At 32.4% G+C, this 110,834-nt stretch overlaps 2 protein-coding genes and 2 long non-coding RNA genes across 6 annotated transcripts; 3 read left to right on the top strand and 1 right to left on the bottom strand.

Annotated features, from left to right (window-relative positions):
* Window positions 1-1,503: 1,503 nt before the first annotated feature.
* Window positions 1,504-70,159, top strand: LOC105322036 (uncharacterized). Its single transcript, XM_066072637.1, has 32 exons — window positions 1,504-1,652; window positions 2,639-2,872; window positions 52,028-52,282; window positions 52,531-52,665; window positions 53,042-53,182; window positions 53,771-53,905; window positions 55,374-55,508; window positions 57,617-57,751; window positions 57,999-58,133; window positions 58,335-58,469; window positions 58,580-58,714; window positions 59,300-59,434; window positions 60,893-61,027; window positions 61,366-61,500; window positions 61,804-61,921; window positions 62,796-62,896; window positions 63,106-63,278; window positions 63,719-63,806; window positions 63,917-63,993; window positions 64,753-64,789; window positions 64,969-65,066; window positions 65,214-65,342; window positions 65,561-65,703; window positions 66,091-66,226; window positions 66,599-66,748; window positions 67,055-67,154; window positions 67,455-67,528; window positions 67,750-67,875; window positions 68,044-68,166; window positions 68,341-68,465; window positions 68,848-68,983; window positions 69,352-70,159. The coding sequence occupies exons 1-32, from the start codon at window positions 1,547-1,549 to the stop codon at window positions 69,421-69,423; spliced, it is 4,092 nt and encodes a 1,363-aa protein (XP_065928709.1). The 5' UTR covers window positions 1,504-1,546; the 3' UTR covers window positions 69,424-70,159.
* On the top strand, window positions 15,925-26,177 carry LOC136271963 (uncharacterized). Its single transcript, XR_010709888.1, has 2 exons — window positions 15,925-17,133; window positions 25,881-26,177. It is a non-coding gene; the product is annotated as an uncharacterized lncRNA (long non-coding RNA).
* Window positions 70,160-74,406: 4,247 nt separating the features above from the next.
* LOC136274111 (uncharacterized) lies at window positions 74,407-75,182 on the top strand. Its single transcript, XR_010712408.1, has 3 exons — window positions 74,407-74,568; window positions 74,765-74,849; window positions 75,109-75,182. It is a non-coding gene; the product is annotated as an uncharacterized lncRNA (long non-coding RNA).
* A 17,464-nt stretch (window positions 75,183-92,646) lies between these two features.
* Window positions 92,647-104,168, bottom strand: LOC117687678 (uncharacterized). 3 transcript variants are annotated; one of them, XR_010709923.1, is made up of 7 exons: window positions 103,946-104,168; window positions 102,426-102,748; window positions 96,681-96,817; window positions 96,254-96,354; window positions 95,935-95,970; window positions 94,122-94,151; window positions 92,647-93,816 (listed from the first exon to the last, which is right to left on the bottom strand). XR_010709923.1 is itself a non-coding variant. In XM_034464612.2 (6 exons), exons 1-6 carry the CDS (start codon window positions 103,960-103,962, stop codon window positions 93,736-93,738), a joined length of 588 nt encoding a protein of 195 aa, XP_034320503.1. In that variant the 5' UTR covers window positions 103,963-104,167; the 3' UTR covers window positions 92,647-93,735. The 3 variants fall into 3 exon arrangements, 2 of the variants coding, with proteins under 2 accessions (XP_034320503.1, XP_034320501.1); XM_034464612.2 differs by lacking the exon at window positions 96,681-96,817 and having other exon boundaries at window positions 103,946-104,167; XM_034464610.2 differs by having other exon boundaries at window positions 96,254-96,817; window positions 103,946-104,166.
* Between the last annotated feature and the right edge of the window lie 6,666 nt (window positions 104,169-110,834).

The raw sequence follows: 110,834 nt of genomic DNA on the forward strand, positions 1-110,834 counted from the left end.
CTTTATATAAGTGTGATACCGATCTGTATCGTACGTTATACATTTAAAATTGACACATGTATGTGCATGTAAATACTTGCGTGTTGTTAAAACAAAAACACACACACACAAAATTAATGAAAAGAAAAAAAAGGAAAAAAAGTCAGCTTGGTGTTTTTTCTTTCATAATTATATGAAAACTGGTTCTCATCAGAGTACGCTTTATTTGTTTTTGTCAGATACGTACTAAATAAGGCTGGACTTTTTATATCCATAGTTCTTGCACAATGACTTGTTTTAGTATATATTCTATGTGCACCTACAGAACTGTTTGGCAAGTTATCTTTTTTCTTGTTTACTGTTTTGTTGTTGTTGTTGTTGTTTTGTTTTGTTTTTTATTGTAAAAGGGTAATTTAAAACCGACTAGCTATGTAAAACGACATTAAAAAAACAACCCTGGATTTATGATATATATAATGACTCGATATGACAATTTTCTCAAAGTTGTTTGCAATAACAAAAATCAGCACAAAAACCCAATATATCTAACATCATGTTGTAAAAACAGCATATACATGTACATGTATTATAAAGTTTTAAAAAAAAAATCTGCAAGTTGTTAACCCAGATTTGCAAATGCTCGGGATATTTTATTGATATTTACAATCTGGCAAGGACTGTAAACAAAACGGGAAGTCACATATCAACATGAAGTCCTCATAATCAGAGACGGATCGTCATCGGTGGAAGACTCTTATCTCAAGTCTTTAGCGAGCAATGTTCCATCAACAATTAAATCTTCCTGGTTTGAACAACCAAACATTCATTATTTTTAATTTTTAAGAATGAAGTCTACATTTTTGTTTTGTTAAAAAAAACATAACAGCGTATGTGATGAAGATACTTTATTAGGATTTAGAATGTATGTGCTCAGCATTCAATTTAATATGATGTTTACCTGAAAATCATATAAAAATACATAATATCGAAGAACCTATACGTTGAACTTCTCCATCAAACAAGTTTAAAACTGTATAATGCAGAAGTATATCTGTTTGTGCACATCTAGTTATAATAAGTATTTGACTATATTGTCATAAGCTATAGCATTCAATGATCGATATCCAAAATTTAAAAGAAAAAAAACATACTTATCCTAAGTTCACGTTGAGTTTCAAGTATTCAAGCCAAAGTTCACAAATATCTGATAAGAACTAACTGATTAGAAAGTGAGAGATGAAATGCATGTACATTTTCGAGTCAATATAGAACTTGACCTCCTAAATTAAAACCCTTATCTTGAGAGTGAATGGCCATACCTTTTGAAATAATTTTGCTGTCTTGATTTGATTTTTACATATTTGATATGATTAAAACATACAAAACAGCCTAGTACAAGCATGTGATGCATGATTACATTTGCTATTAGATACATTTACTTCTTTATGAGTCTACAACAACACAAGATGACCTATATGCCACATACATACGTCTGTTATCGGTGTCGTTGATATGATCACATCGATGTAAACATGTGCGATCGCGACTTTACCCGGAAGTTAAACGTATGAATACCTCACTCATATCGCATACGTTCAGACAAAGGATGTGGTGGCATCTAAGTTCAGAGGTTATTTTTCTTTATCTTATGTTCACAGGGACATCTTGCTTTGGTAAGCTTTATTTTTTTTTTGTAATCTAATTGTCTGTAATTAAAATCGGGAATTCAATTTTACACAAGTAATAAAACGTCAGAATTATTTCATTATCCAGCGTTATATAAAAGTTTTTCACTTCAACTAAACTAATAATTAAATCAGCATTGGAAATAAATCACGGATTGCATTAGGTACATGTAATACCACTATGTCTCTCAAATTCTAGTACTGAACGACTGACAATTGTTTAACGGTTTTTTAATAGGTCAAGTCATCATCATTTTAAATCAAGTTCATGTTTAAGCTTTGATAAACAATATTTAGATATATAAAAAGATATACATTAAAATGTCTATTTTAGTGCCATTTTACGTTAAAACAACAAAATGTGTCTTCTATAGGACAAAAATAGCAATTGTGCAAGGTCAAACTGACTTCATAACACAACGTTACATTTTTTATCCGGCTAAAAAAATCAATAAGTCATTAGATGGGTATTGAAAAAAAGAAAACAATAAACTGTTGGCCATCTCAAAAATCCATAAAACGACATTCAAATTGAAGGCAGAGCAACACGGACCTAAAAAATGTAGTGGTAGATTCAGCTACCTAGGAGGAGCACGTTTCTTCGTTGTACAATAATATAATATACTAATATAATATAATGATATTATAAATCAAATCGCATGAGATAAAAATAGCATTTATAATTGAGTGATTTCATACTTGCTTTATCCAACTCGTTGAATTGGTTATATACGCTCGGAAACCCACATGTTTACCGTTTCAGGTAGATGACTAAACAAATATTATATTAAACAAATAGATATCCTTCCTACTTCTCTTGTACTATCTCCCTCATTTTTCTCTCTCAATAAAATTATCAATCTCAACGATAATTCAATTTCAAAACAGTTTTTTAAAATCAGTATTTATGTAACATATGCATACATCAAACAATTAATGCAGTTCTATTTTGTAGTATTACTGTTTATGTTCAGTTAATCTAGTTCACGAGCAGGGATTAAGAGGGTCAGCAGCCATGGGGGCTTCGCCTCAAAGACCAGAATGGGCAGCTGGTGTAGCAATTGACGGTAATAGTAATCAGAGCTATCTTTCAAACTCATGTGCCATTACGAATGTGGATGGAAATCGTAATACGTCTATATGGTGGAAGGTTTGGCTGCAAAAAAAATTCAACATTGCCTACCTGGAGATTTACTTCAGGTCAGATAGTAAGTTATTTTTAACATTTTTCACCAACATTTAATGAAATTTATAGACATTTTCCAATGTCTTTGTCTGTGATAACACTATGTATCGATTTTATACTATATTACTCATAAAGCCAAATTGAGGCCCCAGCGGGGTTTGCTTATTTATATTTAAATATTTAATCGTACGATGGTTTCAAATTATATAAATATAAGTAATAAGGAATCATTCTTTGAATATTATGAGGTAGTTATTTCGGTCGGGGCGTGATCAAATCTATCATAAAGCCATTGCTTTATTGGATTTGATCACGCCCCGACCGAAATTATCACATCAAAATACTCAAAGAATGATTCCTTATTTCTTATGTAATTAATGTTTATGTAACACTGTTGTAGTAATTTAATTCATTTTATAAAGATTATATTCTTTATTTATGGAAGTACATACTTACGCGATATAGACGTGTTTAAGTTCCGCAAATATATATATTTATATTTATATATATTTATATTTTTCATTGTCTTTGCCGGTGATAACACTGCGTATCGATTTTGTACTATAAAGTCCAATAATTCGGATGACGTATAATTGGGGCGCAAAGGGGATTTGCTTTTTAATATTCAAATGCTTAATTGAACAATTACTGAAAATCATATAAATATAAGTAATAAGAAATCTTTCTTTAATTATAATGAGGTCATAATTTTGGTCGCAGCATGATCAAATCTATCATAAAGCCCTTTGGGTTTTATTGGATTAGATTACGCCCCGATAAAAACTATTACCATAACACTCGAGGAATGATTCCTTTTTCCTTAGATAAAATCCAGATTGGAAAGCTGACTCTACTGGTTATTTGTTGGAGTTTAGAGTTGTAACATTTAACTCATACAAGTAGCGTTTACTACATGTACTCGTGAGAAAAAAATGCTTTATCAAACGGGAGATGCTTTGAATATCAGAACTTTTAAGACACAGCCCCACGCTTAACTGCTTCATTGGCCTAGTGTTTGAAAGTTATCCTTTATAGTCCACAACACAATTTCTATTATAAAAAAATAATTAAAAATGGATTTAATTTTCTTTACAAATGAGGTAAAATCATGCTACTTGTCATGGAATAATACTGAAGTTACAATACAAATAGAGTGGTTTTGTTTTGTTTCTTTAAACAAGAACGTATCAAAATAATGCTTTAAGATACTTTTTTTCACCACCAGTAACCATTCTTAATCAACAATTAAATCAAGAATTATATTTGTTTATATATAGAATAACAACTTTTCTTGTTTCTCAATTTTAAACTAAAAAGCACCCGTACTGCATGTTAACGAACTTGACGATTTAAGTAACTCTACAGTATTTCAATTTAAATGTTTTTGACGCTCTAAAATATCTTAAGATGCCATGAAAATATAAATGTTAAGGTCTTTATCAGTGTTTGACATTTTAACAGCTATATTTCTCTGCAAAATGACGTATAGCATTGTATTACAGACGTATCGTGCATTTACACTGTTCTATCCTGCGCTAAAGCTATACTTTCGTGTGTGAATTTGTTCATGTCGTTTATATTGTAAAAAAAACTACGTTGCGGGTACTTTAAAAGTGTTTTATTTGATACCTGCTTTATCAAACCCGTTATAAAAGGTATAATTTCTCGTAACGCTTTGGACTTTATGCACGATTTAAACAACTTGGATAAAGCAAATATGAAATCAAAAACTTTACGCATGGAAAAACGTTCCTTGAAGATTACAAATATGTATACAAAATTTGATGAACATTCGTGCAAGGGTGTTCTTTGAAATTTGTCGAGAACCTGAGGTAAATACACCAGTGCACAAACTTTATTAAATTGTAAACACTTATTTGGCATGATCAAGGACCGAACCCTTTTAAATGTTAAATGACTTGTACTTTTACACAAGAAGCATAATACAAGATAAACAAGAGGCCCATGGGCCACATCGCTCACCTGAGCAACACTAGATATAATAAATCAGCTAAATATAAACCTACATCAAACTTTGAACCTTATATGTAAAACAATTATCCAGGACCACAGTCTAAACAACTGAGAATCAACAAATGTCAATATGATTGCATATTAGTAATACTATATACTAAATATTTTTGAGAATGATCAAATTTATTTCTAGTGTAAAAATTTGACCCCCCCCCCCCCCCTTTATAGTTTCATCCTTTTTTATTTGATTTTTAAAGATTTTTCTCTCTATATATATAACAATACCTGAGAACGCTTTCACTCAAGTAACAGCTTTTCTGCTCAATTGATTTTTCAAAACTAAGATATTTCTCTTTACATTCCTATGTAAAAACTTGACCCCCCAATTGTGGCCCCACCGTACCCCTGGGGATCATGATTTGAACAAACTTGAATCTACACTACCTGAGGATTCTTTCATGCAATTTACAGCTTTTCTGGCCAGATGGTTCTTGAGAAGAAAAATTTTAAAGATATTTAAGGTCTTCCGTTTCCAACGGAAGACCTTTCTATTATTGTGCTGGTTAATATTATTCTTATTTTTAGGGTTTTCCGTTTTCAACGGAAAACCCTTCTGTTATTCTACGGTTTTTTTTTCTTTATTATTAGGGTTTTCCGTTTTCAACGGAAAACCCTTCTGTTATTCTACGGTTTCTTTTTCTTTATTATTAAGGTCTTCCGTTTCCAACGGAAGACCTTATTGTTATTCTTCGGTTTCTTTTTAGGGTCTTCCGTTTTCAACGGAAGACCCTCTTGTTATTCTTCGGTTTCTTTTTATTAGGGTCTTCCGTTTTCAACGGAAGACCCTCTTGTTATTCTTCGGTTTCTTTCTATTATTATTATTATTCTTTTTATTTTTTTTTCTGACTCCTTTTCGGCTTTATAACTCAAAAAGTTTACAACCGATTTTAATGAAACTTTCAGAGATTATGTGCAATTATAAAATCTCAAAGTTTATGAAGTTTCATTGAAAATGTCACTTCTGTTTTAACGTTACGTCATTTTTAAAATTTTCAAAAAGTCATTTTGTCCGCGGCGTTTCTCAAAAACGCTTTAAGATAGAGGCTTGAAATTTTCAATGATTATGATTTAATCGATTTACCTCTGTAATAAGGCTCGAAATGAAAATCTGTTACTTCCGGTCGAAACCGGAAGTGAAACAAATTTTTCGAAAAAATGAATTTTCTGATCAATCAAAAATGAATATGTGTTTTGTAGAGCTTATTAAGCTGAATCTAACACTGAAAACCGTTTCAAAATCGGACGATGCATTACACAGATAAACGAGTTCAAAAAATGATTTTTCCGGAAATTTTGATTCCGCGTTTTTGGTTAAGAAATTAGTATCAAGATCTTGGTTAAATTAACTTGTACCTAAAAAATAATTGTAAAGTCGTACCGTTACACATTCGGTTTATTTTTTGTTAAGTCGTTCTTGAAATTGGAAAGGTTTTTGTTAAGTCGTACGTAAAATCATTCGGATTTTGTTAAGTCGTACGAGGAATAAATCGATTTTTTCATCTTTTTATTTAAGGTACTCTTGTTATTGGTTTAAGAGCTCTGCTTCTTACAGGAACTTCCAGTTTTACTTCCGACATTAACGGAAGACCCACTCGTTGCTTTGCAACGAGCTTTGCTCTAGTTAGGGTCTTCCGTTTCCAACGGAAGACCCTCTTGTTTTTCTTCGGTTTCTTTTTATTATTATTTTATTTTTTATTTTTTTTCTGACTCCTTCTCGGCTTTATATCTCAAAAAGTTTTTATCCGATTTCAATGAAATTTTCAGAGCTTTTGTGAAGTAACCGTGCCTCAAAGATGTTAAAGTTTCAGCATTTACGTCACTTCCGTACAAATTTGGCGGCCATTTTTAAATTTTAAAAAAGTGATTTTGTCCGGAAGAAATCTCCGTTAATTTTAAAGATATCGTTTTGAAATTTTTACTGATGATAGATGTATCAATTCTTTAATGTACTGGGGGGTTTAAAATTTTGTTCATTTATTTTGCTCAAAACTGGAAGCAGTTCCAATTTTTGGAAATTTTCATTTTTTTGAACAAAATAAGACAATACTACAGTCTTATAGAACTTGCCATGGTGAATTCAAATCTGAAATCCGTTTGAAAATCAAACAATGCATTACAGAGATATCGGGGTTTAAAAATTGATTTTTCCGGAAATTTTGATTCCGCGTCCTTTGTTTAAAAAATAGCGTAATGTTCAAAGTAAAATTAACTCGTACATAAAATAATTGTTAAGTCGTACTGTATCACATTCGGATTTTTTTTAAATAAGTCGTTCTTGAAAACAGAAAGGTTTTTGTTAAGTCGTACTTAAAATCATTCGGATATTGTTAAGTCGTACCAGGAATAATTCGATTTTTTAAAATCTTTTTAATTTAGTTACTCTTGTTATTAGTTTAAGAGCTCTGCTTCTTACAGGAACATCCAGCTTTGCTTCCGACATTAACGGAAGACCCACTCGTTGCTTTGCAACGAGCTTTGCTCTAGTTATTATTATTATTCTTTTTCTTTTCTTCTGACTCCTTTTTTGCCTCATAACTCAAAAGATTTTTAACCGATTTTGATGAAATTTTCAGAGATTTTTGCAAGTTGGCGTCCCTCAAAAATGTAAAAGTTTTAAAGAGAACGTCACCTCCGTTTTGACGTGACGTCATTTTTAAAAATTTCAAAAAGTCATTTTGTCCCGGACTTTTCTCAAAAACGCTTTAAGATAGAGGCTTGAAATTTTCAATGGTTACGATTTGATCGATTTACCTCTGTAATAAGGCTGGAAATGAAAATCTATCACTACCGGTCGAAACCGGAAGTAAAACAAATTTTTTGAAAAAATGAATTTTCTGATTTAATCAAAAATGTATATGTGTTTTGTAGAGCTTATTAAGCTGAATCTAACACTGAAAGCCGTTTTAAAATCGGACAATGCATTACAGAGATATCGGGGTTTAGAAATTGATTTTTCCGGAAATTTTGATTCCGCGTCCTTGGTTTAAAAAATAGCGTAATGTTCAAAGTAATATTAACTCGTTCCAAAAATAATTGTTAAGTCGTACTTGGACACATTCGGATTTTTTTTGTTAAGTCGTTCTTGAAATAAGAAAGGTTTTTGTTAAGACGTTCTTAAAATCATTCGGATTTTGTTAAGTCGTACCAGGAATATTCGATTTTTTTCATCTTTTTATTTTAGTTACTCTTGTTATTGGTTTAAGAGCTCTGCTTCTTACAAGTACTTCCAGCTTTACTTTCAACATTAACGGAAGACCCACTCGTTGCTTTGCAACGAGCTTTGCTCTAGTTATTTTTTTTTTCTTCTAGACGCCAACTTTGATCCTTAATATCTCGCTCGTTTGTTCACCGATTGTTTTGAAATTTTAGTTGAGGAAAATCCCCATTCGGTTTTGAGTTATTCCCCTTTTAGTAAAATTTAACGACTTCTTTTGTCCAGGGGGGTTTAGCTATAACGATGGCTGGCAGAGCCTCAAAGATGGGCTGGTTTGGAAGCTAATACATTGAATTTGTGCGAGATATATTTTATTTATTATTTAAATGCAAATAAAAGGGGTGGTATAGATGTTGAAACAAAGGCAAGAAAAAAATTCAAAAAAATTCGCGTATTTTCCGTGTTAGTTTCCTACCTGATAAAAATTTGTTATAACATGTATTTTAAAAGATCTTGGTCTTACCAAGACCTTTCATTCGGTGTAAAGAAAAAGGGGCTGGCCCCTATTATTAAGGAGTTAGATGCGTCAAAAGTTTCTTGTCAATAACTTGTAAAGGAATAAAAATTTCTAATGCATTATTGAAGCAAAGTTGTAAAGAAATTAATTTTGAATCCTTCCGTGGTATTCAATTTAATGTTTTCGTAATTTATAGCCAGTATTTGCAGAAACAATTGTTGTCAGTTCGGTCCATTTGTGTGGGGGTGCGCACGTTTAGGAGGTTATGAAATGGCTTTTTGTAATGCACTAACTGATACATGCAGTGCGCAAAAATAATTCTACATAAAATTCCCAAATGTTTTTATTCATATGTACATATTCATTTCATAAAGATGAACGTCTTTGACCTTATTTTTGTTGTTTGTTTCATAACTGTGCCCCTTTCTATATTTAGATGCATTACGAGACTCAGGTAACCGATCGATAGAAGAGTCGCTAGCTGTATTCAGGCCGTCGCCTTGACGACAGTGCATATGCTTGTAGAGCTGGACGTACACATGTTTAACGCCCCACTGTGTTACTGTAACAGAGACATTTTGAATTGTTTCAGTACTGGGAGATGTAATTAAACTCAACTTTTCTACAGTACGTATACACGGCCGTCATATAAAGCACAATGTGTATTACTGACATGACAAATGTACGCTGGCAATTTAAACGAACGCGGGATTGCTCCCGATAGCACATTTCTTTTAAAGCAAAACAAAATACTGATTTCCGATGGATATAATATTATCATCGTGGAGATGATTTTAAAAAGTGAACTTAATATTCGTATACGATAATATTTGAATCCAAAGCCGCTATTTTTAAGTAACGGTTATTAGGGATACATGTATTAATTATGACTTGCCCCGCGTTTCACGTTTTTTACTTGCAATGCATCTACAAACGAAAATACCAAACAACCTTCGGCAGCAATTTATAAATAATTTATTACATACTAGTACACAATATTAAAGAGATAATTAAATAAATTGTGCTTTATAATTGTACTCGCTATCTTCCGTGGAAATAATGGCATGGAAAAAATGTTGTTCAATGTTCATCAAAAACGATGTAGCCTTAGCAATCGAAAATAATTAACAAACTGTATATTGATAGATTGACACATTAACAAACATTCAGACCCGCAATGTATTTTTTGCAAATTCTATAAAATGTAGACTCAATAAGTTAATTTTTCCGTTTGGGGTATTTTGAATCACATGTGTACGCTATGTGTACATGTACATATAGATTAATAGCCATATAGATAAACACTTTCAGTGTTGAATTTTTAAAAGATATTTTGTACATGCAAAGCAATGCAATGCAAGGGCTATTAAATTCGAACAATGTACATACGATATGGATCGAACTGATACTGGTTCTGCTTGTTCTACAAACAGCGAATGAAATGCGAAGTATTAGGGTGTTATTTTTTAAACAAATAAGTATTGCTCTCTTAAAACCTTGCATTACTAAACAAAGTATTTCATCGGAATCATTATTAGTTACCTTAGCTGCATATATGTAGCTCTCCTTCTGGAAAAATTGAGTACCATCCGAAATTTTTCATAGCAAAAGCTTTCCAAAAAGCTTGCCTGACTACCCAAATTTATTCAATGAAGGCATGCATGTATCAATTAGACTATCTTATAAGAAATGAAATTTAATTTTCGCTGCGGATCATAAATTATTAAACTGAACGTGCAGAGTTTAGAAGCAATTTCAATCTTTTTCTTCGATCGAGTGCATGTACCTGTATATCACTGGAAATTAAATCATTTCATTATTTTAAATCATTTTAGGAATGTACATGTATCGAATAATCTCAAACAGCCAAATTGAAAATTGAATTTGTTATATATTAGATGCAAAATCAAAGACATTTTGTTATTTCTAACCATATAGGAAAGGATATTCAAACACGTACATGTAGCATCGTTATTTGAAAGTGTGTGTGTGTGGGGGGGGGGGGGGGGGGGGGGTTTAGGTGGGCAGCTTCTTTAAAAAAAAAATCTTGACAAGGAATTTAAAAAATGGGGAATTTTGAAAATCCTAATCCGTAGGTGGGAGGGGGTATTTACATTTTAACTTCAATTTAATTCAATTAGAATTACTTTATTTTTTGGTTCCATTTATTACATGCTCCGACAAAAGTGAAAGATCCATGATATCTCTATTTATTATATGACCAGTTAAGAAAATAGAGTGGGTAAGACCATCTACACATCATGTGCTCTGGCCTAACTTGGACTCGCCCGCTAATCGGCGAGCCAAAATTATGAATGAGACGTATTATGGCGCGAAGTCTTTCTTTACCATTCACGCAACAGCTGAGATCTCAGATAGATCCATCGGCATAGATCCACTGGGAGGGTGTCAACTAATAACTACATATATTATACTTTGGATTGAATGTTTTAGAAGAAATCTATCGAATTAACATACACACTTAATTGACTAGCAATTGTTAGATGTACATTTACATTTGTACACGCGAGTGAAACCCTTTTCCAGATGAATGAAATCGCCCAATTGATCGAAAATCGGGTCACACGTACCCCACTTCGGCGAATTACTTGTACGTACGTAGCCCCTCCAGTAAATATTCCAATTATATGAATTTATATTTGTTTTAATTAATCCAAACTGATGATTCTTTGTTAATGATGATAATATCACCGTGCAAAATTCACTGTTTAATTATAACTTTATTTTGGACTTTACTTTAAAATTCAACATCTGTTTCGTAATATTTTCTCACAGTTTATTTCTTACAAAGTTACTTATTTATTTAGTGATTGACACTTTTCGGACTCTATATGTGATTTCAAAGAGACAGAGTGCCATGTCTCAAGGACTGTTAATCTCTTAAAACAACATTGTGCAATTATCAGTTTTTCATGTCTTGGACATCAAAGACTCATTGAGTTTATTTAATTATTTTATATCTGTGAACCTTTCACTCAGCTTACTTATGGCATCACCTGTCAATTTATACTCATTGTTCAGTTTCTTATAAATAATTATGTACAATTGTCAATCGACAGTCTGGAATACGGCGGCCAGCCTCGGCCACGTCCGACTCACCCAGAGTCTTGAGTCCGGAGGCCACTACTGGCCATATCCGACTTGTTTGTAAAATGTCTGTCTGTTAAATTGTTATAATGTTGCCATCGTTGAATCTCGTCCAATAAATACGGAATATTTCATCACTTGGTTTATTTCTCTGGAACTGTATACTGGTGGACCTTCGGGAATACGGCAAACTTACTCTTCGTTTTTACTTTACGGCCCACAGCGCGCCACAACCTTATACCTTATACCCTCGACGCCAACATTCCCTCACCCCGTCCGTACTGCACACGACCGATGCAGATCCAGAAAAATTCCCTAGCACCGTGCAAATCTACGCGGTCACAATTGGTGGATGAATCCTAAGCGTAACAACAACGCCCGGGGCTGCTGCATATATTTTGCAGTAGTCAGATCCTGGACCTCTTCAGCCAGCGAGTTCCCCCATTGAACATCGACTCAACGTAACAACGATGGACAACAAAAGGTTCCAGCCACCATGAACTATGCAGAAAGTTTTCTCTGTTCATCACCAGGAAACAACGGTCAACTGTAGAAACTTCAGCTGTCCTCAGACGTCCGTCACCGGTGTATGAAAATCAAAGAACAGAGGAAGAAATGTGATATTCTATTCAAAACACGAGGACGTGTTTTCCCCGGAGCGGTGGGAAACTATCACCGTGCAAAATTCACTGTTTAATTATAACTTTATTTTGGACTTTACTTTAAAATTCAACATCTGTTTCGTAATATTTTCTCACAGTTTATTTCTTACAAAGTTACTTATTTATTTAGTGATTGACACTTTTCGGACTCTATATGTGATTTCAAAGAGACAGAGTGCCATGTCTCAAGGACTGTTAATCTCTTAAAACAACATTGTGCAATTATCAGTTTTTCATGTCTTGGACATCAAAGACTCATTGAGTTTATTTAATTATTTTATATCTGTGAACCTTTCACTCAGCTTACTTATGGCATCACCTGTCAATTTATACTCATTGTTCAGTTTCTTATAAATAATTATGTACAATTGTCAATCGACAGTCTGGAATACGGCGGCCAGCCTCGGCCACGTCCGACTCACCCAGAGTCTTGAGTCCGGAGGCCACTACTGGCCATATCCGACTTGTTTGTAAAATGTCTGTCTGTTAAATTGTTATAATGTTGCCATCGTTGAATCTCGTCCAATAAATACGGAATATTTCATCACTTGGTTTATTTCTCTGGAACTGTATACTGGTGGACCTTCGGGAATACGGCAAACTTACTCTTCGTTTTTACTTTACGGCCCACAGCGCGCCACAACCTTATACCTTATACCCTCGACGCCAACATTCCCTCACCCCGTCCGTACTGCACACGACCGATGCAGATCCAGAAAAATTCCCTAGCACCGTGCAAATCTACGCGGTCACAATAATCCAACACCAACTATTACTTACATTGTACTACTTAGACAATGTGTATCATCTTGCGATGACACCTTCCTCTTTTTTTTTGACCTTTCAAATATGGCAATCTATTTTTAAATCAGGATTACACACGTGCAATGTGAAATGCCCTTTTAATTGAACACTCTTGCTCATTGTGCTTATTACATCCCATATAACGTTTTCATCAATTATGAATATAAATGTTGACACATTAAAGATGCATCCTCAGGCAATTATTAATTCAAGCTTGTGGGTCCCCCCCCCCCACTTTTTCTCACAGCAACTAATTTTTTTAAAATTTGCTTATAAAAAATTGAATTATCAAGGATGTAAAAAATTTATATAACAATAAGGAAATTAGGATTGAAATTGGGAGTTTTTTTTTTTTTTTTGCTTGTCAAGATTTTTTGGATGAGTCTGCCCCCCCCCCCCCCACTTTCAAAAAGGATGCTACGTGCCTGCATAAAGATAACAACATTCAAGGGCCTTCCGTTATTTTCAAGCCATGATAAACATGATAAAAAGGACTCTCAAAATAAGAAAATAGACGCAAAGTAAACTGCATTCATGGCATATGTTCACATTGTATGATGTGTCTCAAAATTCCTATTTTGGACTCGTCCACTATAACTACGAAAAAATTAATGAATGAGACATCCTGATTCTGGCGCGGAGTCTTGTAAATGAAATTTCCATTGATCTGAATGGATTTTTCCGTGAGGGTCGGGGTACTAGGTATAAAAACAAATTTAATCGTTCAAAGTTTTGAATTGTTAACAACGATATATCAGATCGAATGTTTTAGAGCGATTTATAAATCCAAAATACAGTCATTTTTAATCTGTTGACGCGTGAGCATATGTATTAAGTAGGCGGGCATCCCTACACCCTATTAATTGAAGACAAATGAAATCGCGTCCAGCAGAACTCCCTGGCATTTTAGTGTTTGTTATTATAAATTTATGATTTTGTTTGTTAATAACAATTCAACATCAATTATTAATTAACAATGTACACTCTAGTACGCTTATACACAGTTTTGTTGCGATGACCCCCCCTCCCCGGACATTATACCTATTGTTAAATCAGGATTACACACGTGCTTGCATGTGCAGAAGACAATCTGGAACTTAACTGATAACTATATCATCTCTTTGGAGATTTATTTCTCCGTAAGCAAATACGTGTAGTAACTGATACATGCAATTGTGAAAACCATAGAGGAATGCATAATCTGCGCATAATAACTAACTGCTTGATGCAATATTTCTTTTTTCCAACATGTTTTAAGTCAATGATAATATGAAAATATATGCTTGACTTCATATCGGAAATTACTCATTTTCTTTATTCCCCTTTTCAATAAACAAAACAAACCAACAGACCAAATTGATCCAGATAAATAAATTATCAAAAATAAACCTAAAAAACAAAGTACACTTTCATCCCTCACCCACAATATTGCCTTTTCGATATTTGTCATCGTGGTAGATCCGTGTAACAATCTATTAAGTAGGTGCTTGCACGACATAGAACCGGCCCTTGCTGATCAACGTTTTCATTAACACATATAAAGGAAAAAAAAATATTTAGATTTTTTCTTGGATTTATTTTGATGTAAATAAAAAAGAGAAGAAATTAGTTCTATAATATATATGCGATGTAAATCTTTTTTCCACGCAATATTTCGTATAAAACAACGAAGAGTAGTATCTTGAAACTTCATTCAAAATTTGATTAGACCTTTAAATTGTAAAATGCTAACATTGAAAATTGTGCCCGATTTCTTTTTTTTTAAGATAAAACTTTTTTTAAAAAACTGATTCTTTGAGACAAAATAAATAAACATAATCAGTTTGATATTCTCTAAGTGCAGTTCTGTAGCTCTTAGTCTGAAAAAGAATCGGATGGACGACCTAGGACCCAGATCGTCCATCCAAATTTCTTGAATATTGCCATTTCTTTCGTACGCGGACGCATGTTGGCCGAATACTCACCAAGACTAAATGGTTCGTATTTTAAGTTTTAACTGCGTTTAAAGGTAATATTGGAATTCCGATAATTTTGAAAATGATTAATTAAATAAAAATGGTTAAAATTACCGTCAAATTACCGGCATCGGCCTTCCCCATGCGCGAATCAAGAAGAGTAGGGTGAGGGTTCCAGACCCCACCCCAACCCCCGCAAAATTTCTTTCCATTACATGTACAATATAAAATTACAAAAATATGCCTCGGACATCCCCAGGCAAACTCAAATAATTGTCAGACACTCAACCCCCACCCCAGGAAAATTTTTCTTATCTGCGCATGCCCCCTCCCCCCCCCCCCCCCCCCTCAAAAAACAAAATTATTCTTCAGAACCCCCTGTAAAATTTCCAGGATCTCCGCATACATTCTAAAAGATTCATTGGCCCTTGCTTTCGATAAAAAATGCGAGTAAAATGTTTGGTCTTTTTACGTCCATACCGGGCATACCCACTGTGTGTTTATAATCGTCGTCCATATTCTGTGTATATTGAGTCAATTATGATGATTCGATAAGTTTCTCAAAATAAAATGCACATGCAAAAAAACAACATGCGGCGAATCAAACTTCAGACAACTTTTAAAGATCTGTATTTGCTTATATACATGTACTTTGTTTCTTTTACACAGTGTTTATACATCTAATATTGCACCATGGTCAGGTATCAATTTTTATATTACGTCACAAGTATGACGCAGCTACGACGGAAGACCTAATCGTTGCTTGCAACGAGCTCGTCTCTAGTTAGGGTCTTCCGTTTTCAACGGAAGACCCTCTTGTTATTCTTCGGTTTCTTTTTATTAGGGTCTTCCGTTTTCAACGGAAGACCCTCTTGTTATTCTTCGGTTTCTTTTTATTATTAGGGTCTTCCGTTTTCAACGGAAGACCCTCTTGTTATTCTATTGTTAGGGTCTTCCGTTTTCAACGGAAGACCCTCTTGTTATTCTATTGTTTTTTTTTATTATTATTATTCTTCTTGTTTTTCCTTCTGACTTCTTTTTTGCTTTATATCTCAAAAACTATTCAACCGATTTGCAAGAAATTTTCAGAGATTATGTTAAATAGTTGTCCCTTGAAGATTTTAAACTTTCAGTCATTAAGTCACTTCCGTTTTTTAGTTACGTCATTTTTAAAAATTTCAAAAAGTGATTTTGTCCAGGACTTTTCTCGTAAACGGTTGTTTATAAAGACTTGAAATTCTCTGTGATTGTAAATCTGCGGATTTACTTATGGCAAATTTACAAAAAAAAATATTTTGTAACTTCCGGTCGAAACCGGAAGTGATTCTAATTTTTCGGAATTTTCATTTTTTTGAGCGAATAATAAAATTATATGCATGTTGTAGAGTTTGCAAAGCTAAATGCAAAACTAAAATTCGTTTTCAAATCGGATGATGCATTTCAGAGATATCGGGGTTTAAAAATTGATCTTTCCGGAAATTTTGATTCCGTGTTTTTGGTTTTAAAAATAGTGCATATTTCACACTGAAAGTAATTTCTACTGAAAACAATTCGTACTGATAATTAAACTATATATAAAACACAAAATTATATGCATATTGTAGAGTTTGCAAAGCTTAATACAAAACTGAAATTCTTTTTCAAATCGGATGATGCATTGCAGAGATATCGGGGTTTAAATATTGATTTTTCCGGAAATTTTGATTCCGTGTTCTTGGTTTAAAAAATAGTGTAAAATTCACACTGAAAGTAACTCCTGCTGAAAACAATTCGTGCAGGTCATAAAACCGGACTCTGTTTTTTAATAGTTAATTAAAGTGTTTATCGATACAATTTAGTTATTTCGATCGATAATTACGTTGTTAGTTTTTATTAGTCTTATTAGTTTTAATCGAAATAATCATCGTACGATTCCCCATTTCAACTCGCCATGTTTTGACTGCGAACAAACAGCTGATAGCGGTGTGTCTACATTTTAAAAAAAAGCAAGGCCTGCAAGACGTCGATAGTGGAAATTTCAGCTCAACTAACGTATGACAGATTATAAAGGTATGTTTCAATACAGGATATGTCGTATTTACTTTTTCTTTTCAGAGTATTTGCACTTAGTCTTTTCAATCTAATCCGAGATTCCTCTGACTCTAACCTCCGCTTTTGAAGTACGTCACAATATAAAAGCGGGCGTTAGAGTCAGCGGAATCTCGGAATATTATCTGTCCAGTGTATTTTCACGGTAGCTGCAGAACTGTAGCTCTCCGGGAAAAAATAATGACAGACCGGAGAGCTACAGGGCCACCCATTGAAAAAATTGTACATGTATATTTATTGCGCAGAAAAACGTGCGCTAGTTTTGGACTGATTTACCTTATTTATACGCAAATTCTGTGAAAACAATTAGTACCATTAAATTCTTCATGCAATTTACTACTGATATCGCCTCTTTATTTGCCTCAGACTTTCTCCGAAACACGCTACCGACCTCGGGAAATCAAGTATGTTGAATTTACATCGAGATCGAGAGTCGCCATTTTTACATGTAAACAAAGTGGACCACATGAATTTACGGGACTGGTGATGGTGTTTAAAAGACTATCCGAGGCAAGTGAAGAAAGGATATCAGTAGTAAATTGCATGAAGAATTTAAAATTAAAAGCGGTGGGAGTCCTAAGGTACACAAGAATAGAATGTTGTAATTAGAGTGCATGTATGCATGATGATAACTTTACCCAAATATTTAAATATAGCAGATCTTTACAATATCGCCTTCACTGAATTTATAAATTAAAAAACTCAGGCTTGTGTTTAATTAAATAAATATATTTGACAAAGTAAATATTCAATCTAATTAAAATTAGACCTTTTGTCTCGCTCTCTATATGGTTATTGCTTGTGTAACAGGCATGTAAAACAGAGTGCGAGATGAAAAGTCTCAAATTTCATATTATATCAAGCTCAGAATTTAGGTCAATGTTCCATGATATCTATTAAACAGTCTTCTCAAGATATAAGTATTTCACAGAATCATTGTAATTTGAGAGATTAGATTATCTTTTATACATATTGATTCATTTTAGGTAAGCTTTACATGCATATCACATCTACATAGTATGTAAATAATTTTTACTGCATGTGCCTCAGATCTCTCTCTGTCTTTCTCTCTCTCTCTCTCTCTCTTTTAATCTTGGCAAAGACTCATGAAACTGTCAGAGGGCATCTTAATTTTATGACAAAAATATCTCGATCTTGTAAAAGAAATCCAAAGTGCATTGAATTTTAAAATGAGCATGTATTATTAATCCCTCATTTTTATGCGCATTATACATAGTATTGTTTTTAAAACATGTAATTCATAAGAAAAAAAAACCCTCGCTAAATTTATTCGCAATAAACCCCAGTAGAATTGACAAAACATGGTATACACGTAGCAGAAGTTTATACTTTGACACTGTTTGGATTGGTAATATTCCTTTGTAGTTTATGAATTGAAATATTGCTGTCGCTTTTCAAGTAAAACAAACTCTCTCGCTCACTCCTGCTCTCGCTCTCTCTCAATCTGATATGTCTATACCCAAGAAATTATTTTAATGTTATGATATTATGACTTGATATGCACATTTTTGTTTTTGTACTGGCTAAATGTTAATGTCATATATTTGGATATGTCATATGTCACCGAGGGGAAAGGGCACTATAGAATAAGGGGAATTAACTTGTATAGGCCCAACCCAAGAGACAGGGGGTCAGCCTAGTCAATAGGCTTAAATTGACCTCTAAGTCGAATATGCATAGAGCTATAACTCGAAGGCAGGTTTCACAATTTATTGATCAAGTGATTTTAATTAACTTATAAAATATCAACAATAATCAAATAAAATAAAGTCAAAATAGAACAGGATAAAAATAATTATTTCTTAAAAAGCCAAATGAGTCAGGTTTGAATTTAGCTCAATGTTGCTTAGTCTACTGACGGACTGGTGGACAGTCAACTAGATAGTCAGTGTGAAGACATAAGCAACATGAGATAGTGGCCGAAAGTGTCTGACTGCATTGAATAAATTTCTAACTGTATTTATATTCTAAAAGATAATTAATAAAAGTGTGGTACATTACTCATGATAATTACTCAAAAAGCTTAAGAACAACTCGGAACAATTACATATAGACTACCGGTAATTGGGGATAATTAGCAGAGCAGACTGACTCTAGCTAATTACTTGTCATTTGGCATGAGTAAACTCTTAAACATATTTACACAAAATAACACACCATGACATATTCCCCCCTGCTCGAAAATGTTTGTCCTCAAACATAATATTTACAAGTGATAGTATATACAATAGTATAGTCTAGCTGAAAAAAATTTCAGTATGCAATACAAAAAAAAAAAAAATAGTACTACATGGCATACGAAATATTGGTTAATAGTACCTTTTGAAAGAAATTCATGGCATGAAAGAGATAAACAATTGTTACTTAAGTCTAAAATAATGTAGATATAAGAAATAGTATGCGTGCACTCATACCATTCCTTGGATCTACTTTGTACTATAAACAAAAGTTTGGTTCAAAAGAGTTAAATAAAATGAAAGCAGATGAATTTCTTTACAAATGGTCAGGAAGGATTAAAATTACATCACACAGATATCAAAACATGACATAATATTGGAAGTTCCACATTGACATGAATTTTGAGAACTACTGAGGGATGTCCAGTTCTTCACAATATTCACTCTTCAAATCCTCCAGGAGAAATGTAACAAGGCCAAATGGTACATCATTGAATGGAACCCACTTTGGTGGCACATAAGGATTTGCAAAACTCATTAAATACTGGGGTTCACTGTGTCGGCTGAATTGTACTTCGTGAATTTTGTGTCCTGTGACCATTTGCCAAAGCTCGCGGTTCCGTTCGGGTATCTTGAGGCGTTGATTACGAAGATGTTGGATGTCATTTTGTAGTATTTCTTCATCAAGTTGTTTGGACACGGATGAAATAAATTTACAAGCATGGGAACTGGCTGATGTAAGTGGTTTCCATTTGGGATCCGAGGAACCAGTCTGAACCAGAAAGTAGGCTCGTCCGTTCATCATGCGTATGGCCCGTAATTCTTCTTTACAGTTGAATGTCGTTCCACTTAAAACGTTAACAGAACTTGTCTGGGAATTATTGCTTTGGGATGACTTTTCTTCCTGGGGCTGTGGGTCTTGTTTGTTGAAGAACTTGTGTTTGGTCTGATGCAGAGGTCTCTTTCTCTTCTTTCCGCTCATGGTTCTGTCTGCATGAAATTGGCGTACTAAATGAGAAGGAATTTTGCATGGAAAATGCCATTCTGTATTTCCAGTCGAGAACTTAACTTTGTAGTAGAGTGTTCCATTTCCTCTGTTAGACGCTAAGAGCCGGTCAATCATGTCCTCCTTGAATGGTGTGCAGGAGCCTCGTTTGCAGTCTCTGCATGAAGGTCTGGTATCAGCAATAGGTGGATTTCTAGGTTGATTTAAGTGGTTGTTGCGTTGAATTTGTTGATCTGGTTGTGTCTTCTGACTTTGTTTCTGTGGTCTCCAATTGCTTTGCTGTTGGTTGGGTCTCTGTGGCTGCCTACTGTGTTGCTGTAAAGGCTGATTGTGCTGTAGGGGTTGATTTTGTTGCAGCTGATTCCTTTGCTGTGGCTGCTGATTCTGTTGTTGAGGAGGCTGATTATGTTGGTGTGGCTGCTGATTATGTTGCTGTGGCCGCTTATTCTGTCGTCTGTTCTGTCTTGGTGGTCTATTTTGCACTCTTGGTGGGTTGTTTGCTTGACTGGGTACTGCTGGTGCATTCTGTCTTGCTGGCTGAACAGTAGGTCTGCCTATGTTCTGGTCAAGTTGATCAGGATCCAGTTGAGCGTCGTCATTAGCATGTTCTGGAGGAGGGTTAGTCGGCCTGGTGAGAGGATCATGGTATGGTTTTAAACGATGGGCACTTACCAGTGACTTTACCTCTTTGTTGTTTGCACAATTCCTGATTTTGTATGTGTGATTTTGTCTGTTGACCATGGTGATGTAATATGGACCAACCCACTGGCGGTGTAGTTTTGGAGCGTTACCCACTGGAACTTTTGTGCAATATAACCAAACACGTTGAGTTGGGAAGAAGTCTGGTTCCTTAGCTGTCTGATCATATCGTTGTTTATTTCTTTCTTGGGCTAGTTTAATATTCTCGGAAGCAATCTTTCGTGTTCTTTCTAAATTTTGTAAAATTCGTCCAAGGAATATCTTTTGGTCCTGAGCCAAGTGTTCTTTTGGGACTAAGGAGGAATCAATAGGGAGGCACATCTCTCTTCCATAGAGCATGAAGTATGGTGAGAAATCAGTTGACTGAGTTGCAGGAGTTGCTCGGTATGCCATAAGGATCCCTGGGAGTAGAAGATCATCCCAGTCATCTTGCTGTCCTTTAGCATAGCAGCGTATAGCTTGGAGAATGACGGAGTTCATCCTTTCAACAGATCCATTGGTTTGCGGATGATAGGAGCTCGTTAAATGCCTTGTTATTTGGAACATCTCTGAGAGTGCCTTTACAAGATTGGAGACAAAATTCCTTCCGCGATCTGATATAAGTGTTCTTGGTGCTCCGTACCTAGTTATTATCTCCTTGTATAAAACTCTTGCAACTTCACTGGCTTCTTGAGTTCGCAATGGAAATGCTTCGCACCATTTGGAATAACTGTCCACAACCAGAAGAATATGCTTGTGTTTGTTAGGAGTTGTTGGAAGTCCACTTAAAATGTCCATATGCCACCTTCCAAATATATCATCACTTATTTGGGGCTTCAGAGGTGGACGCTTAGCACCATAATTGCGTTTACTTTGTTGACAAGTTTCGCAAGTCTGAACATAGCGTTTTATATCATCATACATTGAGGGCCAGAAGTATTTATTGCGTAGTGCAGCATATGTTCTTTCAAATCCTTGATGACCACCACCAAGAATACAGTCGTGGTATGATCGCAGTACGTCATCACGCAGAATTCTTGGAACTGCAACTTGTTTCACTAAACGTTCTTGTTTTGGGACCTTCTTGCATCGTTTTGAGTAGAAATGTTTCAAGATCCCATCTTCAAGTTCGAAGTTGTAGGATTCAGCCACGATAGTTCTGGCAATCGCTGGATCATTGGGAAGTTCTTGGTTTAGTTTGTACTCATAGATTCCTTGAAAGTCAGGGCACTGTTGTTGCAAATTTGTCATGTTCTGTAAAATAAGTTCTGGAGACGGCCTATCTTGTAAACTGGCAATTACATGTTCTTCTTCTTCCCCTGGATAGACTAGAACAGTTTCTGTGTGTTCCTTGTGATTGACATAGTAAAGATGTTCTCCGAGGTCAGGTGAATCTGTAGGTGTAGAATTGTCATGCTGTTGTCTGGATAAGCAGTCAGCTGGATTTTTGCTTCCATCACGGTGAATAATCTTGAAGTTGTAACCTTGAAGAAGAAGGCTCCATCTTCCAAGACGACCTTGACAATCTCTGATCTTCTGTAGATATTTCACAGACACATTGTCAGTAAACACAGTGAATTCCTGGTTTGCCAAATAATGTTTGAAGTGCTGGATTCCCTCAACAAGAGCCAAAGCTTCTTTGTCTGTTATATGCCATTTTAATTCAGCACCATGAAGGGATCTACCTCCATAAGCGATTGCATGTTCGCGTCCATTCTGAATTTGACTGAGCACATATCCCATGGAGTATTCAGAGGCATCTGTTGAGAGAATAAATGGCTTGTCGAAGTCTGGAAAAGCAAGGATTGGAGCAGTAACGAGTGCATTTTTCAAGGTGTCATATGCTTTCTGACAACTTAAAGTCCATTGAAACTTCACATTCTTCTTTAGTAGGGATGTTAATGGAGAAGCGATTTGGGCAAAGTCTTTGACGAATTTTCTGTAATAATTTGCCATGCCAAGGAAACTCTTCACTTGTTTGGTGTTTTGCGGAACTGGGAAAGTTTTCACTTTTTCTGTATTTTCTGGATTTACCCTTACTCCATGTTTTGAAATAATATGTCCTAAATATTTGACTTCTTTCTTTGCGAAGATGCACTTGGATGGATGTAATTTAAGATTTGCACTACGTAAGCTTGAAAACACTAGATGAAGATGTTGTAAGTGTTCCTGAAAGTTCTTTGAGAATATTAGCACATCATCAATGTACACAAGAGCAACTTTGAAATTCAGATTCCGGAGCACCTTTGTCATCAGGCATTGGAAGGTCATTGGTGAGTTCATCATTCCAAAGGCCAGTCTATTAAATTCATACACTCCTTTGTGGGTAATGAAAGCACTCTTGTGTTTTGTAGCAGGGTCCAAAGGCACTTGCCAGAATCCAGAACGTAGGTCAAGTGTTGAGTAAATTTCTGGCTTGGCATCAGCTAAAGTGTCAAGAATATCCGACATGTGAGGAATCGTGAAGGACATAGGCTCTGTGATTCTGTTCAATGCACGAAAGTCAACACAGAAACGATATTCGTTGTTTCGCTTCTTAACTAGCACTACAGGACTATGAAATGGTGAAGTGGATTCTTCAATGATGCCATGTGCTTCCATTTCATCAAGTTGTCGTTCTAACTCGGCTCGCATCTGTGGAGACTGGCGATAAGGCGCAGAACTGACCACTTTATCACCTTTTGTATGGATAGTGTGATAGTGCATGTTTGTTTTCCCGAGTTCTGACAGGTCCTTTGCAAAAATGTTTCTGTTTTGTGCTAGAAACTTACAAAGTTGTTGTCGCTGAACACTGTCCAAATCACAAGAGTCTAACTCAATTCCTATGTCAGACAAGATGCTCTCATAGTCTTCATCAAACTGTTTATTGTTTTCTGAGAGACTAAACAGAAAGGCTGGTTCCTGCTGTTGAAGACAATGAACATCCTCAAAATTTACAGGTTGTGCGGCAGCGATTTGAAGGTTACATTTTAAATAGACAGGAAGGTTGGTTGGATTTAAGACTCTGTAGATGCCGATTTGGTTATCATCTAGGTAGGTGACTGTTCTTCCTCCAGCTACAGAGAATTTTGATTGAAGAGTGTGACTAGGTTCTAAAATCACAGTTGCTCCAGGTGAGTAGTTTGGAATCTTGACAGGCAGAATTGTTTCTGAATGAGGTTCGAGAATGATGTGATTGACGGTCTCGGCCATTGTAGTAAATGTTCTTTGGTCACGAATGGTGGAGACAGTTACATGATCAGCACTTCCAGATTCACTAATGTAGTTGAGATTTTTCCCTGGAAGTGGAATTGTTAATGTCATATTTTCAAAATCAGTTCTAATTTTGTTTTCTTGCAGGAAATCAAGTCCAAATATCACTTTCGAATGTAGGGTTTCAAACACTCTGAATTTTTGCTTCACTGTAATGTGTCCAAAAGTTACTTCCAGCATAATTTCTCCAAGAACAGGATGGACTTCTCCACAGACACCAACAGCACTAGTTATGGAGGATTCTTGTATTTCTCCATTATATTGTAATTGCTGTAATTGGTGTTGACTTATACAGCTAATGGAAGCTCCACTGTCAACCAAGCACTTGATGGGTGTATTCTGTAGTTTGGCTTCGACAAAGTTCCTTTCCATGGCTGCAGTGAACTGTAATTCTGGTGTCCCTTGGGTCATGCAGGAAAGTTGAGAACATCTCCTCTTCTGACATAACCATCCCTGGGAAACCTTTCTTCGTCCCATGACTGACTTCAAGTTTAGAGCTAGTCTGAAACTATAAGAGAGTAGTCAGTATCATGGAAGCCGAGTGGGACTGAAATTTGCACTTCATTTACATTTCTCCATAAGCAATTATCATAGAAGTCAGAGACGAAATGAACTTGAATTATCTACACAGTGTACATTTTTTATTTCTCATACAATTGAAATTGGAAAAATATCAACAAAGTTGTACTTATCTTTCAGTAGTGTAGCTCCTGTTTGGATAGGTCTGGCTCTATTTCATCTCCATCATGGAAGTATCTTTATACACTAAAACTATCCTGTCTATTGACTATGCCTTCTAGCTATAGCATAAAGCAACTATGCATACCCGGATTCTCCACCACATCTGTCACCGAGGGGAAAGGGCACTATAGAATAAGGGGAATTAACTTGTATAGGCCCAACCCAAGAGACAGGGGGTCAGCCTAGTCAATAGGCTTAAATTGACCTCTAAGTCGAATATGCATAGAGCTATAACTCGAAGGCAGGTTTCACAATTTATTGATCAAGTGATTTTAATTAACTTATAAAATATCAACAATAATCAAATAAAATAAAGTCAAAATAGAACAGGATAAAAATAATTATTTCTTAAAAAGCCAAATGAGTCAGGTTTGAATTTAGCTCAATGTTGCTTAGTCTACTGACGGACTGGTGGACAGTCAACTAGATAGTCAGTGTGAAGACATAAGCAACATGAGATAGTGGCCGAAAGTGTCTGACTGCATTGAATAAATTTCTAACTGTATTTATATTCTAAAAGATAATTAATAAAAGTGTGGTACATTACTCATGATAATTACTCAAAAAGCTTAAGAACAACTCGGAACAATTACATATAGACTACCGGTAATTGGGGATAATTAGCAGAGCAGACTGACTCTAGCTAATTACTTGTCATTTGGCATGAGTAAACTCTTAAACATATTTACACAAAATAACACACCATGACACATACTTATAACACTGCATGGTCAGTGTATTTTTTCCAAAAATATTATGTATATGTTAATGTAAACACAGCTATTACAAGTACATGTATGTTAACACAGCTAATTTATTTTTTTTTATTTCAGCTTAAAGCAGACTCTTGTTACCACATGGCTTTTACCTGTTGATTCTTGTGGTTTCAGCTCTTGAGGTTAACCTGTCACCTCTACCCACATGCATATTCCTTGTGTTCTACAGACTATCTACCGGTAATTCAAATTAAATCGGATAATGCATGAACAATAATGGAACTTTAAGAAAGCATCATGTCCTATTGTGGTTTGTTCATGTTTGATAAGAAATTATGAAAAACAAAATTAAGGCTGTTTAAAGAAATATAATTGTTGTGAAAATTTGTTTTTCAATAAAAGTATGCAATTATGTTTCCTTCATTTTTTATTTTATAAAGATATTTAGATGTGTTTACATAGTTGAAAAATCACCCAAACTCTTTCCAATTTTCTCCATAAGATTACATGTAGGATATGTAAATGTACATTTGATTTTTGAATAACACCAGCAATGATAATTACTTTTGAAATGAGCAAGAAACAATCTATTTTCATCCTTTTAAGGTATATATGCATAAAAAAAGTAGAAAAAAACATGTCAAATTTGAACATTTTTAATGGAATTCTCCGCCGCCTCCAGCTACCCGGGTGTGTTTGAATTTAATTTTATATAAGGCAGATGTTGAACTTGTTGATCTTACTGTTTTATCATGGTTAAAAAGAGACTAGAAACCAGAATAGATTAGATATTTAATAAATATGATTGTTAACTTACTTTTTTTCATGGAAAAAAGAAATCACATGCAGGAATACTTGTCTATTTAATTATTAAAATGCTACAAATCATTCAAGAAACATAAAAAGATCAAATTTTAGTATCATTGATGATTGTTTTCAAATATGTGTGAGAAATGACTCATAGAAATTGCCACAAGTTTCAGAAAATTAGGTAAAAGATTTCAAACCATGACTTTTTATGAAAATCAAAAGATAGGGGGTGGGTATACATGTAAGGGCATTTCTAAGTTATGTGATGCTTTTATCAAGATTATATCATGTAGATGTATGTTGTATTGAATAAGGTTTCTTATTAAAGGTGGTTGAACAACAATTGACCTCTAAAAGGTCAGGTAAAGATGTTTTACTAAGGAGAACCCTGTAAATCTGTGTTGAGTAAAAGAAATTGGAAATGGTGGGTTCACTTAAATGGCCATATGTTTATTAAACCTCAATGGAATTGTCAATATGTGGTATACTTTTTTCTCAGAATTGCATTAGCTTTCTTATTCTAAGACAAAGACATCTGTTCATAAAATGTACTAAGTTAAAGGTAGCAAGGGACCATTCGGATAAAGTACCCGTTAATATTTTTGTAAAATTAAGGTACATCACTACACCTAGACTTATACTTTTTAAGACACTACTTCACAAGATGGCGATTTAAATGTTTTGTTGAACTCTTAATATCGTTTGATTGGGTTGTATACCGTCATAGCTTAATGGTTAAAGTATTGGGTTTCTAAAGTGTTTGAGTTTTAGTCCGCCTGGAGCTTTTGTTACTGTTTATTGAATTAAATTTTTGAAAATGTAATTGTTCATCCAAATTTGCATATTTTTTGCCTATTTGACTTAAACACTTCTTATCAATTATGATATCTATCATAATCAAGTAATTTTCTGCTGATTTGAGAAAATATTTCAAGGTGTTTTGAGCCACCTTAAGAGATGCTGCACAATTGAAGGCTTATGAGTGTTGCTAAGATTCATAAAATGAATTTTAATGATCATCATTAGAGGGATCTCCCTTGTTGGAATTGGTATGCAATATGAAAACCCCTAATGTTTAATACGTACATGCGAATTGAATGGTGAAACTTGCGGCTAAGACTGTTGTGTTGACTTTACACTGTGAAATTGCAGGTTACAAATGGGAGGTTATATAACTCGAAATTTATGTGGATGGGACATTATATACCTATTCACTGGGTATGAGGATGATAGCAAGTTTATTGTCCTCCAAGACAGCCACTATTTCATGGGGCGAAGCCAAGTGAAATAGTTGCTGTTGAGGGGGACAATAAACTGTCTGTCATCCTCACACAACACAACAGTCTTAGTCTGTCTTTCTGTCAGTAAATAGCTATAGATATCTTAATTATTATCCTGAAGAAAACTTTATTTGTTGGCGATGCAGAATTTCTTGATGATAAACAAATTAGAATTATCGGACTTTGAATTTAATGCTGTGATCGGATTATACCAGAGGTGTTCCGAGTTTAAAAAAGGGAAATTGTATGCTGCTGGTGAATACTTTCGTTGACTATTCACTATGGACAGATAGCATAGAAACTATTTCACAGTTAGATGGAATAGCATGTTTATTCATTGTAATTTTACATAGGAAATATTCACAGAAATATAATAAACTTTACATTGCTAAGTTTCTGACATTTGATGGTGCAACAAGCACAGTTTGGAAGGTCAAAGGTGACATCTTTTGTATCTGACTCCTTTTCGGCTTTATAACTCAAAAAGTTTATAACCGATTGAGATGAAACTTTGAGAGATTATGTGCAACTATTATGCCTCTAAGATCCTAAAGTTTCTTTGAAAACGACCTTTCCGTTTTTACGTTACGTCATTTAAACAAAAAATTTTAGAAAATCATTTTGTCCGCAGCGTTTCTAAAAACGCTTTAAGATAGAGGCTTGAAATTTTCAATGGTTATGATTTTGTCGTTTTACCTCTGTAATAAGGCTCAAAATGAAAATCTGTCACTTCCGGTCAAAACCGGAAGTGAATCAAATTTTTCGAAAAATTGAATTTTTTGATCAAGTCAAAAATGAATATCTGTTTTGTAGAGCTTATTCAGCTTAATCTAACACTGAAAGCCGTTTTAAAATCGGACGATGCATTAGAGATATTGGGGTTTAAAAATTGATATTTCCAGAAATTTTGATTCCGCGTCCTTGGTTTAAAAAATAGCGTAATGTTCAAAGTAAAATTAACTTGTACAAAAAAAACTTGTTAAGTCGTACTTGAAATTAGTAAGGTTTTTGTTAAGTCGCACTTAAAATCATTCGGATTATGTTAAGTCGTACCAGGAATAATTCGATTTTTTTCATCTTTTTATTTTAGTTACTCTTGTTATTGGTTTAAGAGCTCTGCTTCTTACATGAACTTCCAGCTTTACTTCCGACATTAACGGAAGACCCACTCGTTGCTTTGCAACGAGCTTTGCTCTAGTTTTTTTAATTATTATTATTCTTCTTGTTTTTTCTTCTGACTTCTTTTTTGCTTTATATCTCAAAAACTATTCAACCAATTTGCAAGAAATTTTCAGGGATTATATTAAATACTTGTCCCTTGAAGCTTTTAAACTTTCAGTCATTAAGTCACTTCCGTTTTCTAGTTACGTCATTTTAAAAATTTTCAAAAAGTGATTTTGTCCAGGACTTTTCTCCTAAACGGTTGTTTATAAAGACTTGAAATTTTCTGTGATTGTAAATCTGCGGATTTACTTATGGCATTTTTACAAAAAAAAAATTTGGTCACTTCCGGTAGAAACCGGAAGTGATTTTAATTTTTCGAAAAATTGATTTTTTTGATCGAATCAAAAACGAATATGTGTTTTGTAGAGCATTTTAAGTTGAACCTAACACTGAAAACCGTTTAAAAATCGGACGATGCATTACAGAGAAATTTGGCTTTAAAAATTGATTTTTCCGGAAATTTTGATTCCGCTTATTTGGTTAAGAAAGTAGTATCAAGTACTTGGTTAAATTAACTTGTACCTAAAAATTAATTGTTTAGTCGTACTCTAACACATTCGGATTTTTTTTTGTTAAGTCGTTCTTGAAATCGGAAAGGTTTTTGTTAAGTCGTACTTAAAATCATTCGGATTTGTTAAGTCGTACCAGGAATAATTCGATTTTTTAAATCTTTTTATTTTAGTTTCTCTTGTTATTGGTTTAAGAGCTCTGCTTCTTACAGGAACTTCCAGCTTTACTTCCGACATGAACGGAAGACCCACTCGTTGCTTTGCAACGAGCTTTGCTCTAGTTATTATACTTTTTCTTTTTTTTCTGACTCCTTATCGGCTTTATAACTCAAAAAGTTTCCAACCGATTTTAATGAAAACTTCAGAGATAATGTGAAACTATTATCCCTCAATGATGTTAAAGTTTTCTTGACAACGTCACTTTCGTTTTTACGTTACGTCATTTTTAAAATTTTCAAAAAGTCATTTTGTCCGCGGCGTTTCTCAAAAACACTTTAAGATAAAAGCTTGAAATTTTCAATGGTTATGATTTGGTCGATTTACCTCTTTAATAAGGCTCGAAATGAAAATCTGTCACTTCCGGTCGAAACTGGAAGTGAAACAAATTTTTCGAAAAAATGAATTTTCTGATCAAATCAAAAACGAATATGTGTTTTGTAGAGCTTTTTAAGCTGATTCTAACACTGAAAACCGTTTTAAAATCAGACGATGCATTGCAGAGATATCGGGGTTTAAAAATTGATTTTTCCGGAAATTTTGATTCCGCGTCCTTGGTTTTAAAAATAGCGTAATGTCCAAAGTAAAATTAACTCGTACCATAAATAATTGGTAAGTCGTACTTAAACAAATTCGGATTTTTTTTGTTAAGTCGTTCTTAAATTCAAAAAGGTTTTTGTTAATTCGGACTGAAAATCATTCGGATTTTGTTAAGTCGTACCAGGAATAATTCGATTTTTTTAATATTTTTGTTTTAGTTGCTCCTGTTATTGGTTAAAGAGCTCTGCTTCTTACAGGAACTTCCAGCTTTACTTCCGACATTAACGGAAGACCCACTCGTTGCTTTGCAACGAGCTTTGCTCTAGTTAAGGTCTTCCGTTTCCAACGGAAGACCTTCTTGTTATTCTTCGGTTTCTTTTTCCCTATTATTATTATTATTTTTTTTCTTCCTTTTTTTGTGCACGCGATTTCTAAGAAACGGCTCGGCCGATCTCAATCAAATTTTAGGATGTGATAGATAGTGGTCTGAACTTGATTGGAAATATTTTGTATTGATGACGTCACATCCGTTTTTGAGATATTGAGATTTTTCTAATTTTTATATGGGTATTTTGTCTTCTGTTGTTCTCCTAAACTATAAGAGATATTAAGCTCAAATTTTTACGGTTGGTAAAGGAAAGATTGAAGTTTTGCATGATTGTTGTTTTGCATGTTTAGCACTACTGGCGCCAAAGCTCGCTATGGCTCGAAAATTGACATTAAAAAAGCGTCGTGAATTTTTGTGCTTTTCTCTCTTTATCTCTTTTCTGGAAAATATGTTGTTAAAACATGTAATGTAAAAAAGGTTTATTTTTTCAAGACCTTTCTGCTGATATCAAGAAAAAGGGGCTGGCCCCTCAAATTAGGGACCTAGAAGGCTCTAAAGTCTTTTACCCATAACTCTTAACCGAGGGATATTTTGTAATAAATGATAGAATCAAATATGTTTATGTTACAGTTATGAAGCCAAGCAGTAAAACGATTTTCTCATATGTTACGTAATTAGGGGTTTTTAGGGGTCAAAAGTCCAAAACTTTGATGACCTATATCTCAAAAAGGAAAAATATTTTGAAATGCAGTATAAAAGAAAAGATGCTCAAAATGATGTACTTAACAACATGCAACCTAAAAAATTTGGTTCAGCGGCCCCAATAAGGAGATAAGGGACCGGCCCCTAAAACATTCTGTCTCAGATATCTCAAGAAAAGTAACGAATTTCTGAACACTTCTTGAACAAAATGTCTTTATAATCAAATGACCTTTCATTTGATACCAAGAAAAAGGGACTGGCCCCTAATATTAGGGACCTAAAGGGCTCTAAAGTCTTTTACCCATAACTCTTTACCGAGGGATATTTTGTAATAGATTATAGAAGCAAATATGTTAATCTTACAGTTATGTATTCAAGCAATGTAATGATTTTATCATGTGTTACGTAATTAAGGGTTTTTAGGGACCAAAACTCCAAAATTTCGATCACCCATATCTCAGAAAGGAAAAATATTGTGTAATGCAGTACAGAAGAAAGGTTGCTCAAAATGATGTTCTTAACAAAATGCAACCTTCAAAATTTCGTTAAACGCCCCCTAAAATGAGATAAGGGACCGGCCCCTAAAACTTTCTTTCTTATATATCTCTAGATCGGTAACGAATTTCTAAACACTTGTTGAACAAAATTTGTGTAGAATTAAATGACCTTTTATTTGATATCATGAAAAAGGGGCTGGTCCCTAAATTTAGGGGCTCAAAGGGCTCTAAAGTCTTTAATCTGTAGCCCTTTACTGAGAGAGATTTTGTGAAATGTTATAGAAGCAAATGTGTTTATCTTATAGTTATGTATTCAAGCAATGTAATGATTTTATCATGTGTTACGTAATTAAGGGTTTTTAGGGGCCAAAACTCCAAAATTTTGATCACCCATATCTTAGAAAGGAAATATATTTTGTAATGCAATACAGAAGAAAAGTTGTTCAAAATGATGTTCTCAACAAAATGCTACCTTCAAAATTTCGTTAAACGGCCCCTATAAGGAGTTATGGGATTGGCCCCTAAAACCTTCTTTCTCATATATCTCCAGAACGGTAACGAATTTCTAAACACTTGTTGAACAAAATTTGTTTAGAATTAAATAACCTTTCATTTAATATCAAGAAAAAGGGACTAGCCCCTAAAATTAGGGGACCGAAGGGCTCGAAAGTATTTTATCTATAACCCTTTATTGAGGGATATTTTGTGAAATGTTATAGAAGCAAATGTGTTTATCCTGCAGTTATGTATCAAAGCAATGTATTGGTTTTGTCATGTGTTTTGTAATTTGGGGTTTTTAGAGGCCAAAAGTCCCAAGTTTTGATCACCCATATCCCAGAAAGGTAAAATATTTTGAAATGCAGTACAGAAGAAAAGTTGTTCCAAATGATGCAAAAGGGGTCTAAGGTCTTTTATCTATTACCCTTTATTGCAGGATATTTTGTGAAATGTTATAGAAGCAAATGTGTTTATCTTATAGTTATGTATCAAAGAAATGTAATGATTTTATCATTTTTTACGTAATTAAGGGTTTTTAGGGGCCAAAAGTCCAAAATTTTGATCACCCATATCCCAGAAAGGAAATATTTTTTGTAATACAGTACGAAGAAAAGTTGTTCAAAATGATGTTCTCAGCAAAATGCAACCTTCAAAATTTCGTTAAACGGCCCCTAAAAGGAGATAAGGGATCGGCCCCTAAAACCTTTCTCATATATCTCCAAAACGGTAACGAATTTCTAAACACTTGTTGACAAAATGTGTTCAGAATTAAATGTCCTTTCATTTGAATCCAAGAAAAGGGGACTGCCTCTCAATTTTTGGGATCAAAGAGCTCTAAAATTTTTTATCTATAGCCCTTTATTGAGGGATATTTTGTGAAAGGTTATTAAAGCTAGATTAGGTATAATACGTTTATATATCCCAACAATATAATGATTTTCTCTTGCGTTACCCAATTAGGGTTTTTGAGGGACCAGAGGTAAACAAGTTTGATCTTTTCTATCTTAATTGAAAGAAATGCAAGTATTTAAAAAAGCAAGAGAACTTAAAAAAAGCGATACAATAAAGCATTAGTACTTCACTCCTTTTTCCATAACATGTTTTGTTGTCGAAAATCAAAGTCGATGATGTCATATTTCATTCTAAAAATCGAACGGAAGACCTCCTCGTTGCTCGCAACGAGATCGTGTCTAGTTCCCTATTATTTTTATTCTTTTTTTTTCTTCCCATTTTTGTGCACGCGATTTCTCAGAAACGGCTCAACCAATATCCATCAAATTTTCAGATGTGATAGATAGTGGTCTGAACCTGATAGCAAATTTTTTGCATTGATGACGTCACATCCGTTTTTGAGATATTGAGATTTTTCTAATTTTTATATGGGTATTTTGTCTGCGGCCGTTCTCCTAAACTATAAGAGATTTTGAGCTCAAATTTCTACGGTTGGTAAAGGAAATATTGAAGTTTTGCATGATTGTTGTTTTGTATGTTTAGCACGATTGGCGCCAAAGCTCGCTATGGCTCGAAAATTGACAATAGAAAAGCGTCGTTAACTTTTGTGCTTTTCTCTCTTCATCTCTTTCCTGGAAAATATTTTGTTTAAACATGTAATGTAAAAAAAGTTTATATTTACAAGATCTTTTTGCTGATATCAAGAAAAAGGGGCTGGCCCCTCATATTAGGGACCTAGAGGGCTCTAAAATCTTTTACCCCATAACTCTTTACCGAGGGATATTTTGTAATAGATTATAGAAGCAAATATGTTTATCTCAATGTTTGTATTCAAGCAATGTAATGATTTTATTATGTGTTACGTAATTAAGGGTGTTTAGGGGCCAAAACTCCAAAACTTCGATAACCCATATCTCAGAAAGGAAAAATATTTCGTAATGCAGTACAGAAGAAAATTTGTTCAAAATGATGTTCTTAACAAAATGCAATCGTCAAAATTTCGTTTAACGGCCCCTAAAAGGAGATAAGGGAACGGCCCCTAAAACCTTCTTTCTCATATATCTCCAGAACGGTAACAAATTTCTAAAAACTTGTTTAACAAATTTTGTGTAGAATTAAATGACCTTTTATTTGATATCAAGAAAAAGGGGCTGGCCCCTCAAATTAGGGGACCAAAGGGCTCTAAAATCTTTAATCTGTAGCCTTTTACTGAGAGATATTTTGTGAAATGTTATAGAAGCAAATGTGTTTATCTCAATGTTATGTATTCAAGCAATGTAATGATTTTATCATGTGTTACGTAATTAAGGGTTTTTAGGGGCCAAAACTCCAAAATTTTGATCACCCATATCTCAGAAACGAAAAATATTTTGTAATGCAGTACAGAAGAAAAGTTGTTCAAAATGATGTTCTCAACAAAAATTCGTTAAACGGCCCCTATAAGGAGTTATGGGATCGGCCCCTAAAACCTTCTTTCTCATATATCTCCAGAACGGTAACGAATTTCTAAACACTTGTTTAACAAATTTTGTGTAGAATTAAATGTCCTTTCATTTAATATCAAGAAAAAAGGACTGGCCCTTAAAATTAGGGGACCAAAGGGCTCTAAGGTCTTTTATCTATAACCCTTTATTGAGGGGTATTATGTGAAATGTTATAGAAGCAAATGTTTTTATCCTGCAGTTATGTATCAAAGCAATGTATTTGTTTTGTCATGTGTTTTGTAATAAGGGGTTTAAAGGGGTCAAAAGTCCCAAATTTTGATCACCCATATCCCAGAAAGGTAAAATATTTTGTAATGCAGTACAAAAGAAAAGTTGTTCAAAATGATGCAAAAGGGCTCTAAAGTATTTTATCTTACCCTTTATTGAGGGATATTTTGTGAACTGATATAGAAGCAATTGTGTTTATCTTATAGTTATGTATCGAAGCAATGTAATGATTTTATCATGTGTTACGTAATTAAGGGTTTTAGGGGCCAAAAGTCCAAAACTTTGATCACCCATATCTCAGAAAGGAAATATATTTTGTAATGCAGTACGAAGACAAAGTGTTCAAAATGATGTTCTCAACAAAATGCAACCTTCAAAATTTCGTTAAACGGCCCCTAAAAGGAGATAAGGGATCGGCCCCTAAAACCTTCTTTCTCATATATCTCCAAAACGGTAACGAATTTCTAAACACTTGTTGACAAAATGTGTTCAGAATTAAATGTCCTTTCATTTGAATCCAAGAAAAAGGGATTGCCCCTTAAATTAGGGGATCAAAGAGCTCTAAAATCTTTTATCTATAGCCCTTTAATGAGAGCCATTTTTGAAAGGTTATTAAAGCTAGATTAGGTATAATACGTTTATATATCCTAACAATATCATGATTTTCTCTTGCGTTACCCAATTAGGGTTTTGGAGGGACCAGAGGTAAAAAAGTTTGATCTTTTCTATCTTAATTGAAAGAAATGCAAGTATTTAAAAAAAGCAAGAGAACTTATAAAAAGCGATACAATAAAACATTAGTACTTCACTCCTTTTTCCATAACATGTTTTGTTGTCGAAAATCAAAGTCGATGATGTCATATTTCATTCTAAAAATTGAACGGAAGACCTCCTCGTTGCTCGCAACGAGATCGTGTCTAGTTATACTTTTTTTTCTTTTTCTGACTTTTTTGGAGCGTTATTTCTCAGAAACTATTCAACCGATTTACACTAAATTTTTAGCAGTTATAAAACATCAATGTCGCTACTGATTATTTAAATTTCAAATGATTACGTCACTTCCGGTTTCAGATATGGACGATTTTGTAAATTTTTAAGGGTCATTTTGTCCACGAATCTCCTCTGAAACTAATCATGATAAAAGCTTAAAATTTTCAGGGATTGTAGATGAACGTCTGTAGATTTCCCTCCATGCTTCCAATTGCAAAAAATAAGCAAGGCCTAGAAGCTCGCCTGAACCTGAAAATTAGCACCAAATTTTTTCACAAAATTTTCGCACTTTTTTCGTAATATCTTTTGACGTATAAATATTTTGTTTAAACATGTAAAGCAAAAGCTGTTTCAATTTGCACGGGCTTTTATTTGATGTCAAGAAAAAGGGGCTGGCCCCTCAAATTAGGGGCCAAGAGGGCTCTAAAGTCTATTTGCAATAACTTTTTAGTGAACAATAATTTGTTATCAATTATAGAAGCAAAAATGTTCATTGTACCGCTGTTTATCTATACAGTACCATACTTAAGTCATGTATTACGTAATTAGGGGTTTCAAGGGGCCAGAAGTTCAAAACTTTGATCATTAATATCTAAAAAAGGAGAAATATTTTGAAAAGCAATGTAGAACAAAAGTTGTTCAAAATAATGTTTTGTACAATATGCTACATGTACCTTAAATGTTTTTGTTTATGACCCCATTTAGGAGTTAAAGGGTCAGCCCCTAAAACACAATTGTACAGATATCTCAAGAACGGTAAACATTTTGTGAACACTTGTAAAACAAAATATGTTTATATTTACATATTTACAAGACCTTTCATTTGATGTCAAGAAAAAGGGGCTGGCCCCTCAAATTTGGGGTCAAGAGGGCTCTAATGTCTTCTTACAATAACTCTTTACTGAACAATATTTTGTTATCAATTATAGAAGAAAAAATGTTCATTGTACAGCTGTTCATATATACAATACCATACCTAAGTCATATATTACGTAATTAGGGGTTTCAAGGGGCCAGAACTCAAAACTCTGATCATTAATATCTGAAAAAGGAGACATATTTTTAAAAGCAATGTAGAACAAAAGCTGTTCAAAATAATGTTCTTAACATTATGATACCAACAATTTTGTTGTTAGTGGCCCCGGTAAGGGGCTAAAGGGTCGGCCCCTAAAACGCATTTGTACAGATATCTCGAGAACGGTTTACAATTCATGAACATTTGTAGAACAAAATATGTTTATATTAGCGAGACCTTTTATTTGATATCAAGAAAAGTGGCTGACCCCTCAAATTAGGGGCCAGAAGGGCTACTAAGTCTTTTCATAATAACTCTTTTCTGACAAATAATTTGATATTAATCAAAAAACAGCAAATAAGCTGTCATTAAGCTTAATTTAAAACCGAAACCCGTTTTAAAATCGGACGATGCATTACAGAGATATCGGGGTTTAAAAATTGATTTTTCCGGAAATTTTGATTCTGCGTCCTGGGTTTAAAAATAGCGTAATGTTTGAAGTAAAATTAACTCGTACCAAAATATGATTGTTAAGTAGTACTTGAACACATTCGGATTTTTTTGGTTAAGTCGTTCTTGAAATCGGAAAGGTGTTTGTTAAGTCGTACTTAAAATCATTCGTATTTTGTTAAGTCATACCAGGAATAATTCGATTTTTTTTCATCTTTTGTATTTTAGTTACTCTTGTTATTGGTTTAAGAGCTCTGCTTCTTACAGGAACTTCTAGCTTTACTTCCGACATTAACGGAAGACCCACTCGTTGCTTTGCAACGAGCTTTGCTCTAGTTTTTTAAGGTCTTCCGTTTCCAACGGAAGACCTTTCTATTATTGTGCTGGTTAAGATTATTCTTATTTTTCTTTTTTTTTTTTTTCTTCCTAGACGCGAACTTTGAGGCTTCATATCGTGCTCATTTCTGAACGGTTTTTGCTCAAATTTTCAGGGTTAATGGACTTTACAAAACACTATCTTCATCAATTCATAAAAGTTAGAATTTCCTTTCCGTTAACGAGTTATTTTAGGGCCTTTGGTTTCCAGACAAAGGCTCCGAGACTATGATAGCAGGGAATGGGAATCCAACGAATTTGAATAACAAAGACATTGAAGTTGTATACATCGGTTTTTGTTTTTGGATTTCGTTCCTTATTTAGGAAAAGGTAGGGGGTTAAAAAACAGGATTCGGAAGAGTGCGAAAATTTAGTCATATTTTCCTTTGTATCTTTTAAACAAAAAATAATTTGTCAAAACATGTAGAATAAAAGTTGTGCAGAATAACAAGGGCTTTCATTTGACACCAATAAAAAAGGGCTGGCCCCTAAAATTAAGGGCCGAGAGCCCCTAAAAGTTTTTGCTTAATAACTCAAAAACGGTTAGGATTTTGATATGGCTGTCGCTGGAAAAGTTGTTTATTGGGATCTCATAAAGGTCGTAACAATATTATTTTGTAAGTGATTTGTGTAGTATGAGTGTAAAAAGCTTTACATGTTGACATGTACCTGTTTTTATTTGACATGTTAACGAAAGTCTTTGTGCGTACAACTGGCATAAAGTTGCCACAGAAAGTATGCTGGTTTATACAGGAGGCATTAATTTATAAGAATTTTTTTGTTGGTGGAGTACATGCTTTTTTTAGCTAGGAGTTTAAGTCATTGTTGTTAAGTTCTTATAGTGCACAATCATTAAAAACGGCAATTGGAAAACAAAACATTCTTTCTCTTTTCTAGTAAACCACAAAATATGGAATTAAAAAACTCTATGCATTACATTTTATTTATTAACTCCATGCATTTAAAATCTACCTTGAATCAAAGATGTGTGTGTGTGTGTGTACCATTACGTAAGCTCTCCCTTGCCCGCGGCCGAGAAAATCGGTCATCATGCTCGCGGCTGGACTACCTAGCGGTCAGCGGTTATCTATAAATACACGAGAGCTGTGTCTCTCATATACATGTATGACTTTATTTAGCCGCGAACTCAAGAATTGGTTTCGTTTTGATTACACATAATTTTTTATGGATTAAACGATTGGGTGTCAATTAAGAAATCGTTCAGTTAATTAATAAAAGCAATGTCATTCTCAATCTAAAGCAATAATAGACACAGATCAATTGTGGGTTTTAAGTTTAAAATAAATAACTTCTATTTGATAGAGTATGGTCATTTTACTGCAAACTTTTCAAATCTTCCTGGGTTCTGAGCTGTGCCTGTCTGTGCGTTGTACATGTACCTTTACGTAATATACCCTTCGCCCACGGCCGATGAGATCAGCCACGGCTGCACTACCTAGCGGTAATTAAGCGGTTATTTAATACACAAGATTCTCACACCGCGACGCACACTTACATGCATATGAACGTGTTTGAGTTAATATAGCCGTAAAAACAGAAACTGTTTTAATTTAATGCTATAAAAGTTTGTCCATCTTGTATTTATTCAATTGAACATTTGAGTGTAAATGAATATTAATGAGCGATATTACTCCAAATTGTAAACATCGTAAGACATAAATTAATGGTTAGTTTGTTTATGTAAAATATTTTAAAAACTGCACAAATAATGTTTTTAATCAACCCCCCCCCCCCCACACACACACACACACAAATAGTAAACCATCCCTCGCACATGGCTGAGGAGAACCGGCGCGAGTGGACAAGTAATCCGCGGTCGGTTCGTGTTCTTCTACATGTACCTTATCACGCGTTCATGTTTCATATTTTGCACGGACACAACAATATCTTATTATGTTTTCAACTATTATATTTGTTTAAGATGAAAAGATAAATTCATTAAACTTGTACAGTTGATTAAGCATTGATATATAGATAGCGTACAAGGTAGTTTAAAAATCAAATTATAATCAAAGTTCCATGTAACATGTTTGCGGTAGGTGCTAGCACGATAAAAAAAATGTCCTGAATTGAGGCATTCAATGATTTAAAAAAAATTTCACATGAATTTTAAACAACTTTAGATTAGATTCTATCGGTCACATATTAATCACTTCTGTATAGTTTTTCTACATGGTCGTTCGTTTCTTTGTAGAAGCGAACTCATTGCTGCCCCCCCCCCTCCCGCCCCGCTGACAGGAGCTCGCGCTGGATGTTTTTAATTGTCAAAACGATATCGAGATCTATCGAAAATCATTTTTGGTGGCTTCTTCTCATGTGTACATTTTGTTTCACTTTCCCACCCGTTTGTTTATTCGGTCAGTCTGTGTAAATTCAATCGCCACGTGCGACCGAGAGTCTTGTGTCGCTTCAGCGCACACAGCTCGGAACATATATAGCCCCAGGTCATCAATTGTTATATAATTGAGTAACAGTTGGAATGGTGCTTTTACATAAAATAATAAAATCATCCAGAAAAAAAGTTACCGTAACTCAATAGTCAATACCAAAAATAAAATCCGTATGATTGCAAACTGAAATCGGTTTTTCAGTATTCGGCGGGATTGGATTTTTCTGCTAACATTAGTATTTTTATTAGTTTCAGAGATTACGATGTAAAAACACAAACAGTAAATACACCTAATATTATTTACATTGGTGATGTTGAAAAATATTTAAAATTAAATTAGTCACATTCGTAAGATAAAAATGTTCTACGAACAACCGATTATTTTTTTCCTATGTCGTATCATTCGCGCATAAATAAGCATGTTCTGTACATGTACCTCCATGCGCGGATCCAGAAAATTTTTCCAGGGGGGGGGGGGGGGGGGGGTCCGAAGGATAATTGTGTTTGCCAGGGGGGGTCCGAGGCATATTTTCGCGATAATTTTACAATGTAAATTTAATAAATTTTCATTTTCCAGGGGGGGGGGGGGTCGGGACCCCCCCCCCGACCCCCCCCTCTAGATCCGCGCATGACCTCAGAAAAAATTGAAATGATTACACAAAAAAGAAAGTTGTAATTAGTACTTCGGAATTTTTTTTCTGAAAGTAATTTCACATTGTATTGTAAAGAACAAGAAATAAAAATGATTTAAATTTATGACTCAATATTCGTATATATTACCGGCGCTTCGTACATGTGTAACGGCGTACAGTGTATAGATTATTATAATCTGTTCGAATTAATTACCATGCGTAAAGATTCCCATAATAATTACTAGTAATTGCAAGACTGTGTACATCGTAGGCAAATCCCTGTGTGTTAATTACTTCGAAGACTCTTTGTTTTCCGTTAACAGTGGTTTAAATAATTTTCAGATAATTAATAAATTTTATGTCATTTAAATTGTATGCTTCATCAAATACTGATTCCGATTACCTTGAAGTCATTAATTTTTTCCTTTGGCTATTGACAAAAAAAAAGAGACGCTTGACCATCCAATGAAAACAAATACACAGAGTTTGATTTTAAAAAAATTAAGTGAAAGTTTAAAACATTTTGATTTTACTGTGTAACACCACAGAAAACAATACACAGCCAGTGGTGTCACTTAACAGGTGCACAGGTAAAGCACCCAAGCCACGTCCAGTGAGTCGTGACGAATTCTGTCTGGCCAGCACTGAGCACGGTCGGTAAAAATCAAAGTGAGTATGGAACACTGAGTGTTTATACAAGCTACCGAAAAAAAGTGAAGCTCGAGGAAAAAGTGTAAAAGCATTTCACAATTTTTAAAGTTTATAGTACCGGTACTATGAATTACAGGGATGCTATAGTCATTACAACAGAGATCATTTTTAAATGATACTGGGGAAATACATGTTGTTTTGTGAATTAAAAATCTTTCCTATATATAAGGCAAAAAATAATTTTAATGAATATTATTTACTGGTATTTTCTTAACTGGGTTTCACTGCATATTCAAAATACGCAAAATAAATTTTCTGTGTTTACCCTAGATGTCAGCATGCAGTGATGGTTCAATACTCAACAATAAGATAAACTTAATATAAAAAGTGGCACTATTGACTTCTTGTATTGTACCATGCAAACAAATAAATAGTTTTCTGAACACAACACAAGTTGTAATTGCACACTGGTGGTCAAAGAAATAATAAAATTTAAAATGATTGCAAATGCATTAATTACAATGGTAAAATAAGGTATCTAACAGTATTTTTAATATATATTTGCATTTCACGTGAAAAAACGTCGTTTACGCAAAATCTCCCCCTTGGCCAAGTTGGTAAGGGGGAGATTCTCCCACATAGCAGCTTTGAAAGGTTAACAGGTATGGGTGCCGATAAAGGAATAATCATTAGTTATAAACTTGCAAACAAATTAATTAAGGTCTGTATATAAAAATTACATGTATATCCTATATTGTATAACTTTAAAACGTTTTAAAGAACGATTGTGAAAATTTCTTTGGCCGCACGCCGTCGACAACATGCACATGGATAAGAATGACGTAGCTTATATCAAACTAAATTCCCTAGCATGGAGTCCGAGAATACGGACATTAAATATTGTGAAATGCGAACAAATGATCACTTATGAACATGATGAATTTAGATGTAGTGTAAAGGAAAGGCAACGAATGCGGATGCTTAGTGGAAAAGTAAAGCGTCTAAGGTAAAGAATGTTTCACACTGAGTAACCATGAAGAAAGTAAATTTACAACCTATGTTTAATTCCAGGAAGATTCGGCAAACTTTGATTTGATTATTAACGGTAACACTTGTAATAAAAACAGTTTCTTAAATACTCGTACAGTCTTCGATGTTTGACATTATTTACCTTATCCTATTACTGGTCTATATATAGACATCGTTGTTCCCTGGTTAAAGAATTTCAAAACACTTCAAAGTTTCATAAATTTATAAGGTATACTATACCATGTCCCGAGTTTTTTCTTCCACCACTTTTTGCTTGATATTTCAATAATAGTAAATACCTTTGTGCTCAAACTACGTTCATCAACTTATATGAAAAATGTCTAGATTATATGTGTTGAAACGCCCCCTCTACCGCTTCAGGTTTCAATACACATCCCAATATTGAAAGTCTACGGGGATTTTGCATTGCATCAGCCATTAATAAGCCCAGATGATAACGTTAAAAAAATTGCGCGAGGTATCCCGAGTACTTCCGAATGGAGAAAAGATGTAAACATTTCCCATTATAAATCTCCGTAAGAAAATTGTTTTCGTTCCTGTGAAATTTTATGAGTGAAAATTGTTCAATGAAGATATCTTGGATATATTCCCTTTCATCAATTTCAGTTGTGTTTCTTTCACAGGTATGTGTATTTTTATTAAAAATCATCAAAATTTGATGGAAGCAATAACTTGGGATATACTATAGACCGTGATTTGTCACTTTATACTATAACTATTGTTGACAGATAGTTCACTCATCTGCGTAATCTATAATTTACTCCATTAACCAGTTAACTCGCTCTCTCTCTCTCTCTCTCTCTCTCTCTCTCTCTCTCTCTCATACATTTTCAACTCGCAGCAACAACGGAAGACCTTCTCGTGGCTTTGCCACGAGCTCTGCTCTAGTTTTTTTTTTTTTGTTTTTTGTTTTTTTTTTGTTTTTTTCTTCTTCCTAGACGCGAACTTTGAGGCTTCATATCGTGCTCATTTCTGAACGGTTTTTGCTCAAATTTTCAGGGCTAATGGACTTTACAAAACACTATCTTCATCAATTCATAAAAGTTAGAATTCCCTTTCCGGTAACGAGTTATTCCCCTTTTAAATTTTTTTAGGGCCTTTGGTTTCCAGACAAAGGCTCCGAGACTATGATAGCAGGGAATGGGAATCCAACGAATTTGAATAGCAGAGACATTGTAGTGGTGCACATTAGTTTTTGTTTTTAGATTACGTTTTTTATTTAGGAAAAGGTAGGGGGTCAAAAAACAGGATTCCAAAAAGTGCAAAAATTTAGACATATTTTCCTAATATCTTTTTAACAAAAAATATTTTGTAAAGACATGTAGAATAAAAGTTGTGCAGAATATCCAGGGCTTTCATTTAACACCAATAAAAAAGGGCTGGCCCCTTAAATTAAGGGCCAATAGCCTCTAAAAGTTTTTGCTTAATAACTCAAAAACGGTTAAGATTTTGATATGGCTGTCGCTGGAAAAGTTGCTTGTTGGGATCTCATAAAGGTCGTAACAATGTTATTTTGTAAGTGATTTGTGTAGTATGAGTGTAAAAAGCTTTACATGTTGACATGTACCTGTTTTCATTTGACAAGTTAACGAAAGTCTTTGTGCGTACAACTGGCATAAAGTTGCCACGGAAAGTATGCTGGTTTATACAGGAGGCATTAATTCATAAGAATTTTTGTTGTTGTTGGAGTATAAGCTTTTCCTTTAGGAGTTAAAGTCATTGTTGTTAAGTTCTTATAGTGCACAATCATTAAAAACGGCAATTGGAAAACAAAACATTCTTTCTCTTTTCTAGTAAACCACAAAATTTGGAATTAAAAAACTCTGTGCATTACATTTTAGTTATTAACTCCATGCATTTAAAATCTACCTTGAATCAGAGCTGCATGTGTGTGTGTACCATTACGTAAGCTCTCCCTTGCCTGCGGCCGAGAAAATCGGTTACCATGCTCGCGGCTGGACTACCTAGCGGTCAGCGGTTATCTAATACACGAGAGTTGCGTCTCTCATATATGAGTTTATTTAGCCGCGAACTCAAGAATTGTTTTAGTTTTGATTACACAAAATCTTTTGTGGATTAAACGAGTGGATGTCAAGTAAGAAATAGTTCATTTAATTAATAAAAGCAATGTCACTCTCTAAAGCAATAAAAGACATAGATCAATTGTGGGGTTTAAGTGTAAAATATATAACTTCTATTTGATAGAGTAAGGTCATTATATTGCAAACTTTTCAAATCTTTCTTGGTTCTGAGCTGTGCGTTTCTGTGCGTTGTACCTTTACGTAATCTATTCTTCGTCCACGGCCGAGGAGATCAGCCACGGCTGCATTACCTAGCGGTAAGCGGTTATTTAATACACAAGATTCGCACACCGCGACTTACTCTTACATGCATATGAACGTGTTTGAGTTAATATAGCCGTATATACAAGAGCTGTTTTAATTTTATGTTATAAAAGTTTGTCCTACTTGTATATATATTTAATTAAATATTTGAGTGTAAATGAATATTAATGAACGATATTACTCCAAATCGGAAAAATCGTAGACATAAACTAATGGTTCGTTTGTTCAGGTAATTAAAGTACTTTAAAAACTGTACAATTAATGTTTTAAATCAACACGCCCCCTTCAAATATTAAACCTTTAAATGATGATCATCCCTCGCACATGGCTGAGGAGATCCGGCGCGAGTGGATAAGTGATCCGCCGTCGGTTCGTATTCTTCTACATGTACCTTATGACGCGTTTATGTTTCATATTTTGCAGGGACACAACTATATTTTATTATGTTTTCAACTATTATATTGGTATAAGACGAAAATATAAATTGATTTTACTTGTACAGTTGATTAAGCATTGATTTATACGACAGCGTACAAGGTAGTTTAAACATGAAATCAAATTATAATCAAAGTTCCATGTTTGCGGTAGGGGTTAGCACGATAAAGGAATGCCCTGAATTGAGGCATTCGATTATTATTTTAAAAAATTTTCACATGAGTTTAAACAACTTTAGATTAGATTCTATCGGTCACATATTAATCACTTCTGTAGTTTCATTGTGGAAGCGAACTCATTGCTGCCCCCCCCCCTTTCCTCCCGCCCCGCTGACAGGTGCTCGCGCTGGATTTTTTTTAATTGGAGAAAAGATAACAAGATCTGTCGAAAATCATTTTTGGTGGATTCTTCTTATGTGTAACATTTTGTTTCACTTTCCCACCCCTTTGTTTATTCGGCCAGTCTGTGTTAATTCAACTGCCGCATGCGACCGAGAATCTTGTGTCGCTTCAGCGCACACAGCTCAGAACATTTATAGCCCCATGTCATCAATTGTTATGTAATTGAGTAACAGTTGGAAGGGTGATTTTACTACATAAAATAATAAAATCATAATATAATCTATTTGAATTGAGTACCATGCGTATAGATTCCCATAATAATAATTTTTTTTATTTCCTCTCTATGTTTACATTTAATTTTGTTCAAATAATTAATAAATTTTCTATCATTTAAATTGTGTGCTTCATCAAATTCTTCATCAAATACTGATTCCGATTACCTTGAAGTCATTAATTTTCCATTGGCTTTTGACAAAAGAGAGACGCCTGACCATCCAATGAAAACAAATACACAGAGTTTGATTGACAGGTTCAGCCAGGTGCAGGTCTCACCCGATGTCCGAGGTTATGTGTGCTGTTTGTACACAGCCGAATGGTCTCAGTAAGAGTTATAAGTAGGAGTTATCGATGTAAATAAATAATAAAAATACATGCCTATCAAAACATGATCGTGCAAGTTAAAGTTGATTTAGGTTTGTTCCAATAGAAATCATGTTTCACTAACTGTATTTAATATTTTTTATGTATAGCGAATTTAATATTGTTTCAGTACTGAAACATCGCATGAAAACTTTAAATATACATTTACTCTGTAACTAGTCGTCTTTTAATACATATACCTTTCTTTTGTTTGTTAAAAATTCGTTCAATTTTGTTAAAGTAATGTAAAACACGGGCGCCATTTTGAAACAATTAACTTGTCAGAGAGTTCCGAATGAAATCTGATGAACATTTTACACGGTTCTCGCACGCTTTGCCCGAAACGCTAAACGGTTTACACGAAACTCTAAAAGGTTTACACGAAACGTTTCTCGCACGTAGGCCGCACGCTTTTTTGGTGTAGTAGTACGTTTTAGGGTCCGTAAATTTTGTCAGCACGCAATTTTAAACTTGCACACAAAAATTTAGAAATATTTTAATATAGAAGTTATCTTTGAGAAAAGTTTACGTGTTTTGTAGGCGGGTATAGTTTAAAAAAGAAATACACTTCCTGACATGAATCACGAGTACATACTGTTTATAACAATGCTTGCTACCCTTTGAAAATTTAACTCGCCATTAAACATTTCATTTTTTAAAGAATGTTTGAAACGATTACATAAACTCTGCTCGACAAATAGTTTTCCTAAAATATTTTCTTCCTTTCTTTGTTCAAAACACGTTTTATATACAGGCTTTAAATCACAACACGTTTTTATAACAAAAGCAGAACTGAAAGTATAGTCATTATAATCGTTTGACACCATATAACATATATTTTCAACTCGCAGCAACAACGGAAGACCTACTCGGGGCTTTGCCACGAGCTCTGCTCTAGTTGTCTATATATTCCTATGTAAAAATTCGACCTCTAATTGCGGCCCCACCGTACCCCCGGGGATCCTGATTTGAACAAACTTGAATCTACACCACCTGAGGATGCTTACATGCAAGTTACAGCTTTTCTGGCCAATTGGTTCTAGAGAAGATTTTTAAAATACATGTACACCATTACTTTTTCACTAATTCCTAATTATCTCCCTTTGAAAGAGGGCGTGGCTCTTCATTCAAACAAACCTGAATCCCCTTCACCTAAGGATATTTTATGACATGTTTGGTTTAAATTGGCCCAGTGGTTCTTGAGAAGAAGATGAAAATGTGAAAAGTTTAAAACAACGACGACGACGACGACAGACAACGGACAAATTATGATCAGAAAATATCACTTGAGCCTTTGGCTCAGGTGATCTAATAAAAATTAATTTATTGAGTAACGTTTAAAAATGAAATGATTCCTTAAATATTATTTATAATTCTAAAGTAAACAATAGCTCTAAAAGATCCTATCCAGTAATTATAAGCTTATAATAATTTCTTATATTTCACTTGACACCAATTCAAATTTGGATTTAAGACCTTATTTCATTTGAAACAAACGGATTTGTTTAATACCATCAACTCGTATCAGTTCTTTCAATACTTTGATGTGATATAAATACTTTTGTCATATTTACTCTAATTTCATTGAAATGTGTCTGTGTATATATGTATAATATGCGCTCAGATTCTCCACAAAGTTTCCCTTTGAAAACAAAAAATGAAATCTGAATTGTATTTATTTTACAACGATTAATAAACAAGTTCTACAACTTATATTAATATCTCTCGTTGGCACGGATGCTTGCGCGAGGGGGTCATTGTTGTGGGGAGAAGCCAGAGTACCCGGAGAGAACCCACGTGTCCAAGTGGGCGACCACCACACCCTATAGAACCACTGTCCATCTCGGGGATCTAACTCGGATCTCAGCGGTGAGAAGCGAGTGCATTGTCCACTGCGTTACTTGGACACCTCAAAGTTCCCCTCTCGCAGAGCCGTTGAAAATTTAGAAATGGAAGCTGAGTTCGAGTATACTTAGGCATTTTCAGAGGTTATTCTATCGCAGAGCCGGCTTTTAGATCAAAATGAATTCCTCCGATCTTTGGAGAGAAGCTATTCTAACCTCTTTTACGGAACAAAACGAACAAATAAGCAGAAGGAGGTAGATAGACCGTCATTAGACTGAACACTTAAAGTCTGTTAATCTGCGTTTGCGATTTTGATCGAGGCTTGTTATACGATTCAAATGAATTATAACTGATTTTGACTCCTTTGATGTGATATTGCGATTGTAATTTTCAAGAACGCTTCGTTACAATGTCGATCCATAAACATTATATCTTACTTGGACATTGGTGAATCTTAAGCCTTTATCATTTATTCCCACAATTTATAACAAAATTAGGATTGTTTTTATCAATGCTTAAAATATGTTTTAATTGCAATGTAAGGAGTGATTAGCATAAGTTGGTCAGATTGAGTACAAAGAAAAAGAAGTGACCGAGATTATTTATGCGCTACTTTGACCACTCGACCTAGGCTGATGTACATGTAAACAGGAATAACAGCGGATTGCGTAAACAGGGTAATATAGGGGAAACCATTTTCAAGTGTAAATATTTATAATTTAATGCAGTCTGTTAAGCACTGAATGCTTACTATTTTTCGTCATCCTATGACACACCAAGTGGTGCAGACAAATTGAAAACAACGTTTAAGCACGGGATGATAATTTGTCTGCACCGCTTGGTATGTCATAGGACATGAAATGAAACCAGAAAAAAAAACATTTTTTTTATGATATAAGCAATAAAAACATTCAATTCTATTTTACTTGAACTTGCAAATATGTATTATTAACCTATACCATAGTGAAAACGACCTATCCTTTGTAAACTTTTTCATGACGTCACGATCATCATACATGCACGCGCTTTGCACTTGTCAGTTGGATTATTGTAAACACAACATATTTGTGATTTAAGCAATTCTTAACGGTTTGCTTATTTCAAATGTAACTAAAAGTAATACACCTCAGGCTTCACATAATTTGATTACGTGACCAACAACGTTCATATCAGAGTTAACTTTTTAAATTGCTGGTTATTTACATATTTATTCAAATATTTAAATTTGCAAATACGTTTCCTTAAATGAACCGATAGAAAAGCGAGAACGTTCAATTCTGTGTGAAATTTTTCATGACAACACATGATTTGATCACGTGACCAACAAAGATCATATCCCAGTAAACCTTAAAAGGACTATGTGCGGTATGGTCAAATATCTGCCCCCGATTTCAACCAATTTTTAAATTCTATCGTATAAAAATAAAATCTTCACAAATCATTGTATAGAGGATTCCTATAACTTTGATGTTGATTTTAGTCATCATTGCTTATTCGCTGTTTATCTATGACGTCACCTAAATTACCCAATTCCCGCAAATTTGCAAACAAATGAAAATATTCTCATTTTTGCGCTGTATTTTGCATTCGGAAGTATAGAGCGCAGGTCTGCTCAAGTGCGATTTTAACATATGTTTTTTCTTTAGATAGTTATACACATTATACTAAAAAATGGTACTTGAGCAAGCCTGCGCTAGATGTTTCCTAGTCGAAAAACCATCGGAAAACACCCATATTTTGCCACAAATCATCAATTTATCAAATTAATGCAATCTTCATGACGTCATTTCTACATTATGACGTCACTGTGGTGATAACCTTTTACACATTTATTTCTAACATGATTATAACTTTCGTTCACCTTATTTTTAAAGCTCTTTCTTAAACTTTGATTTTGGGGGCAAAACATGCATAAAACCGCACTTAGTCCTTTGCTGTTTATTTCTAAAATAAAATAATAAACCATATAATGTCGAAAGTAATACTTCTACAAACTAGAGTTTAAATCAAAACATATTGAAATCTAAAATTAAGTATTGTCTTTCCTTTTTATGTTCCAAAAATTGTTAAATATATTGTTTCGTTGAGCAGATATCAGTTACTAAAGACAGATATTCCTATAAAAAAATTGAGTAAAACATTAACTTTGCCGACGTCATGGCGCAATGAAAGATACAAAGTTAAAAAAAGTATGGATTAAGCTCGGGAAAAAGCTTATGCAAATTGCAAAAAATTATATGTTTGTTGCAGGTTGCACTACAGTATTAAATTTTACTATATGTTCTTACCAAAATTGCACAACTTTGCATACAGATTAAAAATTCAAAACGAACTTCATGGATAAATCATCTTGACATCTTTTTCAACAACGCTTCATATACAATTCTCTAGCATCCAGAAAAGCGTGAGACTTTGTTGACCTCGAAGTTACACATGTGCTTGAAAATCAAGCCCAGGCCTTTTCACCCCCCCCCCCCCCTCCGAAAACAACACGCATCAAAAATTCAAATTACCTCCCATTATTACAAAACTCGGATAGTTAGTCCTTTTACAAATTATTTTTCATATCATATAAAAATCAGCTCCTGTCTCGAGCGGAAACGTTCAAATTCAAAAGTGAATTCGGGAATTATTTTGCCTCAGCCATGTTTTCACGTGAACCTCCAGTGAAATACTGTTATAACACCTGCCTTAACGGTAAGGCATTTTGTGGATGTGGCAGTATTTTAGACTTTTTGGACATCAACTTGCCGAAAAGACAATATAGTTTATGTAAATATTTGGTTAAAAGACTAACGTCGTCTGACGTGCATAGTTTTTGTACTAAATACGAAGAGACATCTGGTAAAACAAACAAAAATAACTTATCATTTTCGAACAACTGTAAACAAATTAGATGATAAGTACTATAATGTTGTTTTAGTTGTAAGATTAAAAGCACAAGAGGCTCAATGTGATACAAAAACTGGTTTTTTTTTAGTATAAGCTGTACGCGAGTCATCTTCACATAATTTTTTTAAAGTTACCCTGCGCTGTGGTGACAGAACATGCTGTTTTTAAAATTGGATAAAAAAAATTCCTTTTCACCAAATGATATGAAATTGTGTATACCAATAAAAGACGTGTTTCTGCATTAATAAATCTGTTTTATTAAAAATATATCATAGACAGCCACATTGTCTTCGTTTCTAATCAGCAATGTTTAAAACTTCACCAGGCTTCACATGATTTGATCACGTGACCAACCAAGTTGATATTTCAGTGAACCTTCTGACTTCTGACATTTATAAAATGCTAAAGCTATGACATCATAATAAACTCTGAAAAGAGCAACATTTACTTAATGTTATATGATCATATGAATGTATTTATGCTTGTATTGTGATTATACAAAACTTATGAAAATTACAATATATCCGGTATAGTTTTGATGGGGCTTTCTCTTATTTTTTATTGTATAAATGTACGACTTTAAACTCTAACGGCCACTCAAAAGTCTGATGGGCACACAAAAATCCGATGGTCACACAAAAGTCCAATGGTCACACACAAGTCCGATGGTCACACACAAGTCCGATGGTCACACAAAAGTCCAATGGTCACACACAAGTCCGATGGTCACACAAAAGTCTGATGGTCACATAAAAGTCCGATGGTCACACAAAAGTCTGATGGTCACATAAAAGTCCGATGGTCTGCACCTAAGAACGATCATGTTATTTTGCCGGTACATATGCCTAAGTGTGATGGTAACATAAAACATAATTACATTGTTTTATACATGGCCAGTTAATTCTATCTTTTTTCTATCCCTTCCAGCATACAAGAGATCAACAGGATTTTCCATTTACACATACGTTCCAGAAATTTTTCATCCTTTGTCTGATCCCAAACATCTGGTGTACCACCACGATCCCAAGTCTGGATGTCCATCGTCTGTTATGAACATCACTATAAACAATCTTACTCGAGGGATTACCTACATCAACACACGACCACAGGGATATACATCAAACTGCCTTGGTGATAATGGAATGTACACGGGGATAGAAATATGTGAAATAAGAGTCATGGGTTAGCGTTATTTTTTTTTTATAAGAAGTGCTACAGCAGTTAGTTAAGTATGATTGCAAGATGTCGATATGATAAAAAAGTACTCATTCTCCACTGCGTATAGTTTTAATGACTTAGAGTTATGAAAGTGGTTTCTTCTGTCTATGAGCAACATACAACACAAACATTATTGAATCAATCTTTAAAAAACAATTAATATCGAACTAAAAGTAAAAAAAAAACCTGTTTATTTCTATTGTATCTTCTAGGCTGTGATGCAAGCAGATATTCAGCAAGCTGCACCCAAATCTGTCCATCTAAATGTAGTGGAGGTTGTGACGCCTTCAATGGATCCTGTATACATGGGTGTTCTAATCCTAGCGCCCTCACTATCGACTGCATCGGTAACAAAATTACCAACAAAAAGATTTTTTCACATAACATTTCTATAATTCGATCCTCATGATCAATTTGTTTTAAAATACATGGTCATTTAAAATATATATGTATATCGAAATGAATAAAAAACTTAGTAAAAACTTAGTCTCGCGTATTTAGATTTTTTTAAAATGCTTAATACATTATGTCGTCGTATAGGCTAAAATTACACATTAACTCGTTTGTTAGTGTGCCATACGCTAGTGTCTCGTGATTTGTATACGGTTTAAACTATAAACATTACTTCGTCATTTGTAAATATCAATCAATGCTGATTCATAATGTTTACTTGATTAATAAAACAATTAACTCCTTTTCTATATCTGTTTTATTTCATTGCAGTGTGTCGGGATGGAGAATATATATCAAACAAAGTATGTGTAAACTGCCCTGGCCACTGCAAAGACGGATCCCCGTGTAATAAGTTGACTGGACAGTGTGATAACGGGTGTGCGAACATGTGGACCGGAACATTTTGTAACAGTATGTAGTCTATGTTATTTTAATGTTGTATTACTGAGTTCTAATTTTGTAGCGCATTGATTCCATATTATGTAAAAGATAGTTGTCTGACCAGTAACTGTCGTTGCAAAGATATTTTGGGTCAAAACTAAAGCTGTATTGATGTGATATGGTTACTATATACAAAATGACTACTCATCTTCGATGCAACTAGAATTAAACTATATCTGTGGACCTTAGACAACACTTTCGTCTTTCTACTTTTTAGCGGAAAATGAACATGTTTGTTACATTTTTATGCTTATGTTTTTTAAACTAAATGGTTTGATTTCCAGTGGATCCTGCAATATAAAAACATTTTCATGTAAAACAAAAATCATTCAAAATAATTAACATCCACGCATCTACAAACTATAAACATTATTATATTATTCGAATGATATGCATTAAACTTTGTTTCGATCAGTGATATCGTTTTTAAGCTGTTTATTATTCTCCTTACTTTCTCTTCTAATTACTCAATGAAGACAAATTTTACTTTTTGATTAAGTTTAATGTATTAAATTATTCATATCCTATTAAATTATCTACCAACATAATCTATTTCAGTATGCTCAGCAAACTACTATGGCAGTGATTGTAACACTCCGTGTGGGCATTGTAAAGGTAACGATGTTTGTAACAACATCACAGGCCACTGTCCTAATGGCTGTCAGTCTCAGTGGCAGGGGGACAGGTGTGATGGTACGTATATATTGTTTTAGTATTTTTATATAATAAATTTGCAACACAATATCTGTATTCCAAATAAGTTATATGGCATCATTATGTAATATTTTGACAAACTCATAGTTTATATGTTATCAAAGGTACCCTTAAAATTGGATGCCAAGTAGTACTTGTTTGATTTAATGAACAAGGGACGTTACTGGCCGAAAAATGCCGTGTTTTAAAATATACTGATACTTACCATTTTCAAAAGTCAACAAAACTGATTAAATAAACAGATGAATAATATGTTTTAACTTCTAGCAAGTAGTTAGAAGGAAAACAAGTCAATGCACTTCCTTTTCAATCTAGTTACGTGCGCTTTAAATAGAACCTATAGATCTGGGGCATGCTAAGATTTTTACTTAAGTAGGGTCATGAGTAGGACTTGGCAGGGCCTACATAAGTCCTGCTTAAGTATGTCTTATACCGTAACAAAGAGCAATGTATTAGTCATGCTTATGTCAAAAAGTATAAACACATTTGTCATTTCTTTTGTCAAATATGAATGCATTGGTAATAATATCATTTGTCTTAGGTTAAAACTTGTTTATTCTTGATATCTTTGATATTGGATGGGGGAGATGAAAATGTACAGACACAAAATTCAAGGTGGCATTGGCATGGATATTACATAGATATGTACTTAAAAAGCTCAAAGCAGTGGATTTTCGGAAATGCCTTGGTTGTTACATCTGAATAGACACATTTCTTAAAACGACCAATAGTCGACTTTTTTATGGGAGGAGGGGAATGATAACAGTTCAGCAGCCGTCGTTTTAGACGATATCGTATTCTTGTCGTCCACCAATTTTGTGTCCGTCGGGGCAAGTTCCAATATTTTTCTGCGTAGGTGACCAATTTAGTCGTTAATTTTCAGTAGTCTGTCGAACAATCCTCGATCATCTTTCGACCTTCGGCATGGTATCATGTTACTCCTTTTCTTTGACGTTACCATGGTTAAACAAATGTAACATTCCAAATATTATAAAAAGGTTCAATGATAATGTGAACTCTAGTCTAGTTCAAACTGACTCTCAGCTGTATCCGTTAATCTCCGACAAGCATGAGAGACTCTCTGCTTGTCGGAGATTTACGGAGACAGCCGAGCGTCTGGTTGGACGAGACTATATTGAACTCTGGTGTAGGAGTACATAAATTGTACGACTTCAAAATATATCTTAATTGTTCGTACCATTTATAATCTTTCTATTTACAAGGTATCTCTAAATGGGTTTCCTTGAAAAAACAATTCCTAAGAACTCAATACATCGAATTTAATGTTTAGAACTAAATGTTGTCAGCGGTGTTGATTTGTGCTTAGGTCCAAACACTGTTTCACTTTCGGTTTGCCTGAGTAACTGCATAGGAGAGTTGATTACAATCAACTCCCAAAAATGAAAGACAATTAATTCAATGTCTGTCATCCTGTACTTTATCTTAGAATGTGTAGATGGATTTTACAACGCTATATGTACTGGGCAGTGCGGTCACTGTCTCAATGCACAGTCGTGTGATAAACTGAACGGCTATTGTCCAAGTGGGTGTACTCCAAACTTTCAAGCTCCTTTATGTCAAGGTAAATTTAAAACTTTCAAATATACAAATATACAGTTCTAGCTGTTTCCATTCTAATATTCAAAGTGAAATGGTATTATTAATTGCTCGGCAGTTGAACAAATCTCCTTGATCAAACATAAAGTCTAACATTAATTGTTGCACGAGGTAATTTTTTCTTGATTTTGCCTCGGTCTAATTAAGTAATGATTAAATACATTGCATTTTGTTAATTTTGCATAAAAATAATTTGTAATAGCAATAACATTGATATCTAAAAATATCTGAATATGCTTTGCAATTTTGGTTTAATTATAAACTCATATTTTGTATTGTAAAATCAGTATTATACAATAACAAACTATCTCTTCAAGAATTCATATTTTCTGTTAATTCTTCATTTTCTTTATAATATTTTTTTTTAATAAAAAAACTGTATTCAAAATATTCGAGATACTGGAAACCAAAAAGAAACCATCACTGTGAAAGTTAGCTTGCTTTTAATATCACTGCGTAGTTCTATATGATCTAAATTGCTCCCCACATATTTCTTCTAATATGTACAAAACTACATATATAATTTCTAAAAAGGCATAATTATACAATTTTGGTCAGATGTTGCATTTTTTACCTTTAGCAAACAAAAGCTAAATGTCAGAAGTTAAACATTTATATTTATTGTAATCAAATCAGTAAATAAAAAATAATTATCACATGTTTATTTCAATATATGGTGGATATCACCCATTGGATAAAATTTTGATATCTCACTGTGTGTTCTTACACCAAGTGACGTCATAATTAAACATTACATAGGTTTAGGCTGTTGATTGATGAAGAATGAACAATTTAAGAATGAATTCAGTTGAGGTGTGGAGCTTTTAATGTAAAGCATTTAATGCTGTTCTAGTTTTTTTTCATGAATTGATAAAAATATGTTCATAAATGAAAGGTTCCCTTGTAAACATTCAAGGAACCTATTTTCAAAGAATCAAATGTTGACGTCTTGCAGTAAATGGGTTGTGCAGCTCACAATTATAATTTTACAGAAAGGAATAAGGTTTCATAAAACATTCGGTCAAACGTGTGATAAAAAAAAAACTATCATGGTTTGCGATGGTATATGAATTTTACCGAACTCGTTGTGTGTGTTCTATCCCCTCGAAAAGGCTTGGCATAGAATACACACAACGTAAAAATTATACTGGCACTGTACCAGTTATCGGCTAAAATTTAACGTTTTCTTTCCGTATTTCCTTATTTCTTGATATTATTGGATAACAATTTATATACTTTAAATGGTGAACTCCTTTGTTATCCATCTGTTAGGTTATATCATTATTTAGAGCCCAAAAATCTCCTGTTTTGTGATTTTAGCACGCCTCGAATTTACCGAGTTTTCACGATTTACTTTTCCATTTATCGGCGTCGTGATAAAAACATAGTTAAATCCCTGTACATGTTAATTTCATACTCTGGATAATGTAAATTGAAGTATGCCCCTTGTGGTGTCAGACTTAAGGTCGTAGGGGTTATGATACATAAACAAACCTCATAAAACTATTCGTTTGTTATCATACGGTAATACCCACAATCGTTCACTATTCAATACATAATTGTGTATTCAGGTGTTCAACTGCGCTATGAATCTCTCGGAATTTAGTGAATTCTCTTTGTTTATGCTTGTTATATATATATTTATTGATATTATATGTCAAATCAAAGAATGATCAGAATAACGTATTATAAAGAGGTGATATTCTATTTTTAACTTATTACGTCACATCCCCCACTGCTGAAAGTGCAAAGATGTAAATCAGCGGTAAACAATGATCGTTTAATTATAAGCTCATGATTAACACATATTCAAGACAGTATTCAAGCAAACTAACTTTTCTTTATTCGAAACAGACAACTGAATCAAAAAATTTCGAATAGTCGCGTGCTATTAACCCGAACTCTATGTTTAGCCGATTACTGGTCTTAGCCGATAACTGGTACAGTACCAGTACACCTTTACAAACCATAAAAGATCATATATATATTTTTTAAATTGGCATTTTAATCAACATTGATTTGATCTTATTATGTTATTTTTTTTTATTTTTTTGTTTTTGTTTTTATTGATAGAATGTTCTGGTGGATTTTACAATCGCACATGTACTGGAGTGTGCGGACATTGTGTTCATGGGGAATTCTGTCTACAAAATAATGGATACTGTGCTAATGGATGCAGCAACCACTTTCTTTTTCCTTTGTGCCAAGGTAAAAACAGTTATTATTACTAAAAGACATGCTAGTTTACGTTATTTATCCGAAACTAAAGATTTTCTTGTCTTAATTAACATTAAAAATTTGATACAAAATTGTAAATTGAAACATTGAAACTTACACATAAAAAGAATAACAACACGACTAAAGTCCGTACTAAACAAAACATCTGTTAATAATGACTTTATAAATACCCTTTACTAAAGAAATAATCAATTATTGTATAACTATTTGTATTTAGTATGTGAAGACGGGTTTTACGGAAATATGTGTAACATAAGTTGTGGTCGCTGTAAAGATGGACAGGCATGCGATAAGCACAACGGGTCGTGTTATGATGGCTGTGTTGCTAACTTTCAGCAACCCAAATGTGAAGGTAATTGTTACGATCATTCTATTTTTGAAAAATAAAATGAATTTGCGGACAAGTCTATTAATGCGTTATCTAAGGTTGCACTTTTATCGTTTAAAAATCAATGTAAAGGTATTTTTTACAATATTTTTTTTTTGGAAAAAAAAAATGATTTTGCCGACTGTTTAATTGATGGTTACACTATTACTGTTTACAAAATTAAAGTGTGTGAAAATGGTTTCTACAACGCAAACTGTACCGGAAGATGTGGTCATTGCCAGAATGGACAAGCATGTGATAGGGAAAGTGGAAATTGTTTCAACGGTTGCAGTTCAAACTTCCAAAAACCTTTGTGTCAAGGTGTGTAAAACAAACAATTAATTGTCTATAGCGAAAAACAAAAATGTTAATTGATTTGTCATGCTTAAAAATTGAAAATTAAAATTAAAACAAAAAAATATTTATTTCAGAATGCAAAGATGGATTTTACAACAGTAATTGTAGCTCCGAATGTGGAAAATGTTTAAACGGAGAAATTTGCAATAAAACGACTGGACACTGTAATAAAGGATGCCAGCCTTACTTTGAGGTTCCTTTGTGTCAAGGTTGTTCAGTAGCGTTATTTCTTCTGTTTTAGATAAACTGTTATTGTAACTTTACACTTTTCACCTAAATCATTCTGTTACTTTTTTCATTCTACGTCATTCATCCCTTAAAGCTACGTAACGTTTAACTATGACGTCACAAGACGTAAGAACACACCATGGAATATAAAAAATTTATCCCATGAGTGATATTCACTGCATATCCAGATAAATATATGATTAATATGGTTGATTGTTATTAGATACTAAATTAATTTTCCTTTCAACTGAGAATGATGCATTTTAAAGTTCACAGATTAATCACACTCTAATTTATATTATCAAAATATTCCGTAATGCTGGTCATCTTTGCAATGGTCTCATTTTCGCTTTCTTATTAGCAATGATGATTAATCCGCAAAACATTCAACTCAAGTTTTTTTCCGGTATTCTTATTTCTAAGAAACGTTAAAAATTAACCCAATTTTTTTAATAATCGAAAATAACCGAGATACGGCAGTTTTTTAATCAATGCGAAAAACTAATATTTTCATATTATGCATGTTCATTAATTTGCTATCTAAATCATATATGTTGATATTACAGTATGTAAGGAAGGATATTATAATAGCACATGTACTGCTAATTGTGGTCATTGCAAGGACCAAACCTCATGTGATAAAACTAATGGGACCTGCAATTTAGGCTGCAAAACAAACTTTCGGCCACCTTTTTGTCAAGGTATGTTACTATTTTAAGATTATATGGTGACCATCACTTCACACAAAAAATCTACAAAAATTGTTTAGCAATGTAAAAAATAAAACATAACCCCGAAAAATAGCAGCATCCCTTAAGTATTGTAATAAAACCTTTTTTGCTTTCATGCAACATGAACTATCTTATTAAACTTAACTAGACAGACTGATATCCAGAACTTACCTAGATCTAGTATTCTCAAATTCTGCTACTTGTGTTTGGGTGTTACTGTTATATAATTGACTATATAATGTGGCTTATTGTGGGACAAACATTTTCTGTCGAAAATGGATAGTTTTTTTTTCTGTAGAAACTGGAAAAATAAAACACGTTATAAGTTTTTTTAAACCTTTGAAGCCTACTTTGTTTGATATAAAGCTGGAGTCTCAAACAGGTGAAATGGTCAAGCAATGTGTATAAAAGACACACATTTTCGATAAATAGGTTAAAAATGCTAGCATACTGTGTGCATTATTATTGAAATAACTTTATAAATCATAAGAATTTTATCATCTTATTTTTGATTTCGAAAAAATTGCATAGTATCCTGTTTTGTTGCATTAATTTTTAAATCATATTTCATATACCAAATAAAAAATACTAACGGGAGTAGATTTAATTTTTTTTATTATTTATTTTGAAATAAACTGTATTTATTTTAGATTTATCTAAATATAAATATATATGATTGGATGGCCCATCTTTTTTCCAAACGCTACCACTGTATAAATGACGTTTTGGTTATCCAAAGCGTAGAAATACACAAGCCTACAAAATATTTAAATTGATCGTACAATTTTCAATCTTCAGGTAAAACTTTTCTAAGGTAATTAGAAATAGGTTTCATAGATTCTTTAGAACAGCAATGCTGTTTTGAATATATAACATCGAATTTACCGAATATTTTCTAGTACTTAGTCGTCTTAGCGATGATAATTTGTGCTAAGGGCAATTTAAGCTGCATTGGAGACTTGATTTAATAAACTCAAAAAAGTAAAGGTATAAATATTATAACTTCAATCATTATAATTTCTTTTCATATTTATTGTTATGTCATCATGTAAACATCATATTGACTCTGGATTTAGCCGTTTTCCCGAAAAAGACCACACAGTTAGTTAGAACAGTCAGCAGAGCATTCTTACTCCTCTATGGCACCTGTTTCTTCCTCAATTTTTTTCGCGGGTCTGTGTGTTCTATGCTTTTATTTTGTGTTTGTCCCTTAGACTTTGTATTTGAACACTATTCGTTATTTCATTAAAATTGTGAATCTTAATGATTTGATTTGAAAGCAACCGACTGCATGCGTGCTTTCGAGTCAGAAATGTGGTCTATATTTTAATTCTAAGTCTGAGCTGTTCGTTATATATTTAGGGTACAAACTATAAAACTTAATTAAAAAAGTCAATTTTGATATATATTAACAATATTTTCTTCCAGATTGTATTGACGGATTTTATAAAGAAGACTGTAGTTCAGAATGCGGAAAATGTGCCGACGGGAAGGCTTGTAACAAAATTAACGGAACTTGTGAAAATGGTTGTAGTTTAACGTTTCTACCTCCTTTTTGCCAAGGTACTTCAAAAGAGCCACCACAAAATACAACTATCATAACTTAATGATTGATCATTCAATTTTTGCTTTTCGTTATTTTTTATCTTTAACATTTTAAGCAAAACCTTATTTTATTGTACTATTGAAAGAAGAATGTGTCTGTGTATTGCATGCAATCTTCTCCATAAAACATTCTCTTTAAAAACAAATGCCTCATACGTTATCTTAATGGAAAAAAAGATAATTTCTTCTTTTTACAATAATACTTAACAAGGAATGCTGTTTTAAAATGATACTTTGCAACGCCTCCAAGGCAATAAAAAAACATCCATTTTCTCACAGTTTTGTGCTTTTTCTAGAATGCATCAGTGGTTATTATGGGGAAAACTGTAACATAACGTGTTCTCACTGCAACTCAAGCGCACCTAGCTGCGATAGACACAATGGTTATTGTCTCTTTGGATGTGAAGATGGAAGGAATACTACTTTCTGTGGTAATTTCTTTTTCTTTGTTGTGTTCGGTGGTGTGGGGGGGGGGGGTTAGACGCTGTGTTTGTTTTTGTTTTGGTTTGTTTCCCTCTTGCTTGACGGGAAAATAATCTATATATTTTTTTGTTTCATGCTCAACGGGAGAATAATCTGGAAAAAAAAACCCATAATCAACAGACATTATAACGACTTTGAAAAATATGCAATACATAGTATATATCATATGTATCGTTATTAAAAAGAAAGGACTTATTATAAATTAGTCTTTGCCTTTTAAGAATAGCATTTACAATTACATACTCTTTCAGAACCTTCACAAATGAACCACAACAAAAAGGACTCCAGCACAGGTGCCGTAGTTGGAGGTGTAGTATCTGCCCTTATTGTGCTGGTGGCTGTGGGTGTTCTTGGTTTTATCTACATACGGTAAATTTACTTTGTTCAATATTATTTCATAGCTTATTTACAGTAAAGAAAGCTCAGTATCAATGTCATTTCATTAAACTGATAAACAAGCGGAGTGTTTAAATGCCTGTAAAATACAAGGACAATTTATATATTTCTTAAATTCTATTGCATGCATTGATTTTACAGATATTGATAAAATAGAATAATTACCAACTATTCCTCCAACATGCAAATAGTCTTAAGGGGTATGATCACTATTTTGGTTGATTTTATTTACCCGATTTGAATGTTTAAAGTGCTTCAGTAAAGCATTTTGAATAGTCAACCAAAATTTCATTGAAGTATAAGCAAGTTACAGAGCGTACAATTCTTTGGTATGTAAACAAAGCTTTGGTTTACATTTTGAAGGCTGAAGTGAAAATTCCTGTTTACGACCTACAAAAAAGTGTTAAACAGTACAAACTGTTTATTTATGCTTTAAATGAATTAGAATATTGACAACTTAGCTTGAAAAAGATTTTTACTGATTTATTGAACCTATGTAAATAAATCAGGGAACGAGCCTTATTTACATGACATAGATTTGTAAGCTCTGTATTTTGCTAATAACTCTACGACTGACTCTCAAATCTCATTTCATCATTTGAAAAGCATTTTTAAAGCATTGTAAATTATAAAAAAGCATAAAAAATAGAATTCAATAAAATCGTGACCATGCCCCTTTATATGAAAAGAAAGCAGGGTTATAGTAGATACTGAAATCTCATAATGTTCTCAACATGATGTTATGGTCTTTATTTTTTTAATTACGGTTGCTTAAAAAAACGTGGTTAACATGGATAAAAAAAAAACTTCAACTTTTTTTTAATGACAAATGTCTAAATTTTAACAGACGTAGAGGAGGAAAAGATAATCAGAATAAAGAACAGTCGAAGCAACATATGGTTCATTCGAAACTGTCTAGTAAAGCAAAGAAATATGCAGATTTTAAAGGTAATATCAATTTAGTGTGACCAATTAAAAATGTGATTTCAAGAGTTAAAAAGTTAAAAAGAGTTAAAATTATTATTGTAAAATGGTCATTTTACAAAGTTATAAAAAAAGAGTAGAGGTCACACGCCTTTGCATCATTTAATTTCCTTTTTCAACAGGTTTAATTCTCATAATTTTTTTTTTACTATTTTTGGGGGTTTTTGTGGCAGACGATTTACCAAACACATCTACTGGAGAATATATGAATCATGCATTGACAGAAGACGACGGGGGGTATTATAATACGGCAGAGGTCAACACATTTATTCGCGTGGAAGATTTACAGCCTGTGATATCTGAGAAGAGCGCCGGAGAAAATAATATGTTTCAATCTGAGTACCGGGTAATGCATTTGATATATTGATTTCTTTTTTTTTAATCAATACTTTTTTCGATCTCGACACTTATAACTCTAAGCAACAAACAATTATAAAAAAATAATTATTTTATTTATTATCAATTCGCATGTCCTTAAGTTTTTATCATAATTATGGCGAATATAGTTACTTATTAATGTTGCTTGCCAAAATTTCTGGCTCTTAAAAAATATAAAGCAGTAATATTTCCTATTAGTTTATAATCATTCATCTATGTCAGTTTCAACGACTAATTAAAGGTAAATCACAAAACAAATTAAAAAAAAGAATAAAAACTTTGTCAAACAAACAAACAAACAACAAATTACCAAAAAAACACAAACATAAAAAAACCAAACAAACAAACAAAAAGCAACAAGATTGAATTTAACACAGTTATTAAAAACGTATGTGTGATAATTTTCAGAGACTCCCTACAGGAAATACTTCTGTATGTAAAGAGGGAAAAAAGCAAGAAAACATGGCGAAGAACAGATTCAAAACAACGTTCCCATGTAATATATGTGTTCAATCAAAAATACGCAGATTGTTTATCAAAACACTCTTGAAATACGAAATGGTCCAAAAATTATTAAAGAGTCAATGTTTGCATTTATTTTTGTAGATGACCACTCAAGAGTTATTCTGAAAGAAACTTGGAATGATGGAGATAATGATTATATCAACGCTAACTTCATTAAGGTTAAGGGGGATCAGGGGGTTACAGTGTAAAATCATTTGTCAATGAATTGTTTTGCTTTTCTAAACACATTTACATTAAGATGTCCACTACAACATATATCAATTTCATGAATACTTTCTAACCTTACTTGCAAGGAAGATACTTAATAGGAATTATACCCCTTTTCTGACATTATGATTTTTTTTAACAATTTTCTACAATAATTATTTCATTTGATGGAATCTATTTGCAAATCATATTCAATAATTTTGAGAACGAAAATGAATTTCAAAATCGTTAACAACATTGGCTTCTTACATAGCAATATCATAATTTTATCAATATATTAAAATCAGCACTTCAAATTTGAAGTTTTTTTATTCTAAATTTAAACAATATGTGATGGCACAGATAAAATTGTCAATGCAATTTCTTTTAAAAATTTCATATATCAATTTTAGCATGTGCTCTATAACTTAATAGTCTTATCCCATTTTCATGCCAACTCACTCGACATTTAAGAGAAATACTACGATAGAAGTTACCCCTACCCATCATTCTGGAATTATGACCTTTTGTGACAAATTCTGTTTGGAACCATCAAAAAAGAAATGCATTATTAAGATTTATCAATTATCATGAACAGATCATTATCAGGATATATATATATATATATATATATATATCTGAAGAAAATGAAAGCGCTTATGTTTTACTCGATCTTTGTGTTTTTATTTATTTAAGTTTTATTTATATATTTACAATTTCGTTTTAAACAGGACTTTAACGGACAAAGAATGTATATAGCCGCACAGGGTAACATTTTTTTTCTTAATTAATACTCATTTGGCTAATTTTCTCATAAACATTTGTTTATGAAAAATCCATAATTAAAGTCCAGTTATGAAATTTAAAAAAACTGAAATACGTGTATCAATAGTTTGTCGTTGCAAACTTGAATAATACAACGCATATTCATATTCAATAATGTGCAGGTCCTAAAAGCAATACTCTGACTGACTTCTGGAGAATGATATGGCAGGAAAACGTTAGGTTCATCGTAATGCTTACGAACATTATAGAAAACGGAAAGGTATCAACGAGTCTTATCTATACAACGTTTTTATTTCTATTTTGTAAAACACTGTCAGTCTTTGTCTGTTAAACTGTGCGCATGTAAATGTGTTTGGTTGGTTTTTATGAAGCAATTGTAAAAAAAACCTGTTTTCTTGAACTGTAGAACAAATGTACTCAGTATTGGCCTACTCAAGATAAACCACTAGATGTTGGTCCATGTAGGATGCATCTACTGAAAGAAAATGTGTATGCTTTCCATTCATATAGGAAATTTACAGTCCAAAACACGAAAGTTAGTTAGTAAAACCAAGTTGTTTTCTTTTCAGTACTGTGAATATACTGTTTGTAATAAGTGAATTTTTTTAGATGAACCAATTGAATTATGTTTACTCAAATTGAAATTTAAAAATTTCTTCATTATTTGAATGAAAAGTTTTGTTACAACTTTACAATATTTTCAACTGATCTTTACTTACATTATGTAAGTCGTCGATTTTGCTTTCTTTACAGTCTTCCGGAAAAAGAACAGTAGCCCACTTCCACTACACTGCTTGGCCTGATCACGGAACTCCAGAGGAATTAGGATTGGTTCAGTTTCATAAGGCTGTCACTAAAAGCTATCAACCAGGGGCACTGATGTTAGTCCATTGCAGGTGTGTATTATTCAAAGGTTACTTTATTATTCAGTTAACTGAATATTAACTGAATGGCCTAGATTGTAACTGAATGGCATTCTTTGTCATTCAGTCACACTTAGTTACGTTTGAGTTACATTTCAGTTGACTGAATAACAGAGAATGCCATTCAGTTAATACTGATTTGTATCAATAATATTTAATAAAATCGATTATGACGAATGAAAGGAGAAAAATACGGTTGCAATATATATGTATAGGATGAAATAAAGAACGAATTAAAGTTATTGAAAACCAACAATAACATTTTTGTAGCACGAAAAAAGTAAAAGACAATGACTTAAAGTCAATGTTTAAAGGTGTTCTTCTAGAGAAATAAATTAGATTTTTTTCCTATGTTTTAAGCGCTGGTGTCGGAAGAACTGGAACTTTTATATGTCTGGACTCCTTGTTAAAACAAGGAAGAGAAACGGAGAGAATCAATGTGTTTGAGTTTGTAAAACAGATGCGAGAGGACAGAATGACCATGGTGCAGACACCGGTAGTAATATATAATTCTAAAGAAGTCTAATTGTTTTTAAAAGAATGCATGTAACCTCTAATTGTTGCGATGAGGTTATATAAAAAATAAAACTCGTTTATATATCAATTTTAACGAGTGTATCTGTTGTTACTGTTAAAAGCAGACTTACCTCACAATGTAGAAATGTTAATTGTATTGGAAACAATAACTCCGGGTTTTCTTTTAAATCAATAATTTAATTGCTGAAATAAAACAGTTGCCACGAACGTACTATCATGGGTTTTTGTTTTTGTAAATAAATGTTTGTTTTAATTGTTATTATAATAATTCTGATGTAATTTCCATACATTTTATTGATATCTTTTTGTTTTTGGATTTTTTCTTTGTTAGGAACAATACATTTTTCTTCACAAAGCATTGTTGTTCGGATTCCAAGAGAAGGATACGGTTATACGTGAGAGTGACATACCGACCAGACTCCAGTCATTGTTACAGGACTCGTCCCCGCTAAACCTGAGGGCTCTATACAAAGAATACAAGGTAGAGACTGATTATTTTAAAATAATGCTAAGTGATTTGTGTCTGGAAAAAAATTATAAAAGATATATTTGTGTATTAGACATTAAATCGCAATAAATGCAGATTAAACAGATGAGAATGACACAAAAATCACACAAATCATGAAATCAAAAAAAGGAAACCTGTTTTATTGTTAAATGTAATGTGCGATATACTTTTCATAAAAACAACAAATGGTTCGCAGTTTGTAAAAACCCTCATGCTTCTAAGGCATTGTGAAAAGTCGATCATCTTTAAAAAATCATATCATAACATATGATATTTTAGTTTCTGCAAACTGTGAAACCAGTGTTTGAAGACGAAGATAAAGAGGACGGAATGAAGCCAGAGAATAAAGACAAAAACTCAAACATGAATGTCATACCTGGTATGTTGGTTAATCAATTCCAATCTTACTTAATAATATATAATAAATTTAATTATTGACAGTTATAAGTTTCAAACAAAGATCAACGCACTATTCACGTATCCATTCAGCATTATGATATGTTGTATATATTAATCAGGTTTAAAATATTTTAAACGGTTGTACTATGCCACCCTTGATTCTTTTGCTTTTTTCATACAAATGGCTGCTTTCTTCATTTTAGCAACGTTAAAAACTTCAGAAATATCGAATCTTAAATATGGTTTAAGTTGATTTTCTTGTTTTTAATTTCAATGCTAGTTTCCAAGTACCGTCCTTACTTAACGTCGTATGTAAAAGGAAGAAACGACTACATAAATGCAGTTTGTGTCCCAGTAAGTTACAACTTATAGGAAACTTGCTATTTTACAAATGAAATATTTTTTATATAAAAAGCTTATATTCCATATCCATATTTCTGTACATTTAAAATAATATTTCAAATTCTACTTCTGTAGGAACTTCACAGTTTTTCTGTATTATATCACCTATCGTATGAGACCTTTAGCAATGAACGTGAAATGATATTAATAAATATCAATCTTTTTTCTTATAGTCTTTCTCGAGCCTTGGTGCGTTTGTTCTCACTCAAGCCCCACTTCCAGAAACGAAGGTTGATTTGTGGACACTGTGTGTGGACCATGATGTGAAGGCAATAGTTATTTTATCTGAAGACAACGAGGTAAATTGACTACTTGACGGTTGTTTAAATGTTGTTTTTTTTGTTTCTTTTTTGTTTTTGTTTTTTGTTTTGGCTTTTTTTCTTATTTAATCGGGTTGCCTTTTAATAGGCAGAAATGAGATTGAAAATCATTTACAAAAACACAAATAATTTTTATTTTATTTTCAGGATATACAATGGGTTCCGAAAAGAGGTTGTTCCTGCATATGTGCGCCTTATACCTTAACCTCCGGTGACACAGGAAGTAGCATTAGTGCAGTTACACAGGACACATTACTTATTCAAACTGACGTAAGTTTGTTTGACTTTGTGTTATGTTCATTGCATACAGCATTGAAATTGTTGCATTGTTTTGACAAGACGTGAATAATAAGGCACATAACATGTTACTGACACTTACAAGATCCCTCCTTGTACGTTTTTATACACAGTTGTGTTAATCATTTTAACTTTGCTGTAATATAGGGTACCAAACAGGATGTTGATGTGTTCCATGTACCTTTTGAAAACGACAATGCCATGCTAAAGGGTGTGGAATTGCTGCTGGATAAAGGGAAGGAGAGCGACTTTACCTCAGTCGTCATCAGCAAGTAAGTTTGAGTACAAAATAACAAAATCCTTGTTTACAATAAAATGAACTCTAATGTCAGTCTAAATGGAAAGAATTGAATAACTTTCATTATAATTTGTACAATAAGTTGTTTTTTTTTTGTTAAGAAGAAATTGTGAGTTGTGATTGCTAATGTTGATCACTGTTTACATTGTTTGCCGGTTTGACTGGTACAATTTGTGTTTTACATAATGCCATCCAGCATATTTTACAGGGACAGTGACGGTCCGGCTGGTCGTTTGTATGCTTTTTATAAAGCATTTTATTCATCAAATGCATGTTTTATAGAGACGGTGCCAGTCCAGCTGGTACATTTTACGTTTTACATAATGCCCTCTAACATTCCGGTATATATCTTACAGGGACGGATCCGGTCCAGCTGGTATATTCTGCGCTTTACATAACGCCCTCCAACAGTTACGTATGGACGGAGAGGTGGACATACTGACAACAGTCAGACTGATCCAAACAAGACGGCCGGAAGTCATCACTAAAATGGTAATAAAGTGGACAGGCTGAAATGTTAAGAAAACAAATGCAGATTTACTGTATAAAGTATACACAATAAAATTGGTAAATTGTATACAGTATATCATAAATATATTCTTGCTCCATAAAGTGTTCGCCTTTTTACACTTGCAGACATTTTCGCCCGTATTTTTAATTCCCCTAAACACATTTGAGTTTAAAGAAATATCATTTTAGAAATTTGATTTCATTGAGTCTCAAACTCGCCCACTGAAGCCAAAAAATCGAAAAGGGGAAAATAAAACAGGGGCAAAAATGTCCATGTATACATGTACAATATCTTGAAAATCTTGAAACCAAAACGATATATTAACAGACATGTTTTTTTTTTCTTTTAGGAGGAATACAGGAGATGCTATGAACTGTTATCTCTATCTGTTTCAGAAGATGGAATATATGCCAACATGTGACAAATACCGTGTTATATATACCCAGGTGTGGAACAAATTACACAATTAATTAAAAATAGATATTTTTATATACAACAAATATATCTGTGTGTAATACAGTAAAACGCACTTATAGCGAAAATAGTTAAAACGAATTGATGTTTACAGTGATTTAATGTTTATTATCGTTACTTATTGTGAAAGTAATAAAACAAATTGTGTTTATATAGAGACAGAATCAGCCGTCCTTAGCATTTTGATTAAAGTGTGTTTTACTCTATGACTATTTGTATTCAGCATAGACTGATCTACGAATTTTGTCTAAGGATACAATCTATTAGGCGCTATATTTGAGTTCTATATTTTTTTCTTTCAAATTCATCTCTCTTTTCCTATCAAATATCTCTTCATGTTACTTATAAATTAATATTCAATTAATTTAGGAAATGTCAGTATTTATGTACTCAAGCTAGATGGTTATAATCTTTTGACAAATATTTTTTTTAATTTTCTTTAAACTCCTTTATCATCAAATCTCCTGTGTTAATTCACTATTTTTTTATTTGACGTTTCTAACACAAACACTTGCTGTATTTGGATTGGATTTGTTGTTGAACAATGTATATCATTAATACATAGATAACAAAGACTGTGTTTTCTACACTCAGGCTTTGTATTGAATTTGACATGTGATATCAAAGGATTCTTTAGTACAATTAAGATATTCTAAAAATTAAAAAATATACATATTACTTTGTTCCCTGATTGTGTGTAGTCTTTCTGGTGTATGGCATGAATTTCATCTGTTTATCTAAAGTTTGTTAAACCAACATTTACAATAACTGACAAGGCATTGCCATTATTCTCAACATTTACATTTGTTATGATATTTAATTCATTGCTTTATATATATCCAGACATGTAAACATACAAGATGTATTAAATCTTAGAATCCAAGGTATGTTATTTGATGCTTCAATGTATGCCCAGATTAGTGTAAAAATCAACAATGTCACGTGTTGAATGTTTTCTGCACAAAGGTATGAACAGCACAAGTGCTTTGACAGCTTACTCTATTTATGCATTTTTTAAGAAAAATTATATTTTACATTGATTTATTTTGGAACATCATTTATCATAATATTTATTTGGAAAAAATATAAACAGTATCCATATAACATAAATTAATCAATATATGTTTGAAAGGGTATAGGGAACTTTAGTAGTTAGTATCACAATGCTCTATTCGTATAGTTAGAGTAGATTTGTGCTATATATAAGCAGTGTTTACATCAGAAAATATATCACGAAATATAAACGAATGTACCATATGAAAGTCAATTTTACAAGCATGTTTAATTTTGGTCATTAAAAAACAAAACGTTTTCTCAAGATATCTTTGAACAATTAATCAAATAATGCTGCTGTTTATTTGATTAAATTTAACCATGAATATATACAAACTTCAGTTTCTTTTAAACAGAGCATATATCTTATATAATCAAAAATTACTCAACTGAAAAATATTACCTGAATACTAATAATTTGTATTTCTTTAAAAATTTAACCATAGTCAAATAGCCTGAAATGAGCGTGTTCTACGTCATCAGAATGTTGATTTACCCAGCCTTTTAATGCACGCTCTTTTTTTCTAAATCGATACATGTCGAATGGCGTTCACTGTTGTTGAACAACCTGGTTTTGCAAAATGAAATGATTTTAGAGAAGGTCTGTAATTCTGATTAAATATGATTGAAAAAACAGATATTTAAAAAAAAAATATGGCACATCAAATTGTTTTGCGTCATTCGTGCAATAGCCTTTAAGCGCTGACATAAGCAAGCATTCTGAGAGTATTGCATAAGTAATACACGTCCCGTACTTGTTTGTATTATTCTGTGAAATATAAGAGCATAAGACTATTTCAGAACTATTATAAACAAGATGTTATGCTTTATGATTTAGAGATTAAATAACAGAGAAAATTCAAGCTATAAAGTTGATATCGAAATTAAATACAAGTCTAATAAAATAATACTATTTTTATCTCTTGTAATTTTGTCAAGTCCATTAAGTATTCGCTGGTAAAAATCTGTGAAAATATTGCACTGTTATGCACAACATCTTCACAACAAACAAAAAGCAACAAAAACTGCCGATTAAATTAGTAACACAAAGCTTTACACTATTTAACAGATATTATTTGTTTGTTAGAAATGACATACTAGTTTCGATTGGATAAACTTTTTTGACAGATGAAAAAAATCCCATTTTTTCTTTACAAACTGTTACATTAAAAAGGGTCTGACTGTGAAAGGTGAACTGTTACTACAGGCCATCTAACAGCCACCACTACTGCCCCCACTGACACAGAACCAGCTTCACGTGCAACGTTCTCATCCAGCCGGACAACTACTAGCTCCATAGCTAAACAAACAGGCTATAGAACCACTTCCACTGAAGTTCCCACTTACAAGTTCTTACCAGCATGGATAAGGTAATGATATATTACTCATATAATCTATTCATAACTTTGTATGTGAGTGATGTAAAAGTCAAACATTGTTCTCCACAAATTTATTGATCTTCGCTCTTTGTTGCAACATCAAGAGGTATTATAACCAAGAGAATTGGTTTTATTGAAAAATGGACCATTTCCACACATTTTTGGTATATTTATTTTTTACTGCACATATCCCTGCTGAATCGCTTTAGTATATTCCTACATTTCGATAAGGGGGGCACAAGGGTAGCACATGGTTGGAGTGAGTATGATTCATATTTCAGAACTCGTAAAGCCAAAGAGGGGGATTGTTTCAGAGTCGTGGCTCATTCATTAGGCTCCAAAAGATTGAACCTCATTTTAATACACACAATCACACAATTATTGCGTACACGTGTTTTCATCATAAAAATCATTTGCACAAAGACCCATTGCCAGGCGCTGAAGTTCTTAGTTGTTGGGGGTTTTTTCAGGGCAAATGGTGTAATATTCTTTAAACTGCAGATTGAGATAGGACAAACATACTTTTAGCGTGACAATTTAAGATTTAATTAAATCCCTGTTTTCATTCGCTATATATTTTGGGGTTCTACCAAACAAAATTATTGTTTTACATTGATAACTAGGCACCTTTTATCATTATAAAAAAGCAAACCTTCAAAACTCAAAATCTTAGGTTCGAACGCTCGTAAACAGTGGCAACGTTTCAGGCAGGCTGCATCTAACGACGCACCTAACAAACAAACCGAATCATCACTGGTTTCAACTCCTTTCAAAAACTCATCATAATAGATAAATTACTCCATGCTGCACCCTTTGAAACACGCAATGAGCAATCCAAAACGGGCCTCCATTCACATCTTTTTTTTTTCATTTAATACGTACTTAAAATATCCTTAGCCACCATCCTTATCACAGGTAAAATTGCAACATATGTTCAACATATGTTTCGAGTAACATATGTTAAACATACGTTTAACATATGTTAAACATATGAATTTTTCACATTATGTTGAACATATGTTTGAAAAATATTGTTAACATATGTTTGAAAAATATGTTTAACATATTACAGACTCAAAACATATGTTGAACATATATTTGTGGTAATCATATGTTCAACGTATGTTGAACATATTTTGAACATATGTTTGTTTAAAACATATGATCAGCATATGTTTTGAAGTTGCGTTATGTTGATTAGACGTGTACGTTGGCTTAAATTTTTACACATGTAGAAATACATACGCGTATAAACAAATTATATGATCAACATTAGCCATGCATTTTATCACATTAAGTGTTTAGTTAACAAATCTGATTTAAGCCTGAATCGGTTTTAAATTTAGTGTTCATAAACATACGTCATATTTTACGTCACGGAGGCAGAAGATCAATCTGTAGGATGGATTTTAACTTGTTCTTATATAAGGTAAGAATGCGTTTCCAGTTACTTATTTAAGATTATATAGTGGCAATGAGCCAATCTATGGGCTGTAGTTGTGTTCTCCTAGAAAATTCGGATTGAGAAACCTTACTGTACCAGTGCTAGTCCGAAATATTGCATGCAGTGGTCTGTAATATAAATTAATGTAATGTCAACGACCGATTGTCATTACTGTTGTTAACATTTTTAAAACATTTAAGGCTGTTGAAATTGTTTTAGAAATACAGTGAATAAATCATAAAGTAATTAGATCTACCATGTTCACGAATGACAGAATGTAGAAAATCTAGGTTAGGCCTGTAAATTTTTTCACAAAGTGCTACAACTCAAAACCTCACTGGCTATAGTTTATTTAGACCTAACAAGTGTATTGTGAACAAGCATAAACATGTGGACTTGAACGATATATTAAGATCAGACGAATTTAAAAACTAGGAAAGTGAAAGTAGCCCCCAAAACTAGAGCAAAGCTCATTGCAAGGCAACGAGTATGTCTTCTATCACTGTTAATCAGTTATGAAAATGAAAAAAGTCTTTACAATCCTACAGGGAAATTCCAAATGAATTATTTTGTGTTAACACAAATTGTACAATGATATATCTCATTGAAATATTTATATCAATTCAATTCATTTTTCATTAAAAAATATTATCAATATTTATAGTGTAATTTTTATTACATGCGAATTGAAAAAAAAAGTGTTTTTACTTTAGGAATGCAGTGACTACTGGATACATCATAGATGGCATCAATTAACACAGTGTCAGATATTATAAAGAAGTGAGTACAAAATTATAAACATTTCTTAAACATTCAAAACTGCAGCATGATGTGTTTTTTTTTTAAATTGTAATATTATTCTACAGTAAAATTAATTATGTTCAATATTTTTTTTATATGCACCACTTTATACATAAAAGATGTCAAAAATTGAATAAAAGGTTTTATTTGTACATTATTTTTATATGTTGTGTATATTATAATCAAACAAATGGATATGGAGATATGCAAATCATTTTAATATATCAAATACCGGGTATTGACTTGAGTGACACTGTTTGACAGTATATTATATTTTGTAGCAGTAGTATCAGTACAGAGGTTTGTAAGATATCTTACATATCTTATTGAAGATAATGAAGTGATGAATGATCCAGGACCCAGATATTCTTCTTGAGCTCAACATATCTGCGCTACATTTGCTTTACAAGTTATGGTAATTAAATTTAAATATAGAATGGCTGTATGATTGATATCAATTATAATTTTTTTTTGTTCTAATGATTTTTTGTAAAATTTTAAGATATCACTGTCTAGAAATAACACAAATATATTTAATGGTTTTCCACTTCTTAATTTGCAAAATTTTAAAAGATCTGATGGCTGTATTTGATTTTGTATTAACATTTTAGACATAAGTTTAGACTTGACTTGTCAAATGATAAACAGCATATTTAAAGAAGAAGTTGGATAAAAAGTGGGATTAATGCATCAAAGGTAACGTCATAGATCTATCTCTCTCTCTCTCTCTCTCTCTCTCTCTCTCTCTCTCTCTCTTTCTTCAGAACTTACAAATAATGCCAGTATTTAACAGAATGTTCATAAGTAACAGAATGAAAAAACTTGACTCATGTTGTATTTGCAACTTGATCTTTATACTCTTCAAACTTTTGTTTTTAATAATGGAGCAACTGAGGCAGGTGTAAATCTATAAACCATCTTAAAAGGTTTTACGTTCTTTCCGCTTCTTTTTCAGAAACAATTAAATCTGCATTGAGTGAGAACCATTCACAAGAGAACAACAAACTTGTCTATATGATATTTGCAAGAATAAAAGTTACATGTATTTTTATCTCGTTTTGTTTTCATTAGATGACTGGAGCTGCAAAATTAATGCAATTTTTAGAAGATTCAGAGTTGTAAAAACAGGATAATAACTTGAAGATAGTAATTTAGAAAGAGAATGGGTATCGACAATTAACTAAACAATGAAAATATTTAAAGGAATATTTTAAAATATGTATAAGACATTTGTGATACATGTTGTGTAAATAATACTAAAGGATAAAGAAAACGAGTAAACACAAAAATGAAATTAACATACGTTCAACATACGTCTAACATATATTTATAAACATATGGTAATCATATGGTTATCAAAAACATATGTTTAATATATGTTAAACATATGATGAACATATGTTTATGAACATATGTTTAACATATGGTGCTCGTTTTTTATGGCGAACATATGTTTCAGAACATATGCTCAACATATGTTAAACATATGTTGAACATATGTTGCAATTTTACCTGTGATATATGCAGCCTGTGTTACGATTTGAGAGACCTTTTGTAAGAAAAAATAGATTTCTTGTAAAACATAACTACAGTATCCAACAAGGGAGTTCTTACATGTGAACTACATCTGGTCCAAATTTTGCTCCACACATTTTTTTTTCAGACGTACATGGCGCTATGCTGACAATGCAGTGGCCATTGAAAGATAATGTTTCATACGTTCATAATGAAATAGTTCTTTGAAGCTTGGTGTTCATTAATCCATATCCAGAAACTTGGACACTGTCCCCTTTTTAAAAGGAAGGAGTCAACTAACCTAAGCTAGGACAGGGAGAATTTTTTTTAATCATTTAAAATAAGCTTGAAAAACCATTCTCCGCAAAGAGTCTATCCACCAAAAACATTACCCATAAATTCCTCATGGCAGAGTACGACAGAAGGATGGCGTCCAAGCCACCTTTCACTATGCTGCTGGCGGAGACCCCTATCATAAGTGCTCTTAGCAAACCACTCTGATTGGGGTCATTTGGCGTATTGAGCGGCGTTTCCATAACATTTGACGACATTTGAAACTTAGACATTGACCTTTGCACCAATCAGGATCAAGGTAACATTACTTTGAGGAATTTTAATGACCATATGTGTTGAACGTTTACCTTGAGCTCTGAACCTTTTCAGATCAAGGTCACCAATACGTTTGATAACACTAAAACCTTGAGTCTTGAGGATTTTACGACCAGAGTCACTTATTTGATATGTTGAATGGTTGATAATATAGTTTTGTGTTTTGACTTGCAGTATCAATGAAGTCCATATTTATGTTTTGCTTTGAAAACAAGTTGATCAATGCTTTTAACAGACGTGCCCCTAAAAGCCAAATAATAACAAATACTTTTTGTCCATATTTACATTATACGAGATAAATGCTATTATTTTTCCCAGATAGTTCTGCTCTAATAAAAAAGCAATTTATATAACTTTTTTTATAAAAAAAAAAAAAACAGTGTTGTTTGCTTCAAACTTATTTTCACTGCTTCGAAAATGGTTGACAAAAGGATATACATATAACTTGTATCTGGGTTTTTCTTTAAAATGATAACTTATTTTATGTCTTCTGGCAAAAAGAAATTCCATTCAGATCAGACAAAACCAAAGCAACGTTAATCGAATAATAAATAAATAAATAATAATAAACAAATATTAAAATGTAAAAAAAAAAAGGCATACTTAGCCAACCTTATAAGATGTATATTAAGAATAAAAGGATGTTTCCAGTTAAATTCAAATTGTTAAAAAAAACGATCTCCTTTAACCAAAATAAGAAAGGATTTTTTTTTTTTGGCAATTTCTAATTACATATTGATAACTGACTCTGCAAAAAAAGTATATTACGTTTATTTTTGTTCATTATGTCAAAGTCCGATGCGGATGTCGTCCATTTTGAAGTAGCGACGATATGATAAAATACTTCTGAACAGTATTTCAAGGATTCATTTATTTAAAATTCATTTTTTTTATTTAAACACCTTTTTCGAATAAAGAGTTATAAGATCAGCTTTGTATTTCAACTTTTCTCTCTGCATTAGCATTTTAGACATTGTTACGATTTTCTTAAATCCTGCTTAGGAGGCGTAGCAGTTTCAACTCATGACCAATATTATGAGAGAATTAATTGGAACAGTTTGAAAACGTATTAGTTATCGAATACAGTACTATTTTCTTTTTATAGTTGCTGTCGTCGATATTAACTATTCTAAAATCAATAGTATCAATGACAGGCATATACAAAGCGTTAATACGTCGTGTATGCATTATATAAAAGTATCTAAAAATATTTCATCGACGTATGAAAATAAAATTACAAGAAAGCTTTGTTTTATTATTATTATGAAGAATCACATTGCACAGACAATTGATTAACATATCTAATATTATTCCCAAAATATTTTAGTGTTTCTACATTTTTAATTCACGGTAAAGAAGCATAATCAATTTCAACATTTCTGACACAGAGAAAAATAGGAAAATAATGAAACTGAGAAAGGGAGACAACGGGAGTAAAAAGAAGGCATGTATTATGCCAAAAATATTTAACATTAGCATAGCAGGCAAATGTGAATATTAACTTCCGAGTTGTAGTCTTCAGATAAGATATTCATAATTCGTTTGATTAAATTACCACTAATGACAATGTATTAAGTGCAGTTATAAATGAGTTTTGAGATCAATCAAGAGTTCATTTATTGATATGTTTTATTGTAGACATCATTTTCTGAAAATAAACGGTTTATTTAAGCGAAACAATATACCTGATTTATCTAATGTAGGATTTTTCTAATATGAATAATATGAATAATCATATGTGACCAAAAAGACATGCTGTGACCTTGATGCGTACAACTTGTTAGCATGATTATACGTATTTCACCATCATTACCTTAGTCAAAACGATAGTATAAACGTGACTGGTCTTTTTCGTTTCGAGACACCTTGACTAAAAGAAGACATTAGAATGTTGCACATTCGAATACACAGCAATACCAGCAACAACGAAATAGATGTAAAGTTACTGAGCTAGATTTAATGGGTTAAACCCTTTCATAGTTGTATTCTGGACCATATGTTTTGAAAATGAAAGAAGACATACATGCAATATTATTTGTTTTTTACTCTGCAACAAAACTGGTTTACAGCAGAAAAAAGGGGTTTAATCCGGGCATAAACATTCTGAAAAGAGATACAATCGTGAACGAAAATAGTTGATATGTCGACAAAAACAGTATTCGTTTGTAACTTTTGCAAAAATCTCCATGACGCTGTATTTTAATAGCGGAGTATATCATTTTCATAGTTCAAAACTAATCGCTTTAGAATTTTGAACTGGAGTATCTTAAACAATATTTAAAACGATAAGTTATATTAGATTATGTTCAAATCATCCAATGGAAAGGTTATACCAAGTGTAATTTAGATCAAATACAATGCAGTTGATTTGTTTCCGTCAAACTAAGGATTAAAGTTGCATCTTTTCGGAAATATAGTCATACTCCGAGTTTTAAATTCATATAACAGTTATATCTATGTAACTCTAATTGAATCAGGTTATCCAAAACTTAACAGACAAACAGGGGTATTAGGCTAAAAATTGCAAGTGGAAATAAAATGCGTGCCTTTATGGATGTAGATGGTTCTTGTAGTTTCATTGTCTTTGTAATTTTATGTCTTTATCCGTGTGGATAACATTATCACATTATTCATAGTACTAAAAGCATTTTTCATAAATATTATTTAAGCAATTTGGTATACTATCATATCCGTAATATTTGAACACATGAAACTTAGGATTTTGAAGATAAACTAAAGCAAGACAAAAAGATACATGTTACGGTAAGTATCAGTTGTCTTAATAAATGCATTGTGTTAAGTTCACCTTCGTGGGAATGTTTTGAACAGATAATAAGCATAGTTGGTTTCCAAAGTTACATCTTCTTTTGCCTTCCACACAGGGATCAGGTTCTACTTTTAATGTAGTCCTCATTAAGAATATAAATACGCAAGATCAACAGATCTGGAAAATAAACCTCAAATAATTGCTTATAAAATAATGAAAATAAATCGGAACCAGGTAATTGCGGCCGAAACAAGTAATACACATTAATTAACACTCTGTCACACAATGTTACAGAATTTAACATAAAACTTGGCATTATAAAAGTCTGTTTATTTAAACACATGGAAAGCCAAATAAGAAAAACATAGAAAACTTAAGGTGTTTTTTTTTTCAATAATGTAAATAATTCATTAAAAACAGGAGTGGTCGATTTAGTCATGGTTTGGTTAGATAGTGTGTCTTGATAGAATGTTATACTTTAATGCATTTGTAAATATTATGAATAAAACTTGTTATTATATGGTTCAATGTCAAGTTAAGGTGAAATGTCCCTCTGGTAAGAGATAATTTCTGTTGAAAATAAACTTACTTTGTTTCTGTTAACTCACAATTTTTAAGGCATGTAGAAACAATGATGCTGTATTGGGCCTGCATTTATGTTAGAATGCAACAAATAAATAAATTCAAATATAAAAATAGGCTTTTCGTTATGTTTTGCAATAAGAATTGACAATGTACTAAATTACATGTATAAATTATTTTCATACATTTGAATTTTTTATAGTATGTTCCGATGCTAAAAGTTTGCTTTTTTAACCATGTTTAATTATTCTTTCTAAACTTCATCATATAATGATTACATTATGGATGTTTGAAAATTCTAGCAGCAGTTCATCGTTGATGGTAATCAATAAGAATTTTTTTTAAATATGGTAAAATTAAAAGCATAGGGAGTACTAAATGTTAACCAGAGATTCAAAGCAAGAAGCATCGCAGTCGATTAATACTTTGTTATTTATCTCTCTTTGCCCATAATCATCATTAAAGTATGCATAGTGTGGGTTTTTTTTAGCTTGATATGAAAAATACCGCAATGGTATAAGCGACGGATTTCTTCCACATATCCCATATTAGAGCGATTTTGTCTTCAAATCTGGTTGGTTTTAGAGAAACTCTACAAAAGAATTATTACTATCGCTTTCTGTAATTTAAATACTTTAAAATTGACTTTAAAAAACGACTAGCGGTCGATTTGTTACATTTCATGGACATTTTCTGGAAAAATTTGATATTTAAAAGATATTTGTATCAGAAAATGACAATAACAAACTGTCAACCATCTCAAAAATCCATAAAACGAAACACAAATTCAAAGCAGGGCATCACAGACCTCTAAAAAGATAGAATAAGGATCTAGTGCTTAGGAGGAGTGAGCATCCTCTGCTGACCAGTCACACCCGCCGTGTGATCTTTGTCGTAATCGGGAAAAAAAACCCGGAAAAGTCCGCATACAATTGGGTGATTAATCATGGTCTAACAATTAGTATGAAAAACGCCAGTCAGCATGCTACTCAGTGGAATATTTTATATCTTGTATATACTGTATATTTTGTTACTACCAATTAAAATTAAGGGAAACCTATTTGATGTTAGCATATTAGAGATATAACAAAAATACGTTTTTTAGGGGAATATTTGAGTCCACCGATCTAACTAGAGGTCCGTGTTGCTCTGCCTTGAATTTGTATTTCGCTTTAAGGATTTTGTAGATAATTGACAGTTCGTTATTGTTATTTTACATCTGTTCAATCTCTGAAGAAAAAGAATGACACTATATTTCAAGCTGCAAAATTGGTCTAAATCACATGTTTCTTTACTTGTTAAAACAAAGCATTGGTGTAAAGCTTTGACAAAAACATAAAACAGAATAAAACCACGGTTTTAGAATTGCTATTCTTTGTTCGGGGTTTCGATATATTTGATTAGTTATCTTGTTAAATAATTTTACCTCCTCCGAGAAGGTAATTCTAAAACATCTAATAGTATCTATGTTATCTCTTTTCCTCCTTCAGAACGTTTTGAATTGACAAAGATGACTTATGTGTCTTCGGATGCCAATTCTGTATATTTATCATTTAGTGAGATCTATTTATCTCGAAATAGATGAATGATTGTGACTTTAAAATCTATTAACCAATGAAGATCAAATGGAGCGGTTAACATAAAGCAACTAGACCATCAAACATTTTGTAGCATTGACATATATTCATTTCAAACGTTTATTGTTTATATACTCAACTAGATTAGATCATTGCGATACTCTCTCAAGGTTAAATTCAGGATAAATGCTAGACATCCTGCACGCTGCACATTTAAACTCAATTGATGATCAAATTTAAACAAAAAGGCAACATTAGTCTAAGATGCAAATCTTTGTGCTAATTTTTATTTTCTAGACAGTTTTGCTTTTATATTTTTTTTTCAACGTTGTGTTTTTGTAGAATTGTGTATTTTATCACAATTAGGTTTGGTGAGATAAATATTTATGGGGTAGTTTGGCATCTTGAACCAAAGCTGAAAATGATACAACAAATGCTAGTATGTTTAAGAACTTTTAAAGAATTCAAAAATTGAGATAAAGGGTAAATTGAAAATAATAACTGTTGTAAAGTGCGCGGGTAGGTTAAGGCAACTCAGAGTTTAATGACCGTCAAAGTTATGATCAATTTAAAAAAAATGTTTATTTTTATGAAAACAGCGCGGGATATTAATACCAAGTGAAAGAGTTCCCCAAGATATTATATTTCTACTTTGGAATCGACTCAATCTTTGAAGCTGCCGTGCCATGGTATCACGTGACAGTTAAAAATAAATCAATTTTTTACCTTAACAAGAAATCAAAAAGTGTAACACTACCCCGAAGTTCATTTGTATGTGTTTATATGTTTATTAGTATTACTGCTAGAATCCTATTGTACATCGCATAAAATAAATATTGTAAATAATTATCGGAAACCCTCTCAACTTCTAAAATTTCATTGAAAATACTACGTATTTTTCGTTTAAAACAACGCACACGATTCTAGCGGCACTTTTCAGGTAGTTTAGGTCATATGCCGTTGCTATTCACCAAAATCATCTTTCCTAATATCCGGGGTAGTGTTACACTTTTGCCATTTGGTGTACACACTTACAGAGGAAAGGCTGGTCAAGCCATATAAATGTCAATCTGCTTACCTTATTACGCTCGCTGATTAAACAAAATATCCATGCCCGTATTATACTGATTGTATTCTAACTGACACTTATCTAAATTCTAGGTATCTGTATTAAATAAGTCTTATTTCGGCATGGTTTACACTGCATTCCGATAATTTGTCTCTCGACATGATCTTCTCTTTTAAACATGCTTGTGACGTCATAAATGTTAATTATACGTAATAGAGAGAAATTGAAGATATATTCAGTTAGAAGAGTTTCTAGTGATATTTTATGTCTGTAGTTTTTATAATTTAAACCAGAGATAAAGTTAAAATCGACATGTTTCTGAGTAAAATATGACATCATGCTGCTTATTGTGACGTCATATCGATCAGAGGAATTTGATCGGTGTTAGTTGCCTTATCATACCCACCTTAAAAACATCTACATGTATCTATCTATCTATCTATCTATCTATCTATCTATCTATCTATCTATCTATCTATCTATCTTTCAATCATCTATCATGAAATTTAATAAAGGCAAACCGTATATCACTATTTCATACATAAAATTGTACTTATTTTTAATTGAAACACCGCACACCTTGAATTTATATAGAAATTTAATTGAAATTAATTAAAATCATTTTCTCAGAAAAATAAGATTGTTTCTAGCATAAGTATTTTAGCAAAAATTGAGAACCTAAAGCCTCTTGCGCATTTTGAACGATTGATGATTGAATTTAATGATATATCATGATATGTCATTAAAGGTTGCAAATCCATCCTCTAATGCAATTGCAAATGTGTGTAAATGTATATCATTAGTGGTCAAGGTAGTACTTATTTCATATTTTTTTTCCATATCATTAGAGGTTACGATTTTTGACCGCTAATGATATAAATCTGAAATTATATCATTAGTGGAAGGTTAGGTACTTCGTTAATGATAAAATTATATCATTAGTGGTCAACCTCCTGACCACTAATGCAACATTATATCATTAGTGGACTGTGTATCATTAGAGGTTGCTACAATGCTTTACTATGAAAATCTCGTTGGGCCCCAATAATAGCCTGAGGGTTACGAGTTTAACAAATTAGAGTTAACATTATGTGAGGATGCTTGATTGTTGAATGCAAAGATTGTAACAGTGTACTTCTTGTGAACAATATGTTTAACATTTTCACAATTCAAATCTAAATGTTATTTTTGAAACCCTCTTGGGGCCAGAGTTTCACATGGAAGATGATGATTTTAAAATATTGGAATCTTTAATATAAGTATATATTATAATAATAGATGACTACCTTAACAAAAATCAAAAAAGTGTAACGCTACCTCGAAGTTCATTAGTAGATATTATTCAATGATTCGATCGGCAATAAGTTCATGTTTTTAGGTATTACTGCTAGAATCCTATTGTTAATTGCATAAATCAAATATTGTCATTATTAATCGCAGACCCTCTCAACTTCTTCAATATCATTAAAAATACTATGTTATTTACATTTAAAACAAAGAAGCAAAGGATTCTAGCAGAACTTTTCAAGTATTTTAAGTCATGTGCACTTGATATTTACCAAATGCAAAATTCATCTTTCAAATTATTCAGAGCAGTGTTACACTTTTCTCTCTATTTCACACCATGACAGATGAAAGGCCGGACAAGCAATGTAAATGTCAATCTGCTTACTTATAACAAATGCTGATAAAACAAAATGTCCATGCCTGTATTATCCTGATTATATTCTGACAATTATCTGAATCTGGGGCATCTGTATAAAATAAGTCTCATTATGGTATTTTTTATATTCTGATATGTTTTCTTTCGATATAGGTCTTATTTATTAAACATGTATGTGACGTCATCAATGAATATGATACTTAATGCAGAGAAATTGAATACATTTACATTAAAAGGAATTTTTGCGACATTTTACGCCTGGAATTTCTATAGCATTGAATGATTTATTTTTTACGTCGTCGTGTCAATAACTGACGTCAGGTGAGCAGACAAATTGAATAACGCGCGTTAGCGCGTTATGATAACGTGTCTGCTCACCTGACGGCAGTTATTGACACGACGACGTCAAAAAAAGCATTCAATGCTTATTTATATTTACATGCCATTACTGAAGAAATCAGTTGATTACTTAAATAAATCGATATAAAGTGCAGATCACAGAGGGAATGAATAAGTAAGTAACATCAAGAACAGCTGTTTTGTAAAACCAGTTTAAATTAGTTTTAATATAGACTGTTGAGATGATATCGACGAGCATGAAAATATAATCCATGATAAATAACTCTTGAAATGTTGCTTTTATCAATAAAGTCAACTATTTTGTTGAATAATTATAAAACATGGTGTATTGACAATGTTCATCAAATGCATTTTTAACCGATAACATAGAAATCACTGTTTTGAGAACTTTTTTATGTAAATTACTTGTAAATTCATACGCAGTGAATAATTGTTGCATTTAGAGGCATTTAAACATCACGAAATTTAATTGAAAAACACAGTAGAATATAAATATTATATTTTGGACACGAATTAAAGCTACAAATGACAGGTTTCTTGAATAAAATATGCATCACATAGCATATTGTGATGTCATGTTAATTAGAAGAATTTTTTCTCATTCGATGGCTGAGAGTTACCTTATCATACCTGTGTATTCCTTACATCAGCCCCCCCCCCCCCTTCCAACAAGACTACTTGTGGGGGGTTTTCAAGTTTGCATTCAGACGATAAACAGTGCAGAAAGAAATCTTTACATTTAAGAGCGTCATTTAAATTATCGATAACATCAGCTTTATGAGCGAAAGAGCTGCGTCATTCGCGTTGATTAAATCAATAGTTTATCAATTTTGAACCCTTTTTATATTCTGATCTAATTATCGGTCAATATGTTCCCGTGCACAAAGAACGGGTGCTAAGATATCAATGGAAGAAATTCCACGGTCTGCTTCAGTGTACTTAGCTCATTAGACGCCACGTCTGTAAGTTTATATCTCTTCTCTGTGTTTTGGACAAAAACTTAATGGCACAAATCCCAGGTTGGTTGAAAACTAGGTCTGGTTTTATCCTGTGAATCTTTTTCCTATTCTGATATATACAAGTTATCGGTCATCATGTTCCCATGTTGAAAAAGCAATCGGCAATGACTATATGTAACGAGTTCTATGGCCTAGGTTACCTTTTTTTCTACTTCAGTGTACTTTACTAATGATACGTTTTGAATTCAAATAGATTCTTTTTATTGTGAATGTTGATAAACTCCTCCAAGACATGTACAGTTTTGAGTAAAATAAATTTGTTGCTCGATTCCCCTTCATGACGTTTTGAGTTGAACAAATGTCATTATTCTTGAAATAAGTTCTTATACGTCTGAATAATCCTCTTTAATAAAAAAAATAAATAGCATTGAATTAGTATTATTTGCTTTGTATTAGAAGTTGTAACATATATAGCACCATACATATTAGTGATATTATTCTTTTAAATGCCATTCATGTACATATTTCCTCTTGTTACAATACTTATATTAATTGTTATCCAAACATTAAATTAGGCAAACAACAAATGCAGAATTATATCAAATATATTTACTCAGTACATCGTGGGTTTTCAAAGATACTTTAAGACATATCAAAAGATGTCAATGAGACATCGTTTGTACAAACTTCGTTTTTAAACTTCATCCAACTGCTTTTAACAAATTATTATAATTTTTAATATTAAACTAAATCTCATGTTGAAAAACGCAGTGTATTTTAAAAGTTCCTGTTTTATTAAACCCATCTCTTTCCTCTTTCAAAATGTTCATCAATTTTAAGAAAATTGAATTTGTAGATTGCTTTGTTTTTGGTTTTTTTTTTTTTTTTTTAATTTCCAAAATTAAAGTATTCCTGAAGTTCACAGATCAATGTCCAAGAAAATATTTCATTGATACTTTACGACAATATTTCTTGGAATACATTGTATTACCAACTTGTTTTTTAAACAGAAAATGATTACCTTGGTCGTTGGGTCATTGCTAAGACATGTTGAATGTTCTATGACAAGTTTCAATACTTTTATTCTGGGGCATAACTAGAAATATTGAACTTCTCGTTCAATAATTCAGTAATGTTTTTTTCTATGAGCCGCATAATTTGAAATCTCTCTTAATTCAAAATTGTTCAGTCAAATGAATTCCAAAACTAAAAAATATATAAGTTAAGTTTCGTTTCTAGACTTCAATTAAATAAAACCATTTTGACTACTAAAAGAACGAAGACAGGCGCAAAACAACTCTTGATAAAAATGTAAATATTAGATCAAGATTAAGTATATAAAAATTGGAATATAAAATGAAATCCAAAATTCTTCTGAAGATGTAACAATAGCTCTGTTCCTTTTAAAGATATAACAATAGCTCGTTCCAATGAGTGTTTCGGGGCTGCATGATTTGGTAAACAAAAATTAAAAAAAAAACATGTTTCCAATGAAATTTGGCAGATAGTGACAGATCTCAGATTTTATCCATTTTTAAATTTACAAAATAGAGAGGTTACGCATTTGAACGTGTACGAGTTTACATTATTTAATGTGCTATACGTCATATGTCTGTATGCCACGTAATTTTATAAGTTATACAAAGCGTGTAAAATCAAAAGTACGCGGAGGTGAAAACTTGTAGCATTTTCAAAATGTATACATACTTTGTGTAAATCAAAAGTTGTTTTATGTAAAACACACGATAGGTTAAGGACGACTGTGCTTTTGGTTTCATCAAATTTATTGAATTATTTCATGAAAAATGAGAGTAAATGGAACATGTTGAAAGTGTTAAATCGAATTATTTTTCACGTTCATCTACAAGTACAGTCTACTTAACATAAGCCAATTAAAAGTGTTGTACCTCTACGAGTAATCATACTAGTAGCTCTACGCGTACCCGTACACGTACAAGATCAAATGCTTAAACCTCTCTATAATCTCGTGAATGCCTACAGTCTTCATAGCAAAAGACAATAAAAAGCTATTTACCTCATCTATAAATTGATATTTTTTACTTTTTTCTTTGGAACCGTAGAACACGAGAAAGAACTTTTATCACGTCATTTATGACGTCATAATGGTTCTAGCACCACAATGTATGTACTTTGGAATTAATAGAGAGGTTTAGCAGACCAAAGTGCACGGCTACAAGTTTGACCTACGCGTACAAGCTCACATTACTTATCCTGTTAAGCAGTTGTAATGACATTGTGTACCTGTGAGTGTAAAGGTTTTAATGTATTTCTAGATATCCTCTCCTACTAATTAGAGGATTTGGGTCACAGTCAAAAATAAGAATTCTGCATGTGTTAATTTTGTTATAGATCATTGTTTATATATGTATTTTTTTATTTATCACAGATGAATATAATAATAGAGCCATTGCATGTTTTGGAGGAAAAGATACGTGTATTAAGGTATCCCACTCCTCAATGTTGTTGTATCAAGATTTTCTTGAGAAGTATATCATTGAAATCTGTAGACAAAACAAACTTAAAAAATACAAAAATAATGGGGGATCAGTATCCATCCCTCTGAGTTATGGCCCATTTAATTTGACCTTTTTGCACCTAAAATGCAATTTCATCTTGATTAGGATTTGTTGTCAGTATTTTTGATTAAGCAAACTTATTTCTTCAAATATTGTTTTTAATTATGCACAATGGTCACACTGACTAGAGGTATTACGAAAAAAAATTGTACAAAGCTGCATAAATTTTTGTGTGACCTTTTTGCACTTAAAATAGACACTTTCTTTGATAGTTACAATTGGATTTGAAATAAAAACTTTTTGAATATCAAGAATTTTATAAGATTAATCCAGTTTGCCTAAATATGTATTCAGTATCATTTTGACATAATATGACATGAGGGTCAGTGATGTCAAATTTCAGATATATGGCTTCAAAGGTAAAATTCTCGCAAAATTTGGCTTAAAAAAATTCACACATGTTCTATATTTATGCATGATTTTATGCTAAACGGCTATCACATTCTCAAGATTTGATTTTGCACATGTCACACAGAACCTATAAAATATGTTACAAACCTATCAAATGTTAAAAATGTGAATAATGATTAAAGTATAATAAAAAGAAAAGTATATTGAAAATTCATAAAATTGCTTGTTTCTGTCATTTTCGTCAAAAAAAACCTTCCGCACGAAAAAATAGTTCCCCAAAAAACTTGTTTGTTTCTTGAATTCAATGGATTTTCTTTATGAATGTTGTGTAATTATGAAATAATAATCTATCTGTGATGATTAAATAAATAAAATCATATTCATTTTAAATATAATGATCATCTGCGCAACGAAATCAAAACATGAGGAGTTAGATACCTTAACACTCCAAGGACATATAAAATTTTATTGAAAATTTTTGTTTGTAGTAATAAGTATTCGCATTTTATATTCAGACTTAAGAATATATACATATTTGTTGATATATAACATATTTGTCCAAAAAAATAGCCAACAGGGAAACAGAAGCTACAAGTTCGACCTTACCGGTACTTTGCAATATACACGTAGGTTCATTCGGGTACATACGTGTAGAAATTGTTCATTACACACACTGATGACGTAATGCATATATTATCATTTTACACGTACACGTACGCGTACACGTTTGCTTGCCAAACCTCTCTGTTAACTAGATATTGACCTTTAGTTTTATAAGACCTTCTCACAGGCATTTAAATACAAAAACAAAAATTTAAGCAAATGATTGCATCATGGTTTTCTCTTCTGCATTTCAGATTCTTATCTAAGGTATTTTGTTTTTAAGCACAACTGAGCTGAAAGCTCTAGTAAGCTTTGGTGATAACATTTCATTTTTCGTCCGTCTGTCTGTCTGTCTGTCTGTCTGTCTGTCCGTCTGTCCGTAAACTTTTCATATTGTAACATTTTCTCCAGAACCACTCTTAAATCTCAGTCTCAACCAAACTCAGCACAATGCACCCTTCAGCAAGTTGTGAAAATGAAAGACCACGCCCTTTTACAAGGGGAGATAATTAAAAAATATTGAAAAATTGTCTGTCTGTCTGTCTGTCTGTCTGTCTGTCTGTCTCTCTCTCTCTCTCTCTCTCTCTCTCTCTCTCTCTCTCTCTCTCTCTCTCTGTATATATATATATAATATTTATGTAAAGTTATTTCACCATGATATAAATGTGATGTTAAATAAAAGAGTACAGTTAATAATACTTTGTATGACACTTAGTGTGGTCCCCTGAATTGATAGTCACGTGATATGTGTTGATGATTCTCCTGAATAGAGGTCATAAACAAATTTCAAACATTACAAGGGGATACCGTTATTTAAAGAAGAGAAATTAAAATCATAATTGAATTCTACTTTTCTGTTAAATTCTGAAAAGTGCTGCTGTTTTGTTTAGAGTTCATCTTTTATTAGAACAATTGAGCTCCGGTTGGAATTTATATCACCTTCATTAATATTTTACGTATTTATTAATTCATTCTGCAAATTTCATTTAAGCAGTAGCACTTTTTAATACATGTAACATTTCATCAATTTATATCCAAATATCGAAAAGATCGGTTAAATATATGCCCTTGTAAAGAGCGCATGAAGAAAGGCTTCCAAATATCAGACACATCGAACTTGTACTTTAAACACTCTAGAACAAAAGAATACACGCTCTAAAGAAGAATAACATGCCGAATCAAAACAAGCAAAACAGAAAAAAATAATGGTATGATAATTTTTTCTTAGATTATGCTCCGTTCATCTATAAAATGCATTTTCTCATGTTAAAAAATTGATTGATCCGCCTCTCTCTACACATACATGTATTATGCGTCAAAATTTACAATTTGACGCCACATCGGCAAGTTCACTGCAATCAGTCTGTTGTTTATATTTATTGTTGTTCGACTTATTTGACTACAAAGGTAATTATTAATGTAGTTTAATGTTTTCGTACATATAACAATCGAAAATTACTTTATTTATTTGTATTTTAATAAATTGTTGTTTTTGTGATGTTATATTTAACATTATCCGTACTTTCTTGTCGGCGCGACCACAAAGTAAACCTTAACAGTGCTGAGTAGAAAACGGCCAACATTTTCGCACGGGATGATACAGTTCTAATCAGTTATCGATTGCTCAAAACCTTCAGCAACCGAAGAAAATCACGAACTGCAAGGCATTATCACGATGTTGGCAGATTTCGAGTCCTATATAAGACGATTTACCTATTTATTTTATCTAACGTAGCAATGTTCACTTAAAATATCAAAGTTTTTTTCCTTACCTTACTCTTTCTGATGACATCATAGTTTGTGAAAAATAATGTAAATATAAGGAATACGATGCTTTCTTTGATGTTTCATGTGGATTATGTAGGGAACGAAAGATGTTTTTTTTAATTATCATAAATCAATCCTGTTCATTTAGCAAAATTGTAGTAATAGAAATTAAGTATTGAAATCTCTAATTACGTGTCAATCAATTAACCAATCGTATTCATGAGTGGTACTTTCGGTTTATTGACACACATAACATATTATTGAAAAATGCAAAACACCAATAATCTACGTCAAAAAGACTAGAGTATGTTAATAAGCGCTTTGCGTCTCTATTGCTGTTACAGCAAACTTTAATTATATGGACCGTTATAGTATCGATTTAAAAACATGTTTCGTTGTTTAATATGATATATATATATATATATATATATATATATATATATATATATATATATATATATATATATATATATATATATAAACAATCCCGAAATAAACTCAACTAGTTTCATTTTAAATCATCAGGAGTTTTCGGTATTTTGCATTTTTTCATATAAAACTACGTGTGTATTTATATAATCTATTTTTGGAATATCTATATATATATAGAGAGAGAGAGAGAGAGAGAGAGAGAGAGAGAGAGAGAGAGAGAGAGAGAGAGAGAGAGAGAGAGAAAGAGAGAGAGAGAGAGAGAGCTATTTCAAGTAAACTACTATACTGCAAAAATAGATATACGTAGTTCAAAGATTCAATGATGACCTATCAATTACTGATCATATACATGTCAACAGCTAGGCCAACAAAATAATTTAAATTTTAAATCACAGATGTCTGCATGTACTTATACACATCTCAGAAATATCATTACGTGCTTTAATAATCAACAATACGTTTATACATAAGTATGACGCATGATTCATCACTTCACTGATATTACTTGAAAACGTTGTCATGTCGTCCCCCTCCATGCTACCACATTCAACACGCTATATGAATCTTACAAGACGTAACCATTCATTTCATCTTGGGTTTTATTTCTGGATTTGTAACCCAATGATACTTTGTCATACAGTCTTTGCTAAAATAGAATGGAAACACTGCTTCAAACTAACCATCAGAAAACTTTAAAAAAACATTTGTGAATGCCAAACTGGTACACAGATATAACAAAATCAATAGTTTTTTTTACAATGCCTAATAATAAAAGTGCAGCAAGTAGTTTGTTCTCTATGTTGCTTTCATGCAATTTGCCATTTTCCTAAAACTGTTCAAATTGTTCAATGCGATCTAAAAAAAATTCTAATAGAGGAGAATGTAGGAATTTAGCAGTTTTTTTCTTGACATTAAAATGTTTTGCTTTCATTTTATTTGTTATGTATTTGTTGTAAAAGTCTTCCTGGAAGTGTTACTATATTTCATATTTCAATTAAGCAGTATCGTAGACAAATGATAGTTTTCAAGTAATAATGTCCCGAGGTGGCTGTCGTGTACAACCCGCTTTTACTGTATTTGCATCTTATAAAAGACAAACATTTTTCGTCTCAATCAAATGAGATTTCACCAATTTTTAGAGTGAAAATATTACGCTAAAATGTGCACATGCTCTCTTAACATACCCGCGATTTATGTTCGTCTTCACCTAACTTTTTTTCAATCTTATACTCTTTAAATTCCTCCATTTAATAATAAAAACGTTGCTAGTCATATGCAATCGCGTTCTTAACAAGTCGAAAACATTTAGCAATTACTAGGCCAATGGAACTTATTGATCTATACAAATTATCAGTCATTAAATATCCAGACTTACAGAGCTTTTGACAATCATCAAATGAAATAGATTCCTCTGTCCTTGCTAACTATTATTTGCGATACTCTTAACCTAAAAGATAAGACCAGTTATCATTGTTGATATTTAGTTCATTTTCAATGCCAAATGATTTTTGCAGTACCTTTAGTATTGCGTGGGTCTCTTTAAGACGATTTAAATTAAAAATAATTATATATGCCTCTTAAGATTACCTGTATATGTATAAGAGTTATTGATAAGTATCTTTTATTTCAAAAATAACTCAATGAGAAACACATAATATGGGAAAGATGACTTTGAAATATATTGACAAACAGAGACCAGACAACAATGGGTAGCATTGACATATATTCCCTTCAATGTTTATTTGTACGGATCATACAAGTGTTTAAGGTATTAAGTTACTCGTTGGAGGTTGAATTAAGCATGCATTTAAACGAGTACATAATACAATAGGAACAAAGATATTGTTACCTAGATATTTAAGAAAAATTAAAACTTTAAAAAATTGCTCTAGTGGTAAATGTATTGATGTATAAGAGTCTCATTTTAAGATAAAATACAAATTCATTCAATACTTTATCCATAATTTAATCCTACCAATGGCACGTATCAGGAACATTTAATAATATCAGTTTATTTGGGGTCTAATCTATGTAAACTATAAACAAGTTTTTCCTCCTTGAAGAAAAAAAGGAGTTGTTTTACATTACAAGAAAAACCCTCTCACATACACTTGGACTAACTTGTATGCATCAGCCTATTGTTTTTTAAATAAGTAAAATGCAGAGAAAATTATTAACTTTTTTGGAATTAGTAATTTTCAATTGTTTTCATAATTTGTCTCATTTCAATTCAACCACTCTCAGAGCAATGCTGTATTGCGTAAACTACAAATCTCGTTTAACAATTTGATTATAATATATGTAGCTCCAAAGACACGCAGAAAAAAGAGTTTTTATTTTTGTTCTGTCCTTTTGCTATCTACCGCCTTGAAGTGGCCGGTAATATTTTCTTTTAGTATCCATATACCTTTATGTTCTTAAATGTACATATTAAAGCATATTAACATGTTCATTAAACAACTTATCAAGAAACACTGATTTTAACAACAACGTTTACCATCAACTATCGGACTATTGTTTAAATATTCACGGTTTAATATTTTTGCTATTCGGACGACGTCTACAGTACAGCATGTTTCATTCACAGCATGTAAAAGGTTCCTTATTGTAGCTTCACTACCATTTTCGTTTCTCCATGAAACAAGAATCCGAAATATTTGTGTTTGGATGTCAGATCCGTGAGTCATTCTTATTTGTTCCAACTGAGTGCTAGTCAGTCCTAAGTAAACTCCTAGAAGTTGAAATTTGGCCCCAATGTGTTTGCTGACGGACACCAATTCCTTTTCTGTGGGAATTCTCTCAGGTTTCGAAACTTAAATATGCACACTCATTATAATAAGTATAGAGTAAGAAACATAAGCATTGTAAATAAAAGCAAGTTACACATTAATTGGACCAAATGTATAGTGTATGTTCGTTTAATTATTGTTAAAAATTAAAAAGTATAAGGTCACTCTCTGGAGAGTAAATCAAAAGGTAAAATCACTCGTTAACGTTATATGCATTTGTATGTAACACTATTTCATTTTTAATGAAAAAAAACTAGCAAAAATTAGATGAGACTATAAAGCAACTTCTTAAAATTGTAAGTTATTTTCATAATAAAAATGTACCTACTTTTCTTGAGATCAAATGGAACGCCATTCGCTGAAAAAAATAATATTGAGTATCTTAGTTGTGAATTGTTTTCAAATCAAGTTCAAATCAATATTAAAAAGACAATTATTTTGTTTGTTTTTGGTCATAATAGAAATGTTCAAATTACTTTAAACCGTCATACGGACAATATATGTAAAAAGCGGAGACTATCACTGAGACTTAACAAAGTATAACTTGTTCTTAACTACTTAGAATAATTTTTTGACGGTAATACATAAGTTCCGATTTTTGGTAACACTGACAAAGATGTTTAAGTATAGTACAAGAATCTTTTTTTTTAATAAACAGTCAACATTTATGTTGTTAATATGTCGATATCTGAATCCATGTTATCGAATTACGCAAATAATGTTTATCAAATATATGATAGGGAAATTATGATGGTTGTTTATAAGACAATTGTGTTAAGATGCATATTGGACTTCGATAAAGTAACCTAATACATTCTGCGTTACCAATATTCTATCTATCTGATTTGTTAAAGATGAAGCTTTCATCCTATCAGCTTTATTTCCGGCACAAGTGATGAAATCAATCATATTAAGTAAACGTTTATCAATAAATGATATAAGCAAATAAATCATGTACAGTCAGGTAAAGCAGTTAGTCTTTTTTATTACTCTCTTATCTACAGTATATATACTATAATGGTTAGAAAAAATACATATTTATCATATTTATGTTAATGTTTAGAAATAAATTATTAAGGAAGGAGTCTTTTTATTATCAAACATACTTCTTATAATAACAAATGCATGAAATTTTGACACAGTCAAACGGATCATATTACTTAATGATTCTATCAGTTTAATTAAATTTGACCTTTTTGTTTTTGGATAAAGGTCAGGTCAAGGTCACTACCTTTTTCCTCAACGTAAAGAGTGATAAAAATAAGTGTAGCTCTTTATAGTTCTGTAGACATTTGTTTAAGATTTGAAGATTCAAATCTTCAATGAAATCATAGACCATGAGAGTGTCTATCAGCTTATACTACTAAATTGGAATAAATATTTATACTAAAATTGATATTGCTCAGCCCGCATTTCCTCTAATTTTCTTAAATTTTGAAGAAATTTTGATTATTTTTTTATGCTTCCAATAATAAAATATTTCGAATATTTATGTATTATGAAGACTTTATATAAAGATATAAATTGACAGTAAAGCTAATATATTGACCGTTTCATAAGAGAGAAAAACTGATTTTAGTGATTTTTTCACAAAAATCAATGTATAGAATGGGCGCTTTAAAAAGCTTATAAAAATGTTATTTGATAGGCAAATCATATTTTAAAAACATATTCTGAAACCCAAGTATCATATTATTAGTTCACATTAGAAAAAAAAAATCCAACATTATTGTTATTGTTTTTAAAATGCTAAAACAGACTCATTATATATATATAATCTGCAGCAATTCTGAATTGCGCAACATGTGATATTTTCCTACGCCAAAAATATAGTCCTTGTTCCATTCTAAACATTGATAACATTTTTCTATGCCAAGTTGTATGATAGTAAAAAAGAAAGAAAAATATACTACTTTAATTTCCTTTAATCTTGATTTAATGAACAATTAATCAAATTTACGTTTGACAAGTCGAAAACCAGAAAACACTCCATCCTTAATATTAAAAATCGGAAAAACAAAACAAGGTGATGAACACCTTATAAGCAAGAAACCAAAAAAAAAATCCCAATAATGGTATTCATAAAAGGATGAAACACATGAAGAAAAAGAAAAATCAACACTTTTTTTCTCTGTTCTTACCTCCTTTTGAATAAGCTGCCGAAAAAGTACGTCGACCTAAGAATAATTAATGATATGTCTATTGATAGTATAATAATAGAATAAAGAACGTTTTTTTAATGCAATCAATGAATGTTTCTGAAATAAATTTATTTTGCAGTGAGTTATTAAAAGTGGGATATATCGATACATAAACTTTTTATTAAACAAAAATTGAAACAACAGAAAAAAGAAACGTTTTGATATAATATCTAATATGCTTTATTGTTGTATAAATCTGTCAAGTATAGCAATTGATAAAGACTACGTATGTTGAATTTATGATAGGATCGTTACTCACTTTCAAAATCACCTCGTATCTCAATGTGAGGTACTTTGAGCTGTACATCGTTGAAATTGCGTATGATGCAGTGTAAGGTAGTTTCAATACACTTTGTAAAACTGGAACCATTAAGAGCAATTTTAAAATCAAATTGTGAATAGAATTCTACAAAAATAATTATACAATCACTCCAATCAAATTTCCAACGTTTTACTTTGAATTTCTTTTTCATATCTTCCAACATGTTTAATAGTTGTTTCGCTATATAAATTGACGAGTTTTTTGCGTGTTTGCTATGGCAAGATATGAATGCTCTTAATGTTTCAATGAATTCTGATATCAGATTGGCAAGGTTTTCATATTTTTTCGCATTTTCAGTTCCATTTATAATCCCAAGAGCGATTTTCGTAGGGCACGTGAGAGAAACCAAATAAAATTCATCAACCGTAGACGCAGACTGGGGATAAAGCGCGTATTCCATTTTGCTGACAAAGTCCCCAATCATATCTGTCAGATGTTTTTCAACAGCAGGACATCCATTCCAGAAATTAACTCGTATCTCAGCTATACAAGCATTCTCATCTAAAAGACAAGATACTTAGTACTTATAAAAAGGTACAAATATATTCAATTATTTGTAAATGTTCTTAAACGGTTAGAACTTACTTTCAAAGGCGCGAGACAATATGACTATCTACCGTCTTTTGGCCATTTAAAAACACTTTCCCACCTATTGACATTAAACTTATGATAAAAACTCAGAGCCTGATTTTTTCATTTCTTTTCTTGAGTTTCAAAATTATGTGATTTTAATACAATTTTTTTTCTAAAATACAAAAATGTCTGTTTATCAATTAAAAAAACGAAAACGTTTACTTGTATATTTAGATGAACATTCAAACAAATGACGTGTCAGATGAAACTTTAAATGTTATTAAATGTTGGACGTGTTATTTAATGAATTGTGATCTTTGTAAATGTGCTTACTCAGTATATCTTGGTTTTTCACAAATACTTTCAGACATATCAAAAGCTGTCAATGAGATATAGTTTCATCATTTTCCATTGATAAATTATTAAATATCCTCATAAACTGCTTATGGTATGTTCTTGAATTATTATACACTCGGAAAAACGTTTATGTAAATAGTATCGGGTAAATGTATAACCATTAAAGCTCATTTGGTTTTGTGATTCCTCAGAGAATTCAGACTTGTACAAACTTTGTTTTTAAATTTCATCCAACTGCTTTTAACAAATTATAATAATTTATAATATTAAACTTAATCTCGTGTTGAAAATTATTAGAATTTTCAAACTCAGTGTGTTCTAAAAGCTCAGGTTTTATTTAACCCATCTCATTCCTTTTTCAGAATGTTCATCTATTCTAAAGATGAGCTTAAAGACGTGGTAAATGTTCTTGTCGAAAATTAAATTTGTAGATTGATTTTTTTTTTATTTCCAGAATTAAAGTATTCCTGAAGTTCACAGATCAATGTTCAAGAAAATATTTCATAGATACTATACAACAATATTTCTTTGAATACATTGTATTGCCAACTTGTTTTTTTAAACAGAAAATGATAACCTTGGTCGTTGGTCCATTGTTTAGACATGTTGATTGTTCTATGACAAGTTTCAATATTTTTGTTCTGGGGCAAAATAGAAATATTGAACTTCTCATTCAGTAATTCAGTATTGTTCTTATCTAAGGGACGCATGATCTGAAATATCTCTTAATTCGAAATTGTTCGGTAAAATGAGTTTTAACACTTAAAAAAATATTTGAATTAAGTTTCGTTAATAGACTTTAATTTAATAAAGAATTGCATTACCATTTTGACAACTAAAAGAACAAAGACGGGCGCAAAACATATATAAGTTAAGTTTCGTTGAGAGACTTCAATTTAATAAAGAATTGCATAAAGCCATTTTGACAACTGACAAAAACAAAGACAGGCGCAAAACAACTCTTGATAAAAATGGAAATATTAAATCAAAGTCAAGTAAATAAAAAATGGAAAAAAAATGAAATTCAAAATATAAATTCTTTTGAAGATGTAACAATAGCCCTATTCCTTTTGACTATATAACAATAGCTCTGTTCCAAAGAGTGTTTCGGGGCTGCATGGTTTGGTAAACACAATTAAAAAAAGTTTTAGAATATCATTTCCAATGAAATCTGACGGAAATAGTGACAAATCTCAGATTTTGTCCATTTTTGGATTTGCAAAGTAGAAAGGGTAAGCATTTGAACGTGTACGTGTACGAGTAAGTGTAACTATGGGAATCCCCTAATTTAATATGCAATTCGTCATAAATTCTGCATGCTGCGTAATTTTACAAGTTGTACAAAGCGTGTAAAATCAAAAGTACACGGAGGTGTAAACTTGAAGCATTTTTCAAAACAATACATTCTTTGTGTAAATCAAAAGTTGTTTTATGTAAAGCAGACGATAGGTGAAGGATGACTGTGCTTTTGGTTTCATCAAATTCATTGAATTACTTCATGAACAGTGAGAGTAAATGGAACATGTTGAAAATGTTAAATCTAATTATTTTTCACGTTCATTTACAAGTACATTTTGTTTAACAGAAGCCAATTTTTTGTGCGTATGTACATACTTGTAGTTCGACATTTACCAGTAGACGTGCACGTTCAAATGCTTAACTTCTATATTATTTCTAAAATGCCTACAGTTTCATAGCAAACGACATTAAAAAGCTATAAACCGCATGTATAAAATGATATCAAATTAATAACGATATCGGGCTACTTTTCCTAAAATTGAATAAAGAATATCAAAACTTGTATCATTTTTTACTTTTTCCTTTGGAACCGTAGATCACAAAAAAGAGCTTTTATCACATCAGTTATGACGTCATAATGGTTCTAGCACCACAATGTACACTCTGGAATTATTAGAGAGGTTTAGCAGACCAAAGTGCATGGCTACAAGTTAGACCTACGCGTACAAGCTCACATTACTTATCTTGTTAAGCAGTTGTAACGTGTACCTGTTGGTGTAAAGGTTTTAATGTAATTCTAGATATCATCTCTTGCTAATTTGAGGATTCTGGTCACACTCAAAAATTGATAATTCTGCATGTGTTAATTTAATTATAGATCATTGTGTATATATGTATATTTTTATTTATAACAGATGAATATAATATAAGATAGCCATTGCATGTTTTGAAGGAAAAGATACGTGTATTAACATAAAATTTCATTGAAAATTTCTGGTTGTAATAATCAGTATTCGCATTTAAAAGCGAGCACAGCTCGCCGGCGCGCAGCGCCGGAGCGAAGCGAGCTCTACCGGCAAGGCGTGTGTGAATAGAAAATTCGGACTAGTTGCACATTCATTCAACAGATTTTTTTGGCGTCAGTAAATCGGACCAGTAATGCATTGTTTTAATTGTCCCAGTAGTTCCCTGTAATCATGGCAATTTTTATCACTTCACACTCTCACGAGAATCAGCAAGACAATATCAAAACAATAACGATGTATACGACATACAGTCAATGCTACCTCTAAAGTTCACCTCAGTACACTCTCAATCAAAAATAATCGAGTGACGTCACAAAGGTTTACACATTGATCCGATGGATTTTTTCGGCGTCAGTAAATTTTGACCCACAATTCATAGTACCAATGGTTTCCAACCTCAAGTTCCAACCTCACGTTCTCCCGAGAATCAAAGTAAAACCTTTGAAAAGCTTATTATAAGATGTGTAATTTTAAGAACATCATGCTTTTTAAGTAAATAAAACAGTATACTGCGCATACTTTTATTTCTCAGGGGAGTTTTAAAGAGTAAGACAACACTTAACCAACGTCAGCTTTGACGTCAAAATGAGCACTGATAAGGGGAAATTGCTCTAACTGAAGATATATTATAAAACTGACCAAAATCCTCTCAAAATCTTGCAAAGGCTAAGCTAAAGAACAGCTGACGAATAAGGACATTTCTTCAGATACAGGAAACAGTTGTAAATTGCACTCTTTTGGATGAATGCTCACATTTATTTTATTCACTATAATTACGGTAATTTCCTGAAACGAACACATAGCAGCGCCTTTATTTAAAGGGGGTGGGTGGATGGCAGCCACATCCAAAAATCTTTGCAAAAAAAATCATGAAAATTCTAATCCTTCAGCTCTTTAGCAGTTCAATGATTTCTTTAGTTTCACTTCCATTTATTACATGCAAGGGGGGGGGGGTGCACCATGTTTTAGAATATGATAAGCAAATATTTTTAAGCGTAAATTAAAAAATTAATTAAACATTATTTTTTTTTAAAAAGTGGAGGGGGCAAATCCATGGTAAGTCGATTTTCTGTGTGTAAATTGACAAAAATAAAACATTTTTTTAGCATGGGGGGGGGGGGCTCTACGATGAGTCAAGTTTTATATGTAAGTTTAAGAAAAAATCTCTACTGCCAAAAAAAAGGGGGAATGAACTGACGTTACAATCACTTAAAAGAGGAGATACAGTGCAATGAATATTTATATATCAAAATCTTTATTATTTAACAACATTGTAATTGAGATTAAACTACTGTTCTACATATAAATAAATAAATTATAACAAATCATATAAACTATGAATAATGAAAATTTACTGAAAAATAGATATGTTTTATTTTTTGGCATTCAAAGTTCACGTTGTTAATTTTATTTTATTGATTTATTATAATTATAATTCATTGTTTGATCACATGCTGTACTCGCCCCAACGGTCGCACCGTAAAACATATTATTCAGCAATAAGATTATATAACATATTTGTTTATATATAATATATTTGTTAAAATAAATAGCCAACAGGGAAACAGAAGCTACAAGTTCGACCTTACGGTTGTTTTGCAATTTACACGTATGTTCATTCGGGTACATACGCGTAGAAATTCGTCATCACACAAACTGAAGACGTAATGCATATATTTTCCTTTCACACGTACACGTACAATGTACTCGTACACGTTGGACTGCAAAACCTCTCTATTAACCAGATATTGACCTTTAGTTCTATACGACTTTTCTCACTGGCATTTAAATACAAAAAAAAATTAATAATAATCAAATGATTGCATCATGGTTTTCTCTTCTGCATTTCAGATTCTTATCTAAGGTATTTTGTTTTTTAGCTCAACTGAGCTGAAAGCTCTAGTAAGCTTTGCTGATAACATTTCGTTTTTCGTCTGTCTGTCTGTCTGTCCATCTGTCCGTAAACTTTTCAAATTATAACATTTTCTCCTGAATCACTTTCAAATCTCAATCTCAACCAATTCAGCCAAAAGGACCCTTCAGCAAAGGGGATTCAGGTTTTGAAAATGAAGGACCACGCCCTTTTACAAGGGGAGATAATTAGAAAATATTAAAATTTTTCAAAAATCTTGACCAGAAATGCAGCAGAACTTATGTGGAAGGATATTTAGGTAGTGTGGATTTCAAGTTGTAAATATCTTGAACCCCGATGGTAAGATGGGGCTACAAATTTGAGCCCAACTTTTAACATTAGAATATATATAAAGTAAATCCTTAAAATCCTTCTACTCAAAAACAAATCAGCCAGGAAAGCTGAAACATGCGTGGAAGTTTCCTTAGGTAGTGTAAATTCAAAGTTATTGAAATCATATGACACTCAGGGGTAGGGTGGGGAAAAATGGCGGGAGGGTCCGAATTCTTATACATAAATATATAGAGTAGATCTTTAAAAATCATCTTCTCAAAAACCAATTAGCCAAGAAACGTAAATCTTTGTTTTACTCATGTTTAAGCATTTTGACATATTGCCGATTCTTAAAAAACTATTTAGACTCTGGCACCTGGACGATCCATAGGTTTTACAAGGGGTTTATAGTTTAATCTAGGTGTATATTCCATATACATGTACACACAATTGTTTAGAATATTTTGAAACTGCAATGCAAAACATGTGATCACACCACAGAATTATTCTGTAAGAAAAGGGACATGGTTATGAACATAAGAATATCCAGGGGAAAATGGATTTTTATTTATACATGAACGGCATTTTATACAATGTTGTCCAGCTGTTGTATAATGACTCCATCAAACAAATTTTATCATGTCTATTGTTGCTCAGGTGAGCAATGTGGCCCATGGGCTTCTTGTTTTGGTTAATGTTTTGCTGCTTGTAATAAAAAACATAAGCATACCTTTATTTTGTATCTGTGCTAAGCTGATATTGTCAATCATTTGAGATGCTAGTTTGATGTCAAATAAAGCTTTTGTGTCAACATGGTTAAATATATCCTCAAGAACGTCGTATTGTCCAACTCGAAGCAATCCGCTTTTCTCCAAAAAATTAAAATCATCCTGGATGCTGTAATTTTCTTCGGCGGATGAATCGCGATATCTTTTAAACTGAAGCTTCCATTTGCGATACATCTCTGATGTTTTGTCTTCGCCAACATATCCAGTCATAAGTTTAGCCAATAAGGAATCGTGAAGGTTGTGTGTTACTCGAACGGACTTAGAACTATAGAAAAATGATAAAATAATAAATCTGTCATTTTGTAATGCCGTTATTTTTATATTTACCTTAAATTTGTTGATAGCGTAAGTTTAAGTTCAACGAAAATTTGACTATTGTTAAATAGTATTGACAACAATAAAAAATAAAACAAAAGCTGTTGAAACGAAAAAATGTTAAGTTGTTAAAAGCATTTTTTTGATTGAAGGACTATTTATTCGAGGCATAAATCACAAAAGTTGCACTTTCATGGGGGAAAATATGGCATGGTTCACAAAGTAACGAAAAAAAGTGCGCCATTTTTAAAGAAATGATTATCTATAATCTGTTTCCTTTTAATCAATACCTATAGTCCTGCCCTATACCGGTTTTGATATCCATTTCAAAAAAGATTTAAAGACCAACAAACGTTTTAAGGAACATTTCCAGATTTACTTTTATAGAGAGTTACGTTTTTTTTCTTCTTTAAAGACTCTTAATGCTGTACGTCGTTTGTTATACAATAATGCAGTGCATTTTTTACCAGCAAAATATAATGCATTGTATGCATTTCAATACTCTGAAATATAGCCAAAATATCCCTAAAATGATAAAGACTGTACATATTGAACAAGGAAATCATGTGTTATTAATGATATTCAACGATCGACAGAATATCATTTTTGAGTATCTTTGAAAACGTATTTGGTCAATTACGTAAATGACAAAAGCATACCTTAACTAAGTTTTTTTTTTGTTTTTTTTTTTTTGGGGGGGGGGGGGGTTGCGTTAATTGTACGGAATGAAGAATATACAATTTATTTCGTATATAACTATCTGTGTAAATATTGTTTAATATTAAACTATGAAAACAGGATTAAAGCCTGGAGAGCATGTTCGCATATCTTAAGCAAAATAATGGTTCATATAGTTGCCAAAATGCAAAGTTACCATCGTAGTCACTAGTTATATCTATATGAATGTCAATATTTGGTTGTATTCTTTGAGCTTAATATTCATCTCCTTCTACAACAGCATTATACTTTAAACTTACTTCCTACAGTAACACTAAAAGCCTTTTAAACATGAACATTCGTGCATTACATTTTTAAAAAATTCTATGCTCATTTTACATGAAAACCGTCAGCAATAAATCTAATATTAATCAATATCATATTAAAAACAGAGAACTTAATAATCTCTATAGTTTTAAAAAGTGCCTACCTTCGAAAGTCCATCATAAAAGTTGATAATGTTTTAGAAAGCTTTTAAATGCCTGCAATGGTTGTCAATACAAAACGGTCAACGCAGGTCCCCTATTTTCTCGCGAAACCGTGATGGTGTTTTAATCATTTCCTATTTACATCGTCGCGGAATTGTCGACGGCGTGATTACTAGGCCATGAGTTTGCCAATATGGTGTCTACGAGATTAAGTACCGAAAAGACGAGAAAATAATTTTCTGTTTTAATTTTTGTTGGACCAAGAAAAAATTATTTTCTGTCATTTATATTAAACAAAACATGTATAAAAACTTACACTAAATTGTTTATATGTTATAAGGGTCCTTATCACAGCATTATATTACAAAATTTAAGCACATCAAATAAATAATTTATTCGAGTTTAAGTATATTATGTGTAACACGAATTTCCAAAATGACAGTTATTTAATTTCGTATTTTTTATATTGCTCTCTTTCTCTCTCTCTCTCTCTCTCATTCTCTCTCTCTCTCTCTCTCTCTCTCTCTCTCTCTCTCTCTCTCTCTCTCTCTCTCTCTCTCTCTCTCTCTCTCTCTCTCTCTCTCTCTCTCTCTCTCTCTCTTCCACCTAGTAGGCCCCTAGTCACACTAGTTTCTGCCCGGCCGGTAACCGGAGAAATTCGAAATGCAAATTGTTTACATAACGTTACGTGATTCTCTATTTTCCATATATCAACTAACACATTATAAAATTTAAAGGAATCCTCACGTTGTCAGATCATTCAGATTTTCAATTTAAAATGTTGAACGGTCAACATAACACTGAATATAATACCATTTCTCAACGCAGTTTGGGAAAATGAAATCAATCTTGAAATACACACATGCCACTTCTGTTTCTCTCTCCTCTTTATTCTATGACAAGACCTTAAAGGCCCCCCTGCCCCCCCCCCCCCCCCCCCCCGATGCTACGTGCCTGATTATAAAGACCAACATAATTACTTCCGAAATAATTACTTGATCACATAAAAAAGGTTTCAATTGCTGAATTGTAAATTTGGTCATTATTTAAGTGATTAGATAAGTAACAATAAAGGCATTTACTTCGAACATTAGTTTTACTATTTAATAGCATCATGCATGATTCTTTATAATCACTGATTGACGGACTATACACATGTTTTAGCTGACAAATGCTTGATTTTACACAGTTTAATTTATTTTTCTGTTTTATCTTTTATCAATTGAGTAGCTAATTTAAACAAATCAATTTACCAGTCTAGAGGTGTGAAACCCTCTCTTCATTCACTGGACTCGTGTACCTTGTGTATACATACCCCAGATACACGTGTGTCTGGAGCAGTGGTTTCGTTAGTTTATCTGTTTACCTGTGTCATTGTCTCGGATCACACGTGTGTGAAAGGATATTATGTAATTAAAAAATGAATAATAAACATAAATTTGCCCATGTAAGCGCTTTAAGATATCGTATTCATCGGTAAAAAGGCGACGAGAATAACAAATCTTAAAATCCTTTAAAAAGAAATCTGATTGTAATAAAATAATAACGGATACAAATTTCTAGATCTACAATACTTAAAATAACAAGATAAGTCAAAACATCAAAACTATATCAATCATTTTGGCTGAAAAATCGAATTTAATTTGTATAGCTTTGTAAGGAAATTTCCCTCCTGTTGACCTCGTGACGTCACTTCCGCTCAAGCCTCATTATCGCCTAATTCGGTTTTCTCTTGATTAGATTTCCCAAAGCAGGTAAAAATAGCCACTTTGAAGAGGTGTAACTCCGTTATTTTGGCACCGATTTCGAAGCGGTTTTTTTGCATTAAATTTTGGTAAATAAACTTTTTGACATATGTTTCACATCGGCTGGGTTGCAGGTACCCTTTAAGCAGGTCTTAAAATCTTCACCTTCTCCAGCATCCTAAACCTATGGCTCAAATTCATATTTGAATGACAAACTCAGTAATTTCTTTTTTGTTTTTATATATTCATGAAACACAATTAACATAATTCAACTCTGGTGTCCAGAATCATATTGCAATACCACACGAACTTTCAAATATTTCTCGGATCAAGTTAACATTATGCGTACTGATAAATTTTGTCAATACAGTAATAAGTTTTTCCACTGTAGCCTCTCTATCGGTGTTTCTCCAGGCAACAAGAACCCGAAAAAACCCTTGTTCGGCCGCTACCAGTGTTTGACATAAGTACTTGTTCTATCTGAACGAGAGTCAACCCCAGGGCCACTCCTATTAACTCATAGTCGGTCCGGATGTATCTACTGACTCTCTCTAATTCAGCATCAGTAAGGTTCTGGCCTGAATTTTAAAAAACAACAACACTTAAAAATGCAGTTTATCCCGTTTAACGTACTCTTTATCGATGCTATTTATAATCAAATTGAATCAAATTGTTTTATGATTAACCAAAAATATTATGAAATAAACATTAGATATTGAGATAGCCTTTTTCTATAATGTAACTTTGAAATTGACAACTCAAACATGAAAGAACATTAAGAAATGAAAATAATTTGTATTGCAATATATATTATCAACATATTTCATACAAATCTGCTATTCAAAAAATATGTTAGAAAAAAGGAAAGTCTCGTTTTGGTCAATTTGATGTGTTTGTTATCATTAAGATTCTTTTGCTCACATAGTGGTAGGACATAATGTTTGGTTAAACCCTAAAAAAAATCGTCAAAGTTGATAAAAATCAGATTTGCACTTACACTAGATAAGAACCAATTTAAATCTCGCTTGCAAATTTTGCCTGCTTCATAGAATATCTGTATTCTCCGATTAAAATGATCGATCGCTAAAGTGTGCGTGTAATGTCCTTTTTTCTTCAGTTTATCTCTCTGTTAAACAGCGAAGTATTTCTCAGGCAGTATAAGGTATTGTATAATCAGTTATTTTCTTAAACAAGAAAACAAATGTGTGGATATCAGATGAGTATATCATTGTACCTCTTTTATTCGGGGGGGGGGGGGGCGGTCCCAAAAGGAAAACAAATTACTCTGTAGTGTATTTAAGAAAAAAAGAAACCATACTTGCAGAGTGCAAATACATTTATTGTGACATTTAAATCAGAATTCCTGACACATGTCAGAAAACTTGCAATTTTAAAAGCACGTGTGAAATTTCAAGGAGAGAATTTAATTTGTTTTATGTTCAACCCTTTCGAAACCTGAAAGATTTGCTTGATAACGAGTCTGAAATAACACCACGTACGTGTAACAAAAGGAAAACAATTTGAAGAGCTTTCAGTTAAGTTTCGTTACCTTACAACAAAAAAAAGAAGTAGGGCTTATTAATCTTATTGTTATTATTACCGCCGATGGAAAACACCAACGTACCCATATGAAGTATACAACGTTAGAAAGTTGTTACAATTATAAATTAACTATGCATGAAATCAATATTTGAATAACAGCAGTGCATGATATACCAAACAATTTTTGACAAAATGATATTACCTTCTCCTCTATTGACTATATTTTTGTCAGATGTAAAAACCTTATCTTTGAAGAAAATATAATAATCATAAGAAAATTATTTGTAAAACTTCAAATTTTGTTTTTAGAATAAGTAAGTGTTTTGGATATTAAAGTTGAGCAAAAGATGAATTTTAGCGAATAAAAATGTACATAGGGAATTCTTTTATTATTATTTCACATTTTGTTTAAAATATGAAGAAACTTACATTTTGTCTCGTTTTTATTGAAATTATACGTACTCCAGAAAGAAACACAGTTCTGTGTGTGTGGGTGTGGGTGTGAACTTCAGTCAAACTATATTTCTGTTCCGATAAACACTGCTCTCTTTAAATTGCATAAAATTGAAGGTACGTAATGTTTGGTTCACTCGGAGTTTCGTTTCTAGCTGAATCGGTATATTCAAATTTAAGGTATCCAATGAATAAATGCCATATTTTTTAACTAATAATTTAATAGTCTATTTTTTTATGAGGTAAAAAAAATCCAACAAAGGAAATAACCCTCTTTCGATAATTGCCTAATCAATTGGACTTAAAGTTTAAAATTGAACTCTTTGGGAAGCGCGTGTTTTATCAAGATATTGTAAAAAGTAGTGGGAATTCATACGAACATCCTGGTGAATACATGTATCCACCCTCTCTCTCTCTCTTTCTCTCTCTCTCTCTCTCTCTCTCTCTCTCTCTCTCTCAAATTATGAAATGAAACAAATAATCAACCGCAGACATTTTATGAAATTATTAATTTTTTTCCTTGATGAAAATTTTATTTTTGATTTCTGTGTATAAAATACTGTGGAATCAGTAAATTTTCTGGGGGCCAATTTTCGTGGATTGATCAAGTTTTAAAGATTCTTGGGGACGTAATTTCGTGTATCATCTTATACCTACAAAAGGACATATGACTTTATAACCCATATTCAATAACTCGTAGAGGATGTTAATTTGTAGATGAGAGGCAACCAAGAATTCCACGAAAATTGAGCCACCACGAAATCTAATGATTCTACAGTAGTTTACTTTTGCATTTTGAATGATTCACCAAAGTTAGAAAGTTAGAAGTCATGTTACAAGCGAGATACAGAGGAAAGAAATCGTTGTTATGTAAACAAAGCTCGAATCTTATAAGTTTGTTCACAAATACTTTACGGTAAAGAACATTTCTTTATCAAAATAACTTGTGGAAACAAGATAGACTGATTCAATGGGTTTATGAATAATTTCATCACAAAAAACAGCAACATTGAATAAAATTTCTACTAATACAACATTTACAGACCTTGAGCTATGTTTACAAACAAAGAATTCTAACCTCTTAACTCGCTTGTAACTCGATATTTGACTTTCAAATTTTGTCAAAGCATTGAAAACATCTATTATATCATTTCTGATAAAAATAAAAATTGAAAAATTAATTTTGAAAATTTTGAGCTCAAATCGTGTCCAATTCCTTTAATGCATTGACCCTGAGATGTTATTTATAGCAGTAGTAAGACATACATACATGTATGTCTTCTTTTCCAAATTGTTAAATAGGAGGTGCTAATGTTTTAGTGTTATTGTGAAATTTGGCATATAGTAATTCATATATTTAAAGACTGTTTCATAATATGAAATGACAGACAAAGACAAGAGCTCTAAGATTCATCTCTGATTTTGATAATATTGAATTGAAAATCATTGTTCTATACATTTTTTTCATTGGATAAACCAACACGTAAAAATCAGTTGCACCACATCTAACCAAAATAATGTTATTTTGCATAATTAAAGAAATTCCTATATCAAAGCCACCAAGCTTTAAGGCTCTTATCATCGAATACAATGTCACAAGCAAGACAGATTTCCAGCAAATTTCGGTTTTTAACGTATTCGTTGGTTATCAAAAAAAAATAGTTGGGTAATAAGAAAATAATTGAAGCAAAGATCATTTTAAGGTACTTGTATTATTACAAGTGTTTGTGAATTTAATAATTCGAAATGAAACTATCTTTATTTATAAAAGAAATTATCTCTGTAGATTTTTATAAAATAAAACTTGTAATAATTAAAAAGTTATGAAGTCCTTTTAAAGCTCAAAAACAGTGCCAGATAATTATGCCAATGCCAAAGTAGCGTCCTTGCTTAAAGTGTCATTTCCAACACTAATATATATACATAAATTTCTCACCATAAACTTTTGCTTGTAGAGCTTAAAACCAGTTTCGTTATTTGTGTATCTCGACTATGTATTTATCTTTCAAAATAAACAGTAGTTTCTACAGGCAACAGAACTAATGTTTAGTAGACTCTCCCACCGATATTAAAGTACTCAAACAGGTTTTAAATCCCGATAAGAATAAGGCAATTGTCCCATTGGATTTTAAAACTCGAAAAAAAGTTTCATTTAGAAAAATAACCTAGCTAAATTTAGCAAATGATTAAGTAGGTAACTGATTTATTACAGTGAGGTGGGCTTCATTTAAGAACTGAATGCTATTTTTTATGTTGTCTGTCTTTTAACACACAAAAGCTATGCAGGCTTTTGAATACCACACGTTAGCGTTAGTATGATCATGATTAAAAACCTTCTTTATTTACGAATAGATATGATTTAACGATTATTCATCATTACATATCAAACTGGTCATGCAAGTTTTAACTTCTCATTTATTCTTACAATGATAAATATATTCAATACGCTAGATGACGTTTTTATTTGTGCTCATGATTATTCGTTCTTTTACCCCCAGCGTTAGCAACACACTTGGCAACGACTAACACACAAATTGTTACATTTGCGTTAATTATGCGAGTATGGTTCGCTGTAAAATTCACGTCATTTCTATATAAAAGCAGAAATTGTATTTCTATGGTTAAGACATTCGGTATAATAAAATAAATTGTGCCTGTTTTGGAGGGTTGCAATTGAAATCTTCAACCCGAGAAAATAATTGTCAACTGACGCTTTCAACTGTTCAACTGTCACTCCCAAACAAGCACTATTTATATACTATCTCACATATCATGTTTGTCATCTTTCATTTAAAAGTCGGAAATACGTTGTTTTGAGAAAGGGATAACTTACGCAGGGGTGTTAAGGAAGCATATGGGCAATTTAGCGTCTTATTTTGACTGTTATATTCAAAATCGGGAAATTAAATTATTATTTTGAATAAAATAAAAAACTTAGTATTATCCTTTAAAATAGATGTCAGTGCAATAAAATCGGGTAGTACATTACTGCCACATTGGTACATTATCACGTGACAGCTATAAATAGCTTACGTATATTCTTTAACATAAAATGAGATAGAACAACACTACCCCGCGGTTTCCAAAATAAAATAAGTATACCAAGTGAAAGCAAAACATCTCAGTTTAATCAAAACCGCTGCTAGAATCC

Source organism: Magallana gigas, chromosome 1, assembly GCF_963853765.1.
Source record: "Magallana gigas chromosome 1, xbMagGiga1.1, whole genome shotgun sequence".
Taxonomy (NCBI): Eukaryota; Metazoa; Mollusca; class Bivalvia; order Ostreida; family Ostreidae; genus Magallana; species Magallana gigas.

Bases quoted from the DNA above. Each gene is read 5' to 3' on its own strand.
- LOC117687678 (XM_034464610.2), bottom strand. The intron at 95,971-96,253 runs GTGAGTAACGAT...AATTATTCTTAG, and splicing joins GATACGAGGTGATTTTGAAA to GTCGACGTACTTTTTCGGCA. The intron at 94,152-95,934 runs GTAAGAACAGAG...TATTTTTTTCAG, and splicing joins GGCAGCTTATTCAAAAGGAG to CGAATGGCGTTCCATTTGAT.
- LOC105322036 (XM_066072637.1), top strand. From the start codon at position 1,547: ATGAATACCTCACTCATATCGCATACGTTCAGACAAAGGATGTGGTGG. The intron at 52,283-52,530 runs GTTAGCGTTATT...TGTATCTTCTAG, and splicing joins ATGTGAAATAAGAGTCATGG to GCTGTGATGCAAGCAGATAT. The intron at 65,343-65,560 runs GTTAGTTAGTAA...CTTTCTTTACAG, and splicing joins TTACAGTCCAAAACACGAAA to TCTTCCGGAAAAAGAACAGT.